This window comes from Eucalyptus grandis, chromosome 8 (assembly GCF_016545825.1).
Source record: "Eucalyptus grandis isolate ANBG69807.140 chromosome 8, ASM1654582v1, whole genome shotgun sequence".
In the NCBI taxonomy this organism is placed as follows: Eukaryota; Viridiplantae; Streptophyta; class Magnoliopsida; order Myrtales; family Myrtaceae; genus Eucalyptus; species Eucalyptus grandis.
The window spans coordinates 30,438,912-30,583,090 of NC_052619.1; the positions used below are offsets into that span (position 1 = coordinate 30,438,912).

A 144,179-nucleotide genomic window follows, 5' to 3' on the forward strand; every position below is an offset into this window, starting at 1 on the left:
ACTCCAAACTCACGGCAAAATCCCAATCGAATTATTAAAGGGGTGACGTTGATAGTACAATGCGATAATTCCATGAGTGACGTTGCTAGTACAAATGCGATTATTCCATGAGTTCTAATAATATGAATTATAATTTAGCCATGTCCTATCATTGGTAAATCTAAGAAAACATGATTCAGGATCAAATAAGTTTCATTTAAAAGTAAAATTCACAATCTTTTCATATTCCATACTCACGGCAGAACCCCGATCAAATTATTAAAGGGTAATATCGATAGCATGATGCGATAATTTCATGGGCTATCATGATATGAATTATAATATAGTCATGTCCTATAATTGGTAAATCTCAAAAAGAAAGGAGCCTCTTCTTATAGCTAGGTCATGGCTGTTGTCATAGCAAGTTTCACACCGGTGAAAGCATATGTAGGGTCCCTTTCTCATCATGACCAAAACATTTTTAAACCAAATGCTATTGACTATAAATATCGAGTCATTTATTACTTTGCAGATGATGGCAGCCCTGACGCTCCATGCAGACAAGGTTGGTTGGACCAACCTATCATCATCCACCCTCTTTAATTTGCCTTTGAGAAGTCCAAGATGCCCTTCGCATTCTCCCGATTTGGTCAACAACACGAGCCGAAGAAACGACAAAAAGCAAGTTAAAGCAGATATATAATAACGTTCACTGTCGATTTTTCTAAACCACTTCTCTAGTGAGCATCAGCCGCTGGATCAGGTGAAAGCAGGACATGTGAGGTTGGACTTTCCTGGACAATATCTTCCGAGTCCAAATCGCTTAATGGTGGTAGTAGCACCACCTCAGAGAAGCTGTAGCCACTTCTGGTGTGGCCCGTGATTGTCCACCTTTTTCCACTTTGTAATTCCTTATCATTATTGATCCACATATTCAATTTTTGGGCTGACCCAAAGTCATATTGGCTACTGGTCTTACTGGAAAAGCATCTAGGAGACTAGCACTCCAGCTTTTTGAAACGTTTTGGTAATTCCCCAAATAAAGAAGACTAATCTCTCCGTTTCTCAACTCGCACAAGATTATGATTGTTATTTGAGTTTGATGGATCTGGTTTCTGTTTTAACGTCTCGAAGACCCATCAGGTTTTGATAACGGACGGTAATCAGCGTGGGTTGTATGCCGTCAGAGATCCACAAAATTTAGCATTTTTCTCTAGAAGGCAAAAATCAGCAAATAAGCAAGTTTGGCATCAAAGATTGGGATCCCCATATAGTCAAATTTTGCAGTATTGAGAAGGAATAATTTTATTTCTGTCAGTAACCGGCCCGTAGACTTTCGATTAGGTCAAATTATATTAAGTGCTGAATTGTCAATTCGTTCTCAAGGTTGTCGATTTTTTTGTGCTCTGGACCAGATACATAGTGATATAGGGGACCGCGGGAGATGTCTCGATCCTTCAGTGTTTCATAGACTCTTCATTTGCAATCGATGACAATAGAATTTGACCAGTTAGGTGAGATGAGTTAAATTAAAACGACTCGAGTCATGGGAAAATTGACAATCATGTGGGGTGGATATTGATAGCTACATGATAGAGTTAGGATAACTAACGGTATTAACAAGCAGTCAAGAGATATTCAATAAATGTCATGACATCAAAGAAAAACACAGGTGATTAACTATCTTATGGCTATGTGTTGGAGACGAGGAGAGCACATAGATCAAGATGTTGTATAAAGACACAAATATCGAGTGATGGTTAAGTATACTAGCGGCATTGGAGGTCGTAATTGCTTGTGAATAATGATTGTCCACGTACACGCCAAGAACCTAGAAGGATGTGCTTTCGTAACTGCGTTTAGAGTGATAATTGCATATTGTAATCGTGGCTAGTAAGCTATACATATCCACGATTTTCATTGTAACTAGTCTTTTTATTTCTAGCATTTATCTTTCACTTTTATCGTTATTGCATTTTATTTTTACCATATAACACATCAAAGACTTGCTATCCAAAATTGCCATAGAACCCATCTTCATAATAAAAAAAAGAAATAAATAAAAAAACCTAGAATCAACTTTTGGTGAAAGACATTTTATTATTAGGGTGAACTTCCATTTTTTTGTGAAATAAGCGGGTGTCAACATATGCATGCTTCAACTGCAGCCAACTTACAGACGGTCGAGTGTATGCTATGCTATAAGGCACTCTACATCTTGGACTTTGAATCTTGTCACAAAGAAGTCTTCACCTATTTGCATCACTAATGCAGATTGGGCTAGATGCAAAGTTACTCGCGTGTCCACTTCAAGTCATTGTATGTTTCTTGGAGTGAATTGTATAACTTGGATAGCAAAGAAGTGCACGGGCTATTACAAGAATGCCTTGTAACCACAAATCCTATGATTCATATTAGAACAAAACACGTTGAAGTAGGGCACTTGTTAAATATCTAAGTAAAGAAGCTTTTGCCATTTTCCAAGAATTGTCTTTTTTTTTAATAATGTAAAATCAATAAATTGAAAGTTAAAATATTTCTTTATTGGGCATAGGTTACCAATTCTCTTTTTACTTTATAAAATCTCTAAAAAAGAAAAAAAGTAGGATTTTTTTTTTTATTTCTTCCCTAAATAGGAGGAACTCAATTCTCAGACAGGCTTGAGATAATTCGAAAATGCCTTTGGGGATGTGCTGGCTGCCATATTTTTAGCTAACCACCACAGCACCATGGTCAAGAGCTTAGGGCTGAAGCAGCTTCAAAGGAAAAAGATGAATAGAGAAAAGAAAAAGAGACCCTAGACCAAAATGCCCTGATCATGACTTGAAAAGTGATGTGAGGAGCCCACCTGAGTTCATGCTTTTATTTGATACTATTAGTCACTTCAAATCTTAATTTGAGACCGTGTTCACTTTGGATCCTCTTTTGAAAAAACGATATGAACGCAAGTTCCTATTTGAAATATTCCTTCAAAAGGTTGTCCTATCATCTTTAAAAAAAAAAATTCAATGGTTCTTAAAATTAACATTCAAATTTTACGTCAAAATTTATAGCAATTTTGCAATTATTAATTATGAGAAGCTAATTCCTTCCATCTCAATCTTATGCTTTCTCCAGTGTGATGTGATAAACGTCTATCATGAGGAATTAAGGGAACCAGAATATCAAATCCTTAAGAAAAAACCTCATCCTTTTTATCGTAGCCATTATTGGACTTAATTTTTTTTTAATGACATTCCACTTTTTAATAGACCACATTACTATGATAATGCGTTTCTCTTTCATCTAGGTTCTTGTTGCTCACCTGACATAGTAAAAAAAAAAAAAATTATGCTTATCGATATCCTAAAACTTATCAAGAAAATGCAATTGAGTCCTAAAACTTATTAAGAAAGTGCAATTGAGTCCTTCCATTACCTCCATCCAACTCGACTAATAGTAAATGATAACGTGGCTTTTTAAATATTTTATCTCTCCTATATGGCAATGATGTGGTTACGACATAGTTTTGATTCAAGTTTGATTGTTAATATGATTTTTTCTTTTAATTATATAAAAAAATAAACTAAAATTATTATTTTTTTTTCAAAAAGGACAGAGAACCAGGCAACGAGGGCTGCAAACCCTTACCACTGCCACCTCCACCACCCACCATCATTGGGAAGGGTTGGCGACAGTGGGGGAATGGTTGGTTGGGGATCGGAAAACCCCAGCCAATGTCATCCTTCACCTAGGGGTGAGAGTCACGGGAGGGCCATTACCCTTACCCAGATCTAGACAAGGGCCTATAGGCCCTTTACTAATGTTGGCGAGGGTTGTCGACCCCTAGTGGGCCTCGATGACCCCACCAGCTCACCCCCCACCCCTCACCAACCCCTCTTAGTGATTGGGAGGCCGTGGTGGCAAGGGCTTACGTTTTACCCGCCCGACTTCTTCTTCTTTTTTCTTTTTCCTTTTTTATAATAAATTTAGATTATTTTTAAACTTTTGAAATAAAATTAGGATTAAAAATCAGGTTTAGACCAAAATGACATCGTTTGAGTTTTATACTTTATGATTTGGCCACGTTATCACCATGTAGGAATGATAAAAAAATTTTAAAAAAGTTGCGTTAGCATTTTTTGTTGGCCAAATTGGGCAAAATTTACGGAATGACTCAATTGAACTAATTTCACTAATTTTAGGACTCAATTATACATTTTGCATATTTTAGGACCAAATTGTACTTTGGCCATATTAAAGAGGGGAAAGTATGTGATATTCTTGGGATATGATTCAAGATAAACTAAGTTTCATTTACAAGTAGAATTCGCAATCTTTCTGAACTCCAAATTTATGGTGGTATTTTGATTGAACTACTGAATGGGCAACGTTAATACAATGTGAAAACTTCATGGGCTATCATGATATAAATTACTATCCAGTCATGTCCTGTCATTGGTAAATCTCAAAAAGAAAGCATTCTCATCTTAGCTAGGTCATGGTTGTTGTCATGGCAAGTTTTGCACCAATGGAGACATATGGAGTGTCCCTATGCCATCACGACCAAGACATTAAAGAGACAAACCTCGGTGACCACCATAGTATTCGGTCATTTTCTATTTTGCAGATGATGGCAGCATCGATGCATGCAGATAATGTTGGTTGGACCTACCAATCACCAACCCTGTTTCATTTGCTCTTAGTAGTCAAAAGATGCCGTTCCCATTCGGTCAACAGCACGAGCCAATGTTGAACGACAAAAAGTTAGATCAAAGCAAATCACAGCAGAATTTAAAAATACCACTCGCTCATTTTTCCAAACACTTGTCTTGTAAAAGAGATGTATCGCCAGCTGAATCCGGTCCAAGCTGGTCACGTGAAGCTGGACTCTCTTAGTCTTTGTCTGCTGTGTCCAAATCGCTCTGTAGGTGTACTAGCACCACCTCACGGAGACTGGCGACTGTCGGCGTGCCTCCTTTGGAATTTTATCATTATCATCCCATTTCCACTTTTTAATTCCTTAATATTTCTGCCTACTATAGCAATATTAGACTCTCACATGAAAGATTTACCTCTTGACATGAATGAACAACTGAAAAATGAAGGGAGAAGGAATCGGAGACTTAAACTTATGTTGCTTGCTTTCCGGATCTATCTATTCTATGTACATGGAAAGGAATAACGCTACACAAACTAATAGCTGTTTGCTGAAATCCGGTACATTCTTATTTGTTGCTTAAATGGGCTCACTAACTTGATTAATTACTTAAAGAGTGGCGCATATGTTACTAAGTAAACCAATTTAGTTATGAGTCTTAGCATCTCGAACATTAAAATGTCATTGTATTATCCACGCATGTTTGTTTCTTTACCCAATCTCATTATGTTAGCGGGTCAAGAACTAGGAATTAAAATCACGTCATAGGCCTGGCCAATATCATCTATATTTTCAATGGTCTCTTAGATAAATTTGGAATTTGTCAAAATTTCCTAAACTTATTATATGTCCACCAATTTAGTCATAAATTCTTTCATTTAACCATTTTAGTTTTATACATTTTGAGGATTTTCCAATGTAATCCATCCAGCTAATTTATGCATAAAATAGTTGACTTGGAGGTCCAGTCAATGCAAACCATTCTAAATGGCATGGTAATAGTTGACGTAAACAATCTTAAAGGAAACGATGTCTTTTTGCAATTTTGTTAATATCTCTGATTTTTTATTTTTTTTCCTTTTTTTTCTATTATTTCCTTCTTTACTGTTCATCTTTTTCCCTTCACCTGTCGCCACGGCCCGCTGGCCTCTTTTTGGGAAGATCACATATCCATTACTAAAACTGTCTCTCTCCCTTTTGATGTAAACAATCTTCGGTACATTGTTTTTGTATCTAATCATCTGATGTGAATAACTACTTCTGTTGTGCATTTAATTGATAACAAGTTCTATAAGAAGTTTAGTCCTAGACATCCGGTTGGACTCGAAGGATAAGTGAATTAACTCTGCAAGTCAAATGTTTAAATATTTGGATACCCTACATGAAGTAAATTCTGTGGACGGATAGGTTCAATAAAATAAAAAAATTGTACTTTCGGGATGTTGAGAAAAAAGTTCAAAACCATGTCACAGTCAGTTTTTTATGTTCTAGCCTGCACGCCAACAATGATTTATCGGAAAGTTCAATTTTTAGGATAGATTCATATGACAGTGTACAATTTCCATTCAAGATTAGAAAGCTCGAAACCATAATAAATTGATCTCTCGGATCGCCAACAAAAAGAACATGGATCACTGCAGTAGCGATTGGCATAGTAGAAGAGATTCAGCTGTCTTCCACGAGATGACGAATGTCGTGAACGAATTTCCAAATTGCTGGTGTTAATTTGTCTATAGCATATCTTGTGTGAAGGGATTCCAATCAAATTTATTAGGCCCTGGCGGTCAAGTTGGACCGGACCTTAAAGCCCATTTTCAGCTCCCTCGTTTAACAAGGAAAGATGAAGACCATAATTGACAAATAAAAAAGACTACAACCTATTTTTAAAGGAATGCGCAATGCGATAATGAAAGCGCAGAATCTTTTATAATTGCTTTGTGGCATTTTCAATATAATTTCTGATAAACCATGGTCGCATCATAAAAATAATGATACTAATTATGTGTTGCGAAATGGCATGACATCACATTACATTTTACAATATTTTGCACTTTGCTTATGGTGAAATGCCATAAATGTATTTGTAAAATATCGTCAAAATACATAAGATATTGCATATGCCTTTGATTACAACGAAATGTTGCGACATTGTAAAATATAATAGATATGTTGAGACGGTTTGCTTTTTAGTTCAACGGCCAAAACGCCACAAATTGAAAAACCATGCTTTGAAATCTGTCGGACCCGAATACGATGAGAAATGGTAAACACTTGTACAGAAATCATAAGGCTAAGAATCCGTATTTTATGATGTTCTATGCTTGATTACGATGAAAAGCTTAATATGTATGAGATTTCTGATATATCGATGTTGACATCTGAATTTTAATCAACAATAAATGTTTACTCTTGTGAAAAACACAAAAAGAAAAAGGATCAATACTACAAAAAAATCTCAAACTGGTATACTTATAATAAATTTGTCTCAAATTAATTTTTTGATTACAAAAATTCAAATTAGTATACTTTTGATAAATTTATCATAAATTGACACTTTTGTTAAATTTATTCTATATTAGTTTCTGTTAAATTTTATAATTAAATTACTGAGTTGGATAATATATGACAATTGATTAGTATATCAGTTTGAGATTTTGCTTTCTATTTGTCACACTCATACTAGTTAGGTGATTTTTTGTGGAATTAATCCAATTTAACGGAAAATATATTTGTCATAAATGTATCAGCTTTAGGTTTTTGACAGTCAAAATTTTAGTTTGAAATAAATTTATGACAAGTATATTAGTTTGAGATTTTTTTTTCTATGGTTATTTGGGGTAACATTGCCACATGTGTATTAGTCTAGGGTTTTTGGTGGTCAAAAAATTAGTTTTGAATAAATTTGTCACGGGTCTAACAGTTTAGGATTTTTCAGGATATTAATAAAAAAAAATAATGAAATGATAATAAGAAGAATCGAGAATAAACAAGTATAACAAATAACTCAATCCATCTGGCCTTTGCATTCAAATTTTAATCCGAGAGCTCGATCCGTTCATCCCATGCTAACCCATGGACTTCGTCGCTCTATTTCATTTTTCACCCAATATCGCAATTGAAAGCTCTTTCTCGTTAAGCTTTTCCGCTATCGCGCGGGAGTACTGTATTCGATTCTGTTCTGTAGCTGAGAAGCACGAAGAGATTAAATCCTGTTCAAAGTTCCGGCGGCATTGGCTTCACTTGAAGGCAATTTAAAGGAGTCCTTATTGTCGATGCTTTCACTAATCATAGCTCCATTTCTTCTCAATAACCAAGTAAACACCTGTTCAAAAAAAAAAAAAAAAGTAAACACAATTCCTGCTCTAAAAGATGTTCCATTCAAAATATTCTTATTATTACTTCAACTCATATTCCCCAAAAAGTGAATCTTGCTCTAAAAATTCCAAATAAATTAAATACAAACATTAAGATACGAAAGCTTCTGTTTCACAACAACGAAAGCACTTTTTCACCCTTTCATATGTTAGGGGATTTAACTTGGAAAAACAATGTTTCATGCTAATGGATTCGGGTCCATAACCACGGGTTCCAATGTACAAGATCTTGTAGCACTTACCAATGAGGCCTTATCAATTGTATTACATAGAAGAAGTCAATTCCAGACACTAATACAATTAGATCTACTCATTATGGACAAACTTGGGAGCTCTAGTTTTTGATGTCTTGGATTGTTATCATCGATGCATTGATTTCTAAATAAGAAAAATACATCATTACAAGTTCGATGGACCTTAATACACATAACATGTTCGACAAAAAGCTTCAAAGCTATTTTGTCAAACAATTTCTGTCATCGTTCGTGGAGGTGCCTACTGATCTGTTTCAAGCAATAGGAATTGTATCGTTGGTATGAAATCATGGTTATCGAGATCAAAACCTGAATATACTTTTGTTTATCATTTCTTTGTCACCGTGTTGTTTGTGCATTGTGCATTCTAATGACGAATAATTGTGGTCATTGATGAGGGTATGATTTGGAAGTTATTGATGAAATGAACATAAAAAGGAAAACAACAAATAAAAAGTAAGTAATATAAGGGAAAGGAAACATCAAACATACTTAGGTTCTATTTACATCAAGGACAATGAATAATTTGAAAAGATTTGCCTTAAAACAATCGCTTGTATCGCTCACAAAAGTGAATAAACGGAAAATATATATCATTGTCCATGAAAATATTTAGACATAAATTATTACCAATATTTCACTTAAAAATTTGTTATTGGTAATGAATTTTTTTTTATTAATTAATAATTTCAAACCATCATTTTAGGAAAATTATATATAAATTGTTCTTTTTTCCGCAAAATAAATAGAGCCTTAGCCTAGTTTTCGTAAGCTTTTGGGTTTAATTTGGTTTGATGGATTGGGGGAATATCAGAAGGGTAAGTTTTGGGTTTATTTTGGTTTAATAGATTTGGGCTTAATCTTTGTTATAATAGGATTAGGCTCGAGCGAAAAAGCCCATTTCTTAAATGAAGTCCTCCATATTTTCTTAGGCCTAGACCCTATTTGGGCTTAATTTTGTTTATAAAAGGATTAGGTTCGAGCGAAGAAGCCCATTTCTTAAATGAAGTCCTCCATATTTTCTTAGGTCTAGACCCGAGATCCCCAAGAGCAAAGTATGGCCTATTTTTGGATTGAGCCCAGGGCTCAGTCCGTTACCCATGGGCCATTTATAATAAAATATATTAAAAACAAAAAACAATACACAAAATACAAAATAAAAATAAAAATAAAGGACAAAAATAATAATAATAATGGAAAAATGGTTAAGAAAAAGGCCTTAATTAGGCTGTTAGATTTTGATATTAGATTTAGCCTATTTTTATTTAGTTAGTATTCATATAGCTTAAGAAATCTCATAAATACCTTTGATTTAGTTTAGGTTCAAGTGGATTAATCTTTTAAAAGATAAAATTGACCATCTTCAGTAGGGAGATGGGCTATCGACACTCCTACGTGATTAATTTAGTAATTTGAAAATGTTAAGACATCCAACCCTGCAAAATATCGTAGTAAAAGCTGGCTCAATTAATTTTTTTAAACTTTAATTTAACTTTTTGAGAAACCCCACTTAGTAAAATACTCCTCAGTACTAAAGCCCTTGTCCAAAACGCACTCTAGTTATTCCACCTAAAATAAGAAGTGGTCCGAAAGTTGAAGAAAAGACCCTCACCCACTAATGACAATTTTCAATCATACACACTAATATTTCTAAAAATAAACTTTTGGATTTCGAATAAGACCGTGTACCATCTTTTGTTGTCAATTTTTACTGTTTATTTGATTTTCGAGCTCAAGTTTAGTAATTTATGTATTTATTATGGATTAGAGTCATGTTGAACTTAAACAAAAAGACACCATCAAGTCAAGGTTAAGTTTCAAAGATCTAATCTGATGAGGCTCTAACAAAATTTGAGTGTTAACTAATTAAAAGTAAGTACTTTTCCCATAAATTCAATAACATATATACAAATCTCCAGACAAACGGACATCTAACAGGCTATGACCATTTTTATATGTGTGTGTGTATGGACATCAAACCGACATCAAACTGACAAAAGATTGTGAAATTCTCTTGAACTTTGGAATTGTTTTCTATTAATATATCTTTCTTGAACATCTTAGTTTTCTTTTATACTCCTCCGTATCCAAAACTTCCCATTGAATAATCTCGCTGAGGGTCAATGTGCATACTTAGTCATTGGACAATTGATGATAAGATTAAGGCGGATGCTCAGATAAATGATCCCATTGATTTGTTTGCCCGAGCATTCAAATTTTGGTATCCATAAGTAGAGACTTCAATTAAGGAAAAGACTTTGTCTATGGGATGATGGTCAATCAAATAAGATTCCTTGTAGTGATCTAGTATGGATTTCCTTTTTAAAAGATATTGATTTCCTTTTTAAGATTGTCATTGCTAAATTTACGCAATAGGATAGCTAGTACTCGCTAATTAACCTTGCTAATATTCAAGTAAAACACTTGCTAATATCCTCCAAGTTTGTTGCTTCCCACTTCTTGAATATGAACACCCATTTTTTTGTCGAAGATAAGGGAAAATTTCAAATAAGGATTTGAAGTACTATCGTTTTCGCAAATAAGAACATGGAGTTCTCTCATTTTCTCAAATAATGCCCTCTCTTGCATTTGGTGAGGGTTGCCGACCCTCGCAAAGGCCTAGCGGCCCTCACCAAGCGCCTTGGTCCTTGCCTCTAGCAAGCGACCTTGTTGGCCTTTGTCGCCGCCCCATCGCTAGTGGGGCGGCGACCACAAGCAGAAGGTGCATTTTTCCCTTTTCTTTTTCAAGTTTTATCACTTTTAATTTTAATCTAATTTTAATTTATATGTAACTTGTGTTTTAACAAAGAAATATCCTTGATTGGCTAGAATATATTGTCGACCAGCCAACTGACAAGGTTATGCCCTTATTTAAAATGGTCATAATCACTTTAGGTTTTTCTTTGAAACTGATATAGTCATTTCAGGCCTTTCTTTGAGATAATGTTTACTTTGGGGTTTTATTTGAAAAAAATTAGAGCACTTCGGTTCTTATTTAAAATTTCCCTAAAGATAATGACTTGAGACTTGCTCATGTAGGACTTCCAATTATAAAGAGTCTTTTTTTTTAAGTGTGAGTATTACTTGAAACATAAACCTTTTATGCATTTATCAAGGTTGCTATAAATCATTGATAAGTTTGTCAATTTTAAAATATATTAAGAGGTTTTCTTAGCATAGATAAAACCCGTTGTTAGCAGATTCAAACAATTGACTAATAACATGTATTAATAGGATTTTTTTCAACAAAGAAGTTAAAACGGTATAATGGATGGATAATGGTCATTATGCGGGCTTGAGACCATTTAGGATTGATTTGGCCGTCATGATTGAGCTCAACTACAGAGCTCGCAAGGTTTGTTGCGAAGGCTCGCAATCTGGCATGACCCTCATGAGCTCATGAGACCTTGGTGAACGCTAGCTACGAGCTCACAGGTCGTGCTTGCATGGCCGTGCCGCAGCAAGACTTGAGCAAGCGTGCCAAGGTAGAGAAGGGGCGAGGCTAAGGGAGAAGGTGAGAGGGTCGTTGTTGGGTGATGGCTCCTCACCGTTGGGGTGGTCGGCTCAATACATGCCGTCGTCGAATTTAGACGAGGGTAGCAATTTTTTTTTTTTAATTATAACTTTTTTTATTTTGGAGAAATGCAAAATGTAAGATTTTGAAGTGTGCAAATGATATACTGTCACGAAATTCAAGATGCTTTTGCAGTTCTCCCTAGTTCTCCCTACTTCTTAATAGAATTATATCTCATAATAGGAAATTAAGAAAATAATATTGTCATGGGGAGCAGAATTTGAAGATGCTACTTCCCCAAAATAGGAAATTCCTGACATTTTTAAATCAAGAAACCAAAATCTAATTGAAATTAAGAAAATTATCCGAATCAAAAAGGATTAATGCCACAAAAACTACAAATTAAGTACACCAGCGGTTAGAATGAGAACGGTTCTTGGGTAGAATCCAGAATCAGAGAACTGGACTGATAGGAACCGATCTGGCTCGAGATTCCAAGGGGTAATGGCTTGTCTCCCGGTTCTATTTTTCTAAAGAGCCGCCGGTTCTCGGGAACCGGAACCGAGCACGGGGAACCGGGAAACCCCCCCCAAAAAAAAAACACATTGAGGCTTGGCAGACGTATGTCCTTGGAGAGTTCTCCTTCTCCTGCTTTCCTCTCCGAAATCGCCAGCCGCACGACCGGACCGTTCCTCTCCGGCAAAGCTCTCTCCTTTTCTAGTTTTCACCTTGACCTTTTTCTCGTTCCAGAGCCTCCAACTTCTGCCAGTGCCTTGTTACTCCCTTTTGACTCACGGGTCGCGGCTTGGTCATCGTCTGTAAATCAGGTAACGTCTGATTCTTTGCTGCTATGCGTTGGTTTGATTTTAGTTGGAACCGAAGTTCAACCTTCTGTGTTCAACCGTGTGTCGGGCTTGAATGAAGTGGGTCATTTGATTTCGAATCATTGGCATTTGAGTCAGTCCACGGGTCTAGAATTGAAGTGAGTAGAATCTACTCCTCAAATCGTCGGCCATAATCTGTTTGATAAAATGCCCCCGAAGGCATGATTGAGAAATGATACATGATATTATCATATCTGAAAACTTGTTAACATATTTTCTCAATTGATTGCCAAACTACGCATACTGTTAAGAAAAGTTAGAGACAGCGCATATGCACACAGAGGAAGAGTCCTCTGCCAAAGGCCCAAGTTTGGGCATTTTGTAATTTTAGGGTGATGAGGTGCTTTTTTTGTCCCCTTTTCTGATCTGATATGAGTATTAAAGATCTTCTGTATACTGACCTGTTGGTGAGGCTGAATGACACCGAATTTGTTTGTTTGATCTATGTACTTTACAAGTTTAATCATGCGAGATTCCTCTTAATAGTTAACCATCATTACATAAGACTTGGGGTAAACATGAACTGGGTAATGCATATTTGATGCTCTGTTTCAAGATAATAACAGCAGGAGAGCAAGCTCTAGAATTTCAATCTTGTTTTTATTTCTATGCTTCCTAGAATTTGTGTTGCATGGAGGTAATGTTGTCGAGTTGTAATAATCCAGCAAAGAACTCCTTGCATGGGAAATAATCTGCTTTAATTGCTTATTTTAGTGTGATAGTAGGTGACTGTGTCGTTGTAATTTTATATCTGGGAATTGTTGGAAGGTGCTGATCTTTACCTGTTTTGATTTGGCTTTTGTGATCGTAATGTGTGTTTCTATTGTGCTTGGGCTAGTGGTGGATGTTTTGCTTCAAATTTTAATTGCTAGACATATAAATTCTAAGCTGAGGGTACTTGGTAACTATTGCACCCGTTGTTCCAGAATTTGGGTACTTGTAAGCTGAATTCAACTAGAAGCTGGTGACCTTTGTGAGAAGCTGCTGATCTTGATCTGACATGATTTGGACAATATAACATGGTTATTTCTGGTGAAAAAGTTGAATAAGGTGCAGATTACATTTCATCTTCTATGGATTGTTACTTTTGACAAATGAGAAGCTGCATTCATCTTTGTTTTGCTTAACTAAAAAAGAAACCAAAGAAAAACCGAACCTGTTGCACCCTAGAGCCAACCCTGGAACTTGTAACTAGGTAGGTTTCAAGTTTTGAGTTTTGAGCTCTAATGGATAGGTTTTAGGTTCCAAAAAATAAGGAATTTGTACTAATGAGTAGATTTCAAGTTTCAGGTAGAACCTATAAGTAACTTGGAAATACTCACCCCTACTTGTGATAAATTTACCTTAAATTAAAATTTTGATCATAAAAAATCTCAAACTAGTACATATGACAAATTTTTTCTAGATAATTGTTTTTTAGTAATCAAAAACCCAAAACTGATATATTTTTGACAAATTTATTCTATGTCAATTTTCATTAGATTAGATTAATATCATGAAAAGCCATAATCTGAACAGAGGGTAAGACCTAAAAGTGGTTGTCATCTAATTCAGCGATTTGACGATAAAATTTAATGGAAACTAATGAATTATAAATTTGTCACAAATGTACTAATATGAGATTTTGATAGTCAAAAAATTAATTTGAAATAAATTTATTTTGGAATTTTTTGTGATAATCCATTACAAAACTATTTAAATTGGATTTCCTACTCATATCACCACATATATTTAAGGGAAATTTTCAAATAAAGGCTCGAAATGCCAACTTCTCAAATAAGGACATGAAGTGAATTTGTGTTAAATAAGGGTCTACAATGGCTATGGTTGTTTCAAATAGAAGCCTAGAGTGGCCATGATTATTTCAAATGAGGGTCTGACCTTGTTGGTTGCTAATCGGCTGACTGTTAAAGGGCGTTTTCGTCCAAATATGATTTTTATTTGACATTATTTTTTAAATTTTCTCTTCTTCCTCCCACCGCCCCCACCTCTTTTTCGGCGAGGGCTGGCCCGCTGGCGAGGGCCAACAACCCTCACCGGCCGCTGGTAAGGGCCGATAGAGCCTACAAGACCTCGCCAATTGGTGGTGAGGCCATCCTTGCTAGGGGTGGCCTTGCTTGGGGCTGACAAGGGCAGCCTCACCTAGGGTGAAGATTGCCTCGCCTAGGCAAGATCGTCGCTTGCTTGTGGCCAATCAGCCACTGGCGAAGAAAAACCAGAAAGAGGAAAAAAAAGAAAATTTCTTTCGAAAGGCAAATGATGAAAATGTCTTTAAATAGCCGGAAAGTTAGGCCCTTAATTGAAACAAATATAGTCACTTCAGGCCCTTATTTAATAAAATGATGGCACCTTATGTCTTTATTTGAAACAAGATTTAATTCAAATCTTTATTTGAGAAAATGTAAACTGACACTTATCAAGAGGCTCTTGATCCACTTTTCAGTGGAAATTTTAGCACACCTTTGATTGACGCGAAGACATTTTGAATCGATTTTCTATTTCTACCTTTTGTGCTTTAACTTGTCTACTCAATAAGGAATGGGAGTAGGAAATAAGTGAAAGAATATCTTACTTCAAATGAAAGCCTCCAGTTGGGGATTGAGCATTTTCTTATTATTCTGAAAATATGAATAAAAGCTGTTGTAAAACACATGTGAAAATTGAGTTAGGAAATTCTGGGATCATCTCGTTGAGTTCATAGGAGGATATGCATTGTACATTTTCAAATGCAAATTTCTGTGAAGGTGACACTATGTTTTTTTTTTTTTTTTTTTTTGGGGGAGGGGGGTGGAACTTTGACATAATAATGTTGAAATCAATCTGAAAGCTCCACCTAATAGGAGATCATGAATTTTTGGAAGCCAGTCCAACCTTAGAGATTTGAGGGGTAATAATTACTTTTAGTTTGAATTGTCAACTTCTAGAGTTGGAGAGCTTTGAATTCTGAGGAGCTGCTAACTGCAAAGGCGGTGATTCCCAAGGTGCCCGGCACCTGAGATAGTTGCTTCTCAAATCAAAGCAAAGTGCGGATTTGGTCGATGGTAAAGGGTAATTTAGCATGGTCATCCTTTTGCAAATCAATTTAATTGTTGTGTTCAATGTCTTGTTTTAAAGATAAAATTCTTCTTTTCATATAGAATTGCTTGGACAACTCGAATTTTTGCAAATTTTCGAGCAGAGAGTACTAGAAATTGGTGTGGGATTCAAATCAATTGAAGCTGAAGCTTGTGGCTTGAAGCTGTAATTATTTATTACAAAAAGGTATGACATGACATTGCTTGCCATCTTCTGTAACATTATGAGCATTGAGTTTCTTTAAGTTTTTGATGTGCGGCTGAGATGATGGTGATGGTGACAATGACTGCCATTCTGCCTACTTGATTAACCGCAAATGGTCAATCTAATCATTTTTTACTGGTGTGCTGCTCTTATAGCAATGCTAACCACATAAGACAATGGTTCTCTTTGCCATCAACTCCTATTATTTTGATGTAGGGTTTTGTTTGTTTTCCTGCCATGCTTCAGGTTTATTTTACCCAACTTATGGATGGCCATAAACAAACCTTTTTAGTTGAACTTCTCAACACACTGTAGTTAGCATTGATGAAAAGTTAGATCTGACGATCAATTCACCAAACACCATGCTGTATTGGAATCTTTAATTTAGTTTATCTTCTGACTTGAAAGAAGTGCTGGGCAATACACTATCACAATCTTGAGTAGACACACTTGTGTTTCAGGATATATAATGTCCCCTTTGAGAGTGATTATTTGCTCAGTTGAATATGCAAATTCATCTCACTCAATTTTCTATTGGGACAGACTTGATTGTCACTGACTTTTCGGTGTTGTATTTTTAATGGATCCCAGCATGAGAATTTTTTTTCATCTCTGTGGACCTATATGGGGACATGTTAGAAACAAAGAGCATTTTATGGTGTTGTGACTTGTGAGTTTTCATGGTTCTGTGCTCTGTAGGGAGCATACTTGTGACTCTATTATATGCTTGAGAAACTGATATTTTAATTGTGATGTGGCGATTAATGATAACTTATGTTTTGTACATGATTTATAAGTGAATTAACTTCATAAAATGTAAATAAATTCTGTAAAATATTATTAAATGCTAAAATATTTCAATTTAAAACATGCCTGTAAATGTATAAGGTGGAATAACAAAAACTGCAAAAGGATAGGTTATATCTTAAAGATTGTTCGTAAATGCTGTAGCTTTATTGACTTTTACTTCTGAAAGTTGGGCTGTACCTCATACTTGTCAACTGGGAAAGCTTGATCTTGATTCGTGTTATGCAATGGATGAATCAGTGTTTTCCACAGCTTGTGGCCAGCTTTGAGCATGTTTGTGCAACTGGGCTTGATCTTGGGGGAGAAGGCTTAGAGTCTAAGTTCTCAAAGAACTTCTAAAATCATTAGAAAGACGTCATCTTTTCTGTCATTAGGATTGAAAGGTGGACAGTGGGATCAGATTCATAGGGTTGTGATGCCAATCTCATGCTACCCATCAGATTAACATTGAAAATTGACCCCTTTCAGCCACATTAAACATACAGCTGTGCTATTTGCCCATATTCGGATCTCGATCCAGACAGTCTTCTAAAAAGTTTGCTGGAGTTGGTGTGCCTTTGTGAAAGCAGAAGCAGTTGCTGCAAAGTATTTTAATTGCTCTCTTACTTGGATTGTCACTTCCTCAGGATACGTTGTTGGCAATACATGACATGACGTCGGTATTTTTAAATTTCTTGATGCCTAAAAAATCACCTGTGGAGAGAGCCCAGCAAACTTTAAAGTTATGTGAACCAAAGCTCACAACTTGCTGTAGAAAAATTTCCCGAGGGCAGCCTTTATTTACAGGGTAAAAGTTCCCTTTTCTGGACCATGGACCTAAATTGTCTGAATATGCTGGAAGAATTTAATGACTTAGCTTTACTTACCAACTTTTTACTGGCCCAATAAAAAACTGCCAGGCACAGATTTGGGTAGGCAAAATAATCTCTCTCTCTAAGAGAGATGTGTTTTTATAGACATGCAGGTGCATAAACATGTGCATATATCTGCTTGTGCTTGTGCGTGGTCTAGATGGTAATTAAATTTCTTTTGTGTACATGGTTGGCCAGAAATATGTATGCTATATAGTCAGTTTTAGGCCTTCAATATGTTTTGCAGTAACAATAGTTTTTTGTTTGGCATAGCAGGGCTACTATGGCTGGAGTTTTAGAGAAATTCTTACTGGCATCAATGTTTATGTGGTTGATTCCCATTGCAGTTTTATATGGTTTCAACCATAATCTATTTCCAGGTAAGTATATCTTTTTGCAACATGGTCTGCAGTAAGCTGATTGATAGAACTATCATAGAGAAAAGCCCCCCAGTTTATATCATTGATTACTTTATGCGCATCTCTTGCAAGGTCAATAATTTAGAAGGAATTGGCTGTAAGTTTTGTGATCAATGTAGAGTCTAACCTCCATTTGTGATATCTGTGTTGGTCTTGCATTCGGTTTCTGTTTGCCTTGATAATGGTTGTAGTGGGTTTGTATAGCTAGACTCGTGTATGCCTTGATGAGTTTCAGATTGTGGCAAGTAGGTGTTCTTGCATCCTTTTGAAATGGACCCTCATAGGTTCCCATACATTCTTCGGGCCTTGCAAATTTATTTCTCAGCCTTCAGTCTGGGGATACCTTTTGTAGTTTTTTTTTTTTTTTTTTTTTTTTTTTGGTGGGGGGTGGTGTTGGTGAATTGGTTCTGCTAATCTCAGACCAAGACTTGAGTGATTCCAGGCATATTCTTTTGTTGTAGTTTCGCAGTCATTTCCTTTAATTGTTGGAGCAGACAGACAATATTAGATTTGCAGTTTTTACTTGTTATCATCATTGTCTTTCTTGTAAATCATTTATTATAAGGCTGTGAAAATGATTTTCCACCAAAATCTTCTGATTGGCATGAGAAGGAAAGATAAAAGCAAATAAGCTATTCCTTGTTTTAATTGTGCTAGTATGCCTGACTATTGTCTCATGCATGTGCTTACCTTTAGAAATAGAATACCTCAAAGAAGAATTCCCTAATGCCTCTTATAGTAGAACATATGCTTTCTTTTAGTTGTCTAACTTCAATATTAACTACTTACTCCAAATATGGTTATGTGGGTAGTAATGTAGTGTGCCAAATTCTTTGAGCTTGTGACTTTGACTTTGTAGTTGAAGTTTAGGATGATTTCTCAAATTGTGCGATCGAAGAGGGAATATTCTTCTGATACTACTAAACTTTCATCCTGGTCTTGTAATGTCATGGTGTGGACATGGGAAGATGAAGTAAAGCATATCAATTGGCCACTTATTTCCTTTTCTCCATAAAACTGCCAATACATAGTGTCAAATCAGCTGAACATGAACAAGTTTGCAGCATTATAACTGTGAAGGATATTTTAGAAATATCAACTCATTGTTGGGTTAAGGTGATTTCTATCAGACATAGCTTGTATGTTTTTTTGTTGAATTGTAATCAGATGTCCTTGTTTTAGTCTAGAGGTTGACTATCAGGTGCTAGTGTCAGAAAATGAACTGGCCCCAATTGCTTAGCATGTATCCTCTCTAGTCAAGCTTGTGACTTCCACCATGATTGTTATGTTATTCTGTGATTTAAATTAAAGCTAGGTTTTGTCCTTGCAAACTTGTCTCTGGAATTTTGAGGATCAATTTAGCATTTTCTGTGATTCTAATTTCTTTAGAGGCTAGGTTAAGAATTTTTTAGTCCTGGTAAGGAAGAAATTTCAGTTACATTTGATATCTGAAGGATGCAATCAAATTGGTCATAGATGGGTAAAGATGTTATATACATCTTTCTTTGGTTTTTTTCCCCTTATTCCTCATATGAAGAAACGTGGTTTGGGTGAACAATTACGTTTACACCTCAGCCAACAACAAAATTTGTCTTCATGGGGAAATTTACTGTATGTCATGGTTGTGCTCAAACCTGGTCACTTCCAGATGCAACCTTTGGGAAAGTTCTTCTGCAATTTTTGCTCTTGCTCTTCTGATCATGCTAATTTTTTGGGACTTGATGCTTGGGTCCATCATGAGCGCACATTTCCTATTAAATGTTTCTTGTTCTTGCATTGCACATGTTGCTTGTTTAATCAAACTCACTGCAGGCCAAATAGAAAGTTTGTGTTTTCGGTTGTCAACATTTCCTTTCCCTTTTCTGGAGCAGGTTCAAGCGATTTATCTCCTCATTCTCTGACACTGTGGAGTGGATTACTTGCTGTTATATCAGTCAATGTTGTGATTGGGTTCTATATATACTTGGCAATGAAGGAGCCCTCAGATAAGCATGAACCAGATCCTGCATTTCTTGCGCAGGCAAGAGCTAGCATCCAAAAGCCTATAGAATCGACTGAAGGTCCCTCTCAACCACGTGAAAAGGACGAGTAGAATCATCATCCTAAAAGCTCATACTTCGCTACCTGCCATTGAGATCTCTCCTGGTTAGCACGATAAACTCATACCTCAATGGAGGCCAAGAATGAAGTTCTTCTAGAATACTGATGGTCTAGCAGATACCCTTCCGAATGGTTTTTGGTTTTGTCCTTGTGAGAAATCTGCTTTTTTGAACAATCAATCATGTTTAATAGTGTAGAACTATTTAAATATGTCACTCCTTTTTTTTTTGTGTGTCTAAACCACTTTATCTTGTAACCTATGCTCGTGAGAATCGGCTTGATAATGTTGGGTCGGCATAGCTCCCAGGTTGGACCAGCCAGTTGCAACCGCGTACCTAGTAGTAAAAGGATTGGTGGTTTTCCACGAGACGAACTGCAGAAAAGCCCCTACCAAATTGTGTAGACAATATCTTGCGCGAAGAGATATCTGAGCTACTAATATTCTAATGAAGTTATGGCGACGAGCTTGCTCAACTTTTGACATTATAACAACGGTGATGGATTAGTTATCACCTAGTAGTAACATTCGATAATGGGCAATAACTGTCAAAGAAAGTCGTTAGCACTGGTTGTCCGGTCTTCGCTCTTTCACCAATGAAAGAAAAGACATCCATCATTTTGAAATGCTCATGAGAGAGAGAGCCTTGTTATCCATTTCACTCTTTTAGCAGCACAATAGATGGATAAACAAAACGACACAAAAATATTAGATTAGAAAAGTTTTGAGCTTAATCATTGATGCGACTGAGGGTGGATACCTGCATCATGTTCGAAAATTTATGATAACTGTCTCAAAAGAGAGCGGTATATTTTCCACTTCAAATATTTGACAAAAAAAGAAAAAAATTGTAAGCTCCTCAAATTTTTGTCTAACATAAAAAGATATGTATCTATCATGCTTAAATATAAATTTTCTTACACAATTCTTATTCTTTTTTTATCCGTGATATGTGAATAGACACGTGACTAAAAAATTCAAAGTCAAGCCCATGCATCTAGCTAAAAAAATCCTTGGGGTTATTCTATTTAGATGATTCTCTGGCTATTTCTCTGTACCTACCAACTAGATGTAGCGGTTCTTCATCATAAAAACGAGCATAAATGTTGTGGCTGATTGGTGATTGAATATAATTAAGTACTTGCCAAATATGGAATTGCGGTCCTTGTTGATATGCGTGAACCAGATCCCGCATCTCTTGCGTAGGCGAGAGCTAGCATCCAAAAGTCGATAAGAGTCAACTCAAGGTCTCTCTCAACCACGTGAGAGAGACGAATAGACTCATTCTAAAGCTCATAGTTCTCTGACTGCTATTGAGGTATCTCCTGGTTAGCACGATAAATTCATAGCTAAATGAAGGCCAAGGATGAAGTTCTCTAGCGTGACAAAGGTCCAGGAAATACCCTACGGAATGGTTGTTACTTTGTTTTCGTAAGGAATCTGCCTTTCTGAACAATCGATCTCATGTTCGACCAAAAAAAGTTCCAAAAAAAAAAAAAAAAAAAACAACAATCGATTTCATGTTTAATTGTGAGCGCTAGGTGTTCCTAGTGTCCATGTCAGGGATCATATTCTCTTAACAACATTTTTGTACTTGCTTGTACCTAGTTGAAACACGGCAGATTAGATCTAAATCCTTACAGTAGATATGTATCCACCTTCGGTTTTCGGTACTAGTGGAATTATTTGCATTTTCAAAGAATAGTATTATCATCGCTATATAATATTGATGCCAAGTAGAGGTCCTAGACGTGATTAATCTGCTGTAAATTGTGAAGAAGTGGCTTCTTTCAGTTTGTTTTTGACTTCACTTAAACGTCTGAGCGCCTCGACGTAACCTCTTCAAATGTATTGCCCCACCTAAACTAACCCATATCTGGCCAGAAACACGTTGGTTTAGTTTGGAATTAGATCCTATTCAATTCTTCAATGTCCGATGTATCACTGCTGAAACTCCATGAGCGATTCACTGTTTCCAGCTTAATCATGGATGCGACTCAAGGCGTACAAGTCTTCAGATATTCCTGATAAAAATCTTAGAGGAGAGTGGAAAATTTCCTACATAAAAATGTTTCACATAAAAAAATTGTAGGCTTGGTTCAAACTTTTTGCTGAACATTAGAGATGAAAGATTCGGATCTATTTAAGTGGGGGTCCCAGCGGTGGGTTACTGGGCCAGTCTCCCCCAACGTATAGTTAGTGTTGTACTCCCGGTGCTATGCTCCCGAAAGTGAGCTAGGCCAGTGAGCTAGGCCAGATTCTCGGCATAAAAAAAAAAAGATTCGAATCTATTTCATACTTAAAGATAAATAATCTTGCACATGCTTATACTTTTTCTCTATTCGTCTTTTGCATGATGAGATGGATATACACGTGACCACATAACAGGAATGGACTATTATGCATCAAAGTCGAAGCCATGCACTTTTCTAGAACAACCCTTTCGGATTACCCTATTTAGTTGATTCTATCACTATATATCTGTACGTACCAACTAGATGTTGCTGTTCTTCATAATAAAAATGAGCATAAGGATTTGAGTTAATGATAACTCCGCAACCATTATGGATTGATGACCGGACATAATTAAGTTCTTGTCATATGTGGAATCGTGGTCGTTATTGATATGTTTTAATAATATAATTGGTAAGATTTTGATAGTCGTTAATTACTTTTCTACTTTGCGAATTAAATAACCATTGCTTATATATCCTATTAAGTGGTTGTTTGAAAGTTATTGTTAGTGATGGTCATCAAACAAACTAAATATCATCAAGCGTTGAGATTTTGCTTATTAGAATTCAATGGATTAATCTCACGTATAGTTTCAATATGGGATTATGAAATCACTCCATGTTGAGTAAGTTCAAGACTTGGAATATGGAACTTATCCTGTCGAGACCAGTTCCCAAATTTTGGAACTTGTAATCACCGTGCAAACCCAAGGATTGACCTTGAAATCAACCCTATTGGTCTAGTTTTGTTCTTCAATTTGATCAGGTTTCTCACCAAGAATTGGGAACCGGATTAGAATTGGCTGGGTAGGGTCGGTTCAGTTTGGTTCTAGGGTCTACTCTAGATTGATGCTCACTAGATTCTATGATTTTCTCCGCTTGTTTGGAGAGATGATTATAAATAATTAAATTGTGTCATTCACAAAACATAAAATATTTTGTGAGAGCTACTCTTCTATAAAGAGCGAGGTATTGTAATATATTTGGGGAATCCAATGTTTCGGCTAACATGATAGCATATTCCATAACTCTCCTTTTTTGGAGAGTATTCACTACCTAAGTCATTGAAGATGTTTTTTTGACCAAAAGCTACATAAACACATATTACATTTTGACTTTGTTGAGTATATGGCCTTTTTCTTTTCTTATTGGATTTGAAGTCTCCCCAAGCTGATTAGGAGCGTTTGATCCGGAGTCACCAAAGTCCCCCAATACATGAAAGCAAGAGAAGGAAAGAAAAAAATCTAGCATAAGAGACTGAGGGGGAGACACAGAGGAGGGGCAGTTCCGAAATAACACGCCAACTCGGAGGGTAATCGAGAGAAAGGGAAACTTGTGGCGGGAGATCTGCATTCATTTCATTTCCATAACTAGAGAGGTGAAGAGGATTGTGCTTTGGACATTCTCCGTCATTTCATGAGTGCAGTACATCGGAGTTGCAGAGGCCCTTCCATTCTCTCCCCCTCCCTCCCTCCCTCCCTCCGTAGTTCTTCTTCTCCTTCTCTCTTCTTCATCATCTTTGCTGCTTCCCTGATCGTTAGAAATCATCGTCAGTTTAATAATTGCACATCGTCTCCCATCAGAAGGTGTCGCCTTATGTCACGGCGACAACGACTATAACGGAGTAAAAAGGAAAACGCTGACTAGAGATGGAAAAACAAGGTCTAGGGTGTGGACTGGAGATGGCGGCGTTGGATGATATCATTAACAGGTTGTTGGATTTCAGGAGCAGAAGCGCGCAGGAGCAGTTCCTGCTCACCGAGGCTGAGATCAGCCAGCTCTGCCTTGCCTCTCGCGACGTCTTCCTTGAACAGTCCAATCTCCTTGAGCTCGAAGGCCACCTCAAGATCTTAGGTTATCAATTATGATCTTATCTTATCTAATCTCTTTCTTTCTGTGCATCTTTGAGACGCACCACTACGAAGCTCTTGATTTTGCATCTTGCGGTGTTTGGTTCCTGTGTTGTTGCTGTGGTTCTTTTGAGCAGTTTTGGTTAAGGTTTCGGTTTTGTTTTTGGAGCTGCTATATTTGGTGACCTAAACTATGAAAGGTTGAGCTGTTTGATTAGTTTGAGGGATAATTAGGCCTTGAGATCCAATCTAGGAACTCAGCGAGGGAAGTAAAATGGCATTTGATTTGGATTTTGATTAGTGGTCAGGTTTTTGAGTTCTCTCCTTGATGGTGGGTTAGAATGTGATGCGATGTTTGTTGAGACAGACTTTTTTGTCATCGAAGAAAAATGTCTAATCCTCCTATAACTTTAAGCAGATCGCATTTTCTAATGTATGAGGTCTATTAAGGTTGGGGCATATATAAGCTTCACCAAAAGCAACTACCCTTTTTACCTTTGCAGGGTTAGATCCATCTTCCTTATATCATTGTGCTCCATTTGGTATGAAATCATGGGGAAATATTCACAATTTTCAAGCCTTCTGTCACTGAGGTTAAGAATGACTGTTGGATGAAGTTTTCATGTTGTGCACTGTACATTCCTTTTCTGCACTATGAGACTATTTGTCAACCGTATTTCATGTGTTTTTGCTTGATCGAGCCATTTACTGCATACTCTCTTTTTCCAGGTGACATTCATGGGCAGTATTCTGATCTTCTGAGGTTTTTTGAACTTGGAGGTTTCCCTCCTCATGCCAATTATGTATTTCTTGGAAATTACGTGGATCATGGCAAGCAAAGTCTGGAGACAATCTGCCTTCTGCTGGCCTACAAAATTAAGTTCCCTGAGAATTTCTTCCTTTTACGTGGAAATCATGAGTGTGCATCCATGAATCGGATATATGGATTTTATGATGAATGTAAACGCCGCATGACAGTTACTGTTTGGAAGAAGTTCATTGATTGTTTCAACTGTCTTCCAGTGGCCGCTGTCATAGAGAGCAACATACTATGCATGCATGGTGGCCTTTCCCCCAAGTTAAAAAATTTGAATCAAATTAGAGGCTTGCAGCGCCCAAGTGAAGTTCCATATCGTGGTCTCCTCCACGATTTGCTTTGGTCAGATCCTGATAAGGATGTCAAAGGCTGGGGAATGAAAGATCAAGGCACTTCATATACCTTTGGCCCAGATAGATTGTCTAAATTCTTGAAAAAGCATGATCTGGACCTTCTTTGTCGTGGCCACCAGGTTAATGATATATTAATGCTTTCTTCTTTTGGTGCTTTTAGCCACAGAAAGAGCAGCATCATTAACAATGCTTGTCACAGGTTGTTGAAGATGGGTATGAATTCTTTGCCGATGGAGAACTGGTGACTATATTTTCTGCTCCTAATTTTTGCAGTGAACGTGACAACGTTGGTGCAATGATGAATGTAGATGAAAACTTAGTGTGCTCATTTCAAGTTCTTAAACCTGCTGATAGAGCAGCTAATTCATCGGACAATGATGGAACGATTGCTGTCACATCACCTCCAAAATTGCAATGTAAGTGATGTTCTTTGCTTAATCTCATTTATCAGGTATAACGGTTTGCAGTTTGCATCCACTCCCCTTGGTGCCCTGCAATGATTTTCTCTTAACTCATAAAAAGAAAGAAAAACCGTGTATAGTAGTCACCGATGAAAAAGACCTTATGATAGCATCACAAATTCTGTCTTTATTTTTCTAGGAGCGTCACTAGCAACCGTGTCAACCTGTTAAGGTTTTGTCTAGGCCAAAAAGGAGGTTGTATTCATTATGAAGACTGATTGCTTCTTCTAGTAGTAAGGGGTTAGAATGTGTCAAGTTTTGTGAGTTCCTTGTGCTGATAGTCCTGCAAAATCCAAACATTTAATATTTTCCTTGTCAGTTTCATGTTTCTATTGCATCCAATATTGCCACCCTTACCTAGGAGTCTCCTTAGTTCCATGAACTTACATGAATTTGTGTGACTGTGCGTGTGGATAAATGTCTTGGGGTTACTAAGCACAAACTTTACTTGCAGAGCTCGCATCATCTGGTGACTACCGGTTTTGAAACTTCCGTGGCGCATCTTTTATCCATTTTATCTTGAATACGATGTGGGAACTTTAGCTTATCAGCAGGAACATGAAAAAGATTGGAATTTCATTTTCGTGGTTATAAATTACTGATTGGTGCCTGATTTTTTAATGTGGATTTTAAATGACATTACAATTTGGATTGTGGATGCCTGTAGAAGACTTTTTCGTCTCACTTCTTTGATGTAAACCTTTGTTTTGCTCATAAAGGGGCCAGACACAAAATACATTCACTTCTCTTCTCTGCTTTTTTGATGTTGGGTTGAAGGGACGAGCTATCTCTATAAGTCATGTGCCCAAGGATTTTGAATTGGCAACTTGTGTTTGTTTCGCACATAATGATTTGTGTTTAGGGTGATTGATGTACGGTGAGAATGCAGTAATTTGTGATTATGGGTATAAGGATGTCATGGTCGAGCTTCTCTTGATGGTGTTAGCAGATTTGTGTTCCCAATCTCAGAAAAACCAGCAAGGAACATGGTTTTACATAATTTTGAGAATTTGCTCCTGATGCAGTCTAAAAAATGCACAATGTAGTTACATTTTCTATCATCCAAATCTGTCTTCTTCACTGTTGTGTAATTGGGCATATTTCTACCTCTCTCATGTGTGCCCGTAGAAGCAAACTAGAATGATTTTTGGTTACAAATCAATATGAATTTACGTTTGTATACGTGCATTTAAATAGATTCAGAGGTTAGGTCATTTTTGACAGCAACGAGACAAGCAAAGCCGCACTTTCACACCGCATTTCCGAACCGAAGTTGAATGAGAAAAAGCAAATTAGAGCAAATATTGAAGAATGTTCACTCTTTCATTTTTCTAAACCACTTTCTCTTGTAGCCTATCCTCGTGAGAACTGGCTTGGTAAGATCAGGTCAGTTCGGCTCCTGGGGTTGGACTGGCCGGTTGCACACCCGTACATAATAGTAAAGGGATCGGCTGTTTTTCACAAGACAAACTTCAGAAAAGCCCATGCTGAATTGTCAGGAGCATCATTTGTGCGAAGAGATTTCAAAGCTACTAGTATCCTGGTGAGGTTATAGCGACAAGCTTGCTCAACTTGGAGCTTTAGAATGAAGGTGATGTGGATTAATTATCACCAAGTTGGAATATTCGGTAATAGGTATGTGACCCTTTAGTAACTTTTAAAGAGAGCCTATAACATCTCATCTCCGCTCTTTCACCAATGAAAGAAAGACATTCATCATTTTGAAACGAGAGAGAGAGAGAGAGAGAGAGAGAGAGAGAGTTTTTTTTATTGATTCCCCTCTTTTAGCAGCAAAACAGATACTCAAAAGGATAAACAAATTGATAGAAAAAGATCAAATTAGAAACGTTTTCAGCTTAATCATGGATGTGACTTCGGGCGTATCTCATAAAAGAGGGGGAAATTCCCCAGATCAATTTTCTAACCGAAAAAAATTGTAAGCTTGCTCTTTCTTCTGAACATAGAATTGAAAGATATGTATCTATTTCATGATTAAAGATAAATAATCTTACACATTCTTATTGTTTTACTCCATCCATATTATGCGTGATGAGATGGATTTTGGATACACGTGACGACATGATGCTAAACCTAATCATAATAGGAATGGACCATGCATCAAAGCCAAACCCATACACTTGACTCAGGTGACCTGAGTAAAAAATTCTTGGGATTACTCTATTTAGATTCTACGGCTATATCTCTGTACATACCAACTAAAGGTAGATGTTCATCAAAAAAATGAGCATAAGCATTTGAGTAAATGATAAGTCCGCAAACGTTATGGATTGATGATCGAATAGAATTAAGTTCTTGTCATATATGGATTTACAGTTGTTGTTGATATGTTTTAATAACATAGTTGGTAAGATTTTGATCGTCGTTAATGACTTTTCTATTTCACGAATTAACTAACCATCATTTAATTATCCTATTTAAGGGTTGTTTCAAAATTAATTTTGGTGTTGTTTATGACAAACTTAATAACATTTTTTTATTGTGAGCATTTAATTGGATTAGTCCCAAGCATAGTAGTTTGAATATCGGGTTGTGGGGTCAAAGTGAGTGACTTCAAGGTAAGCAGGTTCGAGATTTGGAACTTAGGAACCTCTCATGTTGGGATCAATTCTTAGTTTTTTAATAATTTCTTGTCATATATGGATTTACGGTCGTTGTTGATATGTTTTAATAACATAGTTGGTAAGATTTTGATCGTCGTTAATGACTTTTCTATTTCACGAATTAGCTAACCATCACTTAATTATCCTATTTAAGGGTTGTTTCAAAATTAATTTTGGTGATGTTCGTGACAAACTTAATAACATCAAGTGCTAATTTTTTTTTTATTGTGAGCATTTAATTGGATTAGTCCCAAGCATAGTTTGAATATAGGGTTGTGGGGTTGAAGTGAGTGGCTTCAAGGTAGGCAGGTTTGAGATTTGGAACTTAGGAACCTCCCATGTTGGGATCAATTCTTAGTTATTTAAAACGTATAATCTACCATCTAGGTCCGGGGACCGATCTTAGAACTAATCATGTCGGTCCAGTTTGATTCTTCAATTTGGTCCAGTTCTGCACTCAGAACCAAAACCAAATTAGAATTAGTCTAGAAAGATCAGTCCAATCTAGTTCTACAATCTCCCTAAATTAGTGCTCACCGGAGTTGGTGATCTTTTGTAGTAGGTCTCGTTTCTATTCTTATGGGATTAGAAGTCTCCCTAGGCTGATTAGGAGTGTTTGATCCGAAGAGTCACCAAAGTCCCCCCAATACATGAAACCAACAGAAGCAAAGAAAATAATCAGATATAAGAGAGAGGGAGAGAGAGGAGGCAGCTCGGAAATAACTCGCCAACTCGGAGGGCAACCTCCAGAGAGAACGAAGTGAATCGACAGAGGAGAGTTGGGGCGGGACATCTCCATTCATTTCACTTCCTTGACTGGTGAGGTGAAAAGGCTCAGCTTCGGACATTCTCCATCGTTTCATCAAACAACTTTGGCGCAATGATGAATGTGGATGGAAACTTAGTGTGCTAATGCCAAATTCTTTAACCTGCTGATAAAAAACAACTAATTCATCTGAGAATGATGCGATGATTGCGACCGCAGCACCTCCAAAGTTGCAATGTAATTGATGTTCTTTGTTTTTCTCAATCATGGTGTACATGACTTTGCGGTTTGCCTCCATCCTTCCTTGGTTCTCTGTAATGATTTTTTTTTTTTTTTTTGGTAAATGTAAGAATATATTGAGGAAAAGCCAAATCTACAAGAAATCCAGTGCCAAAAACTCACTCATAAAGCAAACAGACAAAATGAGTGGAAGGGAGCCGAAGTAAAAGGAACAGAAAACTTTCACTCTATAAAGATTTTTTCTTTACCCATAACTGGAAAAAGAAAATGAAAAAAAAAAAGACCGTGCATAGTAGTCGCCGACGAAAAAGACGTTATACTATCATTAAATTCTCTGTCTTCAATTTTTTAGTAGTCATAGTGGCAATTACGTCAATCTGTTGAGGTTGTGTATATGCCTGAAAGGAGGTTGTATTCGTTATGATGACTATTTGCTTTTTTTTTTTTTTTTAGAAGTAAGGGTTGGAACGTGTCGTCTTTTGTGAGTTCTGGGTAGTTTTCGTCATGTGAAATCGAAATGTCTAAAATTTTCCTTGTTCGGGTTTCATGTATCTATTGCATCCAACGTTGCCAGCCCTACGCAGGAATCTCCTTGGTTCCATGGACTCACGTGAGTATGCGTGACGGGGCATGTGGATAAATATCTTGTGGTTAATAAGCACGAAAGTAACATCATTTGGTGACTTGGGCACGCAACCTGGAATTGAAAGACAGAAAAGACTGTTGGTATTGAAGCTTCCATGGCACATCTCTTATCTAATTTATCTTGATTAATATATGGGTCTTTAGAACGGTGTTCCAAAGGAGGAATGTGATGTGGGCGCTTTTTGCTCATAAGAGGGCCAGGCAATTGTAATTTTTTTCTTGTTTTAATGGTCTGGACACCAAATACTGCGATTTCTCATCAGCTTTTCGATGTTAGGCTAAGGGAAGAAGCTGTCGTGATAAGGCTGTATGCATGTGGATTTTCAAATGGCAATTTGTGCTTGTTGATGATTAGTTTACTGTGAGAATGCGGTAATCTATGTTCATGGGTTAGAAGGGTGTCAAGGTCAAGTTTGTCCTGATGGTGCTTTAGAATCGCCGTCAGAAGGATGTCAAGAAACGGGTTTCGGGTGGACAATTAATTCGTTTGAACTTCAGTCAACGACGAGATTCATCTTCATCGGGAAAATTTACCAGATGTATAGTTGTGCTCGAACCTGGTCACTTCCAGTTGCATCCTTCTGGAAAGGTTTTCCGCAATTTTCACTCTCGGTGTTTCTCTCTCGGTAACCTTTGCTACTTTCAGTAATGTTAATCTTTGGGACCGGACGGTTGCCATCCATCACGAGCACACATTTCCTATCTAATATGTCTTGCTCTTGGGTTACTCATAATTGACCTTTGATCAAATTTTTTCAGTTGTCAACATTTCCTTACCCTTTTCTGGAGCAGGCTGAAGCAATTTATCTCATTCTCTGACATTGTTGTGTGGATTCCTTGCTGTTATATCAGTCCATGCTGAGACTGGATCTATAGATATTCAGCAATGAAGGAGCCCTCAGATAAGTATGAACCGGATCCTGCATTTCTTGCGCAGACGAGCCTCTCAACCATGTGAGAAAGACGAGTAGAATCATTCTAAAGCTCACAACTCTCTCCACTTGCTATTGAGATTTCTTTAGGTTAGCATGATAAATTCACGCCTAAATGCAGGTGAAGAATGAAGTTCTCTAGCATACTGATGATCTAGCAAATACACTTTGGAATGGTTTTTGGTTTTGTACTTTTTTACACCTGGTTGAAATATGGTAGACTGGATCTAAATCCTTGCTCTAGATACATGTCAACCTTCGTGTTTCGGTACTATTAGGATCCTTCCGTTTGCAAAAAATAGTGCACTATTTGCACAATACCGATGCCAAGGAGATGTCCAAGAGGTGATTACTCTTTGCTGTATTCTCCTTTTGGTTTGTTCTTAACTTCACAGTTAAATGTCCGAGTGCTTGGATGTAAGCTGCTCAAATGAATTGGCCTTGCTTTAACCAACCAATGGTCTGGTTTAGTTTGAAATTTATGTCCTCTTAAATTTTTTGATGTCCAATGTATCACCGCTAAATCTCCATGAGCGATTTGCTGTCACATATTTCTCTCTGAGTTGCCCATTTTGCTTGATTTGAACTCGCCATTATTGGTAATTTCAGGTTCTCTCCTAATATGTTCCACATTTTGGCCGAGCTATGAGCATGGGCACGATCCTCTCAAGTCTCTACTATACAGGAAGCAATGTACCGTAGCATGACCTTATCAGTAAAAGGTATGGAGGCTTTGCAACCTTGAACTCAAATTCAGTTGTCTGGAGGCAAACTACAGCACAAGTAATTATCAGATGCGTGTGGCATATGCTCTCGCCTTCAGAACCGAGCAGACATTAAATATCGATTTCTCGGGTACTCTACACATAAATGTCGTCGAAACAGGTGGGATTTATCCATCAGACAGTCCTGAAGTGCCCGGTGCTCCAGATCAATTTAATCAAGTTTTTGGTATGCTAATAAAGTACCTAGTTCGAGGCTATCTAATCATCAGGATCCACACGCATGCTCGAAAGCATTCCCGTTTTCAATCATTCAAAAACAAGACAACTTAAAAACAAATTCGCCGCATTCCTTGACCTCAGCCTGAGTGCGAACATACACACAATTATGAAATGAAAACCAAACAAAAGGAATTATAATCATTAAGTAATCCCTGTGCTCGTGCTTTTGATCTTGATTATCCAACCCATCGCCGAAATGTTGGGCTAGATTCCAAGACCAGATAGCTAGCGAAGAAAGAGGAACTCCCAAGACACTTCGACATCATTTTTTTAACAGCAACGAGACAAGCAAGGCCCACCTTTTGCACAGCATTTCCTGACTGACGAGTTCGGCCTTATGTGCTTTCTGTTTCCACGATCCACTGCACTCGCATACTCTGCCTAATTAAATTAATTGCTCTCGCTTGTTTGTTTTTGAAGGCAAAGCAAAGAGGACACGCAATTATGGAAAGTAAAACCTTTCTTTGTATAGTACCCCAGAAGTTCCAATTTTAAGGTCTGACTCAGAGCTTTCATGTATGTCACTCGGCATAAATGAAAATTATTTCTTTCAATAAGGATAAGATAAGAGTTAGACCCATTCATTTGCGTCCCCATCTCGGAGAGATGTGAGATTAACGGCACTATTGATCAGGTCGAGGTTAGTACTGCGGAACCTCGTGTTCCCTAAAGCGGTAAGAAGAAAGAGTACGAAAGATGCTAGATGTTATGAGGAAGTAAGCAGGAAAGAAATAAGCTAACATACAGAGAATTTCTTTGTCATAGATCAAAAGATCAATTAATGAAAAGACAGAAGATTTGGACTCTTAAGCTATACATGCATTAGCCACTTGTGCTTCATTGAACTCTGGTGATCCGAATACTTATGTTGCATGAGAAAAGATTTGCAGCATATAAGCCAGAAGAAGATTCATTTTAATTGAATGAAAATGCTAACATGATAATGTGGGCAGGAGAACAAAAAAGAGAAGGCATGTCAAGTTTGCCAGGGAATTAAGGATCTAAAGACAACCCACAATTTCTGCTTCGTCCGGTTTAATCGGAAGCAACTTTTTCTGTCGATTGAAAACAGATAAAAATGCAATGAGTTCAACAGGCAACGTTTTTTCGGGACGTGACATTAGAAGAGTGAATCAGAAGAATGAAGGATAAACTGATCGGCTATCAACAATGAGAGAACAACTAACTAGCAGATGGACGAAGCTCGACGAATCCACTATCTTATGGATTAAGCAAAGCATCCATCCCCTGATCTCATCTAATAGGATTATCATTTACATCTTACCAGATGGAACATCATTATTTCCTTAAATTCTGCAGCATGCTCAATGAGCAATTTGCCAACGCTGTGATCTGCAACCGACACGCATGAAAGACCATGTATTGACTCTAACATGCTATCTTTGCATTGAAAACCTTCCAGATCGCAAAGAAGACTACATACATGAAGCCATGATCGAGTTCTCGACCAGGTAACTCTCTCCTTGGTTGTTAGAAACACAAGTATTGAGTGTACATAACAAATGAGAAATTCAACAAGTACATAACAAATGAGAAATTCAACAAGCGTGACAAAGACTGAAAATTTTTGCCTGGCTCCTGACTGTCTGCCTTTACTTTCACTATTCTATTTAGGAAACTGGTTCCCACTGGAAAACAGGGTTCGCATTGTGACTGTGCACCTCACCTGATGGTCGGACGACAACGGCCTTCCAGCTGCAATTGGACTCCGAATCAGAAGGCTTCACGTGGGAGGGCGTTTCGGTCATTCCGTCCTCCTCAGAGGAAAAACATGAGGAATTGCTTTTTCTCTGCCTTCATCCGTTTCTGATAATCTGGACGAAGGCCATTAGCCCACCAATATTTATACTAAGCACAGCACCTCTCTCTCTCTCTCTAACATGAAGATGAAGAGAGAGAGAGAGAGAGAAGAACAGAGAGATCATTGGGAGAGGGAGAGAAAGAGAGATGGGATTATAAAGAGGGGTCCCGGGGGGCAAAGGGGCATTTGTTTATTATATGGATTTCTCGTTTCACACGCTGTTTGTCCAGTGTTTAATGTCCAGGTTTCATCCCGAGATTACAACATGTACTACCTCGAGGCTCATTTTGAAAGTAAAATGGCGCTTTTCTTGAATCCAGGTACTCACATGACAAGCTTGCGGTTGGGCTTTACCTTCAAAAGGTCTCTAGAGTAATCACGCATTAGATTTTAATGTGACAGTTTTCGTGTTCAAATCACAGCATTTCTCACTCAAAAGGGATCTCGAGAGCCATGCCGACCTCATTGTGAGTGCTATCTCATCCGATGCACGTGGATAGGGCGATTTATGTAAGTTCACAAGGATCAATCGAACTGAAAGATTGGATCCTTGTCTTAATAGAATATATTATATATAAATTGTGTATAAAGTTTAAAAGAAAAGAGGGAAGGAGAATTGTCATCGTCTTTGGCAAGGCACTGTAAATTGGCACTGAGCGGCCGGTGAAGAGCCCCTTTCAACTTTCTCTTCGGTCCGTTTTTCTAGTACAAGACACAAACTCTCCCTTTCACCCTGGTCCCCCTCCAATTGGCTTCAAGCCATCAATCATCACGCTAATCTCACCCCAGACAACACGTCGTTTCCGTGCAACTTCCCCCAATCAGTTTCTTCTGTACCCACCATCACCGCAACTTTGCACTCCGCCGGTTTTCTTGCTCCTCCTGCAACTTTGTTCCTTCCCCTGGATTGACCGCTCACCCAACCCAGCAAAACCCCAAATCTTGATTTACTTAAATCGGTCTTTTGTCTGATTAGATTAATGACCGCAAAGTTGTAAGTTTCCCCTGTCTTTTAGTTTATTTGATCTTCGTACGTTCGTGCCTCGAGCTCAGCATGAAGTGACAAGAACATGCAAAGATCCAAGCAGTGTTTGAATCTGCAAAAAAAAGACACGAAGACGCCCTGCAGCTGCACGACTTTAGAACACGCAAGTTGGTACAGCATTGGAATGTCCCCTGCTTTTAGGACCTATACTGCTGGAGTAGTGACAAGACAAAATTCCTGAGAAGAGTGTGTCATGTTCGTTGACTAATTCATGGTTCTATCTTTGGTTGGTAAATTATTTGGCAATCAATGGAATTTATTCGATTAATTCCGGGTTTATTTCTTGATTTGATGCACTGATTACAATTAGACAGGATAGTAGCAAGTGTTTTGAGGTTTTCGTACTCTGTTATACCTTTGAGAAACACCCTCTATGATCATCCATTTTCGAGTGAAATTGTTATCAGGCTCAAATGAATAGAGTTTTGATTCAATTCTCTCGTAATTCCTGGTGATGATATTGAAACACTCGTCGTCCTCTCTTGAATATAGGCAAAATTGCCAAAAAGGTAAATATTTGGGTAGCTATCCTTCGCTTCAATGTTCATTTAATTTCTCTATTATATCCAATTTGTTTGTGATCGTGCACACTGCTACACGTTTATCTCAACAAATCCTCTAGACATATCATCGGCAATCAACAAAAGACATCGAACATCTTTCTAATTGGAAAACTAAACTTTTCGTCTCTAGACTTATGGACTTTCCTAATCAAGCTCTTGAACTTTTAATTCCTTAAACCAAGTCTTTGAACTCGCATACATTGAGGAGCGAGTTGAAATCTTAACGTGTATAGTTTAGTAAATAACATCCGACCATCCAATGGGCTGTACTGAATTTAATTACCGAACTTAGAAAATGGATCTAGTATCTGTACATGGAGTAACAGCTTCGATCATCACATCATTATCATCTCCAAGATTATTTGTATCGAAACCCAGCATATCACTATCCAAATCTTTTTCAAGTGGATTAACATAATCAAGAAGCCTGTCAACTTCACCAAGATTGATCGATGCTTTGCCTTGAGCCAAGCTTGTTCATTATCATCGTATTTGTTTTAGAATATACGAGATTATCCAGTATCTCAGATGCAACCTTATTTCTTCTTCTTCTTTTTTTCCTATGCACAACTTCAAATGTACTCTAATTTCACTCGCATGAAGAACTGTAAGGTTCTGTAGATTTTCTAATGGCACAATCCCACTTAATACCTGCAAAAGATCTAGTTCATATAAGTCCATAGAAATTGATAACATGAGCAAATTTGATAATTTACGTGGACGACATGTTTTATCATTGTCATTGGTTTCTCTAAAAATAACTTTTGTAGCTTCATCCAATGGAGCTGCACTGCATTTTATTTATGAGAAAATGACACAAATAGTTTATAAATTTTGGCTCAATGTGCAATTTAGTCTTTGAATTTTTAATTTGTTCAATATAGTGCCTGAACTTTAATCTAATGTATAATGTGATCCCTAAAGTTTTATTTATGTAGTCCCTAAAAATTTAGTACATTTTTAATACAATTCCTGAAATTGTATAAAAATGTTCAATGTAGTCCCTGGTCTTGAATTAATGGAAGGACTTTCATATAATTCAGGACTATATTGAACATATACCAAAAGTTTAGGAATTACATTGAACATATTAAAAATTCAAAGACTATATTGTATATTGAGTTAAAGTTCAGGGACCACATTGAATACATTAAGTCAGAATCTAAGGACTGCTTATGTCATTATCCCTTTTATTTATTGAGGTAAAAAATTGAATCGTCGCTCAACTTTTCTTCAATATGAACTTTTTTCTTTATTCAACCTTATCCCGAACTTTTAAAAGTATGTTCAATGCAATTCTTCCATTAAACATATGCCATGCCACATGCATTTATTTTATGAGAATTGCCACGTTAGCATTAATTGAGCCAAAATAATGATTTGAATTCACACATCGTTTTCTCAAGTTAGCAACTTTTTTAAAATTACGCTTTGCTAAAAGGAAACAAGGCTTGAAATTCTTAGAGAATGCTTCGAATGACTTGGTTTCATGTATCGGAGGTGTTACCAACTTACCATGTGTGCTTTGATAACTATTTTTGTTAACAGGATCAAGCATATCATTCAACCAAAACAAATATAGCAAGATGTCGAGGATCGGGTAAGTACTCAGCCAAAATTATGTTTCTTTTTGCTAAATTTAGATGGGGGAGATGGGTTAATAAGTGCAAGGAGTATTTCTCTCATATTTTTGTTTTCTTCCTGTACGTCGTTCATTGATAAATCTCATTTCATGTATCTTTGTGTTTGTAAATTGTGAATTACCTTCTCATATGTTACCTTCTCTCTCCTTTTCGAGAGATTTTTACATACTATGGAGCAATTTTCTTGTCCATCCATGTCAATCACCTCAGAAGTATTACCATTTCGGAAGAAAAGCTCATAGTATTTGGTACTTGATTATCAATTTAAATCATAGTGACGTCAAATTCAAAAAGAGCCTTAAAGGTCTCTTCCTTTTGGTGCACTAGTCGATTAAGTGAGATGTATTAGCCATGTTGATTGCAATTAATTGTTGAGTGTCTCGAGGTTATTTTTGCATTATTTTTTTGCAATTTCAAGTGAGATGATTCGCTAATGTGGTAGGCACCGGAAATTCATTAAATCAATGATACGAGAGATTTTGATGAATCTGAAGATAAAAGGCAAATATGCCGTTAAGCATTTAGTCGGAATGGATCATCGAGTGGGAGCCGTCAGGAAGTTGGTGGACGTGGACCCCGGGGGGGGGCGGGGAGGATGCACTTTCTGCTAATTCATGGAACAAGAATTAGGAAACCACTGTCACTAAGGTTGTCATCAACAAATTAAATTCCCTCTTCAGTCATTGCTGCTTCCTGTGAAATGTATAGGAACCATCGATCAGCTTTGGCCTCATAACTTTATAGAAACAACTATTATCTGACACCATTTGATTAGGGCTTTCACAAGGAATCAATGATGTTGACTATGGGATCAAGGTGATTGCACGACAACTTTCTAATAGGAAAGTCTTCATTCTTCTTGATGATATGAATGATGAGGAACAACTTGATAAATAAGCCATCAAGCACGTTCCATTTGGTTGAGGAAATTGAGGAATTATGACAACTATGAATAGAAGCGTTCTAGAAGTCAACCAAACTTGGATTACAAATTCAATCTCTCGAGCTTTTTCGTAGAAATGTTTTTGGGTGAAATCCTTGCTTGATTCTAATTTTTTGTTCTCGGGATCAGTTTGGAAACGAATCGCATTTGGTAAAATTTTTGTTTCCGGGAACAAATTTCTATTTTTTTGTTCTCGAAGTAGATTTGGAACGAGAATCAAGAATACAAAAAGTTGATTTTTGTTCCGTGAACAAATCTAAGAATCAAAACCAATTCCCCTTCTTCCATTTTCTTATCTTTTCTTCTTCTTCATCGACCACCATCCCATGGTTGCCGTTCGCCGTCGCCCGCCGCCGGTTGCTGCTGTCCACCACCGTCGTCGCTGGTTGTTGGCAACCAGTTCAGCGAGCTCGTTGGAAGCAAGCCTAGCCACTGGCGAGCTCGCCGAAGGCCCGCCTAGACATCGGCAAGGTTGGGCAAGCCTCGCGACTAGCGAGGTCCAGCCTCGCCGGTGGCTAGGCGGGCCTCGCCCAGCCCTAGCGAGGCTCACCTAGCCTCTCCAGTGGCCAAGCGAGCCTCGCCCAGCCCCAGTGAGGCCGTCCTAGCCACCAATGAGGCTTGGCCTTGCCAGATCCAGTGAGGCTGAGCTTCAGCGGGGCTGAGCGAGCCTCGCCGGTGGCCAGGGGAGCCTCGCCCAGCCTCGCCAAGGCCGGCCTAGCCACCAGTGAGGCTTGGCCTTGCCGAGGGCCGGCAATGCTCTAGTGTGGTCGCCAGCCTTTGTTTGGCTGGTTGCCGAACCGGTGATTGGCCACCGGAAGAAGAAGAATATGAGAGAGAAAGGAAAAAAAGAAAAAGAAAAAGAAAAGATATTTAAAAATTAAAAAAAAATTGAATTTGAAACAAAATTAATGAATATGGTACCAAATGTAATTTTATTCCAAAATCAGAAATTTTGGACAATTACCAAATGACTTAAAATGCTTATAAATTGTTCCCGGGACTATAATAAAATATAATTATTTTTGGTTATTGTAATATTATGCAATAATGTAATATTATGTTAGTGGGCCCCAAAAGAAGAAACTGAAAAAGAAACTGAAAAGTCAGTAAAACAAAAAGGAGAGGGGAGAGGGCTCGGCTAAATAGAAGCTGAGAGTTCCCTCGACCAAAAAGAAAAGAAAGAAAAGACGAAGAAGAGGAAGGAGAAGAGAAAAAGGGAAAAATGAAAGGAATTTTGGCACGTGCACGTCTCGGATGCCTCACCAAGCCGACTCGACTCCATAACACAGCACCCGGTAAGAGATCAAGCCCCTTGTTTGTCCGATTGAAGTAATTTTTGGATTTAGGACTTAAATTCGAAATTTTTGGAAAACTGAGCGGCGAAGTCTAATTTTGGAGTCTTTGAGCCGCGTATTTTTGCAAGAATGGTAATTTAGGGTGTTGTGGAGCCGTGGGATTTTACGGATCGTGATTTGAGCTTATGGTTTGTCCAAAACAGAATTTCAAAGTTTCCCGCGCGCAGTGAACAGTACGCGTCCAGCAGCTTTGGGCCTGTATTTTGTCATTTTTCGGCTTGATTTTGGGATGGCCAAGTCAGGATTCTTGTGATATGTTTCAAGGGCTCTCTATTGAATATAAGTACGTTCGGATCGGGGTTCGGAAGAAAAAGTTAAGGCTTGATCAAGTTTTGCGCTTAAACTTCATGTTGCGAATGGCTTAAACAATCGCTTTGGTTATGCGACTTGTTAGCGCACAGAAGTCCTTTTGTTAGAGTTAAGGCGTAACTTAGTCATTTTGTAGTCGAGATAGAATTTTATTAGATTTTAACATTATTCTTCGGTTATTTGATAGGGCTTTGAGTTCGATGATACAAGTATCGTTTGTCGTTTGGTCGTAGACGATAAGGTGAGTGGTACTATATCTTCTTTGGTTTTATAAAATCATGTCTTGAAATATATATATGTATATATATTGAATTGAGAAGAGCATTTTTATTGCATAAAAGCCAGATCGAGCAATTGCTATCCTTTGGTTGATTGTGAATCTTTGAAAAGCACATTATACAAGGTTTGTGGAGAAACATATATGAAATTGCTTTGCGACTGATTTATAAAAAGGTTTATGATGATTTGAGAAACGGATATGAAATGGATTATGGGCTATGTTGCAAAATGTTATTTGTTTGGTTTAAGACATTGATTTATGGATTGGGTTTCTGGTATTGGAGAATGGTTATTTATGCTCAATGTGACTGTGAACCCAATGAGGGGTTTTTGGGGTATGCATACCAGGTTTAGGATATCCTTCTAGGCCTAGCCACCAGCTTTGTAGGTGGAGACCTTGCCAAGGGGGGGGATCTTGGTCGCCTTGTCACAGGGCGTTGTGTCGTGACCATGGTTAGTTATTGAGCAAAAGATTGATCAATGGATAGACCATTGATATGTGTTTTTTATGGAGATTATTTAATGGATTCGACCATTGATACTTGAATTTTGATGGCGATTCAAATGAGTTTTTCATATTACTATAAATCTTGATGATAAGAAATAACTCTTATAAGATTCAATACTTATTTTATATATTGAGTTGGCTTTGAAGTTTGGTATTGTTTTGTATACATGCATAGTGGTTGTTTGATCTGCTTAGAAGATATGTACTACTCACTGAGCTGTGGTTGCTCATCCCATTCCTCCTTTAATCTTTTCAGGTTCCTCAGCTAGTGGCGAATAGAGCGAGTGCGCTATCGTGGGAAACTTTTGGGGAGTTCTATTTTGTTTTTGGTATGGTTTAAGGAAGTGGTGCAAATGATCCTTACTAGTGGTTGAATCGTCTAAGTTTTGAAGTATATCTTTTCTCTTTTTGATGGATTATAGAAACTCTGATGTTGCAACCAATTTGAAGGTTTATCTGATATTTATATATATAAGTTAATATTAGTTTGTTGGTTGTGTTTGAAGCTACGTCTTTTGTAAAGAAGGACGGCCGTGTCATCCCCATTCTTTGTAGTTTTTGGGGTGTGACAGTTATAATCTATTCCTGGGAACATAATTGTTACCAAATGCACCATAAGCTTCCCACAAGTTTTATAAGCGTAAGCTTGGGATCATGTTCTTAGCATTAGGTCCCAAATCCGTGAAACCTAACTAAATTGGTGGATTTGAGCTGTGGTGGTCATGATGGGAATTGTCGTCTTCGTTCTTCTAAGATGGTCCATACCAACAATTCCTTGTGTTCCTTCCACCGTCTTTGTCAACATTGTCACTAGAATGTCATGAACCAAAAATCAGTTTGTAATATGCCGCAACCTGAGAAACTTGACACGTGTGCCAATTTATCAATGTTGTTGGAAGGAAGTTCAGCTTGATGAGCTTGAACAGTTCATTGTGGAAGGCTTAGAATTCCTTGAGGGATTTGCCGATCTTTTGAGGTTGAAGTTGTCAAAGTTGATTGATTGCCCAAATCTAAGTGCGATTGAAGGACTTGGTTCAGCGGACTTGTTGGAACAATTGGAAATAAAAGAATGTACTAAAATTGAAACTCTAGATGGTCCATCGGATTTGAAAAAGCTGGAGACATGGGTAATTCGAGGATGCAAAGTGCGTCTGGCCGTTAAGGGCCTAGTGTGAACTAGAGAAAATCAAAAGATTGGATTTTACCCGCTGTAGATCATTAGAAAGCTTCGCTAATATATTCAGTACGAAAATACAGATAAGTGCTGCTGCATAAGCATTTTTAACTCGTCTAAGTCGGAAGGAGAACCTCATTGACAGCGAGACCAAGGCATCTCATACTAGCTATGGAAAGTCCTGAGGAAATGTCCAACTGGGTTCATAATCAGTCAAGCCAGAGCAAATAAGATGTACGCAATGGCAAAAAGAGGGGAAAAAAAAAGGAAAAAAGAAAGAGGAACGCGTGTTACTGGGTCCTTGCGGAGGATTAGAAAGGAACAGGAGCAGAAGTGGAACTCAAAGCACTCTGAGCACGTCGAGCAGCGGATGAAGCTGAGAGAGAGAGAGGAGAGACGAGGAGAAGCAAAGAAGACAAGCCAAGCAAACTTTTTTGGTGAGTGAAAGCCTGATGCAGAGAGAGAGAGAGAGAGAGAGAGAGAGAGAAGAAAAACAACTTCAGATCTGTACAGCGATCGGGCTACTTCCTCACTATCGATCACCACTATTGACCATCTCTTATTCAATCTGTTTAGCGATTTCATGGAATTTCAACTTCCCCAGAATTCTTCTTGTGGCATTCAAGGGAAGAAAAGATGATTCGAAGATTGGTCGTACTGGGATGGATTTTCACTAGCTATTGCTGGAGAAGTCGCCTTCGAATTAGACACCGTTACTTGTAATCCGTGTCTAATTATGCATTAATTCGTCATAAATATTAGGTTGAGCAAGTACAGTTAGTCAAACGAGGGTGTTTGCTGACATTTTTGTCATATAATTTATCTTAGAGCGCTTTGCATGTTTTTGTCTTTATTATGACAATTTATGTAGTACTTTCGACAATGCTTTCACCCCATGAAAAAGCAGGTGCAATTTTTCTTTTTCGTATTTGTAGAATTGTTTTCTTTTTCCCCGAAATCATATAATTGTCCAAATTCTTTTTAAAGGCTAAACATTAGAAATCTGATTGATGAGATTTTTTTTGCAGTTGAGGAAAGAAGGAAATAATAACTGCTTTATTTTGTTCTCATTCTTTATTTTTTTTTGGATTAGAAATACGGATATTCATTACTCAACCGAAGATAAAGGATTACAAAAGGATTCAAGATCCAAACATAAAATCAACCAAACAGAATGCGGGGGATCAATAATCTAATTCGTTGGATGAGAGTTGGCTCGGTGAGCCTTAGCGACCTAGTCGGCCACTTTATTATAATCTCTTGGTTCAAAACGGATACTGACTCCTTCTAGCTGGCCCAACAACTTAATGCAATCTTGAATGATGGACCAAGAGGCCCATGGCATTTTAGACCGGCCCATTATGTAATTAACTGTTGATGAGCTAACAGTTGATAGTAGTGAATAGCTCTTTATCTGTACCTCTTATAATATATGGACATACTCATAGATTGATATTGATCTTAATGGCTAATGTAAGATGGGTGAATATTATTTTTAACACCGTTTTCACATTGAATTCATACATTCTATTCATACTACAAATATGAAATTTGGGAGTCGATTCTCAATTAAAATCAATTGACTTTTAATTTCTATGTTCACTTTGCTTTTTCTAAGAGATGCCTTCACTTGTGGTATATCAGCAAAGAGAGGTCAATATCACTTCTATCAGCCCTATCGAATTCATAACTTATTTAGTTATCGCATTTTTTATTTTTTATGACAACATGGTAAGACAAACGTTCAATTATTGTTATTTTTCTCATAATGTCATTAGGTATGTTGACCTGTCGATGGTCTTCATTCGTGACAAGATGTGCACGTGAAAGAATGATGAGATTAACTGTTCAATTAGATGATTACCAAAAACAAGCAACGCCTGAAATAGTAAGGTCATGACTATTCGACCTCCAAACCATTGAAGGGGAAATTTGTCGTTGGTTGGTGGACCAGTTTGATCCAAACTTGGGGGAGATAAGAACGTTCCATCAGCAATCTGTTTATTCTCGTGGACCGGGTTTGTGTTGCCCAGTGGGCATTAATCAAGAGAAACGAGCTCGGCAAATTCGGTATGAAATGCTCTGAATGAATCTACAGGCAACGCTAAATTCAAACTTCGCAAACATGTATCGTGCTTCTACAGATAGTATATTTGTCGCCGATTTATATGAAAATGTTTCTTTGATCATGCATTGTTCAAAATTCACTAAAATTTCCCCATTATGGAGTTGGGTCACATTGAGAAAGTGGATATCGGCAATATGGTGTTGGCCCCGTAGCCAAAAAGATACTTCGGGCAATTGATTGGACAAATAATGTAATAAAAAAAATCATTAACCATATGCATATAGGTGTCTGATGATGCTCCCACGTCAATTATTAATAGACACAAGAAGCCATATTATTTAATTTAGAAAAATAGTGAAGGTATTACATGTTATGCTTAAAGCACGTGGTAATGACATTACGCCAATACCGAAAATGAGTCCATCTCAACCCCAAAAAGGATGAGATATAATCACCTAGACGATATGATTGGTGCAATTGCTATACAGGAAATAGCTGTCGTTTGACAATGCTCTTTAGGTTGGTAGTACCTTGTGGCTGTAAGAAGTTTCCGATTGCACTTCCCTTGTGTGGATAATGCCTTCAGGACGATAACAATTCAGTTCATGGTACACAATCGCTATAAACAATAGGAGGGACTATAATGGTGATTTTAGAAGTTGACATAATCGAACTATCCTGTTGTTTAGCCTATCTTGAAATGGACGATCTTCCTTTGTTCTAGTGCAAAATTGATTCAAGATCAAGATTCAAATTACCACATGCATACATCATCTTATAATCACTCCAACACGATAGATCTAAGTGTTTCTAATGACTCTTTGTACGTGGGATAAATGGAATCCAACATTATAAAGATATTTGGCTTCTTTTTTGATATTCAAGAAAGAGGGGCTAATCCCAAACTAGCACACCTACCTTCAAAACAATTTTCATGTCCAAATCGATTTATCGGTTATACACTTACTTTAAACTAATTTTTGATTGCAAATTTTCAAATTAACGTACCCAAAATCATAAAATTGGGCAAATGTAGTATGAATGTAACAATTTCATGTTTTTTTTTTTTTTTTTTTTATGATATCCAGATTGAGATTTCTTTACTAAAAAATTAGTTTGGATAGGTAGGATATTAACTTGAGATTTTTTTGGTGATATTAATTCTGGAAAAAAAAAGGAAGAAAAAATAATTGCAATTTTGAGATGGGTCCCATGGACCTCGGCAACCACTGCACCGCGGAAAACCGACAGCCAAATTATCGAAGATTACCCAAGAAAAAAAAAGGAGGAGGAAAAGGAAAGCGAACGGAAGAAGCAAACAAAGGATGGGATGAAGTGGAGACGGTGGAGGATCGGATCGGATAGTCAAAGGAGAGGCAGAGGATCGAAGTGCATCGAAGGCCACAACCATTATGGGTTCTTTAGCAGGATAAGATTTGATCCATTCTTCGCCCCATCTCTCTTTTCTTCCACGCTTCCCAATCCCTCGCCCTCACGTCATCTTGCATCCCATCCTCTCTCCCCCAATCTCAGGTCCTCATCTCAGCCCTCTGCTTCTTTGCTTTCTGTATTTATCTGGGTACACACCATTCTAAGCTTGCTCTTTGCCATCAGCGCCAGCCTCTCCGAGTGGAATTCAGGATGCAGCCCGCTTCCGAGGCCAACCAACGCATCGCAAGAATCTCCGCTCACCTTCACCCACCTAATTTGCAGGTATGCCCATTGAAATTGGGCTCTTCCTCGATCGTGGGTCGTGCTCGTTTTCTTTTCATTCGCTCTCTTTCTTGTTTTTTCTATGGGCCAGTCGTCTTCGTTGCTAAAAAAATCGCTAAATTGAAATGGGTAGTTGTTAATTTCTGAAAGGTTACGCAATTGGTGAGCTTTAATTGAATCGTGAGCTGCGACTGTCGAAGCTGGCGATGCTTTTTTATTATGATGCTTAGTTTTATTGGTTGAAGAGCTAATGAGGAGTGATCGTGCATTGTGGGTGACTCTTAGATGGAGGAGAGCGCGGGGCTAAGGCGTGCGAATTGCCGGGCAAAGGGTGCAGCGCCGGGATTCAAAGTCGCCATCCTGGGAGCGGCTGGAGGGATCGGGCAGCCTCTGGCATTGTTGATGAAGATCAACCCGCTCGTCTCTGTTCTTCATCTGTATGATGTTGTGAATACTCCTGGCGTCACCGCTGATATCAGCCACATGGACACTGGTGCCGTGGTGAGTTTCCCCTCCCATCATCAATTAGATTGCCGTTTGCTGAATTTGGGATGAACACAATTGTTGGTCTCTATATGAAGGTGGAATTTAATATTGTTGATCGTTTTTCTGGGGATATTGTTGGGATTACCTTTTCAGATGAGTGAGCTCGATATCATCATTGTATATGGATGTTTTACTAAGTCAAACTAAGTTGTTTCTTCTATAATCAGGTCCGCGGATTTCTGGGACAGCCACAACTGGAGGAAGCCCTTGTAGGAATGGACCTTGTCATCATCCCTGCTGGAGTTCCTAGGAAACCCGGGATGACAAGAGATGACCTGTTCAAGATAAATGCTGGAATTGTCAGAACCCTTTGTGAAGGAATTGCCAAATCATGCCCAAAAGCTATCGTCAACCTGATTAGCAACCCTGTTAACTCCACAGTTCCCATTGCAGCCGAAGTTTTCAAGAAAGCTGGCACTTATGATCCTAAGAGACTGTTGGGTGTGACCACACTCGATGTAGTTAGAGCAAATACTTTTGTGGTAGGTGTCACTCCTGCCTCTACTGTCTTGCTGATACTATTGAGAAGCATGGAGTATCTTTATGTTCAGACTATCAGGTCGTCACTTTGTATAAGCCTACAAAGTTGGAAGCATATGTTACCTTGTTTAGCATGCTCTCTTGACTTAAACGTTATAATTGGTGTACCTACAATTAGTAACTTGCTCCAAGGGCATCAACCTTTTCCTGGCTTGTGAAAAGACAACTTAGTTGAATTTTATTAAATAGGTTAACACCCATCTATGGGATCATGTGCAGTGGTTTAAAAGCAAGTTAATAAAACCCGGCTATGTGCAAGCCTAGCAGTAGAGTCGAGACGCCCCATGTATTTGATTGTTTCAGGTGAAATAATCATGTAACTTCTGTTCCATATTAGTGAGAGTTATTGGTTCTCTTCTCATGATGATGAGGGTTTTTGGGGTCATAGATACTTGGTATTAATGCTCAGGCAGCAAAATTGTACCGATACCAGTTTCGAGACAATGCTATGAACGCCAACAACTTTATTCATTTCCATTGTGTCTTGCAGGCAGAAGTACTGGGTCTTGATCCTAGAGAAGTCGATGTTCCAGTTGTTGGGGGTCATGCAGGAGTGACAATTTTACCTCTTTTATCTCAGGTTTGTGATGTATTCTTCCTGATGAGAACTTATTATATGTTTGATAGGAACTTGCAACTTTCCTCTATAATGCTAAATGGCAATTGGCATTTTCAAAATCTGTAGGTTAAACCACCTTGTTCTTTCACTCCTCCAGAAATTGATTACCTGACATCACGCATCCAAAATGGCGGGACAGAAGTTGTCGAGGTATATAAATTTCAATTTGTTATGGATTTGGACGTCAAATTGGCGGTGTTACCGATATATCATATTCCGTCAGTCTCTTCATTTTTGCATTTTCAGGTTGTAAATAGTGCTTTAGCTGTTCTAGTGATGTTCATTTTCTTAAGGGCTTGTGACAAGCTTCAAAGTTTTGAAGCTGCCTAAGGAGTACACTGTTACAAGCAAGCTTTTTTTCCCCAGACACATGACTGCATCCTTAATCATGTTAGAGCTCTAGATCCTTTAAATTTACCAGCCATTTCGAAGATATTCTCTGCCAAGAACTTTCTATATGAGAAGGATGAGATTTTCTCAAGAATCACATCGTAGGTCCATGTGGGCATATATCTTTCTCAAGTCAACTTTATGGCATGAAGCCTTTGCCTATGCACTGTAATGAACAGAAAAGAGCTTGATATTATCTCTACTAGAATATGATTATCACAACCATGGATTTTTTTTTTTTTTTTTTGTTGGTAAGAACCTTGAAATTTTTTCCATTACCGCTACCCTAAGAAATGTTTTAATATAAAGATTTTTGTCCAAATTATTGGGACACCTTGCATGTGAAAGTATGTAGAAGGTGATCACTTTGTCTTGGGCTATTGGTAGAAGCAAGCAGTTATGGAGAGTATCTAAGTTTCTGATTATTTTGTCTGGTCCTCTGGTCCTCATTAAGGAAAACAAAGGAAGGTGACAAAAAGACTATAGAAACATAGCACCGTATACATCTCTTGCCATTATATTAAGAGAATGATTTGCATTTTGATGATAAGAGGAGAAGTTCATGTGGTGACAGGATTGTTAGATATATCAGATTTTCTAAAAGTGATTGCTGATTTCTAACCAAAACTGTATGATTTTTGCATCTGTTTCCACAATGAAATTCTGACATGACATCTTAGGCTTTGCTTCTCTGCTTCCATACATTTTTGTTCTGAAGCCAACTGAATTGTGTACGTTTGTGCCTTGACAACTATCAGGCTAAAGCTGGAGCTGGCTCGGCAACTCTCTCAATGGTCAGTCCTTTTTTTGGCCCTTGGGATGTAGTTTGATCTCTTTCATGACCAGGCAATTTGATGAATTTTTGATATGCAGACTCTTTTCATATGCTAAAATAATGTGAAAATGAAATATGCAGGCATATGCTTCTGTGAAGTTTGCTGATGCATGCCTGCGTGGGTTGAGGGGTGATGCGGGTATTGTCGAATGTGCATTTGTTGCTTCTCAGGTTTGGTGCCTTGAAAGAACTTATCGAGATTTGAAAATCTTTGTATTTCTCTCAAATCTAAAATGAAACCACCGATAATTTTCTTTGTTGTTGTCCCCATATTTCAGGTAACTGAGCTTCCGTTCTTTGCATCCAAAGTGCGCCTCGGTCGTACTGGGGCTGAGGAGGTTCTTCCTCTTGGCCCACTGAATGAGTATGAAAGGTCTGGAATTTTAATAATCCTGAGATTTTTAAGTCTGCTCTGATTACACATCAAAGAAAGATAAAGTTTTCTAATTTCGGCTGTTGTTTGTTAACCTGTAGGGCTGGCTTGGAAAAGGCAAAGCAAGAGTTAGCAGAGAGTATTCAGAAGGGCATTTCATTTATCAAGAAGTGAACGAGTTAAAGACGTTTCTTTTCGGAACGAAAGAGATAGCCTCTCCATAGTTTCCGGTTATTTTCTACTCAGAATTGGTTCTTGGGAATAAGTGGTTTAGACCAGGAAGATATCGAAGTTATTCAGCATAGCTGACGTAGGAAAAAACGGAGGATTTTCTTTTCTTGAATGTTATGTACTCGAATGGTGATGTGTAATAACGAGGTGGAAAAGATGTTTGTATATTATAGTTCTATGTCCATCTTTCTCGTCTTCGTCTTCGTGTTTGCATCTGTGTTTTCGACTTTCTTATGCACCTGCAGTGTCGCCTCCGAGTTGCACTTCAATTGTGCAATGCCGCAATAGGCAAATAAGCGGGAGCCCGTTTTTGGCTCTAGGCCTGAAGTTTAGGGGACTCAAGTGCAGCTTTTTGTGGCTCTGTCCAGAAGATTTTAAGAGTCACACGAGCAAAGATAGCCATTCTAGAGGCCCTTCTTGGGTGGAAGGCGGAGAGAGTTTAAATTATCATTTGAACACAAAAAGGCACAAGTTCGAGAATTTTCAATTGGAGATGCCTCTCGACTGATTCTCTCCCCAATTACCAGCACAATTTCTCACACCAAGTTTTACTTACTTGGAGCATTTAAATTTAACAAACGACTTTAAGCTCGAAATAATTATCTAATGAAAGATGATTTAGTTATCAATAATAATTTATGGCAAGTTTCTCAATGGATAATGAAAATAGTTTATATTCATTCAATTTATCCAACGCTTAAAAAGGCAAGAGATTTTGCTTGTATGAAGGTCAAACTTCAAAGGCTCCTGCTCTTGATAACACACATCTGGTGGAGACCCGTATTAAAGTGGCGGAGAAGTTAAATCAGTGGGCTTTGGTGGCTAGCCCTAATAAACCACCGGATTATCCATGAAGATTTTAAGTTGGAATTGTCAGGGGTTGGGCACACACCCTTGACAATTCAAGCTTTGCGAGTCCTTATGACTCAAGAAAGGCCCAGCATCATCTTTTTAATGGAAACTAAAAATCAAGAGCATAAGGTGCAACGATTAAGAAGCAAGTTAAAATTTCAGAATTGTTTCTTAGTGGATCCAGCAGGTATTGCTGGGCGTTTAGCTATTTTCTGGGATGACCAGGTATTAATATCCATTAAGTCTTTCTCGAATAGCTTTATTAATGTTCAATGTCATGTCAAAGAAACCAAATAGAGAATGTATATCACATTTCTATATGCTCCCACTAAATTCCATGAAAGAGTATTGTTATGGGAGGCTATACATAGAGCGAGTGTAAATTATCATCTACCTTGGCTTAACATGGGGGATTTTAATGAAATTCTGTATTACTGGGAAAAAGTGGGTTAAAAAAGAGCAGAAAACTGCTGGCTTACAGCTTTCAGAGACTTTTTGCACCAATGTCCCTTAATGGATTTGGAATACAAGGGCTGTGCGTATATCTAGACAAATAAAAGAGCAGGAGAACACTTGGTTAAGAAGCGCCTTGATAGAGCTCTATGTAACTTGGATTGGAGACTTGAATATCCAACTACCGAATGTATAGCATTACTAGCCATTGGCTCGGATCATAGCCCTCTTATAATATCACTTTACCAACGAAAGGAACGGAGGAAAAGGGTATTCTGATACGAAGCTTTGTGGTCAGGGGATAAGGAGTGTGTGCAGTTAGTTAAGAAAACTTGGGCTGAAACCTAATTACAAAGGCTAAATATGATGGAAAAACTGCAGATAGTGGTACAAAAGTTGATAATGTCAAGTAAGAATAGATTTTCCAATGCTAATAGGAAGATTGAGTGGCTGAAGAGTGAGCTTCAAAGGTTGATGAATGAAATGGAAGCTTCTTAGGAATGTGTGGAAGCAAAGAAGATATCTCAAGAGATTGAATACTTGTGCCAGTAAAAGGAGATGTATTGGGAATGCGGTCTAGAATTAGCTGGTTGAAATGGGGCGATAGAAACACTAAATTCTTCCATGCTATAGCTATTCAGAGATGATCCAAAAACAGAATAACCATGCTAAAGAATGCTGAAGATGATTGGGTGAGAGAGGAACAACTTTTGAAGCAAATGACGGAGACATATTTTAAAAATTTGTATGAGTCTATGGGGTCTCGAAACTTTCAACCTATTCTTCACCAAATTCCAACTTATGTTAATGAAACAATGAACTAACAGCTGGTTAAATTTGTTACTTTGGAGGAGATTATGACTGCAATGAACCAATTAGGAGCTACTAAAGCCCCAGGACCGGATGGGCTTAATGGACTCTTCTTTAGGAATCATTGGCCAGCTATAGGCCAGGATATTTGTAGGGAAGTACAGAATTTTTTTGATACGGGTTTACCTAAATTCAGCCATGAACAGAACCCAAATCACCCTAATTCCCAAAATCCCAAACCCCGAAAAGCTTGAACAATTCCACCTAATCAACCTCTGCAATTTTTTGTACAAAATCATTTCCAAAGTATTAACCAATAGACTTAAACCCCTACTATCAAGTTTTATTGCTGAAGAACAAAGTGCTTTTGTGGGGGGTAGACAAATTCAAGACAATATCCTAATTGTGCAGAAGTACTCCATAGAATGCAAACTCGGAAGAGAAAGAATAAATTCCAAGCTGTTCTAAAGCTGGATATGTAGAAGGCATATGATCGGATTGAATGGGATTTCCTTTGAGCATGCTTACTCAAGATGGGATTATGTGATAAGTGGGTACAATGGGTGATGCAATGTGTTTCAACGGTTTCGTTTAGTGTAAATTTCAATGGGGAACTCCTACCTTCATTTAAGCCAAACAGAGGGATTCGACAAGGTGACCCACTATCCCCTTATCTCTTCATTTTAATGGCAAACACCCTCTCAAACCTAATCAAACAAGCTGTAGCAGATGGTACACTCCGAGCAATCAAGTTGAATAGAAGGTCCTACTCTATCACACTTACTATTTGCAGATGACTCAATTTTCTTTCTCCATGCAACCATATTAGAATGTCAAAATTTGGCGGCCAATTTACACCAATATTGTTTTGCATCAGGCCAGGCTATTAATCTTAATAAGTCAGGCATTTATTTTAGTAAAAGCTGTCCAATGAACTTGAGAAGAAATATGGCTTCAAAATTGAGAGTTTTAGAGATAAAGAAAACAGGGAAGTATTTAGGAATTCTTTCGGATTAAGGAGCTTCCAAGAAATATATATTCGCTTGGATTCTATCTTGAGTTAATATGATGTTGGAAAACTGGAAGGATAATTTGCTGTCAAAAGTAGGGAAGGAAATATTGATCAAAGCGATATCTGAGGCCATTCCTCAATATGCAATGTCCATTTTCAAAATCCTATTTCAATTTGCAAATATATTGAGAAGAAAATTGCCAATTTATGGTTGAGAAATAGTAACAAATTTGCTGGGGTTCATTGGAAAAATTGGGAAACTCTAAAACTTAGGAAGAATGGGGGGGTCTCGACTTCAAAGATTTACTTGCCTTCAATACAGCTATGTTAGGGAAGTAAGCTTGGTGCTTTTTACAGCAACCATAGTCCTTGCTAAGCCAAGTGATGAAGGGTCTTTATTATCCGCATGGTGATTTTTGGAAAGCTAGAAAAGGTTCCTGACCTTCATGGGGATGACAAAGTATTTTCTCGGAAGAGATTCTATAGCACCATTTGTTATGTATTCAATGGGAAGTGGAAAGAAAATTTTGATTCGAGAAGACAAATGGTTGAAAAGTGGACTTATTGGTGGCCTAGCAACAAGAAATGAGCCAGTTCATGTGGCTGAATTAATAGAACCAGAAGTTGGGATATGGGATGAACCAATGGTAAGATCGTTGTTTGATGATCAAAGAATGAAGGAAATCCTAGAAACCCCTATTGGATTACCCACTATAGAAGACAAATTGGTTTGGATGAATAACAAGCCAAGGTCCTACACAGTTAAAGGCGGTTATTTCACCATTAGAGATAGATCAGCTAGTACACATACAACAACAACTTCATATCACCAAACGACACCTCAACTCTAGAAATATATTTGGCACTCTAGAACTCTACCCAAAATTAAACTATTTCTCTGGAGTGCATGTCAAAATACGATGCCTACTCTAGAAAATTTACACAGGAGAAGAATAGTATCTACCCCATTATGTCCCATATGCAAATAGGAAGCTGAAACCATTGAACATACCCTCCTGCTCTGCCCATGGACAGCTCAAATATGGCTCGCCACCTCCCTGCAAATTAAAATATCAAGAATTGGGTTAACAAGATTTGACGACTAGGCTGTGCAAGTTAAAAAAAGACCCACAAGGAGATTTGAAGTTCAACCTAACCGCAACAATCTTGTGGTGCATATGGAAAGACAGGAATCACTTCATTTTCGGGCAATGTCCCCTGCATCCGCAACAAACACTATTCAAAGCTTTAGCTTTACACGAGAACTTTCTCATGTGGAACTGCAAACCAAAGGAAAAGAAGACAAGTGAAGCTCAGACTTACCGATGGCAACCCCTGGCCCCAGATGTGCTAAAAGTTAACATCGATGCTTCTTTTATCCGAAATGAAGGAGCGGCTACAACTTCTAACGAGAACAGGGGATCGAACGAAGAAACCAACGAAAACAGGGGATCGCACGAAGAAGCTACTACAGCTTCAGAGGAGAACAAAGGATCCATCGCCATCGCCGGCCTTTGTCGACACTCCAAGGGGCGTCTTGTTGATTGCTTCTCCAAGCCAGTTGCGATTTCTTCTGCAGAACATGCGGGGCCAATAGGGGATTGCACGAAGAAGCCATTACAGCTTCAAAGAAGAACAGGGATCCATCGCCTACCTTTGTCGAGACTCCAAGGGGCATATTGTTGATGGCTTCTCCAAGCTGGTTGTGGTTTCTATTGCAGAATAGGCGGAGGCCATGGCACTTCTTGAAACCTTAGAGTTCCTTTCTTCCAGATCTGAGTTGAAAATGCAAGTACATTTGGATTGCCTTTCCCTAGTGCAAAGCATTTTGATGACAACTGCAACAAGTTGGGAAATTAAGGGCATCGTGGATTGAATCAAGGCCAAGCTAAATGAGTTTTCTGGGCTTTCTCTGGCCTATTGCAGCAGGGAGTTTAATAGGACAACAGATTGGCTTGCAAAAGCCTAAAGATTTAACTGTCTTCCTAGTAATTGAATAGCTAATCCCCTGCCCAGCCTGTTTGATTTGTTATATGCCGATACTTTTGATGTATTTCCTCCAAACTTGGCTAAGTAAATTAATAGCAATCGTATTTTTGACCAAAAAAAAGGTGATATTAGCAATTAATTTTTTAAAAATTTAAATGATTGTTTTTCTTGAAATAAGATTATCCTAGTGTTTTTCCACGGGTGTAAGCATCAGTCCTTTTTTCGTTTGACTTGTGAGAGTTCGACTAAAATATGTTCCAACTGCAGAGTAGACCCCAGGAGAGGACAACTCAGATCCATAAAAATAATCCTGGAAGAGTACGCCTCGCCGGTCTTGTCAGATCTTTTCCTGGGAAACGGAACCAATCTCACTCCACTCCCAAGGCGACACATGTCGTCCAGGAAACTTGAAGTCGCAAGTCGACGTCCTCGATTTCGCTGGAAGAAGCAGATAACCTCGAGACTTTCCTCTTGAGGTACGGTTCCTTCACCTCGATCTTGATGATGGAGGACTGAGACGGCGACGAGGGTTGGACTGAGACGACGGTGGGGCGGTGGGGCGGTGGGGCGGTTGGAAGGGTGTAGTAGACGTTGGAGTGGAAGAGAACAACAAGAAGAAGAAACAAGAAGAAGAAACAAAAGGAAAATGAAGAGAGGGGAGACAGGGGTGACGTGAGGTGAGGGAGGGTGAGCGCTGTGTGACCCGTGAATGGAGTGGGATTTTCGTGCGTTGAAATCCTGTTCCTACCCAATAATTTCGTTGTCTTAGAACTCTTCTTACTTTCCATTTCTGGCTCTCAGGTCTGGGCTCTCTCTCTCCCCCCTCTCTCCCCTCCGGCAGCGTCCTTCCGTCCTTCTCTCCATACCATCGACTCAGTCGCTGTCTCATCTCGATCGGCCGTTAACCAGCGCACTAGGTGCTCTCTCTTTATATCAGTTTCGTTTTCGATTTCTCCGTCGAATGCCATTGTTGATTGATGGCTGTGAGTCTGTGACTAACCAAGCGCACCATCTGTTTTCTTTTCCTTCCTTTTATGTTTCGTAACTGTTGATTGATTTCTTGCCTCAAGCAAGCCCATTGACTCGATTCTGTCTCAAGGCGATGGCACCGTCCGCTAATACATTGAGAATGGAGTTCGAGGTGTTCCTGAGTTTCAGGGGACCGGACACTCGGAACACCTTTACTAGTTGCCTCTATAGTGACATGGTGGAGAAAGGAATCCGTGTCTTCAAAGATGATGAGGAGTTCCGAGTCGGTCAGAAGATTAGTGGACAGCTCTTGCGGGCCCTTGCCGACACCCAGATCTATATCCCTATCTTCTCCAAGGGCTTCGCTTCCAGTCCGTGGTGTCTTCGTGAGGTCGCACATATGGTAGATTGCACTTCCAAATCAGACGGGAAGAAGGAGATCCTCCCCATTTTTTTCGATGTAGAGCCGGATGATGTCAAGCTTAAAACAAATTTGTACAGAGATGCCCTGTCTAAACATGAGAAGAAGTATGGCTCCATTGAAGTCAAGCGCTGGGGAGATGCTCTGGTTGAGGTTCCGACCAGAGCAGGTTGGAAGCTGGAACGAAAAGGGTAAGTCCTACACAACTTTTTCTTGAGTTCTTAATTTTAACATAATCTATCAAGAACTTAGCTAAAGTATTATTGGTCGTGTTATACGTCTAACGATATCAATCATCTCTAGGACTTTTACCTCGTGTATTCCATCCAGTCTTTTGAGTAATCAATTTCTCTGTAAGTTGAAAAAAGTTGACGTTAATATTACGTCATCGTCAAGTTGTTGCTGAATGCTAAGTTAGCAGTCTGTTCGGTTGTTGAAAACCGTAGAACAACTTTAAATAAAAAATTGATAATTTTCAATAAATTTAGACAAAGAGAAGTGGAAACAACAACTACCATATGTTGTTTTAAATATGATTTTAGGGGTACTTTAGAAATTTTGAGAATAGTCCTCCTTTATTACATATGGTTGTGTAAAAGTTTTATATTTTTTTAAAGAAAAATAGAGGAATAGTTTTTAAGTTTCAACGTAATAATCAATGCATAGATAGTTACTAGAGGCAATAATCTCGCATCACACCCTCACTTCATAACTCATTTGAAAATTGGAAAAGTTTAGTGAGAATGTTCATTCTGCCACTTGGGCACTTGTCACGTAGTAATTGGCTCTTTGTTTGCTCGCATGTGCACTTAACCTTATATATATATAGAGAGAGAGAGAGAGAGAGAGAGAGCTGACTTGGAGACGCCGTATGAGTAGATGGACGAAATAGTTATCAATATATGACTGGATTCTTTTCCACTCTGTGCTTTTCTTCAACCAAATATGAAATGACCTAATTTCCTTTCTTTTTAATTAACGCATCCAAAGTAAGTATTAGTGTTTACACCCAATCAGTGAGAATCTGGGCAGCGGTTAGTGTTTAAATCCAATCAGTGGGAACCTGCGCACGGACAACAGCTAATTGGAGACCATTATAATTATGAAAATTTTCATTGTAACTTGAGATTCTTATGTTTAAATGGATTGAAATTTGTTATTTGAAGAACGGCCACTCTTTGTAAATCAGTCTTGATATACTTGGCTTATGTTATTCAAATTGCACACGCTTGAAAGTTAGGAATAGCACATTGTCATTATTTTCTGTGTCTAAATTTGTCCACCATCGCTGTCCAGCAGGTATGGGGAACTTACAAAATTGATTATTCGAGAGCTTCTACTTAAGCTGAAGGGGAAGAACAGATCTCTTCCTGACCATTTAGTTGAAACGGATGATTTAAAACGTGTAGAAACATTGTTGGATGTTGACTCTAATGACCATGTACGATTCCTTATAATCCATGGAGTAGGTGGTATTGGCAAATCAACTCTTGCTAGCATTATCTTCAACCGATTCCGGTCTAAATTTGATTGTAGTAGTTTCCTCGATGATGTCCCATGTCAAGGTCTTTTAGACGTGCAAAAGAAATTGTTATCTGACACATTGGGCTCAACCTCTATTGATGGAATCCATGACCCCAACGATGGGATCGATCGTATAAGAAGAGGTCTTATCAACAAGAAAGTTCTAGTTGTTGTTGATAATGTGGACAAGAAGAGCCAACTTGATAAACTTGCAGGGAGATGCGATTGGTTTGGTTCCGGAAGTAGGATCATTATCACAATTAGGGACAAAAACACATTGCTAGATAAGGGCTACCAAATACTGCCTAACAATTACTTGGCCTACCCAATGTTGGAGATGCCTATAGATCAAGCAATTCAACTTTTCAGTAGGCATGCCTTTAGAAGTGATACTCCTCCAGAAGGTTGCTACAATTTCTCGAAAGAAGTCGTTTCAAGCATAGGAAGGCTTCCTTTGACTTTGGAAGTTGTGGGTTCTCGTTTTGCCAATACAATTAGATCAGAGTGGGACGAAACATTGGAGGACTTAAAGCAAGTGCCACATAGGCGCGTAAGAAAAACACTGATGATGAGTATCAAGAGATTGGATGACATAGAAAAAGCCATATTCCTAGACATAGCATGTTTTTGCATAGGGGAGGATAAGACTTATGCGGATTACATGTGGCGTAGTAGTGGATATTCTCCACGCAGCGCAATTGATGTTCTTCTGCTCATGTCATTGATAAAGATCGATGAGTTCAATAGGTTCGGATGCATGATGAAGTTCGAGATCTAGGAAGGTACATTGTCAAGGAAGAGAATTTTGAAGATGCCGGAGAGCGCCGTTGGGTGCGGATTGATGAGAATACTCTAGACATGCAAAGCTGCAACAAGGTGAAAGTTATTACAAAAAGAAGAAATAACCGATCCGGCAAAATCTTTGGTCATGTGCTATGATGTGAGGTTTCTAAATTATAGAGAAATAGAAAACAACTCTTTAACAACAAAATTAAATGTTTTTACTCATGCAAGACAAGAAGAAAGCTAACATTCTGTTTGGTTAGTTGAAATTCCTTATTTCTTGTTTCAGTGAGAATGAAAATGACTTCCTTGTTTCCTTGAAAAAGTGTTTAGTCTGTTAAAAGACAAAGGAATCAACACCAATTTGACATTCTAAACATTCTTGTTTTGTCTTATTTTCAAGTTGAGAAGAACTGTAACTATTTTATCACAACTTGTGTTTGATTTGATTAATTTGGGGTTGAAGAAGAACTATTGATATTGTTGAGTACGTGCATTTGTTTTTTCGCTTCCCCTATTGCATACTCTCATCTTTATTCTCTACTACTGCTGGCAGGAAAAACGAGCTGTACGAGCACTCAGTTTGGATATTAGTTATGAGTTAACAGCCGAAGAATTAGCCTATTTGCCAATGCTGAGGTTCCTTGGAGGGGAGAGACTGAATTTGGTAGGTGACTTCAAAAATCTTCTTCGTAATTTGAGGTGGTTGTCTTGGCGTCATTGCCCGTTGGATTTTTTAGCGACGAATCTTCAACTGGTGAATTTGGTTGTGCTCAACCTTTCGGGGAGCATGATCACTCACAATTGGGGTGGATGGAGGCAAATCAAGGTATCAACACACCTCACTTATATTCGCTTCAAATTCTATCTATTGACCTTCATAGTCTTATACTTTTTGTTGGCATGTATTCCACCCTATTTTTCCATTGCAGATGGCGAAAAACTTGAAAATTCTAGATTTGACGCAATGCTATGAGTTGACTAAGACACCTGATTTTTCAGAGTTTGACAAGTTGGAGAAATTAATTCTCGCAAGGTGTGTGAATTTGTCTACGGTTGATGGCTCGATTAGTAAGCTAAAATTGCTTAGTACTTTGAATATGAAGGGATGTGAATCCCTCGAAGCATTGCCCGAAGAAATCGGTTCTCTAGAATGCTTGTTGGAGATTATCATGCCCCACTTTAGCAAATTGTCAAAGCTTCCTGAGACAGTAGGCAATCTAAAATATTTGACAAAATTTGAAATCCCATTTCATCATCGTATCATCCAACTTCCTCCCTCTGTTGGAAAACTAGAATCATTGATTCAGTTGGATTTAAGAGCCTCAGGCATCTTCGTTCTCCCCGATTCAATTGGAAGGTTAAAGAATCTCAAGCATTTACTTTTATCTCAATGCAATGATCTACATGGACTTCCAGATTCTATCGGGGAATTAGAATCATTGGTTGAGTTAGATTTAAAATTCTCAAGGATCTGCGTTCTCCCTAATTCCATTGGAAGGTTAAACAATCTCAAACATTTGCTTTTATCTGAATGTAAGAATCTACATGAGCTTCCGGTCTCTATTGGGGAACTAGATTCATTGGTTGAGTTGGATTTAAAATTCTCAGGGATCTCCATTCTCCCTGATTCCATTGGAAATCTGAAGAGACTAAAAGTCTTAAAGATGTCATTCACAAAGATACACACAATACCTTGTGCTCTTGGAGGGGTAGAGACGCTCGAAGAGCTCGATGCCTCGTTTTGTCCACGTCTTAGGGATGAAATCCCATGGGAAATGTGGTGCCTAACCCGTTTGAGGATCTTGGACTTAGATGGGAGCCCAATCTCTATGTTGCCTAGAAAGATCAATGGTTTCTTTAGTCTCCATACACTTAGAATTGCAAGTGATCGGCTTTGCCAATTGCCAGAGCTTCCCTCGAGTTTGAAATGCCTAGTTGTTGAAGCTGCTCAATTCCCTACTCTTCCCTTGACCGTAGTTGATTCTTATAATCTCAAAATTTATAAAAAACTATGTATAACACCATCCTTGAAACCTTACCCTATCTCGCAATTGCCAGATTTTTCCAACTTCCAGAGCTTGTCAGTTATCTCTATCAGCGGTTGTTTAACACCACGTGTGCCCAATCTATTGCGCTTGAAGAGGTTACAAGAGTTACGGCTTCATGAATTCCCCAAACTAGAGGAGATTCCAGGTTTGGGGGAATTGGAATCACTGAAGTTTCTACAAATTAGTGAGTGTAGTGGGATTGAACAATTGTCTGACCTATCAAAGTTGAAAAAGCTAAGGCATCTTGAGCTATTATTTTGTAGAAAGTTGAGAGCTATCGAAGGTTTGAAAGAATTGAATTCTCTAAAGAATGTGAAGATTATAGATTGCATGTCCTTAGAAAGCTTGCCCAATGTGCCGACATTCACCAAGTTGGACACGGACTGGAGGTTGCGTCGAGAAGCTGCAAAACTCACCATTCAGTCTACCGTATTGGGGAAGCGAATGCGACGTCGGAACTTGCAAAACTTGAAGTAGAATACATCATCACAAAAGTGCAGGAACTTCTTATTAAAGCGCATCAAGTCCGGGTTAAAGCTGGTGCAATACTAAGGTGAGTAGCTTCTGACTCCTTCCAGATTTTCTTTGCATCATAGATATTGGTTTGAATGTTTGCATCAAAATTCTCAAGTGCGTCTGGATCACATAAAAGAAAATAGCAGTTTTCAATTCGGGTTTTGTTTGCTTAACTGTAGAGCTGGCTTTGGAAAAACGCTTAAAAAGAGTTGGCGGCGAGTATTTAGAGTTTTGAGGCCCCGAGCATGGAATTAACTAAATTGACAAACATAGGCTCACCACCAACCTGAACAAATCCAAGTATCCTCACACCACTTCTTGACCCTTGTCTTATATTTCTTAATGATGCTAAGGCAATATCAAATTGAATATTTGTGATGCATGAAGTCATTATGCTTTGTTCATTTCAATTGTGAAATTTTGTAGGATTACTGTCAACTGTTCTAAAAACTTAAACCATTAGATAAAAGCATGGTTTAGTATTAATTACACTAACACTCCCCCTCATGCTTAGGTCTTCTTATCTAGTATTAAGCGTAGATATATTTAATTAGGGAGACAAATGAAGTCTGGAAAGATTTAAAATCATGATTTCTTGCTTTGTTACTATGTGAGACTTTGTGTGATTACTGCCAACTATTCTAAAGGTTTAAACTATTAGGTGAATTCGTGATTTAATATTTAATCATGCTAACATCAATTACGCTATTCGTTTCGATTAGCTGGAAAGTATGAATATATTATGTATGATGAGGCTTAACAAATATTCATTACCAATATGGTATAATATCCGTTGCATTAGGCATGATGGCATCTTGACGTTTAGCTAAGGAAAGACTAGAAACATTTCCAATCTGTTATCCTTCACTCATTTGAGAAAACAGTAATGAGGACTACTACAATTACCAAATCCACTTATTGAAATGTTGCCTATGTGATTTTACATTGCCAATGAGTTGTGTGACATATTGATGATTTATATTGAACTAATAATTTACTCACCCTAAGTTTTGATTGCACCAATTTAAGAGGTTGAAAGACTTGATCGCATTATCTAAGAGTAAAATACTTGGTTACACTTTTGCCAAAAGACTTAGGACTTCAAATGCACTTCCAAAATTGGAATTAAGAGTTGAGTCTTATAGCTCCACAGCGTCAATCCCCCTACTAAAGATTAAAAGGATCTTGAGTGCCCTTTGTATGGAACGGGTGCATCAATTCTTGCATTTTTGTTCTTCAATTTATAAGGATGTTATCTTATCTTTTAAGTAAAAGATCTGAGCTATTGACTATCGAGTAGTTGTGGATGCTATTATAATAATCAACATCAGGTGTCTTTTGAAAATAGTAAACTTTAGATTATTGATTTACGAATCTAACAGTATTTTTTTTCGTCTCTTTATTTAGCTCAAAAATATTTTTGATCGAGTAAAACTGAAATATTTTGTTCTTCACTTTTATACTCATGTTGCGACCTCCCTTTTTTTTTGTCGGGAGAAAAGGAAGAGGTTTAGGTTGCCTCTAAAGAGGTGGGTCAACGGCCTTGGATTAGACATGGGCTCTCCCATGCCCATATTTTATGCGATGTTGGATTTCGTATTTTAGTTCTTAACAACTTAAATATTTCTAGAAGTTGCCATTAGTTTATTAGAGTTGGTCAGATATCAATCAAGACGCAGGAGTGTTGCCCCAATTCCTACGCAATAAGAGATTTCTAGGAACAAAGACTTGTTTATGCCAATATATCTATTAACACCATTATGGTACCACTAACTCAGAAGGCTATTTATCTAAATTGCCACACAATCTTAATTATCAATTATACTCCTTGTTAAAGCTAGTGAGTGTCCATGCAAATGTTTTTGTGGGATTGTTTTCCTTAATGTTGAGACTAATCCTAACCAAATTTAGGAAAGAAATTTACATTTAAATTATCAAAAAGTGGTGTGGTAAGTAAACATTCATGAATTTGAAATGGCTTGAAAGTAAATATGGAAATGGAAGACCCAATTCAAGTCGGGCAAATAATATTATATGGCCTTGTTATCATGCCTTGAGACAAGGCCTCGTGAATGAAATGGGAATTTTAAATATGCATGGACTTATTCTAGATGCATGAGACTACTCTTAATCTATGCAAAGTGGATTTTTATAAAAAAAAAAAAAGGTTATAAAATACCAAAATAGTATTAAATTAGGACAATAAATTTTTACAATTGGGAAGATCTTATAAAGGTTTATGCCCTAATTTGATACTAACATATATATTTTAGATTTTTCATTTTTAATATATTTTTTATTTTTTAGAAATAATTCCCTAAACAACCTATGCTTTATTTACACGAACATGAAACCACTTAGATTATGAATATCACAAGAATCGAGCTCAAATCGCGTGACATCTTGAAATTCGATCTCGTTTCGATAAAGTGAAATGTGCATATCGTCGGCGCACTTATGGTCCTTTTTCTACGAGCTGATCACTCACGAGTTAGCTAACATATTGGGTGAAGCCGTTAAGGGATATAACCTCGGTAAAATCCCTAAAAGCTACCTAATTGGTTAGATTGGACTAAAATCGCATCAGTCGATTTTAATAATGAAATTTAATTCAATTTTGGGAATCGAATATTCGGGCATGTCACAATTCATTTTTAGGACCGTCTCATCGTCTGTTAATTTATTGGTGAGTCCGAAATTTCAAAAGAAAGAAATTATTGGAGGAAAAATTAAAGACTAAAAAGAAAATAGAAAAGGAAAGAGAAAGAGAAAAGAAAAGAAAAAAAAAAAAATAAGACTATGATATTATTTTAGTTTATTTCTTTTCTCTCCCTCTCTCTTCCTTATCTCTCTTTTTCTCTCTCTTTTCTCTCTCCTTCCCCCTCCCCCTTCGTGCGGATAGCCCTCCACCGCCTGCCCTCTCTCTCTCTTTCTTTTTCCCTCTTTGACTAGTCAACCCTTATCTCTCTCTTCTCTCTCTTCTCCCTCACCCCTCATGACCGAACCCCTTTCTTCTTCTCTTCTTTCTTCTTCGTGGAAATGGCGAACCAGAAGCTGAAGAAGCCGAGACAGCAGCAGCCACGCCGGATCGTCGTCGCTGCCTGTGCTCCGCCGCCGTCCCGCCCGCCTTCGCCTCTCCTTCGCCCTCCTTAGCCACCGTTGACGCCCCTCTCTCTCTCGGTACTCTCTCTCTCCTCTGGTTCGAACGAACCAGCAAGACAGAAGAAGCAGCTTGCCGTCGTTGCTGCTTGCCGCCGTCCCGCGGCCCGCGCCCGCTCGTCTGCTGCTCGCCGCGCGCTCCGCCAGCCCTTGTTTCCTCGCACCCAGGCCTCCCCCGTGCGTCTCTCACCCCTGTTCCGCCTCGTCCAGCCACCATGAGTGGCCGAGCAAGCCGCCGGAGCCGCCGTGCAGCCTTGCCGGACCGCCGCCTACCTTCCCAACCCTTCTCTAATCCTAACCATCTCTATTTTCCCTTGTTTCGCAGCCGAACCAGCAAACCCGCAAGTGGGTTTCCAACCGGTTCATGGGCCGTTTTGGGCCGTTTCTAGGCCCTGAACCCAAGCTGTGCTTTGGGAAGAATCGTCCCTCGTGTCGTTCTCGTCGGATTGATACGTTTTGCACGTGATTCCGGTGAGTAATCTCACTAATCCTCGCTAGATTAATGATGTTTAAATGTTGATTAGTTTTAATTAATTAGGTTTAGGTGGTTAGATTAGTATGACTTAGTGTTTATTAGTCAATTGTTATGTGAATTAGACAAATTGATATGCAATTAGCAAGTAGACATGGTCTAGTATTTATTGGAAGTGTCTCGGAATTTTTTCCGACCCTTATTGGGCTTCAATTTGACAATTCGGGCTAAGTGGAGTTTTTGGTATTTAAATATTATTTTTCGGAATTAATTTAATTAATTAATTATTTTTGAAAATTCAACAGGGATGGCCAATGACCGGAATATTATGCTGATGACTATGGCGAAATCCGTTTATTTAATCGGGCTTTATTTTGAGCTAAATTGAATTTTTAATATTTAATAATTAATTTTCGAAATTAATTTAAATTTTTTTGGAAATTAAGAATTTGATGGCCGACGACCAAAATTTCGTGTTGATCGTCGTGGCATAGTCCGTTTATTTAATTGATCTTTATTTTGTGCTGAAATGAATTAATTGTGATTATAAGATTATTTTCTGGATTAATTAATTTGGAAAATTAATTGAGTAATCGGGTGTCGGTTGATAGCACCAAAAGTGTTTTGGTGGACGCAAATAATGGTGGGATTTGTATAATCGAAGTCATTATATTTTGGCTAAGGACAATCGTGTACCACGCACAATATTTTATCAATGATGATAAAAGATGAGAAGAAATTATGTGTGATGTGGCTCGGTGATTATTACATCGCTTTGGCATGTAGGATGCCTTAGAGAAGGCACATAAATTGTTGAGTATTGATCATAACCGTGTGGCGATAATTGATCATGCCTGTGTGGCGATGATTGATCATGCCCGTGTGATGATGATTGATCATGCCCGTGTGGCGATGATTGATCATGCCCTTGTGACGATAAGTGATCATGCCTGTGTGGTGATAATTGATCATGTTTGTGTGGTGTAGATCGTACCTGTGTGGTTGTAATTCTGTGTGTCGAGTATCATGCCCGTTTGGTTGAAAGTAATTGGAATGCCTAAGAGTATGCATATAAAGTGCTTATTGTACATCACCTTGGCGAATAGACGCCCGAGAGCATTACTGTAACTCGGTGACTGAGTGTACCATTGGAGATTATATGGTGTGGAGTGAGATGACCTAGAAATGGTCCAACTGACATGTAATCGACTAGATCGATTGATCATTGCTTTGATCTGATGTTGTGATATGATTGATTGAATGGAATTGACCGTGAGTGGTTTTGTTTGCGTGTGATTGAGTGGATCGATTGATTGAGATGTTGATCTGTGATGTGATTGTTTTGGTGCCTATTGAACTATACTAATATGCAGGTGGAATTTGAGGCTAAGGTAAGTCTTCTGCCCTGTGTGTGTATAGGTAGCCCGGTTAGCGTATTGGTTTCCTAATTGAGTCTTAGTGAGGTAGAACTCGCTGAGACGTAGTCTCATCCCGGTTTGGAAAAAATATTTCAGGACCCCGATGAGGAGTTGAGGAGGAGGAATCAAAGAAGGAGAACTCTAGAGTGAAACTGAGGAAGATAATGATCTGAGTGAAGAGGAGTCAGAGGAGGATCGGGATGATTTTGAGTATGATTCAGATGAGGATTGAAATCCCATCTCTTTGTGAACCCTTTTGTTTATGTGTAGATAGAGTGTGACTTTGAAACTGTGAATAGTTTGTGAAGTGCTCTATATAATGCCATGTATAAAGGTTTGGTTGTAGATTTCAATATGAAAGATATAGCCTGCTTTTCTATTCCATTATTTTATTGTCTGGGGATTTATAATTGTTTCCACATGTACTTAATAATTGAAAGGGTCGGCGATACATAGTTCTGGGATATCGCATTATAAAATTGACCGAGTTAGAAGGATGTGTGCGTGCCCGAGGATTGGGGCGTGACAAATCGACTATTTGGAGATTGAAATTTCGTTTGAACATTTCATCAAACACTTGGTACTCGTTAAACCACCCCAACCATTTCCATATTTGTGGTCTTCAATCTTAACTAATAAGCAAATCTTGCTTCCTGGTTCCTTTTGCAAGGAGACCAAGAAATTATCCTCTGGAAATGCATGGAAGTTCGCTCATTCGAACTGGAAAATGAGATTTGTAAAGAAAAAACAGACAATGAAGGTTTTTGTTGGTCTCCAAAATTAGACTCTAGGACCTCTTTTGTCAACCAATTTAAGACCAAACCCAACCATATGTATTCTAGTTTAGGGTACATATTATTTGTTTCCTCAATTTTCTCTTATTTTTACTCAAAAATGCTCAAGTTCTCTCATCCATGACCAACTAAGCTCAACACTTAACAAAATTTTTAGACTTCTTCCATTGATCACCAAGAAGGCATTTTTCGGGGAGCTTTAGGAGGCTTTCCCAATTTCCATTTGGGATGTGTGACCTATGGTTGAAAAGATCTTTTTCAAGTTTCACTCTCTAGTTGAAGATTTTGTCTATTTTTGGCTGTAAATTTGTAAAAACTTCACTTTTCTCTCCAAGGGCCGGTTTGAAGTTTCTGTGTTAAGTGTTTTGAGTTGCTTGTGGGGGTGTGTTTTTAGAATGATCGTGAGCTCCCCGTAGTGCTTCTTGTCTCCTACCTTTTACGACCAAAAAGAGGCCACTTCAAAGATCTTATTTATTAAATTAAGCAATTTTTTGGTCGGTCTTTGTCCACCTACCAAGCCTGCTGACTGAGCTACTTCAACAACTTGGCCAAATTTTCAACTTTTGCAACTATTGAGTGTGTGGAATTTGCTGCGATTTTCATGTGCCTCATCAACTTATCCCTAGCCAATTTTTGTCCACTTGCGCTCTTGATTATGATCTTCCATTACGGGCAGAGATCAAGCTGATTGGTAGTTGAGTAAGATATGGTAGGACCACAAAGTTGCCTACTCAGTAGCTTCGAATTGAGACTAAATCGTGGACTGGGTTTTGACAGCTGGTTTAAGTGTTTTAATCCATCAATTTGGTCGTAATTTCTTCTTAATTAGCAAGCTTGCGTGTAGTTCTTTAAGCCATTTGACCATACTTTATCATTCTCTTTTCCCAACTTTGCGAAAACATCCCTCAAAGTTAGGTATTGTCTTGCTCGAGAATGTCCAATTCAATGTAATTTGGTCCTTTCAGCTCGATTTGATAAATTTGACCTAGCCCAAGTTTAATTTCAACTTTATTGGGGGCCAATATGATGATTTAAGGGCTTGGGCGAAATTTTGTAAACTTTGCGAATTGGTCCCTCAACTTTTGGAAATTGCATTTTAGCTCCAACTTGCTGTTTTAATTCCAATTTGACCCTGGGCTTTGGTATTCACATTCAAATCCTCAGCTCTAACACTTTTTTTTTTAAATTTCAAGAAAAGAAAAAATAAATGCATTTAAAAACTATATTAAATGCTTAGGTAATCTATACGTAAAAATTTCAAGAAATTTTTTTGTGAAAGAACAAGTTCTCACTTTTTCGGAAATGATCTTTGGGCAAAAGTTTAGTTGTCAATAACCACTAATTGTTCAACAACTATCAATAAATTAAACGTATACTTATGTTTCCTAGACACATGACTGCATGCTTAAGCATGTTACTGTCCGTAGATTCTTTGAATTCACAAGCCATTTCGAAGATGTACTCTACTGAAAGTCCTTTATGAGAAGGATGAGAGTGACTCTTATGTCCATGTGGGCATATATCCCGTAACGAACATTAGAGAGCTTGTTATCATATCTACCCGTAGAGGTCAAGGAATCCGATTTACCAATGCCACCTCGGCATTAATAAAGATCTGCTGGATTTAATGGGATAACTCACGTGTGAAAGTATGTAGAAGGTGATTACTTTCTCTTTGGCTATAGGCAGAAGCAAGGAGTTGGGAGAATATCTTAATTTCTGATTATTTTGTCTAGTCCTTATTAAGGAAAACAAACGAAGGTAACGAGAAAGAATGCAGAGACAGAGCACCGTACAGCTTTTGTTGTTACCACCAAGAGAATGACTTGCATTTTACTAGGAAGTGGAGAAGTCCATCTTGAAGTGTTGTTGCTGTCGACCCAAAACTGGATTTTTCTGCATCTATTTCTGCGGTGAAATTATGACATGATGTCTTAGTCTTCACTTCTCTGCTTCCCCACATTATGTCTTGAAGCAAACTGAATTGGGTATGTTTGTGCTTTGACAATATTCAGGCTAAAGCTGGAGCTGGCTTGGACTGTCAATGGTGAGTACTTTTTCTCACCCTTGAGATGTAGTCTGATCTCTTTACTGAATGGGAAATTTGATGGCTCTTTGATCTGTTGACTCTTTTCACTTGCTCAAAAAATGCAAACAATGAAATATGGAGGCATATGCTGCCGTCAAGTTTGCTGATGCATGCCTGCATGGGTCGAGGGGCGATGCTGGCATTGCCGAGTTTGCGTTTATTGCTTCTCAGGTTTGTGCTTTTAAAGAACTCATCCAGATCCAATACTTTTACTTCTCTCAAATTCAAACCGAACTAACCAATGAGTTTCTTTATTGTTGTCCCCAGTTTCAGGTGTGTTGGTTTTTGATGTATCGATCTTGCTGTTTTTAGACTAAAGTTTCTCTGTTTTTTTATACTGTTCTAGTTTATTTTTCTCACTTAGTCAATTATGTTATGCAGTTGTTGTTGTGTTATTTAGGAAGTTAAGCACTTGTTCGGGGTGCGTTACAAGCTGAACGTGTGTGTGTGTGTGTGCAGTTATTTTTTTTTTTTTGGTTTAAGTCGTGTTACGTACTTGACTTTTTATTAGAACTGCAGAAAGACAGTTTCCATGCTCTGTTCTCTCTGTTTCCTCTGTTTTTTTTTCATCTTTCTTCCTCGATAACTATAGTTCTGGTTTTTCTGCTTCTTTGCTGCTTTAATCAGAATCAACGGTGGTATCGAGCATCGAATGATCTTGAGGGACTGTGAAGTGAAGCAAGTATTGTAGTGCAAAGAGGTTAGAGGGTGATGGAGATAGGTTCAAGTGGTTTTCTGCGATGGCTTCTCCGGTATTTCTTGGAGAGAATTATCAAGCATGGGCTGTTAAAATGAAAGCATTTACGGAGGGTCATGATCGTGGGAAGCCGTGGAGGATGACTATGAAGTTGCTCCACTTCCAAATAATCCGACCATGAATCAAATCAAGCTTCATAAAGAGAACCACAAGGAAAGCCAAGGCAAAATCTTGCACAGTATGCTCTGTCTCGCCTACTATCTTCACCAGAATTATGAAGTGTGACTCTGCGAAGGTCATATGGGATTTCTTGAAGGAAGAATATGAAGGAGATGAGAAATAAGAGGTATGAAGGTGCTGAATCTCTTGAGAGAATTTGAGAGACAGCAAATGAAGGAATGCGAGTCGATGAAGGAATACTCGAGATAGGCTAGTGGGAATAGGCGATAAAATCGAGTTTTGGGAACCGATTTGAGGGATGATAGGCTTGTTCGGGAAGATCCTAGTGTCTCTTCCGGAAAAATTTGAAGCTACTATAGCTTCTCCGGAAAACACAAGGGATTTGGCTGATATAAAACTTGCGAGTTGCTGAATGCTTTGCGAGGCACGGGAGCATAGAAGACTAATGAGGAGAGAATATCATGTTGAGGGGGCATTGCAAGCCAAAGTAAAGCAAAATGATGGAGGCAAAGGGAAGAAATGGATTCAGTTTAAGGGAAATGTTGCTGATTCGAAATTTTTGCCTAAAGAAGGAAATGCTGGTGGATCTAGCAAATGGAAAAATAATAAAAGGTCATGTCAGTACTGTGGTGGAACCAACCATCAATCCTTTAGATGCTGGAAAAGGCCAGACGCGAGGTGCAGAAGATGCCACAAGTTGGGTCATATGGAAGCTATTTGCAAAGGGAAAGCCTATCAGCAAACGGGGAGAAGCACAAGTGGCGGTGAGTGAAGTTGATGAAGAGCACTTATTTGTTGCTTCAGCTGGTGAATATTCAGTCGAAAATAGTACATGGCTGATAGATAGTGGTTGTACTAATCACATGAATGGCAACTTAGAGCTATTCAAGAGCATAAACAAAACAAAAAAGTCAAAGTCGGGTGGCAATGGACAGCATATTGAAGTTCAGGGTAAAGGTGTAGTTGCTGTTAAAGGAAACCAGGGGGTGAAGTTAATCAAGGATGTCCTCTTTGTGCCAAATATTGACCAGAATCTGTTAAGTGTTGGTCAGTTAGTGGAGAAGGGCTATATAGTGAAGTTCGAAGGAAGGGAATGTCTCATTAAAGATACTGACAGCAATGAAGTCTTGAGAGTTCAAATGAGGGATAAAAGTTTTGTGTTCAAGCCAAATGAGATGCAGCGGATGGCTTTGAAGTGTACGAAGAGAACATAGAGTGTGGCACAAAAGATTGGGGCATGTTCATAGGAGGAGTATGCTGGTTATGCAGAAAAATGGCACAGTAGATGATTTACCAAGCTTGAAGGAAGAGCTTCCACAATGCGGAACACTGCATTCTTGGCAAACAAGCCAGATTTCCCTTCAAAGGAGGAGTCTCGAAGACATATCAAAAGCTGGAATTAGTTCACACTGATGTGTGTGGACCTATGTCTGAACCTTCTTTAAGTGGAAGTAGGTATTTTATTACTTTTACTGATGATCTGACTAGAATGAGCTGGATCTATTTTCTGCAAGCTAAGACTGGAAGTAGCTGATGTATTTATGAAGTTTAAAGCATTAGTTGAAAATCAAAGTGGGAAGAGAATCAAAGCTCTCGGGTCGGACAATGGATTCCGAGTATACAGCTAACAAATTCAAGGCGATTTGTGAGCTAGCTGGAATTGTACAGCAATTTACAGCCCCTTACTCACCTCAACGAGAATGGAGTTAGTGAGAGGAAAAATAGAAGCATTATGGAGATGACCGGATGTTTGATGCGGAAAAGAATTTGCCAAAAAGTTTTGGGCTGAGGCAGCCAACACTTGCTGTATTTCTTTTAAATAGATTACCTACAAAAGCTTTAGAGAAACTAACACCTCTCGAGGGCTGGCAAGACACTAAACCTTCTGTGAAAAATTTGAAGGTTTTGGAAGTTTGTGTTATACTCATATTCTGATGTCAAAAGGGATAAGCTTGATAAAAAGGCTGAGATTGGAATTTTTGTTGGATATAGCTCTCAATCAAAAGCTTACAGAATTTTCTATCCAAAGACAAGGAAGATTACTGTGAGCAGAGATGTTATGTTCTTAGAGGAAGATGAATGGAATTGGTTAAATGGAAGGAACACTGAATTGAAGCACTTTGAAAGACAACCTGAAACGATGTGGAGACTAATGAAATTACGGGAAATGGAAGAAAGTATAGATGATGAACTGTAAGAGGCACAAGGACACTTGCTGAGATCTATGAAAGGAGTAATGTGGCTGTGCTCGAACCATCAAATTTTGCTGAAGCCAAGGAAGATCGAAGTGGTTTGCAGCAATGCGGGAGGAGATGAAAATGATTCAAAAAAAAAATCAGACTTGGGAATTGGTAGACAGGCCATTAAATAAGAATGTAATTGGAGTTAAGTGGGTCTTTAGGAAAAAACTCAATCTGATGGCTCGTTAACAAGTATAAAGCAAGGCTGGTTGTTAAAGGCTATGCTCGGGTATGGGGAGTAGACTATTCTGAAACTTTTGCTCCGGTTGCAAGGCTGGACACAGTAAGACTCTTGTTAGCTGTTGCAGCCGATAAGGGTTGGACTATTTTTCAGCTTGATGTCAAGTCTGCATTTTTAAATGGTGAGCTTGAAGAGGAAATTTTTGTTGAACAACCTGAAGGGTTCTGTGTTAAAGGGCAAGAAGAGAGTGTATACAAATTGCATAAAGCTTTATATGGACTGAAGCAAGCTCCAAGAGCCAGTATGGAAAAATTGATCGATATCTCTTTGGATTTAGGTTTTAAAGAGCTTGAGTGAGTTCACTCTTTATATTAAGAAAGTGAATCATAGTGTGGTAGTTCTATCTCTATATGTGGATGATCTTTTGGTAACAGGAAATGATGTTCAGCTGATAGAAAATGTTAAGCAAGGCCTATTTGCTGGTTTTGAGATGACAGACTTAGGAAAAATGGCTTACTTCTTAGGTCTGGAAATCAAGCAAAGTCCTTATGAAATCTTCATTTGTCAGAGGAAGTACTTAAAGGAAATTTTGAAGAAATTTCAGATGGAAGAATGTCGAAGTGTCAGTACACCTATGGCAGCAAAAGAGAAATTGCAGAAGAATGATGGAACTGAAGCTGTGGATGTTTCGATGTACAGAAGTCTAATAGGTTGTCTCATGTACCTCACAGCAACCAGACCAGACATTTTATTTGCTGTAAGTGTTCTGTCCAGATTTATGAGTGATCCAAGTCAGCTTCATTTGATTGCAGCTAAGAGGATTTTAAGGTATTTAAAAGGAACCATGTTTTTTGGAGTGAAGTTTCAAAGGAGTCTAGAATTCAATTTACAAGGTTATTCTGATAGTGATTGGGCTAGCTCGATGGATGATATGAAGAGTACATCAGGGTACTGTTTCAGTTTAGGATCAGCTTGTTTCACTTGGTGTTCTAAAAAACAAGAAATTGTAGCTCAATCTACTGCTGAAGCAGAGTTTATAGCTGCTACTGCAGCAGCAAATCAAGCCTTATGGCTGAAGAAGATAATGAAAGATCTTTGGCTGAACTTCAATGAATGTATCAAGATCAATGTGGATAACCAAGCTGTAATTGCAATATCTCAGAACCCAGTTTTCATGGCAAAACTAAGCATTTCAAGGTCAAGTTCTTCTTTCTACGTGAGGTGCAACAAAATGGTGAGGTCATGCTGATTTATTGCAGATCTGAAGATCAACTTGCTGATATGTTCACTAAACCACTTCAAGCTGGAAGATTTGAGGCATTGAGAAAGAAAATTGGAGTATGCAGCAGCTACTAATCCGAGGAGGAGTTTGTTGGTTTTTTGATGTATCAGTACTGCTGTTTTTAGACTAAAGTTTCTCTGTTCTGTTTTTTATACTGTTCTAGTTTATTTTTCTCACTTAGTCAATTATGTTATGCAGTTGTTGTTGTGTTATTTAGGAAGTTAAGCACTTGTTCAGGTGCAGTTACAAGCTGAACGTGTGTGTGTGTGTGTGCAGTTATTTTTTTGGTTTAAGTCGTGTTCTGTACTTGACTTTTTTATTAGAACTGCAGAAGACAGTTTCCATGCTATGTTCTCTCTGTTTCCTCTGTTTTTTTCATCTTTCTTCCTCGATATCTATAGTTCTGGTTTTTCTGCTTCTTTGCTGCTTTAATCAGAATCAACAAGGTGAGTGACCTTCCGTTCTTTGCATAAAAGTGCATCTTGGTCATGCTGGCGCAGAGGAGGTTCTTCCCCTTGGCCCACTGAATGCGTACAAAAGGTCTGGAGTTTTATCTCGAAATTTTTACGTCTGCTTTGATTACACCAAAGGAAAATGAAGTTTCTTAATTTCTGCTTTTGTTTGTTATCCTGTAGAGCTGGCTAGAAAAAGGCAAAGAAAGAGTTGGAGTTGGTTGAGAGTATTCAGTAGCGCATTTCAAATATCAAGAAGTGACCGATTTAAAGACGTGGCTTTTTGCAACAAAAAAAGATGTCCTCTTCATTGTTTCCGGTTATTTTCTACACAAAATTGGTTATCGGGAATAACCTGTTCAGATCTAGAAGGATATCGAAATTTATTTGGCATAGCTGACGTAGAAAAATCACCGGTTTTATTTGTCTAGATGTATCGTACTTAATTTGTTATTTGTGTAATAGCAAGACGGACGGCTGTTTGTATATCATTGTTCCATGTCCATCTTTCTTGTGTTCGCTTTCTCCCGACTTTCTTATGCACCTGCAAGGTCACCTCCTAGTGGCACTCTCGGTTGTGCAGCGTTCACAATATGCAAATGAGAAACAGAGGTTGCTGAATAAGCTGAAGCTCGTCTTTGGCACTGGGCTTGCCTCTAGAGATTCGCCCTAATAACCGGCGGCAATATCTCACATCAAGTTTTCTTTACACGGAGTACTCCGATTAAAAGATTACCTACTGAGTTCATTTATTTTTGCATGAAAAAACAATTGATTTGCATAAAAGACCAAAAAAAAAGAGACAAAAAGCCTTAGAACATTATCTTGAAGTTGGACGGGCATCATGGAATTTGCTGCAGTACATGTCTAGTGGCTACTTGCTCATCACCGACTGATGACGAATGAGTCTTGCTTCAAGTGGTAAAAATAATTTGAAATGCGGTTTGCAAGTCTTGCTCTATTAGTCCTGAAATTATTTTACATTGCAATGACAATTTGGAAGATATTGACAGAAGTGACAGAGCATTTGGATCTAGATTAAGAGCCTTGTGCCCTACGAGAGAAGTTGGACTGCGGCATAGCAAGAGCAGGGTCACTCCTGGCTTTTGGAACCCTTAATATGTTTTTTAGAGAGATGAGCTCTGCTACACCACTTTCCAGTGTTGTGGGTAGAGGAGTGGGATGGAGTAATGATGCCGCAATTGGCTCGGAGTCGTCAACCAACGCCATCAAAAATTGAATGGAGCACATGTGATCTCGATAACTAGCGTATGGATTCGCATTAACCTTACGCTCTCATGTAGGCTCGGAGAGTGCAAACAGATCCCAAGTCGACTAGATCCAACCGGAAAAACTGGAGATAGACTGCCTCTGTTCCTATGTCATGGTGAGCCAAAACACTATTGGCAGTTTAGCATAACGATAAACTGTAGAATAATAGATGGTGTTGTGGATCTACGTTGATGATTTGGTGGTTTTTGCTACCCCTAATTTTCGAGCCTTTCAACACATATTTTTTACAATTTCATCAGATATCGTGTAGGTTTTATGGATGTCTTCCTGTCACGTGTAACCATCATTTTCTCCCCTTCAAAAACTTAGGCATGGCTTAGCTCTCAAATAATAATTTGAACCATCTTCGCATGGTTTGATCAGGTTGTGAGACTTCGGACTCATCTTTGAAGCGTAACAAAAGGTCTAAAGAAAAGAAGATTCTCAAAACTAAATATTGGACAATGAATCAGTTAAACTGACCTAAAATTTGATTAGGACACGTTGAAAAAACCTTGGGGGCTAGTTTTAATCAGTAATGAATCGGTCTAGAAGACCTCGAATCAATCAGTCACAGCATTGGGCTAGTTCCTTTTATAGTGGTATTGAACTGCTCTCACTAACGAGGTATTATAAATTCCAGGATGATTTTATTAGCTCAAAGGAAAATTAATCTGATTCTAGTATGTTCTTTGCTAGTCACTCTTTTTCGAGACAATGCCATGAAAGCCAAAACGGGTTTTCCTTTCCTTAGGATAGCATAGACGTTTGCTAAAATATCTCATCATTTTCTTAAGGGCTTGTGACAAGCTTCAAAGTTTTGAAGCTGCCTAAGGAATACACCGTTACAAGAAAGCTTTTTTTCCTCAGACACATGACTGCATCCTTAATCATGTTAGAGCTCTAGATCCTTTAAATTTACCGGCCATTTTGAAGATATACTCTGCCAAGAACTTTCTATATGAGAAGGATGAGATTTTCTCAAGAATCACATCGTTGGTTACATGTGGGCATATATCTTTCTCAAGTCAACTTTATGGCGTGAAGCCTTTACCTATGCACTGTCATGAACAGAAGAGAGCTTGATATTATCTCTACTAGAATTTGATTACCGCAACCTTGAAAATTTTTCCATTACCGCTGCCCTAAGAAATGTGTTAATATAAAGATTTTTGTCCAAATTATTGGGAAACCTTGCACGTGAAAGTATGTAGAAGGTGATCACTTTGTCTTGGGCTATTGGTAGAAGCAAGCAGTTTTGGAGGGTACCTAAGTTTCTGATTATTTTGTCTGGTCCTCTGGTCCTCATTAAGGAAAACAAAGGAAGGTGACAAAAAAGACTATAGAAACATAGCACCGTATACATCTCTCGCTGTTATATTAAGAGAATGATTTGCATTTTGATGATAAGAGGAGAAGTTCATGTGGTGACAGGATTGTTAGATATATCAGATTTTCTAAAAGTGATTGCTGATTTCTAACCGAAACTGTATGATTTTTGCATCTGTTTCCACAATGAAATTCTGACATGACATCTTAGGCTTTGCTTCTCTGCTTCCTTACATTTTTGTTCTGAAGCCAACTGAATTGTGTACGTTTGTGCCTTGACAACTATCAGGCTAAAGCTGGAGTTGGCTCGGCAACTCTCTCGATGGTCAGTCCTTTTTTTGGCCCTTGGGATGTAGTTTGATCTCTTTCATGACCAGGCAATTTGATGGCTTTTTGATATGCGGACTCTTTTCATATGCTAAAATAATGTGAAAATGAAATATGCAGGCATATGCTTCTGTGAAGTTTGCTGATGCATGCCTGCGTGGGTTGAGGGGTGATGTGGGTATTGTCGAATGTGCATTTGTTGCTTCTCAGGTTTGGTGCCTTGAAAGAACTTATCGAGATTTGAAAATCTTTGTATTTCTCTCTGAAATAGCTAGTATAAGCACCTAAAGGGGGGGTGAATAGATGAAAAATAATTTTCGAGATAAGAGAGCAATACTAAGCAGACAATAGAAAGGAAATTCTCCTTTAGTTAACAAAACGAATTATGATCAAAGTAAAGTAGAGAGTAGGGAAGAAAAAATTGAACACAAGGTTTATAGTGGTTCGGCTTATTCTAAGCCTACGTCCACTCTTCCGCACTGACAGCCCACCGGCTGGATTTCACTATGAACAAAAGAGATGTTACAGCAATATTCTCCCTTGATTCCACAGTGTAGATACTCTACCACACTTCCTCAAGGTTTCTCACGAATATAGACTCTCTTTTGCGTACAAGATTTCGCTCAGTAAATGAATTGACTAAGAACAAAGAGTTTCAGACTTTGGAATTCTTCTATTGTGCACACACTCGAACAACTGTAACGTCTTCCTTATATACTCCTTTATGCCATCATACCCGTTAGCACTTACCAAAGGAATTCTTCTAACCTTCTCGTTGGACAGAATCAATTAGGAAGATCATTCGAGCTATTTAAGGAACATGTCGATAGCCCATAAATCCTGCTCGCCCATACAATCAGGATTTTGGTTTCCATAAGTAGAACCTTCCAAGTATACTTCGCTAATCATCGGATCCTTAATCAATCTTGATTCGAATAAATGATTCTGTTATGTCATATCCAGCCAAGAGATCTTCGTCAGTCGATAAGGTCAAATCCTTAACGAAACATCCAGTCTTGGATAGACCTTCTTCGACAAACTAGAAACTGTCAATGAGAATAGACTTTGAGTCTTGAGTCTGGCAGTCTGGAGGTCTTCAAACTTTAAATAGTAGAGTCTGCAAATCTTCAGACTAGACTGATGGAAACGTTTTGTCAGCTTCAAAACACTTCACGAAGATTTCTCCAACAATCTCCCCCTTTTTGATGGTGACAAAACTTTCCTGCAGATTTGGATAACTTTGACCTGCAAAACATTACTCAAGCAAATATGGATATCTCATAAAGATAAATGGCTTAATGATAACACTAGAATCCGCAACCACAGAAAATAAGTTAGTCTTGCATGTGAGTAAAGCCATTCATAGGATACCAATAGTACTTAATATAAGCAGTCAAACCCAAATCCTAAATTCAGTCCACATTCAGACACAAAAGTCAAGTCAAACATCAAAACAAACATCAAAAGTTCAAGTTCAAAGTTTCAAATCTTGCATCTCTCCCCCTTTTTGTCATCATAAAAAAGGTTGAGATGGAAAGAGAATGGAATCAAGATTGCTTGGGAACACGAACAAGTTGGAAATCTCCCATTGACTGGACAATGCCTTCCAGGTTTTTCAATTATTCCTTCAGTTGAGCTACATCTTCACCCTTAGCATTTGCTTGAATCTGAAGAGCAAGGGTTTGGATCTGATCATTCAAAGAAACTGAAGAAGCTTGACCTGCATTCTGCAAATTCTGAACTTCGCATCCCAGAGCATATATCTGACCCCGCATTTCCAAGAGAACATCAAGAATTCTGCGAAAATCTGCTGAATTATCAGTATGCGTATTGGCTTCTGCACGATCAGATGGAGTAAAGGCAGATGATGGCAAATCAGCATAGTCACGCAGATTGGGCGATGAAACATCATGTCCCTCCTCAGGAAATTGAGAGGCATAGATGTCCTCTGGATCTGTTGCTGGAGAGCGACCGACTTCCTTCATTGGTAGCGTGGATATGAGGACATTTCTCTTTTCTCACGGTCTCCCCCTATTTCCAGTCTTCAGGTGGAGAAGAGTGTTCCTCATGCTCTCATTCCTCTTGATTTCCTCTTTCCTCTTCTTCTTCTTCTTCTTCTTCTTCTTCTTCTTCTTCTTCAAATCTTCTTCAAATCTTTCCTCCTCTGCATCTCTTTTTTTAGCTTTTCGCTCCTCTGTTTCTTTCTCCTCTGCTTCTTTCTCTTCTGCTTCCAAATCTTCTCTTTCTCCAGTCCTCTGTTCTGTGTCTTTCTCTTGTCGTTCCATTGATTCTTGAACAGAACGACTCAGGTTCTTCAATGCCATAGCAGAAATGGTGACGTCATCCTCATCTTCTTCATCTTCAACGATGAGAGCTCTTCTTTTCTTGGATGGAGCAACCATGGGCTCCTTCGCTTTTCTTTTTGCTACCGAAGAGACTTAATGAGTTTTGATAGGAGTTTTCTCCTTGAATTTCTCCAATGCCTTGTTGAGTTCCTTCAGACGCATTTTAGACACCATTTTCAGTCCCACCACCATTTGATCACAAGATCGAACATAGAGAATTCGTGGAGGCTAAACATTCAAATATCTAAATAACTTTGTCACAAGAGCTGGATAAGGAAGTTGACCCTTGTCCTTCACCATTACTCTATACATGTGGAATATAATAGTGTGAGGAAGAGAAAACTTTTTCCTAGCATTGATGGCATACATCAAATTTGCCTCTGAGTTTGAAACATCAGTTTTTGAAGTAGACTTTGGTCTGAGGCAATTAATCACAATCTTGTGAAGCAGAATGTTAAACGCACGCATCCTTGAGTAGGAAATCCTTCCCTCTGTCCTTCTATCCTTAACAAGTTCCAATGTAGCACGAGCAATAGACACATTGATAGGTTGATATCTCCTTATTTCAACCCCAATCACATCAGCCAACATATCTACATCCACCACATAATCCTGATCTCGGACAATAAAAGAGAATCTATTCGCATCCAGGAAACTGAGATTCGAATAGAAGTATGCAGTGAGTTCAACATAAGCTTCTATAGATTCAGAACAGAACTGTTCAAGTTGAAGAAGACTGAATTTTTCCCTCAAATTGACATTCACTGAGTTAAGGAAATCAAAATCTACACTTCTAGGGTTTATCACCCCACGCTTCAACAACTTAGAGTAAAGATGCTTGTGATCTTCCGATCGAAACAAGTCGGTCCTTTTTCCCTGAATTTTTGCCGCAACACTCATTCTCGGTTGAAACTGACTATACAACTTGTCATCATCATTCCCATCTGGCTTATTCAGCCCTCTAACACGCCGATCACTTGGGATATTAGCAAGGGTTTCTTCTGCCGACCCCGCAGGGGCAATTCCCAAACGTTCCATATTTCGTAAGAAGATGTACTCATTACCATACCATTTGTCCTTAAGAAACTCATCGATGTAGTTCAATGGAGTACCGCTCCTCTTTAGAGCACGATAAAGCTTATAAGTAAAATAGGGCTTATGAATTCTTACAGGTTCTACGCCTTCGATGATTTCTTCATTTTCTTGATGAGCAACATCCTGTGGACTAGATGGAGGAGATGGACGCTGCTGAGAATGTTGTGGGCTCTGCTGCTGACTAGGAGACTCTTCTTCCTCGGTGAGATCAAAGTGCGTAGGCCCCTCACACATTTGCTGCGGTCCCCTGTTTGCGATCCTCAAAGACTTCTTTTGAGACGACATCTTTCACAGTCTTTGAAAGATTCCAAACTTGACTTTCCCAAGAAAGATGACAACTTTTCGAATATTAAACAAGAGAAGAAGACAGGAGTGGAAGATCGATGCTTTTTAGGGTTTTTGGAGTAAAACGAAGAGGAACAGACAATATATAAGTCAGTCGAAGAGAGGCATACAAAACGTCGTAATGGAAAGTAAAAAGATGCCCTTTTAAAAATAACTACCATTTTCAAAAGAAAAAGATAACTGCCATTTTAAAAAAATTAACTCCTTTTTGAAAAAGAAAGATTGCGATAATCACAGAATAATAGCAAAAAATCAATTATGGATAGATGATCGTACCTTTTCGAGATTTAATCTGAGAGAGAATAAAATAACTTACAGTAAAAAATCTTGTTTGTTTGAGTCTGAGAGTCTCTAGACTTTAACTTCTTCAAACCTCAAGATGTTGAGTTTGGAACGAATAACTTCAAATTGATTTTTCTCCAAAGGCTTTGTAAATATATCCGCCAGTTGGTTCTTTGAGTCAACAAACTAAATCGAAACTTCTCCATTTTGAACATGATCTCTAATGAAGTGATGTCGAATCTCTATATGCTTTGCTCTTGAGTGAAGAATTGGATTTTTGGTGAGATTGATTTGGTGTTGTCACGCTAATCTTCGTGCATGAATCTTCAATTCCCAAGTCTCTTAGCTGTTGTTTTATCCACATAATTTGTGAACAACAACTTCCAAGAGCTACATACTCTGCTTCTGCTGTAGAAAGAGCTATTGTATTTTGCTTCCTTGAAAACCAAGACACCGTCCTGCTTCCAAGTAGTTGACAGTACCCGAGGTGCTCTTTCTATCAACTCTGCAAACAGCTAGATCTACGTCTGAGTATCCAAGAAGAGTAAAGTCTCCATTTTTAGGATACCAAAGACCAAGACTTGAAGTTGATGCAATGTATTTGATAATACGCTTTGCAGCACTTAGATGAGATTCTTTAGGGTCTGCTTGAAATCTAGCACAAATGCAAACACTAAACAAAATGTCAGGTCTAGACATAGTAAGATAAAGAAGTGAAAGAACCAATGATACTCCTGTATAGCTTCTAGTCAACTTTCTTTCCTCCTTCATCTTTGTCTATCTTTAAAGAGCTTGACATTGGTATATCAGTCTTTTTGCAATTTTCCAGTCCAAACTTTTTGACAAGATCATTAACATATTTTTCTTGATGAATAAAAGTCCCTTCCTTCAATTATTTCACTTGAAGTCCAAGAAAGAAGGTTAGTTCACCCATCATGCTCATTTCAAATTCATCCGGCATAGACTTAGAGAATTTCTTGCACAAACTTTCATTAGAGGATCCAAAAATAATATCATCAACATATATTTGAACAAGCAGAAAACTTTTGTTTTCTCTTTTGATAAATAGAGTAGTGTCTACTTTACCTTTTACAAAGCCGTTTTGAATTAAAAACTTACTCAGCCTATCGTACCAAGCTCGAGGTGCTTGCTTTAAACCATATAAGGCCTTTTTCAGTCTACATACTAAGTTTGGTTTCTTGGGTCTTCAAACCCAGGTGGTTGTTCCACATAGACTTCCTTATGGATAAATCCATTCTTGAAAACACTTTTGACGTCCATTTGGAATAACCTGAAATTCTTATAATAAGCAAAAGCAAGTAATAATCGAATTGCTTCTAACCTTGCTACTGGTACGTAAATCTCGTCATAGTCTATCCCTTCTTCTTGCATATATCCCTTGGCCACGAGTCTTATTTTGTTTCTTACGACCTTTCCTTTCTCGTCCATCTTGTTTCTGAAAACCCATTTAGCTCCAATAATAGATTTATCTTTCGGTTTAGGAGTTAACTCCCAGACATCATTAATGCTGAATTGCCTGAGTTCTTCTTGCATAGCTTCAATCCAGCTTTCATCAGATAAAGCTTCTTATATGTTTTTGGGTTCTATTTCAGAAATAAGAGCCACAGCACTAGACTCTTCGCGCCTTTTAGATCTTGTGCGAATTCCTTCATTAATGTCGCCAATAATGAGATCTTTGGGATGACTGAACTTATGCTTCCAGTTACTGGTTGGTTTGTCGGATTGATGATCACCTCCTTCATTTGAATCTTCAATAATCACTTGTTGCTGGTATTTCAAAGTCTGAGCTGCTTCTTGAGATTTAGACTTTGTAGAGTCTGGAGCAGGTTCAAATTCTTCAAGATGAGTTTGTATAGATTCATTTTGCATAGAATCTTGGAATTTGACATTCATTGATTCCTCCATAGATTTAGTCTTCTTGTTGTAGACTCTGTAGACTTTGCTTGAGATTGAATATCCAAGGAAGATGCCTTCATCTGATTTTTATTCAAACTTGCCAACTCGATCATTTGAATTTTTCAATATAAAGCATTTGCATCCAAACACATGAAAATATGAAACAATATGCTTCTTTTCTTTGAATAACTCATAGGGTTTTTTTTTTTTCCAGAATAGGCCTTAGAAAAACTCTATTAATGATATAACATGCTGTAGAAACTGCTTCAGCCCAAAATCGTGAAGAGATGTTACTTTCAATTAAAAGAGTTTTAGCCATTTCTTGAAGCGACCTATTCTTTCTTTCCACAACTCTGTTTTGCTCTGGAGTATATGGAGAGGAGAACACATGCTGAAAACTAGATTCATCACAAAATTTTGTAAAATCTTGATTTTCAAATTCACCTCTATGGTCTGTTCTTATACTTGAAATAACATACCATTTTTCATTTTGAACATTTTTAGCAAACTTTTCAAAGTAAGAGAAGGTTTTAGACTTACTTGCTAGGAAATATACCCAAGTAAATCGTGAGTAGTCATCCACAATTACTAGGCAATATTTCTTACCTCCAATGCTCTGAGTTCTGGTTGGTCCAAAGAGATCCATTTGCAGAAGCTGTAGTACACGATTAGTGGAAACTTGATTTATTGATTTAAAGGAATTTCTTACCTGCTTTCCCAATATGCATGGTGTACATAGATTAGACTTTTGGTATGATAGATTGGGTAGACCACGAACAAGCTTCTTTGCTGAAATTTTGGCTATCTGCTTCATATTGATGTGCCCAAGCTTTCTGTGCCATAAGTTCGCTTCGTCTTGAATTGAGATTAGACATTGCGATTAATCTGGTTTCACATCCAAGAGGTAGATATTTCCATGTCTTCGACCCATGAATGACTGAGTAGAATCTTTACTAGTTCATGAACATATTCCCTCTTGAAAGTTGATTTTGAAACTGGTATCACACAGCTGACTGATACTGAGCAGATTGTAGTTGAGTCCTTCCACTAAAGAAACATTGCTTATTGTGAGGTTTCCAATCTTTACAGTTTCAAATCCCACAATTTTTCCTTTGTTGTTTCCTTCAGATGAGACTTTTCCACCATTTACTTGAACGAGCTTTATGAAGCAATTTGAATCTCCTGTCATATGTCTTGAGCATCCACTATCCAGATACCATTTTACCTTCTTCTTGATAGTAACCTGCATTTAAAAAAGAGACTCAAACTTTCTTTGGTACCCATATTTTCTTGGGTCCATTGGTGTTAGTATGATATGTGGTTTTTGCCCAAACTTTCTTAACAAGTTTCCAAACCATATGACATTCTTTTTCAAAATGATCTGCACTATTGCACTTTGAACATCTGAGAGCATTGCGACCTACTGGTTTTACAAAGATCTTTTTAAAATGATTTTTGTAAGCGTCTCTTGAGGGTCTTTGCTTAATTCTTTCCTTCACTTTAGGAAAATCAATTAAAGGAATAGTTTCCATAGTCATTCCCAAACCAGATTTATTGAAATAAGGTCTTTGTACTGAAAGAATTTTCTCAAGTTTCTCAGATCCTATAGAAAATCTTTTGGAAACATTTGATATGTCATTTTTTAAAAATGCATTTTCTTTCGAAAGATTGTCTTCACTTTCTTTAAGAGTAGAAACATTCATGTCTAAACATTTCACCTTTTCTTTCAAAACATTTTCCTGTTGTTTTAGTGTAGTGTTTTCCTTTTTAAGTTCGGAAATCCTTTTAAAAGAAGTCTTAAGACTAAAACACAACTCATCAATGTATTTAGAAACTTTAATGGAGATTTTAAAGTTACTCACCTCAAATTCATTGTCCGAATCTGAGACAGTCTCGGAGTTTGAATCCGAATCCGATTGTGCCATTAGACATATATTGGCATAATCATCATCACTTTCTTCACACTCGTATCACTCCAGTTTTCGCTTTAAGAGCCTTTCGATACTTTTCAGCTTTTCCTTTCTTCTTCCTCAGAAGAGGATAGTTGGGTCTGATGTGTCCATTTTTCTTACATTCAAAGCAAACTACATCTTTGTTTGATTCATCATCCTCAATAGACTTAGTCTATTGCTTTTAAAAACTCTGTTTCTTTGGATTGAATCTTCTTCCTTTTCTGTTCAGCTTTTTGAATCTTCTTATCATGAGAGCAAGCTCCTCATCATCCATATCGTCTTCAGAATCTGTAACATCAGAATCATCATTGGATTTTAATGCAATGGATTTCTTATCTTTAAGATCTTCGTCTTTATTGATTCGCTCCACTTCATAAGACTGAAGAGTCCCAACCAACTCATCGACAGATAGTGGCATGATTCTTTGTGTCTTTCTTATTGAGGTCTTTATGTGATTCCAATTCTTGGAGAGTCCACGCAGTAGCTTGTTTACTTTCATGGGATCAGAAATTGGTTGACCTTGATTTTCAAGACCATTCACGATTTCTAAAAACGACTAAACATGTCGTTATAGATTCTCCCGATTTCATTTTGAAGGCTTCATATTGATCGAGGAGAATGTTGATTCTGGTCTCTTTCACTCGATCGGTTCCTTCATAGGTAATATGTAATCTATCCCAGACTTCTTTCGCTGAAACACAAGAAGATATTCTGTTATATTCAGTAGGTGACAAAGCATAATATAAAGAATAAATTGCTTTTGCATCAAGAGCTTGTCTCTTGATTATCTCTTCCTGAGTCATTTCACTAGACTCAACAGCTTGTTTTCCTCTCTCTAAGGCAGGTGCAACTTTAGGAATGATTCCTTTTTCTATAACGTCTCATTCTAGAGGATCCTTTGATCTTAGGAACGCCTTCATCTTGTTTTTCCATATGTTGTAATCATTTCCATCAAAGTAAGGCGGTTTGGTATTGCTTTCCCCTTCTACCAGCCTTGGAGCTAACATACTAGCTATGGATCTTTAACTCTAAAGTAAAACACTTCAACAAAGTGAGTACACAGACTTTGATACCAAATGAGATAGCTAGTATAAGCACCTAGAAGGGGGGTGAATAGGTGAAAAATAATTTCTCGAGATAAGAGAACAATACTAAGCAAACAATAGAAAGGAAATTCTCCTTTAGTTAACAAAACGAATTATGATCAAAGTAAAGCAGAGAGTAGGGAAAAGAAAATTGAACACAAAGTTTATAGTGGTTTGGCTTATTCCAAGCCTACGTCCATTCTTCCGCACTGACAGCCCATCGGCTGGATTTCACTATGAACAAAAGAGATGTTACAGCAATGTTCTCCTTTGATTCCACAGTGTAGATACTCTACCACACTTCCTCAAGGTTTCTCACGAATATAGACTCTCTTTTGCGTATAAGATTTCGCTTAGTAAATGAATTGACTAAGAACAAAGAGCTTCAGACTTTGGAATTCTTCTATCGTGCACACACTCGAACAACTGGAACGTCTTCCTTATATACTCCTTTATGCCATCATACCCGTTGGCACTTACCAAAGGAATTCTTCTAACCTTCCCGTTGGACAGAATCAATTAGGAAGATCATTCGAGCTATTTAAGGAACATGTCGATAGCCCATCAATCCTGCTCGCCCATACAATCAGGATCTCGGTTTCCATAAGTAGAACCTTCCAAGTATACTTCGCCAATCATCGGATCCTTAATCAATCTTGATTCGAATAAATGATTCCGTTATGTCATATCCAACCAAGAGATCTTCGTCAGTCGATAAGGTCAAATCCTTAACGAAACATCCAGTCTTGGATAGACCTTCTTCGACAAACTAGAAACTGTCAATGAGAATATACTTTGAGTCTTGAGTCTGGTAGTCCGGAGGTCTTCAGACTTTAAATAGTAGAGTCTGCAAATCTTCAGACTAGACTGATGGAAACGTTTTGTCAGCTTCAAAACACTTCATGAAGATTTCTCCAACACTCTCAAATCCAAAATGAAACCACCGATAATTTTCTTTGTTGTCGTCCCCATATTTAAGGTAACTGAGCTTCCGTTCTTTGCATCCAAAGTGCGCCTCGGTCGTATTGGGGCTGAGGAGGTTCTTCCTCTTGGCCCACTGAATGAGTATGAAAGGTCTGGAATTTTAATAATCCTGAGATATTTAAGTCTGCTCTAATTACACATCAAAGAAAGACAAAGTTTTCTAATTTCGGCTGTTGTTTGTTAACCTGTAGGGCTGGCTTGGAAAAGGCAAAGCAAGAGTTAGCAGAGAGTATTCAGAAGGGCGTTTCATTTATTAAGAAGTGAATGAGTTAAAGACGTTTCTTTTCGGAAAGAAAGAGATGGCCTCTCCATGGTTTCCGGTTATTTTCTACTAAGAATTGGTTCTTGGGAATAAGTGGTTTAGACCTGGGAAGACATCGAAGTTATTCAGCATAGCTGACTTAGGAAAAAATGGAGGATTTTCTTTTCTTGAATGTAATGCACTAGAATGGTGATGTGTAATAACGAGGTGGGAAAGCGTTTGTATATTATAGTTCTATGTCCATCTTTCTTGTCTTTGTCTTCGTGTTTGCATCTTGCGTTTTCGACTTTCTTATGCACCTGCAGTGTTGCCTCCGAGTTGCACTTCATTTGTGCAATGTCGCAATAAGCAAATAAGCGGGAGCCTGTTCTTGGCACTAGGCCTGAAGTTTAGGAGATTCAATTGCAGCTTTTTGTGGCTTTGTACATAAGTTCGTTCGTTTCATGGAAAATAATTTCCAGAAAAACGTTTTCCCGATTTTCCGGCATTCGTTTCATGGAAGATGAATTCCTTGAGGAAAATGTTTTCTATCAAAGGAAAAAAAGTCTTCTAAAGTAGAGGAAAATGTTTTCTACTTTTCAAAAGTGGAAAACATTTTCCTCACTTGATCTCTCTTACCTTATCCGTCTATAAATCCTTACTTCCTCCTCTCATTTCTTCTGCTTCTTTTCTTTTTTAATTCGAATTATTTTTTAATTTTCTTTTTCTTTTTAATTCGAATTATTTTTAATTTCCTTTTTTTTTTTTCTTTTACTTTTTTTTTATCATCTTCTTCTTTCTTAGCTAGTCGTCGGACCAGGTGAACCTCAAGCTCGTTGATCTCAAATTCATGCTCGTTGATTTGGCGAGCCTCGAGTTTGACGCTTGTGCTTATCAATTTGGGGAGTGGAAAATATTTTCCTTACTGAATATCGGAAAATATTTTTCGAAACATTTTCATGTTTTAGCAAAACATTAGAAAATATTGTCATTTTCCTGAAAATTGACTTATGGGAAAATATTTTCCGAAAATGATTCATTTTCCGCGAAACGAACGGACCCGTTTTTGGCACTAGGCCTGAAGTTTAGGAGATTCAATTGCAGCTTTTTGTGCTTTTCATACGTAAGATTTTAAGAGTCACACGAGCAAAGATAGCCATTCTAGAGGCCCTTCTTGGGTGGAAGGCGGAGAGAGTTAAAATTATCATTTGAACACAAAAAAGCACAAGTTTGAGAATTTTCAATTGGGGATGCCTCTTTGACTGATTCTCTCCCCAATTACCAGCACAATTTCTCAGACCAAGTTTTACTTACTCGGAGCATTTAAATTTAAAGATCAACCACTTCAAGCTCGAAATAATTATCTAATGAAAGATAATTCAGTTATCAATAATAATTTATACCAAATTTTCGATGGATAATGAAAATAGTTTGTATTCATTCATTTTAATATGTGATGTTAGCAATTAATTTTTTTAAAATTTAAAAAATTTATTTTCTTGAAGTAAGATGATCCTAGTGTTTTTCCACGGGTGTATCAGTCCTTTTCTTTTCCTTTGACTTGTGAAAGTTCGACTAAAATATCTTCCAACTGCAGAGTACACCCAAGGGGATGACGACTTAGATCCATAAAAATAATGCTGGAAGAGTGCGCCTCCGGTCTTGTCAGATCTTTTCCTGGAAACCGTAACCAACCTCACTCCATTCCCAAGGCGACACATGTCGTCCAGGAAACTTGAAGCCGCAAGTCGACGTCCTCGATTTCGCAGAAAGAGGCAGATAACCTCGAGACCTTCCTCTTGAGGTACGGTTCCTTCAGCTCGATCTTGACGATGGAGGACTGAAACGGCGACGAGGGTTGGACTGAGACGGCGGTGGGGCGGTGGTGTTGGTTGGGTGTTGTAGACGTTGGTGTGGAAGAGAAGAAGAAGAAGAAGAAAACAAAGGGAAAATGAAGATAGGGGAAGAGAGGTGAGACAGACGGGTGACATGAGGTGAGGGAGGGTGAGCGCTGTGCGAGAGTGGGATTTTCATGCGTTGAAATCCTGTTCCTACCCTATATTTTCATTGTCTCAGAACTCTTCCCACTTTCCATTTCTGGCTCTCAGGTCTGGGCTCTCTCTCTCTCTCTCTCTCTCTCTCTCCCCTCCGGCGGCGACCTTCTGTCCTTCTCTCCATACCATCGACTCAGTTGCAGTCTCATCTCGATCGGCCGTTAATCAGCGCACTAGGTGCTCTCTTTACATCAAGAATGAAGTTTGAGGTGTTCCTGAGTTTCAGGGGACCGGATACTCGGAACACCTTTACTAGTTGCCTCTACAGTGACATGGTGGAGAAAGGAATCCGTGTCTTCAAAGATGATGAGGAGGTCCGAGTCGGTCAGAAAATTAGTGGACAACTTTTGCGGGCCCTTGACGACACCCAGATCTATATCCCCATCTTCTCTAAGGGCTTTGCTTCCAGTCCGTGGTGTCTTCATGAGGTCGCACATATGGTAGATTGCACTTCCAAATCAGATGGGAAGAAGGAGATCCTCCCCGTTTTTTTCGATGTAGAGCCGGATGATGTCAAGCTTAAAACAAATTTGTACAGAGATGGCCTCTCTAAACATGAGAAGAAGTATGGCTCCCTTGAAGTCAAGCGCTGGGGAGATGCTCTGGTTGAGGTTCCAATTAGAGCAGGTTGGAAGCTGGAACGAAAAGGGTAAGTTCTATACAACTTTTTCTTGAGTTCTTAATTTTAACATAATCTATCAAGAACTTAGCTAAAGTATTACTGGTTGTGTTATACATCTAACGATATCAATCATCTCTAGGACTTTTACCTCGCATTCCATCCAGTCTTCTGAGTAATCAATTTCTCTGTAAGTTGAAAAAAGTTGACGTAAATGTTACGTCATCGTCAAGTTGTTGCTGAATGCTAAGTTAGCATTCTGTTTGGTTGTCGAAAACCGTAGAACAGCTTTAAATAACAAATTGATAATTTTCAACCAATTTAGAAAAAAGAGAAGTGAAAACAACGACGGCCATATGTTGTTATAAATATGATTTTTGGGTATTTTAGAAATTTTGAGAATAGTCCTCTTTTATAACATATGGGTGTGTAAAAGATTTATATTTTTAAAGAAAAATAGAGGAATAGTTTATAAGTTTCAACGTAATAATCAATACATAGATACTTACAAGAAGCAATAATCTCGCATCACACCCTCACTTTCTTCATCACTAATATGAAAATTGGAAAAGTTTAGTGACAATGTCTGTTCTGCCACTCTGACACTTGTCACGTATTAGTTGGCTCTTTGTTTGCTCGCATGTGCACTTTACCAGAGAGAGAGAGAGAGAGAGAGAGACTCGGAGATGCGGTATGAGTAGATGGACAAAATAGTTATCAAGATGTAACTAGATTCTTTTCCGCTCTGTGCTCTTCTTCAACCAAATATGAAATGACCTAATTTCCTTTCTTCTTAATTAACGCATCCAAACTAAGTATTAGTGTTTAACCCAATCAGTGAGAATTTGGGCAGCGGTTAGTGTTTAAATCCAATCAATGGGAACCTGCGCAGGGACAACAGCCAATTGGAGCCCATTATAATTATGATAATTTTCATTGTAACTTGAGATTCTTATGTTTAAATGGATTGAAATTTGTTATTTGAAGAACGACCACTGTTTGTAAATCGGTCTTGATATACTTGGCTTATGTTATTCAAATTGCATACGCTTGAAAGTTAGGAATAGCACATTGTCATTATTTTCTCGGTCTAAATTTGTCTACCATCTCTGTCCGGCAGGTATGGGGAACTTACAAAATTGATTATTCGAGAGCTTCTACTTAAGCTGAAGGGGAAGAACATATCTCTTCCTGACCATCTAGTTGAAACGGATGATTTAAAACGTGTAGAAAAATTGTTGGACGTTGACTCTAGTGACCATGTACGATTCCTTATAATCCATGGAGTAGGTGGTATTGGTAAATCAATTCTTGCTAGTGTTATCTTCAACCGACTCCGGTCTAAATTCGATTGTAGTAGTTTCCTCGATGATGTCGCATGTCAAGGAATTTTAGACGTGCAAAAGAAATTTTTATCTGATACACTAGGCTCAACCTCTATTGATGGAATCCATGACCCCAACGATGGGATTGATCGTATAAGAAGAGGTCTTAGCAACAAGAAAGTTCTAGTTGTTGTTGATAATGTGGACAAGAAGAGACAACTCGATAAACTTGCAGGGAGATGCGATTGGTTTGGTTCCGGAAGTAGGATCATTATCACAGTCAGGGACAAAAACACAATGCTAGATAAGGACTACCATATACTACCCAACAATTACTTGGCCTACCCAATGTTGGAGATGCCTATAGATCGAGCAATTCAACTTTTCAGTAGGCATGCCTTTAGAAGTGATACTCCTCCAGAAGGTTGCTACAATTTCTCGAAAGAAGTCGTTTCAAGCATAGGAAGGCTTCCTTTGACTCTGGAAGTTGTGGGTTCTCGTTTTGCCAATACAGTTAGATCAGAGTGGGACGAAACATTGGAGGACTTAAAGCAAGTGCCACATAGGTGCGTAAGAAATACACTGATGATGAGTATCAAGAAATTGGATGACATAGAAAAAGCCATGTTCCTGGACATAGCATGCTTTTGCATAGGGGAGGATAAGACTTATGCGGATTACATGTGGCGTAGTAGTGGATATTCTCCACGCAGCACAATTGATGTTCTTCTCCTCATGTCATTGATAAAAATAGATGAGTTCAATAGGTTCTGGATGCATGATGAAGTTCGAGATCTAGGAAGGTACATTGTCAAGGAAGAGAATTTTGAAGATGCTGGAGAGCGTCGTTGGGTGCGGATTGATGAGAATACTCTAGACATACAAAGCAGCAACAAGGTGAAAGTTATTACAAGTAGAAGATATAACCGATCTAGCAAAATCTTTGGTCATGTGCTCTGATGTGAGGTTTCTAATTTACAGAGAAATAGAAAAAAACTCTTTAACAATGAAAGTAAATGTTTTTGTGCCTTACTCATGCAAGACAAGAAGAAAGCTAACATGCCATTTGGTTAGTTGAAATTCCTCATTTCTTGTTTTGGTGCGAATGAAAATGAATTCTTTTTTTCCTTGAAAAAGTGTTTAGTCTATAAAAAGACAAAGGAATCAACACCGAATGGACATTTTAAACATGCTTGTTTTGTCTTATTTTCAAGTTGAGAAGAACAGTAACTATTTTATCACAACTTGTGCTTAATTTGATTAGTTTGGGGCTGAAGAAGAACTATTGATATTGTTGATTACGTGCATTTGTTTTTTTGCTTCCCCTGTTGCATACTCATCTTTATTCTCTACTACTGTTGGCAGGAAAAACGAGCTGTACGAGCACTCAGCTTGGGTATTAGTTATGAGTTAACAGCTAAAGAATTAGCCTATTTGCCAATGCTAAGGTTCCTTGGAGGGGAGAGATTGAATTTGGTAGGCGACTTCAAAAATCTTCTTTGTAATTTGAGGTGGTTTTCTTGGCGTCATTGCCCGTTGGATTTTTCAGCGACGAATCTTCAACTGGTGAATTTGGTCGTGCTCAACCTTTCGGGGAGCATGATCACTTACGACTGGGGTGGATGGAGGCCAATCAAGGTACCAACACACCTCACTCATGTTTGCTGCAAATTCTATCTATTGACCTTCATAGTCTCATACTTTTTGTTGGCATGTAATCCATCCTATTTTTCCATTGCAGATGGCAAAAAAGTTGAAAATTCTAGATTTGACGCAATGCTCTGAGTTGACTAAGACACCTGATTTTTCAGAGTTTGACAAGTTGGAGAAATTAATTCTCGTAAGGTGTGTGAATTTATCTACAATTGACAGCTCGATTGGTAAGCTAAAACTGCTTAATACTTTGAATATCAAGGGATGTGAATCCCTCGAAGGGTTGCCCGAAGAAATCGGTTCTCTAGAGTGCTTGTTGGAGATTATCATGCCCCATTTTGGCAAATTGTCCAAGCTTCCTGAGACACTAGGCAATCTAAAATATTTGACGAAATTTGAAATACCATTTCATCATCATATCATCCAACTTCCTCACTCTATTGGAAAACTAGAATCATTGATCCAGTTGGATTTAAGAGCCTCGGGGATCTTCGTTCTCCCTGATTCAATTGGAAGGTTAAAGAATCTCAAGCATTTACTTTTATCTCAATGCAAGGATCTACATGGACTTCCGGATTCTATTGGGGAATTAGAATCATTAGTCGAGTTGGATTTAAAATTCTCGAGGATCTGTGTTCTCCCTGATTCCATTGGAAGGTTGACCAATCTCAAACATTTGCTTTTATCTGAATGTAAGAATCTACAAGAGCTTCCAGTCTCTATTGGGGAATTAGAATCATTGGTTGAGTTGGATTTAAAACTCTCGGGGATCTCCATTCTCCTTGATTCCATTGGAAATTTGAAGAGACTAAAAGTCTTAAAGATGTCATTCACAAAGATACGCACGATACCTTGTGCTCTTGGAGGGCTAGAGACGCTTGAAGAGCTCGATGCCTCGTTTTGTCCATGTCTCAAGGATGAAATCCCATGGGAAATGTGGTGCCTAACCCGTTTGAGGATGTTGGACTTAGATGGGAGCCCAATCTCTATGGTGCCTAGAAAGATAAGGGGTTTCTCTAGTCTCCATACACTTAGAATTGCAAGTCATCGGCTTTGCCCGTTGCCAGAGCTTCCCTCAAGTTTGAAATGCCTAGTTGTTGAAGCTGCTCAATTCCCTGCTCTTCCCTCGAGCATAGTTGATTCTCATGATCTCAAAGTTTATAAAGAACAATGTATAACGTTATCCTTGAAACCTTACCCTATCCTACAATTGCCAGATTTTTCCAACTTCCAAAGCTTGTCGGTTATCTCTATCAGCGGCTGTTTAACACCACGTGTGCCGAATCTCTCGCGCTTGAAGAGGCTACAAGAGTTACGGCTTCATGAATTCCCCAAACTGGAGGAGATTCCAGGTTTAGGGGAATTGGAATCACTGAAGTTTCTACAAATTATTGACTGTAGCGTGATTGAACAATTGTCTGACCTATCGAAGTTGAAAAAACTAATGCATCTTGAGTTATTATTTTGTAGAAAGTTGAGAGTTGTCGAAGGTTTGAAAGAATTGAATTCTCTGAAGAATGTGAAGATTATAGATTGCATGTCCCTGGAAAGGTTGCCCGATGTGCCGACATTCACCAAGTTGGACACAGATTGGAGGTTGCGTCGAAAAGCTACAAAACTCACCATCCAGTCTACCGTATTGGGGAAGCAAATGCGACATTGGAAATTACGGAACTTGAAGTAGAATGCATCATCACAAAAGTACAGGGACTTCTGATTAAAGCACATCAAGTCCGGGTTCGAGTTGGTGCAATACTAAGGCAAGTAGCTTCTAACTCCTTCCAAATTTTCTTTGCATCATAGATATTGGTTTGAATGTTTCCATCGAAATTGTCAGGTACATCTGGATCACATCAAAGGAAAAAAAAGTTTTTAGTTCGGCTTTTGTTTGCTTAACTGTAGAGCTGGGTTTGGAAAAACGCTTAGAAAGAGTTGGCGGTGAGTATTTAGAGTTTAGAGGCCTTGGCGTGTGGAATTAACCCAAATTGACAAACACACGCTCACCACCAACATGAACAAATCCAAGTATCCTCATGCCACTTCATGACCCTTGTCTTATATTTCTTAATGATGCTGAGGTGATGTTTTCTTTATCAAATTGAATACATGTGATGCATGAAGTTATTATGCTTTTTTTTTTTTTTTGGTAAAAGGTAAGAATAAAAGTTATTATGCTTTATTCATTTCAATTGTGAGATTTTGTAGGACTACTGTCAACTTTTCTAAAAACTTAAACCATTAGATGAAAGCGTAGTTTAATAGTTAATTACACCAAAACTCCCTCTCACGCTTAGGTCTTCTTGTCTAGTATTAAGCATAAATATATTTAATAAGGGAGGCAAATGAAGTTTGGAAAGATTTAAAATCATGATCTCCTATTTTGATATCATGTGGGATTTTGTGTGATCACTGCCAACTATTCTAAAAACTTAAACTATTAGGTGAAGGCGTGATTTAGTATTTAATCATGCTAACATCAATTACGCACTATTCGTTTCAATTAGCTGGAAAGTATGAATATATTATGTATGATGAGGCTTAACAAATATTCATTACCAATATGGTATAATATCCGTTGCATTAGGCACGATGGCATCTTGACATTTAGCTAAGGAAAGACTATAAACATTTCCAATTTGTTATTCTTCGCTCATTTGAGGAAACAATAATGAGGACTACTACAATTACCAAATTCGCTTATTGAAATGTTGCCTATGTGATTTTACATTGTCAATGAGTTGTATCACATATTGATGATTTATATTGAAGTAATAATTTAATCACATATTTAGAGTTTAGAGGCTTGGCGCGTGGAATTAACCCACACACGCTCACCACCAACATGAACAAATCCAAGTATCCTCATGCCACTTCTTGACCCTTGTCTTATATTTCTTAATGATGCTGAGGTGATGTTTTCTTTATCAAATTGAATACATGTGATGCATGAAGTTATTATGCTTTTTTTTTTTTGGTAAAAGGTAAGAATAAAAGTTATTATGCTTTATTCATTTCAATTGTGAGATTTTGTAGGACTACTGTCAACTTTTCTAAAAACTTAAACCATTAGATGAAAGCGTGGTTTAATAGTTAATTACACCAAAACTCCCTCTCACGCTTAGGTCTTCTTGTCTAGTATTAAGTGTAAATATATTTAATAAGGGAGGCAAATGAAGTCTGGAAAGATTTAAAATCATGATCTCCTGTTTTGATATCATGTGAGATTTTGTGTGATCACTGCCAACTATTCTAAAAACTTAAACTATTAGGTGAATGCGTGATTTAATATTTAATCATGCTAACATCAATTACGCACTATTCGTTTCAATTAGCTGGAAAGTATGAATATATTACGTATGATGAGGCTTAACAAATATTCATTACCAATATGGTATAATATCCGTTTAATTAGGCACGATGGCATCTTGACATTTAGCTAAGGAAAGACTATAAACATTTCCAATTTGTTATTCTTCGCTCATTTGAGGAAACAATAATGAGGACTACTACAATTACCAAATTCGCTTATTGAAATGTTGCCTATGTGATTTTACATTGCCAATGAGTTGTATCACATATTGATGATTTATATTGAAGTAATAATTTAATCACATATTTAGAGTTTAGAGGCTTGGCGCGTGGAATTAACCCAAATTGACACACACGCTCACCACCAACATGAACAAATCCAAGTATCCTCATGCCACTTCTTGACCCTTGTCTTATATTTCTTAATGATGCTGAGGTGATGTTTTCTTTATCAAATTAAATACATGTGATGCATGAAGTTATTATGCTTTTTTTTTTTTTTTTTGGTAAAAGGTAAGAATAAAAGTTATTATGCTTTATTCATTTCAATTGTGAGATTTTGTAGGACTACTGTAAACTTTTCTAAAAACTTAAACCATTAGATGAAAGCGTGGTTTAATAGTTAATTACACCAAAACTCCCTCTCACGCTTAGGTCTTCTTGTCTAGTATTAAGTGTAAATATATTTAATAAGGGAGGCAAATGAAGTCTGGAAAGATTTAAAATCATGATCTCCTGTTTTGATATCATGTGAGATTTTGTGTGATCACTGCCAACTATTCTAAAAACTTAAACTATTAGGTGAAGGCGTGGTTTAATATTTAATCATGCTAACATCAATTACGCACTATTCGTTTCCATTAGCTGGAAAGTATGAATATATTACGTATGATGAGGCTTAACAAATATTCATTACCAATATGGTATAATATCCGTTGCATTAGGCACGATGGCATCTTGACGTTTAGCTAAGGAAAGACTATAAACATTTCCAATTTGTTATCCTTCGCTCATTTGAGGAAACAATAATGAGGACTACTACAATTACCAAATTTGCTTATTGAAATGTTGCCTATGTGATTTTACATTGCCAATGAGTTGTATCACATATTAATGATTTATATTGAAGTAATAATTTAATAACCCTAAGTTTTGATTGTACCAATTTGACAGGTTGAAAGACTTGATCAAATTATCTAAGAGTAAAATACATGTTTACACTGTCACGCCCCGATCCTCTGAGCGCGTGCCCATCTCTCTATAGTCAATTAAATAGTGACGTCCCTGGACGCATCGCCGACCCATTCATTTTAATGCACATACAGAAGTAAATAATTAATCCCCAGACAACAACAAGATGGGATAAAAAAAGTAGGGGCATAAATTTTCAAACTGGAAATCACAACACACTTATATATATACAAGGTTTGCAAAATAGGGGGAGGGTTTCATAAAACTACGGATCCTCATCCTCATCCTCATCTTCATCCTCATTGGAGCCTTAAGCTAAATACATTGGGGACTCCGGTTCCGATAGGTTGGGGTCCACCACTGAACCACCTGGAGGATCTGTTGTGCCTTTTACAAAAGCAACCTCTAGCACATAAAAAGGAACCTCGGACTCCGGTATGGGCCCCTCTCATTGGCCATTCCGTGTCCTACCGATATCATGATTTGTATTGATGGGGCACCTTTGTGGCATCCCAAAATTCATAATGACCTCTAATTACATTAAGGTCTATGAATAGGTGATGGGAGTGTTATTGATTTATGTTATGGCCTTTAGACCAAAGAATTTTAATAGATTAATGCCGAGTATTTTAATGGAGAATTATTTGGGTAGAAATACATCTTATGTTAATGGATGATCAAGGTTTGTGCTATACGACAATTTGATAAGGAAGATTTTGTTCTTGACTATGCATCTTATAAGATTTAAGTCTTATTGATTTAAATTACAAAGTTTTGTGGCCTTATAAATTTTAATTAGGTGTATTCATTTAAATGGGGATTAAATGGAATAAGAATAGGAGAGGGTGGGCTAATTTCCTAAGGCCCAAAGCCTGTCCAAAACCAGCCCACGCTGCCCCGCATTCGGCGACCAAGGCTGGCCCAAGCCCAGCCGAATGAAAGCCCAAGATCGGCCCAAGAAGAAGGCCCATCAGCCTTGCATGTAATCGGACAAGTGGAGGCACGCCCATTGCATGGACGTGCAAAGTGTCTTCATCCTTGGGGCCACTTGTCACTTGCATGCAAAACCTAATAATTACAAGCAAATAAGAGAATAAAAGGAAAAAGGGGAGGGGGAATTCGACTAGAAGAGAGATAAGAGGGAGAGAGTACCGTCCAAAAGAGAGAAAGAGAGGAAGAGAGGAAGAGGGGAAGGAAGGAAGAGGATCGTCCGCCGTCCGTTCACTGCTTTGCCGCCGTTCTTGTTGCTGTTTTGTGCTTAATCTAAGGCAAGTTGGGACTGATTTCCACCCTTGCATGTGTGCCTTGCATGTATGATTTATTTGTGGTAGGTTTCGGATCATAGGGAAGGCAAAAATCGGAGCTAGAATGTGGCTGTTCTTGACTTTGCATGCTGATTTCGTGAGATCCGCCTGAACCAGAATCTTGTGAGAGCTTGCATGCATGTTTAGAGTCCGATTTTGACTTTGATCTCTTCATGAAAGTTGTAGCTAACATCTTAAAATACAATATAATGAAATTTGGTGGAAAATGATGGAGATTTGAGGGTTAAACGCTCATCCTATGGAGACCTCAGATCTGGAAAGATTTCATTGACCTTTTGATGGATTTGTGGTTGCATGTTGATTTTTGCAAAGAATATCTCTTCGATTTCTTCATGAAAGTTGTAGGAAACATCGTAAACTACAACATAATCAAATTTGAAGCAAAATGAACAAGTATAACCTAGTAAATCGACTAGATCTTGAAGACGGTAATTCTGGAGATGTAGTACAGGACACCCGAGACTTCATGGACCTAAATGACGACTATACTATGGAAATTTGAATTGGATCTCTTCATGAAACTTGTATAAAACATCTTGATGTAGAACATATCCAAATTTCAGAGGAAACGAAGAAAAATAAGTGGGTGAAAACTCGATATTTCGGAGATACCTACACTGGACGTTTCGGTACTAGAACCAGAAACTTCGTATGACTATAGAAAATTATCTAAAACGAATCTGGCCTAGAAGTCTTCATGAAAAATCTACATTATTGTCTTAACTATAATCTGGTAAAATTTCATAATTTTCGGAGGTCGTTCGGGTATTTTAATCAAATTATTTCGAGAACTGCACATTCTGTTTCTATCCGAAATTGTATGCCGTGTTGGTGTAAATCATATCTTTTGTGTGGAACTCTATTGGGCATGTATTTCTCATGAAATTATTATCTTATTGTCTTGCCTATCACATGCCTTGATTTCATGATTTTTGAGAAGCATATGGATATTTAATTTAAGTATTTTCAAAAATGGTACATGCTGTAATTTTGAAAAAGGCATGAAATATGGACCATTTTAAATTGCATGGACTCCATGAAGTGTATTGTTATGGATGATGGTGTCTTGCTGCATGTACGATAATGATTTGAGATGCATGTATGAATTCAATGATGAATATGATCTTGGTTTCCATCACATCGCATGCCATGTTGAAATTGAGCCATAATTGTGAATGTGAAATTGAAAATGAGATGTATAAGAACATGCATCGTGGTGATGATGATACTGTTGGAGGTGTGAGCCGACGATGCCCCGGGAGTCGGGATGCCCAAAGGTTCGAATGAGTCGATGCCCTTTGGATGCCTGGTTGTATTATGAATACATGCCCAGAGGTTTTCCCCGAGAGTGTCGGGATGCCCGGTTGTATTATGATACATGCCCGGAGGGTGAGGGGTTGTACCATGATGCATGCCCGGAGGGTAGGGGTAACCATTTTCATGGCGAGCCCTGGAGATTCCTCGTGATGTCAGGTGGGATGCGAGATGCCCAGAGGTTCGAATGAGTCGATGCCCTTTGGATGCCCGGTTGTATTTTGAATACATGCCCGGAGGTTCCTCGTGATGCCGGTTGGAATACGAGATGCCCGGAATGTGGGGGTGCCGGATGCCCGGTTGTATCTTGGATACATGCCCGGAGGTTTCTCACAATGCCAGGATTGGGCGTGAGTGATGAATATGGGATACAAACATTGGTCCCGGGAAAGAGAAATGTGGCGGTCCAAAATGAAATTGAAATTGAATTATGCATGATGATATATGCATGATATGATGAGATGTGCATGGATACATGGTAATGATGATGGTACATGTGATATGATGATATGATGATGATGTTACATGCATGGATGCATGGTAATGATGATGGTACATGTGATATGATGATATGATGATGATGTTACATGTATGGATGCATGGTAATGATGATGGTACATGTGATATGGTGATATGATGATGATATACGCATGGATGCATGGTAAGGATGATGCCATATGTGACATGTTGATGGTAAGTGTATGATATGATGATGAAGTCTATATGATGATGATGGTACATGAGGTATGACAACATGTGCATGATGCCATGGTATGTTGTGCATGGATGCTTGTATGACATGTGATGCTATGATTGTGATGATTGCATGGCATGATGTATTGAGCGGTTTATTAGTCTTTTACCTTCTGAGTGGTTGTACTCACCCCTTTGGGGACCAACATTTCAAACTAGATAAGATGCCTCTGCTGCCACTACTACTAGTAGACGGATCGAGTGATTGGATATGATCGTGAGGAGGAGGATAGCAAAGGAAGGAGCTTTTAGACGCCGACACTAATCGATGGACTTTAAGTGTATGACTGTTGGAGGGGATGTCGGTCATCTTTTGAAGTATAGCCATGTATAGGAAACTATGGCATTTCGATGTATCGACTAAAGATGTCCATCTGCTTTATGTAAATAAAAGTGTACGGTTTTAACTTATATAAGATGTTTAGTAGGTGTGCATCGTTTTCTAAATATAGGGAAGAGAGCTTGTTGGATGTGCTTCCGTATATGAATTGCGCAAGGGACCTATAAAAAAAAAAAGTGTAAACCCCCTATGTTGTATGGACCCGCTGCAATTGAAATGATGTCAGAGTGACATGTTAATAGGGAAAGTGAAAGGTAAGCGAACTGTGGCGACCCTAACGGATCGGGGGCCGTCGAGGGGTGCCACAACCTTTTTGGGTAGACCCGCATCAATCCAGACTATGGATTTCACCAACTCATATACCCATCCCCTTGGGTCTCCATGAAGTGGGATGGAATTCTTTACCTTCTTTGGCTGACCAAAATGCTTGGGAGAAGTTGCCATCTAGGGACCTGAAATGTTATCCCACAACGGGGTGAGATGACATCTTAGCGAGTTCACCCCCTAAGATCCAACTAGGAAGAAAATACGACCCAAGGGTTGTCTAAGCACAAACACGAGTCAAATGACTTACCTTTGCCTCCATTCCTTCCTACAAGTCAGTATAATTTATAAATTCAATGAATCATTTCAACATCTCAATTCATTTAATCAGATCGAATCATTGATCAATCGACTCAGTCGATTCCATGTCATTAAGATCATCTCTCGGTCTACTCATTCAATATTATCTATCTAGTTCGATCGTATTAAGAATTGCTCACCCTAAGCCAAAGATAAATAATATAGCTCACCTAAAACTGATAATAGAGTATATTGCTCACCCAAAACTGATATATCCAAGGCCCACAAGCGGATATAGTATAATCACAATGCTCACCCAAAGCTAATAAGGTATACTGGTCACCCAAAACTGACATATCAAAGCCCATAGACTGATATAGTATACCAATATACCATTCACCTAAAGCTGACATATCGAAGCTCGCATGTTGATATAGTATACCTATGATGCTCACCATAAGCTGATAAAGTATACTGTTTACCCAAATCTGATATATCGAAACTCATAGGCTGATATAGTATACTTGTTCTCACCAACTGAGAATGCCACCATTTTTATCATTCCCGATAAAAATACTCGTGTGTAGGTACACGGTCAATCTTAACCAAAATATAATTTTATCCCACTTGAAAATCCCACTATTTATTATAGTGCATAAAATATTTTTTGGCGCTATAAACCGACGTCCAATGATTTTATAATCAATTACTGAAATTAATAAATTTTGGGTTAAATACCCAAAATTGCAAACAACACCCAATTTGCATAAAATAGTAGTCAATTAAATAAACAAATCGCACTATTGTAATCAGCATAAAATTCCGGTCACCGGTTATCCCGGTCTAATTTCCAGAAAATAAATAATTAATTAAATAATTGCAAAAATTACTTAATAAATACCAAAAATAGCATCTTAGGCCGAAAAAGCCTAATTAAAAATCGAAACGGGCACCAAAAATTTCCGAACCTGTTTAAATAAATACTAGAGCTTATCTAGTTACTAATTGCACTAAACTAACCACCTAACATGCAATAACGATCAATTAATTGACTAATCTATTCTAACTATCCACCTAATCCATACTTAACTTAAACTAATCAACCCTTAAATGTCATTAACTTTCCTAAGCAGGGATTAGTGAGTAAACTCACTTGATTAACGATCCACGCAGACCACAATGACGGGGATGCGGAGAGGATCGACAATCTTCAAAGTGGGTGTGGCTTTCGAGGTTTGGAAGGCCACCAAAACGGGCTAAATAGTGGGTTGGAAACTTAGGCTATTATGTTTTGTTCTTGGGCCGAACAAGGCTACTTCGGGCTTGGCTCAAGCTGGAATCGACCAAGGAGGAGGCGGACGGCTTGGCGGGGGCGAGCGGCGATCAGACAGTGGCTCACGGCGGCGAGAGTAGCTTGCGACAGTGGCTGAATGGCCTGAGGGACAGGCTCGATGCGAGAGCAAGGGCAGACAACGGCCAGGGACGTGCGGCTCGCGGGCGGGGCTCGCGGTGGCAGCGATGACGACGCGGGGGCTTTAGGCAGTCGGACGGGTTCGGATGGACAGAGAGGGCTGAGCTGTTCGATTTTTTGGGATTTTTGAAGCTCTTTGGTTTGCAATGGAGGGGGCTTGATAGCAGCAAGGGGAAGAAGGGGGACAACTTGGCTTGAGGGGGCCACTTGGTCTTCTATCCAATCTTCTTGTTTGCTTGACCTTATCCCACCACTTGGCCGGCTTCCTCTGCAGATTTTCCAGACTATTGGCTTCCTTTAGAAGTCTTGAGATGGTCCAAAGGTTGTGTCCATGGGGGAGCTACGGATTTTGAAGGTTTTCCCCTCAAATTGGACTTCAATTCCTTTTGAGTCAACTCAAATCAGCTCCCATAAATTCTATTATCAAGTCATCGATCAAATTTGTATTTTTCCTCACCAATAGAACCTACTTGCATCCCAATTTCGTGATAAAAAACGGTCTCATGAATTTTCCGGACAAAAACGGCCCTATCTTGACTTTTCGCCAAAAATCTCGGTTTGCAAAAAAAATTTCAAAGACCGAGTCGACGTTCTTAAAATGACTCATGATATGATAGAACTTTAAATTCCTAAAATTGGATTCAAATTTGCGGTTAATTTCAATCTGGCGTGATTTTAGCGTGACCTAGGCTATCGAGTAGCTTTTAGAAATTTTCGATGCAAATGACCTGTGGTCAATTTTTTTTTAGCCACAATAAGCCTCTTTGAAACATTGGCGACTTTCGGTTGTCGTGAAAATCTCAAGATTTCGATTATGGACACAGGATACCAAAATGACAGAAAAATCAATATTGTGTCGATCGATGAGAATTTTGTAATTTAGTGGAATCACCCACATTTAATCACACATATCAGTCGAACCGACCTATCTCCTATTTCTAATCGATTTTTACTGTGTTGAAATGATCTCTGTAGATGAGCATGGTCAAATAGTCGATCCTGATCGAATTCTCAGGTCTAATGTGTTAAAATTCCTTAATGACTTCCCCAGATAGTCTAGTTATCTTAGGAGTGATCAGTTCTGAGAATAGTACTATAGGCGCGTAGATGAAAGGCTCGATTTATTAAATTGAAAATAAGATTGAAATTCTAGGATGTCACAACTCTTCCCCTCTTATAAAAATTTCGTACTCGAAATTTAAACCGTTACAATACTTTAAACAAAAAGGTGGAGGTACAATTGTCTCATCGACTCTTCACTCTCCAAGGTTGCCCCTTTAGTGCCGTGGTGTTGCCTGACCACTTTGACTAACGGGATGGTCTTGGTGCGTAGAACTTTCTCTTTTCGATTCACAATCTGAACTAGGCTTTCAACGTGTGACACTCTGTCATCTACGTCTAATTCCTCGAAATTAAGCACATGAGTCGAGTCATGCTCATACTTCCTCAACATCGACATGTGAAAGACGTCATGCACTTGTGCCAGCCTTGGCGGTAATGCAAGACGATACGTTAGCATCCCGATTCTCTCTAGAATCTTAAAGGGACCTACATACCTCGGACTCAACTTTCCTTTCTTTCCAAAGCGTGAAGTACCCCTCATTATTGACACCTTCAAAAAAATGTGATCACCAACTTGGAATTCCAATGGTTTCCAGTGCTTATCTACGTAGCTTTTCTAGTGACTTTGAGTGGTCTTTAGTCTGCCTCTGATAACTGCAACTACATCCACTAACAACTGAACCAACTCTAGACTTGTGATTTTTCTTTCCTCGACTTCATCCCAACACATGGGTGTTTTGCACGCTCTGCCATACAACGCTTTAAAATGAGCCATTTGAATGCTCTGCCAGTAGCTGTTGTTGTAGGCAAATTCGACAAGATGAAGCTGTTTTTCTTAGCTTCCTTTGAAATCCAACACATAAGCTCGTAGCATGTCTTCGAGGGTTTGAATTGTCCTCTCAGACTGGCCATCCGTCTGAGGATGATACGTCGTATTGTACTACAGCTTGGTTCCTAAAGTAGCCTGCAAACTTTTCCAAAATGCAACTATAAATCTCGGGTTTCAATCTGAGGTAATCATTATCGGCACTCCATGTAAACGAACAATTTTTCGCACGTACAACTCTGCATGCCTATCCAAATCATGTGTCGAGTGATTCAGCAAATGAGGTCTCAACTGGAGGGAGGTGTATGCAACAACTCTACCATGTTGCATCGATACGCAACCCAGTCCTCTGAACGACACATCACTATAGATCTCGTATCTTTCAGAGCTAGATGGAATGGTTAGCACATGTGCGATAGTCAGCATTTGCTTAAGCTCTCAGAAACTACGCTTGCACTTATTTGTCCAAATAAACTTCTCTTCTTTCTTCAAGAGTCGAGTCAACGGCGACACTAAAGCCGAAAATCCTTCCACAAACCTTCTATAGTACCCTGCCAAACCCAGAAAACTTCTGATCTCTGTCATTGTAGTTAGTCTTAGCCAGTTAATCATTGCTTCAATCTTAGCTGGGTCCACGTGATTCCTTCGCCTGAAATCACGTGACCTAGGAAAGCAACATGAGTTAACCAAAACTCGCACTTGCTGAAATTAGTGTATAGCTGGCGAATTCTCAGAGTCCGCAGTACCATTCTCAGATGACTCTCATGTTCTTCAGTACTTCTCGAATACACCAAAATATTATCAATGAACACGATCACAAACTAATCAGGGTATTCCTTGAACACTCGGTTCATTAGATCCATGAAAGTAGCTGGAGTGCTCGTCAAACCGAACGGCATTACAGTGAACTCATAATGGCCGTATCGAGTACGAAATGCTGACTTTGGAATGTCTTCCTTCCTGATCCTCAGTTGATGATATCCCATCCTCAAGTCGATTTTTGAAAATATCGACACTCTTTGTAACTGATCAAACAAGTCGTCGATCCTCGGGAGTGGATACTTGTTCTTGATCGTCACCTAATTGAGTTGACGATAGTCAATGCATAGACACAACGAACCATCTTTCTTTTTCACGAACAGAATAGGTGCTCCCCAAGGTGATACACTGGGACGTATGAATCCCTTATCCAATAACTCCTGCATTCGCATCTTCAGTTCTTTCAACTCAGACAACGTCATTCGGTAAGGAGCCTTAGAGATTGGCTCTGTCCCGAGTGCTAACTCAATCACAAACTCGATTTCTCTCTCTGGTGGTAAACTTGACAATTCCTTTGCGAATACATTTGGAAATTCTTGCACCATTAAGCTATATTCGATCTTTAACTCTTCAACTGTCGTATCCATGATAGTTGTTAGGTAACTTTGACAACCCTTGTCTATCAAACGGGTTGCTTCAAGCGACGAGATCAATGGAATCGAGGGTCTTCCTCAACTTTCAACAAATTTGAAAATCTCACCCTCTAATGGGTCAAACTAGATCGCTTTACGATAACAGTCCATCTTAACTCATTACTTGGTGAGCCAGTCCATATCAATTATCAAATCAAAGTCATACATGGCTAGGACTAATAAATCTATCCTCCCCTCTCACTCACCAATCCTTAACTTGCAACTCGAACAACTCAATGCAAATAACACCTTATCTTTTAATGGTGTAGATGTGCTAACCACTGATTCCAGCAACTCAGGACTTAATCCTATCAACCTAACATATTGCTCGGCAATAAAAGAATGAGTTGCTCCAAGGTCGAATAAGGCATAAGTAGCATGGTTGTTCAATGAAACCGTACCTGTGATCACATCAGGTGCGTTCTCAACCTGACCTCTGGTGATGGTATAAACTGTCCCTTAAGCTGGGGGTTTGATTTGTCCACCCTATGGTGTGTTCTGCGGTGCGTATCCTCTGATCTGACCCATCAGTTGCGGTGGTGGTAACTATGGTTCTCTTATCAGTCTTCTAGGATAATCTCTAGCCATGTGACCCTATTGGCCACATTCGAAGCAAACACCCGGCCTTCGAGTGCACGGGGCCGAGTAATGTCGCCTTCCACAAAAGCAACACATCCCATTCTGGCTTGGCCTTGCCTTGCCAACTCCACCCTTCTTATTGGGCGGGACTTGAAATCTTTCTTCGGTCATGGGCTTCTTCCCATACTGATTCCCATCTCGATTTGATCCAAACTGTGACCCAAATGCGGCGGCTCTTTCATTCTAATCTCTCTTGATCATCTGGACCCGCTCATACAGGTCGTTATAATTCCTTAGGTTGAGCAATATCAGTGGACTCCTCAATTCTGACTTGAGTTCGTCTCTGAATCTCCTAACTCGGTTTGCTGGATTCTCAACCAATTCAGGAGCGTATTATGATAGTTCAACGAACTTCACCTCGTCCGATCTACCGTTATTAAGCCTTGGCGAAGGCACTGAATTCTGCCATCTTCAATTCTCTGGCAGTCTTAGAAAAATATTTGTTGTTAAAGACCTCAGTAAAGGCATTCCACTCCGGGACAACACCTTCAGGGTATACTATGCCTTTAGTGGCTTTCCACCAGGTGTTAGCATTGCCATGCAATTGGTAGGTTGCAAGGACAACCTTCTTCATTTCTGTGCACATCATAAATGCAAAGGCTTTCTCCAAACCTTGAATCCATAAGGCTACGGCTTCGGGGTCTCCTACCCCAGAAAACTTCGATGGGTTTAATCTTAGAAATTGTTCCACTAACTTGTGTATTGGTCTCCCAAAAACCATGTTCCCTAGTGGAACCTCAGCAGGTGCAGCAGTAGGTGCGGCAGCAACAGCAGCAATAACAGCATCTACGGCGGCATTAGCAGCAGTTGTGGTAGTGGCGGCTGAAGTAATGGTACTGGTGGCTTGAATCTGTGCTTGCTGATCCATTATGTTTCCCAAAATCTCGAGTACTTGCATGATGTTGGTAAACCTTGGGTCCTTAGGGGCGACTACCCCAGCACCAACAAGAGGCGGAGCTACTCCACTCGCGTTAGCCTGAGTTGGCGCTCTACCACGACCTCCTCAGGTACCGACCCTCGTTGGTGTCCTACCCCGAGTAATAGGCCCTATAGTCCTCTTCCTAAGAGTCCTTCGCTCCTGATCACTCATACTGCAAGTTTTCTACTGAAACCTACCTTCCAATTCCACATAGAATTAGAAGTTGAGCGATCCAAACAAACAATTTTCTACCAATCAGCTATCGCAGACATACATAGGCATGAAATAAAAGCCATTCCTACTATCACATAAACTTATCTCACCTTATCACTCCAATTACTAAACTTCGCTCCGGTACCACTTAAACAGGGATGTCATGCCCCAATCCTCCGAGCACGTGCCCATTCCTCTATGGTTGATTAAATAGTGACGTCCTAGGATGCATCGCCAACCTATTCAATTTAATGCACACGCGGAAGCAAATAATTAATCCTTAGACAACAACAAGATGTGATAGAAAAGTAAGGTCATAATTTTTCAAACTAGAAATCACAACACACTTATATATAGATATATATATATATATATATATATACATGTATATAAATGTATATGTATATATACAAGGTCTGCAAAACAGGGGGAGGTTTCATAAAACTACGGATCCTTATCCTTATCCTCATTGGAGCCTTCAACCGAATACTCCTGGGACTCCGGTTCCGACAAGTTGGGGTCCACCACTGAACCACCTGGAGGATCTGCTCTGCTCTTTCCAAAAACAACCTCTAGCACATAAAAAGGAACCTCGGACTCCGGTATGGGCCCCTCTCTCTAGCCATTCTGCTCCTGGCAATACCATGATCTGTATTGATGGGGCACCTTTTTAGGTAAACCCGCATCGATCCAAACTATGGATTTCACCAACTCATAGAACCATCCCGTGGGGTCTCCATGAAGCGGGATGAAACACTTCACCTTTTTTGGCTGACCAAAATGCTCGGGAGAAGCTGCCATCTAGGGACCTGAAATGTTATCCTACAACGGGGTGAGACGACGTCTTAGCGAGTTCACCCCCTAAGACCCGACTAGGAAGAAAATACACCCCAAGGGCTGCCTAAGCACAAACACGGGTAAGATGACTTACCTTTGCCTCCTTTCCTTCTTGCAAGTTCAATATTATCAATCAATCGACTTAGTCGATTCCATATCATCAAGATCATCTCTCGGTCTACTCATTCAATATTATCTATCCAGTTTGATCATATTAAGAACTGCTCACTTTAAGCTGAAGATAGATAATATAGCTCACCCAAAGCTAATAATAGAGTATACTACTCACCCAAAAATGATATATCCAAGGCCCGTAGGCGGATATAGTATACTCACAATGCTCACCCAAAGCCGATAAGGTATATTGCTCACCCAAAACTGACATATGAAAGCCCGTAGACTAGTATAGTATACTGATATACAGTTCACCCAAAGCTAACATATCGAAGCCCACAGGCTGATATAGTATACCTATGATGCTCACCTTAAGCTAATAAAGTATACTGCTCACCCAAAGTTGATATATTGGAACTCGTAGGCTAGTATAGTATACTTGTTTTCACCAACTGAGAATGCCACCATTTTTATCATTCCCGATAAAATAACTCGTGTGTAGGTACACGGTCGGTCTTAACGAAAACACAATTTTCTCCCACTTGAAAATCCCACTATTTATTATAGTGCGTAAAAACATTTTTGGCATTGTAAACTGACACTCGGTGATTTTCTAATTAATTACTAAAATTAATAATTTTAGGTTAAAACCCAAAATTGGAAACAACACCCAATTTGCACAAAATAACAGTCAATTAAATAAAAAAAAATCACACTACTACAATCATCATAAAATTCAGGTCACCGACTATCCTAGTCTAAGTTACAGAAAATAAATAAATAATTAAATAATTACGAAAATCAATTAATAAATACCAAAAATAGCAACTTAGGCCGGAAAAGCCTAATTAAATACCGAAATGAGCCCAGAAAATTTCCGAACCTGTTTAAATAAATATTAGACCTTATCTAGTTGCTAATTGCACTAAACTAACCACCTAACATGCAATAACTATCAATTAATTCACTAATCTATTCTAACTATCCACATAATCTAGACTTAACTTAAACTAATCAACTCTTAAATGTCATTAAACTTTCTTAAGTAGTCATTAGTGAGTAAAATCACTTGATTAACGATCCGCTCGGACCACAATGGCGTGGATGCGGAGAAGATTGACTATCTCAAAAGTGGGTGCGCCTTTTGAGGTCCGAAACGCCACCAAAACAGGCCAAACAATGGGCTCGAAACACAGGCTATTCAGTTTTGGTCTTAGGCCGAACAAGGCTACTTCGGGCTTGGCTCTAGTTGGAATCAACCAAGGAGGAGGCGAACGACTTGGCGGGGCTGAGCGGTGGTCAAACGGCGACTCAAGCGGTGGGAGCAGCATGCGACGGTGGCTGAAATGGCTTGAGGGATGAGCTAGACACGGGAGGAAGGGTGGACGACGGCTAGGGACACATGGCTTGTGCACGGGGCTTGGGTGGCAGCGACGACGACGTGGCGGCTTCCGGCAGTCGGACGGGTTTGGATGGGCAGAGAGGGCTGAGCTGCTCGGTTTTCTGGGATTTTTGAAGCTCATTGGTTTGCAATGGAGGGGGCTCGATGACGATAAGGGGAAGAAAGGGGACAACTTGGCTTAAGGGGGCCACTTGGTCTTCTACCTTATCTTCTTGTCCACTTGACCTTATCCCACCACTTGGCTGGCTTCCTTTGCAAATTTGCCAGACTATTGGCTTCCTCTCGAAGTCTTGAGATGGTCCAAAGGTTGTGTCGATGTGGGAGCTACGAATTTTGAAGGTTTTCCTCTCAAATTGGACTTCAATTCCTCCTTGAATCAACTCAAATCGGCTCCCATAAGTCCATTATCGAGTCATCAATCAAATTGGTATTTTTCCTTGCCAATAGAATCTACTTGCGTCCCAATTTCGTGATGAAAAACAGTCCTTTGAATTTTTCGGACAAAAACGGCCCTATCTCGACTTTTTGCCAAAAATCTCGGTTTGTAAAAAAATCTTCAGAGAATGAGTCGACGTTCCTAAAATGACTCGTGACGTGACAGAACTTTTAATTTCTAAAATTGGATTCAAATTCGTGGTTAATTTCAATCTGGTGCGATTTTAGTGTGACCTAAGCTATCGGGTAGCTTTTAGAAATTTTTAGTGCAAATGATTTGTGGTCGATTTTCTTTGAGTCACAATGAACCTCTTTGACACATTGGTGACTCTCGGTTGTCGTGAAAATCTCGAGGTTTCGATTACGAACACAAAGTACCAAAATGACAAAAAAATTAGTCTAGTGTCGATCGACGAGAATTTTGTAATTTAGTAGAATTACCCACGTTTAATCACACATCTCAGTCAAACTGACTTATTTTTTATTTCTAATCAATCTTTACTGTGCCGAAATTATCTCTACAAATGAGCACAGTCGAGTAGTCGATTCCTGGTCGAATTCTCAGGTATAATACGTTAAAATTCCTTAATGATTTCCCCAGATAGTCTAGTTATCTTAGGAGTGATCAGTTCTGAGAATAGCACTATAGGCACGTTGATGAAAGACCAGATTTATTTAATTGAAAACATGATTGAAATTTTAGGATGTCACATACACTTTCGCCAGAAGACTTAGGACTTCAAATGCACATCCAAAATAGGAATGAAGAGTTGAGTCTTATAGCTCCACAACGTCAATCCGTCTCGCCCCCTACGAAAGATTAAAAGGATCTTGAGTGCCCTTTGTATGGAACGAGTGCATCAATTCTTGCCTTTTGTTCTTCAATTTATAAGGATGTTATCTTATCTTTTAAGTAAAAGATCTGAGGTATCAACTATCGAGTAGTTGTGGATGCTATTATAATAATCAACATTAGGTGTCTTTTGAAAATAGTAAACTTTAGAATATTGATTTATGAATCTAACAACATTTTTTTTTGTCTCTTTATTTAGCTCAAAATATTTTTGATCGAGTAAAACCGAAGAATTTTGTTCTTCACTTTTATACCCTTGTTGCGACCTCCCTTTTTTTGTCAGGAGAAAAAGAAGATGTTTATGAGTATTGCGTCTAAAGAGGTGGGTCAACGGCCTTGGATTAGACATGGGCTCTCACATGCCCATATTTTGTGCGATGTTGTATTTTGTATTTTAGTTCTTAACAACCTAAACATTTCTAGGAGTCATCATTAGTTTATTATGTGGCATCCCAAAATTCTTAACGACCTCTAGCTATATTTATGGCCATTTAATCCATAATTTGTAATAAGATTTATGGCCAAGCTTTTAATGGATAATTATTTGATAGGAAAGAAAATCCTATCATTGGCCATGTGTTTTATAAATTGGGATTTATGGATTTGTGACTATAAGTTTAATGGCCTTATTATTTATGCAATTAGGTATTTATTTAAATGATGATTAAGATATATTATAAAAATAAAATAAAATAAACTTGGGCCATTTAAGTTTGGGCCTTAGGCCCAAGTGAGATGGGCCTAAAGTGGGCCATAAGCCGGCCCATTATCGCATGGAGGGGTAGCCGCATGGCTTCCAAGTGTCTTCAACCAAGGAGACACTTGTCTCCTTCTTAGGGACAAGTGTCCCCCATGCAAAGAGGGGTGCATGCAAATATATAAGCATCCAAAGAGAGAGAGAGAGAGAGAGGGAGAGAGAGAGAGTGGCTGGTGGAGGATTCGGCCAAAGGGAGAGAGGAGGTTGCGAGAGAGGAGGAGCTCGCCCGTCGCCGCCTGCACGCCGTTCGTCCATCACCGGTGTGCCGCCGTTCGTGTGGTCTAGAGGCAAGTTGGGAATCCACTTTCTACTCTTGCACCAATGTTTTGCATGTATGGTCGAATTTTAAGACGTTTGGAGGCATGGGAGTGAAGCTATTGTGTTTGTTTTTGAAGTGCATGCTGTTTTCGCATGAGTCCGTTTGAGTCAGAACTTTGTGAAAGCTTGCATGTCTGTTTAGAGTTCTAATTTGGCTTCTATTTATTCATGAAAGTTGTAGCTAACATCTTAAAATACAACATACTAAAATTTGGTGGAAAATGATGGATATTTGAGGGTTCAAACTCTCGTCTTACGGAGATGTCAGATCTGGAATGTTTTCGCATGAATCCGCTCGAGTCAGAATGTTGTGAAAGCTTTCATGCATGTTTAGAGTTCGATTTTGGCTTTGGTTTCTTCATGAAAGTTGTATCTAACATCTTAAAATATAACATACTAAAATTTGGTGGAAAATTATGGAGATTCACGGGGTTAAAGTCTCATCCTACGGAGACCCCAGATCTGGAAAGATTTTACTGACCTTTGGTTGGATTTGTGGTTGCATGTTGGTTTGTGTTGAGCATATCACTTCGATTTCTTCAGGAAAGTTGTAGGAGACATCTTAAAGTACAACATAATCAAATTTGAAGTGAAATGAACAAGTATAGCCTAGTAAATCAACTAGATCTTGAAGACGATGATTCTGGTGATGTATTCCGAGATACCCGAGACTTCATGGACATAGATGATGACTATACTATGGTTATATGACTTAGATCTCTGCATGAAACTTTTATAGGACACCTTGATGTATAACATATCCAAATTTCAGAGGAAACGAAAGAGAATAGGTAGGTGAAATCTCAATATTTTGGAGATGTGTACACTGGACGATGCGGTAGTGGATCCAGAAGCTTCGTGAGACTCTATAAAATAATCTAGGAAGAATCTCGCTTGAAAGTATGCATGAAAGATGTGCAAAAATGTCTTGGCTATAACTCAGTGAAATTTAGTAATTTTTGGAGGTCGTGTGGATATTTTAATCGAATTTCTTCAGAAACTGTGCATTCTGATTTCACCCGAAAATGACATGCCATTTTGTGAGAATTGTGAAATTGTATGAAATTCTATTTGGCCATGTATTTTGCATGAAATTATTATTTTATTGTCTTTTTTATCACTTGCCTTAATTTCTATAATTTTTGGGAAGTTATAGATATTAAATTTAATATTTTTGAAAATAACAAAAAACTGGAATTTAAATAAATGAAAAAGGGCATGAAAAATGGATTATTTTATTGGCCATAAATTCCATTAATTTTATAAATAATACCATGTTGCATTGTATGATGAGATCTTGATGTATGCATGACATTGAATTGAGATGCATGTGTGAATTCCATGCCAAGTATGACTTGTTTGATGTCACGTCATATGCCATGCTAAATTAAGACCGAAATTGGTAAACATAGATAATGATAAGTGAGGAGGTGGTTGTGGTGGATGATGATGCCCGGAATGTATAGAGATTCCCCGGGAGTGTCGGGATGCCCGGTGGTATACGGTACATAATTCCGGAAGCCCCGGGAGGCCGGTGGTATGCCTCGGTACATAATTCCGGAATGCCCGGCCAGGGAGTGTAAATGCGGAGCCCCGTCGAGGTTTCTGCCCGAAGGGAATGCCTCGTGATGCCAGTTGGGATGCGAGATGCCCAGAATGTGGGGGGCCGGATGCCCGGTGGTCTGAGAGGCTGAATGCCGGAAGCCTCGGAGGTCTTTGCCCGAGGGGATGATGAAATTGATGATTTGAGGAATGGGTGATGTGGTGATCAAATTGAAAGCTAAAAATGGAAATTAAACCATGATATGATATGCATGATGATATGCATGATGATGATGATGATGATGATATGTGATGTGAAATAGTGATGATCACCCATGATATGATATGCATGATGATATGCATGATGATGATGATGATGATGATGATGATGATGATGATAGTGATGAGAAATAATAATGATCACCCATGGTATGATATGCATGATGATGATCATGATGATGATGATATGTGATGTGAAATAGTGACGATCACCCATGGCATGATATGCATGATGACATGCATGACGATGATGATGATGATGATATATGATATGGCACGATGACATGTGTAATGTGATGATGACATATATGATATAATGATGCCATGATGATGATGACATGTGTAATGTGATGATGTCATGATGATGATGACATGTATGATACGATGATGATACACATGTATGTGTTATAAATTGATATGATGATGCATGATAGTATGCGCATGGCTTCAAGGTAAGTAACGCCTGCAATGCTTGTATGAATTGCATGATGCATTGAGTTATTATTGGATTCCTTTACCAGCTGAGTGGTTGTACTCACCCCTTTTGGGGACCAACATTTCAGACTAGATAAGATGCCTCTGCTGCCACTACTACAGTAGATGGATCGAGTGATTGGATATGATCGTGAGGAGGAGGATAGCAAAGGAATGAGCTTTTAGACGCCGACACTGATCGATGGACTTTAAGTGTACGACTGTTGGAGGAGATGTCGGTCATCTTTTGAAGTATAGCCATGTATAGGAAACTATGGCATTTCGATGTATCGACTAAAGATGTCCATCTGCTTTATGTAAATAAAAGTGTACGGTTTTAACTTATATAAGATGTTTAGTAGGTGTGCATCGTTTTCTGAATATAGGGAAAGGAGCTTGTTGGATGTGCTTCCGTATTCAAATTGCGCAAGGGACCGATCTAAAAGATGTAAACCCCTAAGTTGTATGGACCCGCTGCTTATGAAATGGTATAAGAGTGACATGTTAATAAGGAAGTGAAAGGTAAGCGAACTGTGGCGACCCTAATCGGATCGTGGGCCGTCGAGGGGTGCCACATATTAGAGTTGGTTAGAAATCAATCAAGATGCAGGATTGTTGCCTCGATTCCTATGCAATTAGAGATTTCTAAGAACATGGACTTGTTTACACCAATATTTCTATTAACACTCTTACGGTACCACTAACTCAGAAGGCTATTTATCTAAATTGCCACACAATCTTAATTATCAATTATACTCCTTATTAAAGCTAGTGAGTGTTCATGCAAATGTTTCTGTGGGATTGTTTTCCTTAATGTCTAGACTAATCCTAACCAAATTTAGGAAAGAAATTTATATTCAAATGATCAAAAAGTGGTGTGGTAAGTAAACATCTATGAAATTGAAATGGCTTTAAAGTAAATATGAAAAGGGAAGACTCTATACAAGTTGGGCAAATAATATTACATGGCATTGTTATCATACCTTAAGACAAGACCCTTGTGAGCAAAATGAGAATTTAAATATGCATGGAATTATTCTAGATGCATGAGACTACTCTAGATAAATTTAATCTATGCAAAGTGGATTTTTATAAAAATGGTTATAAAATACCAAAATAGTATTAAATTAGGACAATGAATTTTTACAACTAGGAAAACCTTATAAAGGTTTTATGCCCTAATTTGATACTAACATTATATATATATATATATATATATATATATATATATTGAAATTTTTAGATTTTTCATTTTTAATATATTTTTTATTTTTTAAAAATAATTCCCTAAACAATCTATGCTTTATTTACATGAACATGAAACCACTCAGAATATGAATATCACAAGAATCGAGCTCTGATCGGCTGTTTCAAGATTGAAACTTCATTTGAACATTTTATCAAATATTTGGTGCTCGATAAACCACTCCAACCAGCTTCTGTATTTGTGGTCTTCAATCTTAACGAATTAGCAATCTTGCTTCCTGGTTCCTTTTGCAAGTGGGTCTTAACCAAGGAGACCAAGAAATTATCCTCTGGAAATGCATGGAAGTTCGCTCATTTGAACTGGAAAATGAGATTTGTAAAGAACAATGAAGGCTTTTGTTGGTCTCCAAAATTAGACTCTAGGATATCTTTTGTCAACTAATTTCAGACCAAACCCAACTATATGTATTCTAGTTTAGGGTACAGGTCATTTGTATTGACAAATAATTTTTATTTTCAAGCACATAAAAAAAAAACTGATTAAAAAAAATAAAGAAAAATAATAAAAATTAAAAATAGAAAAACGAAAAAAGAAAAAGAAAAACGTGGAAGGGGCCGGACCGGATCTCGCCTTGGCCCGACCCATGCTGCCTTCTCCCTCCTCTATCTTCTCGCATGAAAACCTAGAAATGGGGGTTCAGCAAAAAGAAGAAAATGACTAGAGGGAGAGACGAGAGAACAAGAGCATAGGAAAGGGGAGGGAGAGTAGAGAGGCGAGAGAGAAGGAACGGAGGGGAGGAGGGCAGAAGCGGCGCAGCCCGACGCCGTCCGAGCCGCTGCCCTCCTCACCGCCTCAACCTAAAGACCTTTTGCCGGCGACCCCTTCTGCCCTGAAGTCGCGAAGTCGATGTCGCCTTTGTCGGACTACCGCAACAGCACCTTTGCATGAGCACTCTCCCACGATGCCAAAAACAGTCGCCGAGCCATCACGTGCCTCCGCCTTTGCTCCGACGCCTAGTAGCCCTCACCCGTGCTACCCTCCATCCGAAGCTTCGCCTTGTCTCCGCCTAGCTCTGCCGATGCCATCAATTGAGCTGCTCGTTGCGACACCTGACATCGCTGGAACTCGATGCTAGACTTGACATTGTTGGAACTCGATGCTAGAAATCACTGCCGATGCCTGCTGTTTATAGTACCTTCGAGCGGCCCCTTGCAGCAGCTCGTCTCCACCATGCTGCAACAGCTCGCCACTATGTCCGAGCGCTACACACCTCTGCCCGACGACCCACCGTGCCCTGCCTGTAGCCCGACGCTGTTGCCCTCAATGCCATCAGATCCCAGGTCAGCCGTCGCATCTTTACCTCTGCTTCGCCGTTGTAGCACTAGTCTGGCTTTGCCTGCGTTGCCCTTCGTTCGAAGCTCTGTCTTTGCTCCACTGCAACGCTGCTGCCGTGAAGCCCGTCGTTGCTGTTGTCAGCACCGCCATCAAGTCCTAGGGTTTCGGCCAAAAGCCGGGTCGGGCGCGAGTCATAAACTAGGTAGGGTTTTGGGCGAATGTGGGTCGGTTTTGGGTTTTTGGGGCTTTTGGATTTGTGGGCTTAGGCTAGTTTGGTGTGGGCCTTTTAAAAAAAAAATTAGATTAGATTGGGCTAGCACATCAGGCCTAGCCCGGCTAGTTTCTACTATTTTGGGTCGCATGGCCTGGCTTTGTCCGGACTCGGGCCCTCTGGCCCGATCTCGAGCCTTTTGCACTGAACCGAGTCGGACCCAACCCGAGGATCCGACCAAGTTCGTTTTAAATATATTATATTATTATAATATTAAAATAATATTTTGAAAAATTAAAATATTAAAAAAATTCAAAAATCCAAAAAATGTAGGTTTTGATTATAAATGGCCATGTATTGCCTTTATAGTGTAATTAGGCATTTAATTGCTTGTATATTGATTATATTGCATATTTAATTTACTTGTTTAACTATGTTTGCAATTGCTTAGTGGCATGTGTTAATTTTACGGCAATTAGGATCTTGATAGCTATGATTGTTATTTTAATGATTGCGCACTCGTATGGTCACCTCATATGTTAGTGGATAAGTATAAAATCAACCCAAACTGCCTGCCAAAAATCATTTTGTTAAAATGAACAAGATTAAATACCAAAATGGTACTAATTGGTCAATTAATGTAATCAAGTCCCTAACCCCAGATTCTCTAGTTGTGTAGAAAGTGAGGTACACTCCCATATCTCACTTGGTTTCTAGCCAACCCCAATAGGCTAGTGGCAACTCCTTTTTACGAAATTCTTTAGAATACCTCAATGTCACCCGGGATATGGGCTTGGGAGAGCTCGCGCCTAATCATGGGCCATATACTCGTCTTTTAGGCAATACCCCTAAACCTATTCCCTTCTCCTGAGGGTAGGTTGTAACAGCTTAGTGACTCCGCTAGGGACTTGGTTTTAGACCTTAGAGGACTTAGGCCAAAATTAATCTTGTTCAAAAATACTTTTGTTTGGCAACGAGGATTCCAAGTATGCCCCTAATATTAAAGGTGTTAAATGTTTTTATAGAATGGGAGGTATAAGGATGAGTGTTTGCTCACCTTTGCTTTGTAAGGAGGTGTAGGAATATATGGTTTATTTTTATGTATGAAGTGTTGCTTGCCTATAAATTGACATGCTTGTGTTCCCTGCATTGCACTACACCATGGCACAGACTACTTGCCGCCAGACCTGGGTCGCATGGGATCACTTAAGGTGGTGTTGAGGTGGATACCACTCCAACTACAACCGTGTAGTATGAGTTGCCCACCTCTACCCCGAAATTTCTTTCTTCATGTTGAAGGTACCCACCCCGGTCTGCAACCGCGCGACACGGGTCAGTTCTTTGACAAAGCTGGAGTCATGGGTAACACGACCTAGCCACGATCTTACTGGTTCGGTTCGGTGATCCTATGGCTCCATTTTGAGCCTGATAGAGTAGAAATTGAACCACATCCCATGTGCATGTCTATGTGATTGAAAAAAAAAAACAGAGACAAAGGTCGACACCCATTGTAAGTATCATTTTCCTTTTTATTTGCTCATTTTGTATTAAACTTGCATATTGAAATTCGTGAACATCAATTGATTGCCCTCGATGCTGTAGGCGTATAATTGAAAAATTGATAATCACTTTTGACAAGTGAACATTGAATGCAAGTTCTAAATACTTTGATTCGGCCCTATTGAATACATGGTTTTGTTTAAATTTCTAGTTATGGGCTCGAAATCATTTACAAAAAAAAAAAAAAAATAAGTTGTGATTATATATTGGGGCACAAAAATTGAAATTGCATTTTCAATCAAATTCTCTCCATTTTGTGTATAGATTTCTCAAAAACAAAAGTCACTTCATTTTTGCATAAGTGAAATCACAAATCAATCTTTCAAAAATCAATACCCCTTTTGCATGAAACTTTTGGAATAGAGTGAATATTCGATTGATAGCCGTCAATCGATCTTTTAATGATGCCTCTTCTCTTGTGATAAAATTTTGGCGAAATACAAAAATTGCGTAGTAAGGACTATGGGGCATGTACCGTCGCCTCGATTTTATTGTAAGAAATGACCACATTGAGAAATCTTTTTCTCATTCACATACTCCACATACTAACATTGTCGTCTTTTTTGCAGGTCATGCGTGATGCTCATTGACATTCTCCTGTTGGACCACATAAAGCAATGAATTCTAGAGCTCGGATAAGTTGATATTTACTTTCATCTGTGTAAGAGTTTCTTGTATTTTATAATTGTCTTTATTTTTGTTAAGAATCTTGTTTTCCATTCTGAGTTTTGATTGCCAATCCAATTGATGCTTTTGTAAATCATGCGACTCTTTTTTATTATTTTTTATGATGGAATTCAATTTCATGAAAATCATCCCTTAAAAAAAAAAAAAAAAAATGAATTCAAAAGTGTTTCAAGCGAATCTTTACGTCTACCTTCCAAAATGAATTTCAAGAAAGCTTTGCTTATGGCCCTCTCTTCACAAAATCACTTTCTTCGGTAGGATAAGGAGTTTATTTGAGATCAACATCAGCCCCTTTTAAAAGATAAAAGTGTAAGCTCATGAAACTTGAGGAGTAACCATGCGTCAAAGCATCGTCGGTGCCAATTTTCCATAGAGGTGGAGTGAAGTTGAATTACATTCTGGGAAGTTTCATTATTTGCAAATGCCTTAGGTGCCAAAATAGTCCATCGATCTCGTTCACTTTGCATGATGAGACAAATGAAGGGAGTTGTCAAGTATCGAAAAGGGCGAATTCGAAGGAAGAGTAAACTGTATCGATTCTAATTATCCATTTTTTATACCGTTTTTGACATGATTTTCTTTTCATTGTCAAGGAGACATCAAGAGTACCAAGTTTTGTAATGTTCCAACAAACACGATGGAGCATTATTGAGTCATGTTTATCTTAAATAAAGAACGATTCAAATGAAACAGAGGGGCAATATTACCCTTTCCTTGATAAGGGACACCTTGGGATGTTGATTGCTCGACTTTGGAAATGGATGTATTTTGTTCCTAAGCTTGATTCTCTTTAGTATAAAAAATGACATATCCTTTTCTTTGGTACATGACAGACTTGAACATAATAAAGGTTTGTCATATAGAGTGGGAGAACAATGTTTGATTTAAAGAAAAATTTCTCATTCCCCCACCAATGAAGTGTGCTGGAACAATATTGTCAAATTCATCAAGAAATAATATATCATTCCTCAATTGAACCTAATTAAGTATGGAGATAACTTGTTTCGTCTCCTCTTCTTGCAGGGTGATAAATGAAAAAAAAAAAGTTGCACCTTGACCTTAGAATGAGTGCCTTCCACCAAGGAATCAAGAAAACATCAAATGCTTAAAGGCAAATGCAAGTGAAGGGTAATTCCAAGTTACCAATTATGCATGAGGGTGAATCCAAGAGATTTTAGCCTTCAAAGGATAAAAAATAAAAACGAGTGAATGGTAATGATGTATCATTTCCAACACTTCATCCTCTAAGGATTTTTGCACTAACATATTCTGTCACATTCTTTACAGGATTACCAGGTCACCATGCCACAGGTAAGTACCATTCTTCTCAATTTTTTAAAGTAAAAAAAAAATGAAAAAAGAAAAAAATGAATGAAATAAAAAAGAGAATTTCCATTACAAAAAGATCCTTTGGCGCTTTCCTAGAAATATTGAGAAAAGAATTTTCTTCAAACTTTTTAGCATCAATTTTATCTCAAAATTGTTTTCTCATTTTGTGGGTTATTCATTTAAAATCAAATTTCCCTATGGAGATTGATCTACTCAGATGATCTCAATAGAGTGAGATTGAGACATTAACCATGCTAAACAAGAAGTGCTTAGGATGAAGAAAGGCAACCATTTTCAAACACATCCTTCAAACACTTTTGAGAGTTGAGTGAAAAGCGACATTCTCTTAGGACGAGTGATTCATTTGCATTGAGCCCACATATCGAAATGATAAAGGCATTTCCTTCATCAATCCTAAGCACCGTACTAATCTCTTGCTAGCCCTTTCGGCTGAATAAAGATGATCCTTGAAAATACCCTTGTCGAGAATGACCTTACGTTGGGGCCGTATAGGAGGTTACGCGAAGGATTGAAAAGATTCTATTACTTTCACTTGTATCAATCTTCTAGTGATAGCTTCAGATGAATTCACATTAGAGCTTGACTCATCCCAAGGTGAAGAAGAGCATTTCCTTCTCTACCCAAACACTGATACCCATTGCTTTAACCAATTTGGGCCTGATTATTTATTTCCGAACCCCGAGTGGTGATCATCTCCCTTCACTGGGGCAAGGCATAAGAATTGACCAAATACAATTGACAGTCACGAGATAATGTGAAAAATATCTCAAAGTCATAAGCGCTACAAAAGTTCAAAGAGCAAAAAGTTCGACAAACTAGGGGGCGTGAAAAAGCAATGTGCCTAATAAAATCAAGGCCAATGCCCATAAAGAAAAATAGCCAAAATGTTGCATCTTATGTAATTTTTTTTTTTGTCAAAGTCCAAGTGTCTGCGTAAAAAAAATCATCGCAAGGGCAAAGGAAATTAGAGAAGAGAGCAAAGCTCTCATGCAGAAATGATTAGTCAAGGGACTTTCAAGATGTGCAGTGTTTCAAAAGCCAAATGCTTTCAAAAGGTCAAGTGACCTGGCCACGATGCCATGATGATCATCGATTCTAAAAAAAAAAGAACTCTCTTGAAAATTTTAAACCTTTCGAGCCTCTCCCAAGCCAACATTATAACCATCTTCCGAAGTCTCTTCTAATTGGGATGGTTTGAGTGAAAATGAGAATGCCACAAAGAAGCTACTGCTTGAAGGAGTGGAGGTAATTCTATCTTGTCTTATCTTTCAAGTTTCCCACTTGTAAACTCAATGAAGATGGTGACAAATGTTCCTTTATTGGCCTTAAAGCAATAATTCCTTTGTGTAAGCCCTAACCGAGCCTATATCACGGTTCTTTCAAAAGACCTTTTTGATCTATCAGATTGTGCTCATTGCGAATGTTTCTGAAATCCTTTAACATGGGTTATGTGAGATACCCTCAGCCATCAGTTACTTCCCACACGAATGGATGGGATCAAACAACCATTTCATCGAAAGTGCGTGAGAAACCTTTTTTGACTAAAGCTCTAGTTTGGCATGCTTAATGAGCCTTTTTCACGAGTCGTAGCCGTTTTGATACGAACTTGACTCCCAGAGAATTTGATGATTGATGATACATCCTCAAGCAAGATGACAATTTTGCACTACATGATGCTAATTGACATCGAATTTAAATTAAAAAAACAGTCAAACTTAACTTGATTAGCTTATTCAATTAATGCTGTAATATTGCCAATACGTCTCTTGATGACGTCTCTAATAACATTTGCTCAAGCTGAGTTTGACAGGATTCCTCAATGAAGCCGTGTAGTTTTCAAGGGGTTAGCGGTGCTTCCCTAAAAACTAAAGGTTCACGGTCAGCCTTAAATCATGCCATCTCCAAAGGTTCATGATCAGCCTTAAACCATGCCATTTTAAAAGTTTCATAGTTAGCATTAAACCATGCCATTTCCAAGGTTGGTGGGTTTATCCTTAAACCACGGGATTTGTGGCTTTTCCTAAACCACATGGCTTGCAGTTTCATTCATAAACCATGTTTGTCCACTCCTAGTTGAAATCCGTTCATACACTGTGAGACTATCATACTCGATCGAAACCTATTTGTACACGGCGAGACCTTCCTCCCAGTCGAAACCCGTTCGTACACAGTGAGACTATCATATCCGATCGAAACTCATTCGTACAGGTGAAACTATCATACCCGGGCGAAACCCGTTTTTATACAGTGAGACCTCATCTCTCTCTTCTTATGACTCGGAGAGCTTTGTATCTTGGAGTCTCCTATATGACTTGGAGAACTTTGTATCCTAGAGTCTTCTCTCTTCTTATGACTCGGAGAGCTTTGTGTCTTGGAGTCTTCTCTCTTCTTATGACCCGATGGGCTTTTGTAGCCCGGAGTCTTCTCTCTCTTCTTATGACCCGGAGAGGTTTGTATCCTGGAGTCTTCTCTCTTCTTATGACCCGGAGAGCTTTATATCCTAAAGTCTTCTCTCTTCTTATGACTTGGGAGCTTTGTATCCTAAAGTCTTCTCTCTCTTCTTATGACCCGGGGAGCTTTGTATCCCGGAGTCTTCTCTCTTCTTATGATTCGGAGAGCTTTGTATCTTAAAGTCTTCTCTCTCTTCTTATGACCCGGAGAGTTTTGTATCTTGGAGTCTTCTCTCTTCTTATGACGCGGAGAGCTTTGTATCCTGGAGTCTTCTCTCTTCTTATGACCCGAAGAGCTTTGTATCTTGGAGTCTTCTCTCTTCTTATGACCCGGAGAGCTTTGTATCCTGGAGCCTTTTCTCTCTTCTTATGACCCGGAGAGCTTTGTATCCTGGAGTCTTCTCTCTTCTTATGACCTGGACGAGTTTTGTATCCTAGACTCTTCTATCTTCCTATGACTTGGAGAGCTTTGTATCCTGGAGTCTTCTCTCTTCTTATGACCCAGTGGGCTTCTATTGCCCGAAGTCTCCCCTTCTTCTTATGACCCGATGGGCTTCTGTAGCCCGGAGTCTTACTCTCTTCTTTTGACTCGGTGGGCTTCTATAGCCCGAAGTCTTTCTTTCTCTTATTGACAAGACGGGCTTCTATAGTTATGAGTCCTTTCTGTCAACCTGATACATGCCTATGCGCCTAGGGTCTATCTACCATCGAAATAAGTTAGGTGTCTTCTATCTTTGAATGCAACCTCTTCGAGGGTACATTCAAAGAGGGGCAGCTGTTGACACCTAATTTTTATTTTCAAGCACATAAAAAAATAAAAAATAATGATTAAAAATGCAAAAAAAAAAAAAAAAATTAATAAAAATTAAAAATAGAAAAAAAAAAAAGAAAAAAAGTGGAAGGGGCCGGGCTGGATCTCACCTTGGCTCGGCCCTTGTCGCCTTCTCCCTCCTCCATCTTCTCGCGTGAAACCCTAGAAGGGGGGTTCAGCTAAAAGAAGAAAAGGACCAGAGGGAGAAATGAGAGAACAGGAGCTTGGGAAAGGGGAGGGAGAGTAGAGAGGCAAGAGAGAAGGAACGTATGGGAGGAGGGCAGCGGCGGCACTGCTTGACACTGTTTGAGCCGCTACCCTCCTCATTACCTCAACCCGAAGACCTTTTGCCGGTGACCCCTCCTGCCCAGAAGTCGCGAAGCTGACGCTGCCTCTGCCGGACTACCGTAGTAGCATCTTTGCATGAGCACTCTCCCGCGATGCCAAAAACAGTCGCCGAGCCATCACGCGCCTCCACCTCTGCTCCGATGCCCAGTAGCCCTCACCCGTGCTACCCCCCGTCCGAAGCTTCGCCTTGTCTCCACCTAGCTCTGCCGACGACATCAGCTGAGCTCCTCGCCGCGACACATGACGTCGCTGGAAGCCGATGCCAGAAATCACCACCGTTGCCTGCCATTTGCAGTACCTTCAAGTGGCCCCCTGCAGTAGCTTGTCTCCACCACGTCACAGCAGCTCGCCACCGCATCCGAGCGTTGCACACCTTTGGCCGCAACAACCCACCGCGCCCTGCCTACAACCCGATGCCACTGCCCCCGACGCCATCAAATCCCGGGTCGGCCGTCGCATCTCTACCTCTCTCTGCCATTGCAACACTAGTCCGATCCCGCCTGCACTGCCCTCCATCCGAAGCTTCATCTCTGCTCCGCCACGTCACCATCGCTGTCAAGCCTGTCACCGTTGTTGTTAGCACCGCTAGCTAGCCCTAGGGTTTCGGCCAAAAGCCGGGTTGGGTGCGAGTCATAAACCGGGTAGGGTTTTGGGCGAATATAGGCCGATTTTGGGTTTTTGTGGGCTTGGACTGGTTTAGTGTGGACTTTGTTTTAAAATTAGACCAGATTGGGCCAGCACATCAGGCCTAGCCTGGTTGGTTTATGCTATTTTGGGTTGCGCGGCCTAGCTCTGTCCAAACTCGAGCCGCCTAGCCTGATTCGGTCCGGGTTCGAGCCCTCTGGCCCGATCCCGGGCCTTTTGCACCGAACCGGGACGGACCCAACCCGGGGATCTGACCCAGTTCATTTTAAATATATTATATTATTATAAAATTAAAATAATATTTTAAAAATTTTAAAAATTAATTTTTTTTTCAAAATCCAAAAAAATGTAGGTTTTGATTAGGAATGGCCATGTATTGCCTTTATAGTGTAATTAGGCCTTTAATTTATTGTATGTTGATTATATTGCATGTTTTATTTATTTGTTTAACTATGTTTGCAATTGCTTAGTGGCATGTGTTAATTTTACGACAATTAGGATCTTGATAGCTATGATTGTTACTTTAATGATTGCGCACTCGCATGATCACCTCACATGTTAGTGGATAAGTATAAAATCAATCCAAAATGTCTGCCAAAAATCATTTTGTTAAAATGAACAAGATTAGGTACCAAAATGACACTAATTTGTCAATTAGTGTAATCAAGTCCCCGACCCTAGATTCTCTGGTTGCATCGGAAGTGAGGTACACTCCCATATCTCACTTGGTTTCTAGCCGACCCCAATAGGCTAGTGGCGACTCATTTTTACGAAATTCTTTAAAATACCCCAACGTCACACAGGGTATGGGTTTTGGAGAGCCCGCGCCTAATCATAGGCCATAGGCTCGTCTTTTAGGCAATACCCCTAAACTTGTTCCCTCCTCCCGAGGGTAGGTCGCAACAATTTGTTTCCTCAATTTTCTCTTATTTTTCCTAAAAAAATTCTCACATTCCCTTATCCGTGACCAATTAAGCTAACACTTAAAAAAAATTTAGACTTCTTCCATTGAGCTCCAAGAAGGCATTTTTTGGGGACCTTTAAGAGGCATTCCCGATTCCTATTTGGGATGTACGACCTATGGTTGGAAATATTTTTTAGTCAAGTTTCACTCTCTAGTTGAAGATTTTGTCTATTTTTGGCTGTAAATTTGTAAAAACTTCACTTTTCTCTGTAAGGGCTGATTTGAAATTTATGTGTTAAAGTGTTTTGAGTTGCTTGTGGGGGTGTGTTTTTAGAATAATTGTGAGCTCCCCGTAGTGCTTCTAGTCTCCTACCTTTTATGCCCAAAAAGAGGCCACTTCAAAGATCTTATCTACTAAATTAAGTAATCTTTTGGTCGGTCTTTGTCCACCTACCAAGCCTGCTGATTGAGCTACTTCAACAACTCGGCCAAGTTTTCAACTTTTGCAACTATTGAGTGTGCGGAATTTGTTGTGATTTTCATGTGCTTCAATAGCTATCCCTAGCCAAGTTTTGTCCACTTGCACTTCTAATTATGATCTTCCATTAGGGCAGAGATCAAGCTGATTGGTAGCTAAGATATGGCAGGGCCACAAGTTGCCTACTCAGTAGCTTTGAATTGAGACCAAATTGTGGACTAGATTTTGACAGTTGATTTGAGTGTTTTAATCCATCAATTTGGTCGTAATTTCTTGTTAATTAGCAAGCTTGTGTGTAGTTCTTTAAGCCATTTGACCGTACTTTATCATTCTCTTTTCCCAACTTTGCGAAAACATCCCTCAAAGTTAGGTATTGTCTTGCTCGAGAATGTCCATTTCAGTGTAATTTGGTCCTTTTGGCTCAATTTGATAAATTTGACCTAGTCCAAGTTTAATTTCAACTTTATTGGGGGCCAATATGATGATTTAAGGGCTTGGGCGAAATTTTGTAAAATTTGTGAATTGGTCTCTCAACTTTTTGAAATTGCATTTTGTTGGAGAAAACTCCTTTGCTATTTTGAAGTTGACAAAACATTTCCAAAGTCTAGTCCGAAGACTCGAGACTCAAGTATCATAGTCTGAAGATTTCTAGATACTATAGTCACATTCTGAAGACCGCCAGACTTTAGTTTTAAAGTCTGCCATCACTGACATATTCCAGACTGAAAAATGAAGACTTATCCAGATGTGGAATTATCTTCAAAGATTCGATTTGTATGGTTTATGGATAACGTTATGGCTGGATATAACACCTACTTGTTTGATCATCTTTATTGGAAACAATTCTGATTTGAAGATCTTGTGAGAGGTAAGCAAACTTGGAAGGTTCTACTTATGGAAACCAAGATTCTGATTGTATGAGCGAGCAGGATTGACGGGCTATCACAACTCTTCTAACAATCTGAGATCACCTTGATTGATTCTTTTCAACGGGTAGATTTGAAGAATTCATTTGAAAAGTGCCACCGGTCATGAAGGAATGAAGGAGTATATAAGGAAAACTCGATAGTTGTTTGAAGAAGTGTGTAGAAGAAAAATTTTAAAGTCTGAAACTTTCTAGTTCCTTGCTATTTCATTCAGTGAGCTCAAAGCTGTAAATAAAAGAGAGAAATTCTTGTGAGACTTTGTGAGAGATTAGTACAGACTCCTCATTGTAAAGTCAAGATCATACTACTGTAAAATCTCTTTTGATTCATAATGGAATCCAACCAATAGGTTGTCAACGCGGGAGGGTGGATGTAGGCTTGGCTTAAGCTGAACCACTATAACCCTTGTGTTCCTATTCTCTTCCTTGAACTTTTTACTTTTATTCTTTAGCTTTACTTAATTGCTTAAAACTGAATGCATTTATAGTCTGTTATCTTCTAAAGGAAATTTATCACTTTTGAATTCTACAAAAAATCTTTTTACACCTATTCACCCCCCTCTAGGTGTTCGTACTAGCCCTTACAATTGGTATCAAAGCTCGTGTGCTTATTTATTTAATAATTTTTTACTTCTTAAGCTAAAGATCTATGGCTTGTATTTTGGCTCTAGGTTTGGTTGAAGGCCAAAGCAACACTAGACCTCCTTAAATTGATGGAAATTAGTACAATGTGTGGAAAAACAAGATGAAGGCATTCCTAAGATCGAAAGATCTCTTGGAATGGGATGTGGTAGAAAAAGGGATCATACCCAAAACTACATCAATCTTAAAAAGAGGAAAGGAAGTTGCAGATAATGGCGAAATGACACAAGTAGAAATAACTAAGAGACAAGCTTCTGATGTAAAGTCATCTACTCCTTATACTATGCTTTATCTCCTACTGAGTATAATAGAAATTCTTATTGTGAAACAACAAAAGAAGTCCGGGACATGTTGCATGTTACCTATGAAAGAACTGATTGAGTCAAAGAAACAAAATTCAATATCCTACTCGAACAGTATGAAGCCTTCAAGATGAAGCCACGAGAATCCATTATTGACATGTTTAGTTGTTTCACAGAATTTGTAAACGGTCTAGCATATTAAGGACGGCCAATCTCAGGACCAATGAAGGTCAATAAATTGCTACATGGACTCTCCAAAGATTGGAATCATGTGAAGACTTCAATAAGAGAAACCCAGAGGATTGTGCCTCTTTCAGTAGACAAACTAGTTGGCACACTTCAATCATATGAAGTGGAACAAATCAACGAGGAAGAAGATCCTAAAGGTAAGAAGTCAATTGCATTAAAATCTAACGATAATTCTGATGATACAGACTTAGAAGATGATATGGATGATGAAGAGCTGTCACTCATGATAAGGAAGTTCATAAAGTTGAACAAGAAGGGAAGAAGATTCAATTGGAAGAAGTAGAGCACTAGAAAATTCTAGAAGAAATCAACTAGGACAATGAAATCAACAAAGATGTGGTATGCTTCGAATGCAAGAAAAATGGGCACATAAGACCCAACTGTCCTTTGTTGAAGAAAAAGAAAGGAAAAACAAAGATATACAAAAAGGCTCTCAAAGCAAAGATGGAGCGATATTGAATGCGAAGAAAATGATGAAGAATATGCCAACATATGTCTAATGGCAAATTCAGAATCAGACTCAGACTTTGAAACAGATTCAGACTCAGACTCAGATAAGGAAGTCGAGGTTAGTAACTTAAAAATTCCAGTTAAAGTCTCGAAGTATATAGATGAACTCCATCTTAGCCTCAAAACATCTCTTAAAAGGATTTCCAAGCTAAAGTGGGAGAATTCTAAACTGAGGCAATAAGAGACTTCTTGGAAAGAAACTTTTGAAAATCTAGATAAAAGTTTTGTTGATTTGAAAGAAAACACAGACTTTCTTTCGAAGGAAAATGCCTTTGTGAAAGAAGACATTTCAAATATCACAAAAAGGTTTTCAAAAGGTTTTGAGAAGTTGGAAGAGATTCTTTCTATACAAATACCTTATTTTAACAAATCTTGTTTGGGTATGACACCAGAAATTATTCCTTTAATTGATTTTCCCAAAGTAAATGAAAGAATTAAACAAAGATCTACAAAAACATTTTACAAAAATCATTTTCAAAATGTTTTTGTAAAACCTATTGGCTGAAGCACTCTTAAATGTTCGAAGTGTAACGGCCCAAAACATTTTGAGAAAGAATATCCTAAAGTTCGGAGACCTGTTAAGAGGGATTGGGTAAAAAATGTTTTTAATATTAACTCCCTTGGACTCAAGAAATTGTGGGTACTAAAGAAAGCTTGAGTTCTTTTTATGATTGCAGGTCACTATTAAGAAGAAGATAAAATGGTGGGAGAAGTACACTACCAGTGCCATAAGTTGTGTACAGCACTCACTTTGGTGCCAAAAGTTTCCGTTGGATCACTTAAGTGCCAAATCGGAGGAAAAACGATCACTTTGGTGCCACCGGCGAAAGATTCCAGCCAAAATGATTACGTGATTTTTTTTTCTTTTAAAATAATCGACAAGGCCTTAAATGACGTTGTTTTTGGTCCTCATTAAGAAAACAACGTCGTTTTGCCGTCCTACATGCATGGCCTCACAAAAACGAAACCGTTTAGCTCATTTGGGGATATTTTTTTTTTGAATTGAAATTAGGGTTTTTTTGTCCGCCGTTGTTTGACCACTGTCACTCGGCTGCTATCCCTCGGCCACGTCACTTGGCCACTATCCCTCAACTTCCATTGTAGTTGCTAGCCACAGCAAGACAAAAGAAAAAAAAATGAATAGAAAATCCCAAGGGAGAGGGAGGTGTCAATGGCGAGGGCGGAGGAGGGGATGGCGGGGCCACGGCTGCCGCCATCATCACAGCTAGCTTCGTTGATGACCTCCATGGTGTTCCAAATATTCGCAGCTACCATTGGCCAGATCGGTCGTGCTTCTAAAGATTCTTCGAGCTCGTGCTTCCTCTGCACTCGACGATATTTTTTTGGAAAAGGTGGTGATGGGGCTGAGATTCGGGGATTTGAAAGGTCGACAAGGTGATTGAAAATGGGGGAAACTATTGGGGGAGGGCGGAGGCGAATGCGTGATTTCTTTTCTGGAAAACTACTGGTGTTGTGTTGGTGCACTGCTGGTGTTGCTGGTGTTGTTCTTCGGCGCTGCTAGTGCTGTTCTTCGAGGGAAGAACCAGTCTTTAGGAAAGAACTAGTCTTCGGGGAAGAAGACAACACAAAACGTCATCATTTGGGGATTTAGGGTTTTGAATTTGGGGGAAAGACACAAAACGGCATCGTTTTATTGTTTAAATGCTAACTATACTCTCCAACGTGCCACATCAGCTTAAAAAATTAATAAAAAACCGCTACATCGGATTTTTGACCAACCGGATTGGAGTTGGCACCAAAGTGAGCGTTTTTCAAATTTTTTGGCACTTAAGTGATCCAACATAAACTTTCGGCACTAAAGTGAGCATCGTACACAAGTTATGGTACTAATAGTGTACTTCTCCCTCAAATGGTATTTGGAAATGGCTGCTCTAGACACATGACAGAAGAGTCAAATTGTTTTATAAAACTTGTTTAAATAAATGGTGGAAAAGTTTCTTTTGGTGGAAATAGCAAAGGAAAATTTGTTGGCTGTGGAACTATGAAGAGTCTAGTGCTTTGGCACTTATTTCTGAGATTGAACCCAAAAGTATAGAAGAAGCCTTGGCTAATGAAAGCTGGATTGAAGCTATGCAAGAAGAGCTCAGACAGTTCAAGATTAATGATATTTGGGAACTAATTTCTAAACCTAAAGGTAAATCCATTATTGGAACAAAATGGGTTTTCATAAACAAAGTGGACGAGAAAGGAAAAGTGGTCAGGAATAAAGCAAGACTCATGGCCAAAGAATATACGCAAGAAAAGGGATAGACTACAATGAGACCTATGCACCAATAGCGAGGTTAGAAGCAATTAGATTATTATTTACTTTTGCTTGCTATAAAAATTTCAAGTTATTCCAAATGGATGTAAAAAGTGCATTCCTAAATGGATTCATCCAAGAAGAAGTCGATGCGGAACAACCACTTGGATTTGAAGATCCAAGAAAACTAGACTCAATCTACAGACTGAAAAATACTCTATATGGACTGAAGCAAGCACCTCGAGCCTAGTATGAAAGGTTAAGTAATTTCCTAACCTAAAATGGTTTTGTTAAAGGTAAGGTAGACACTACTTTATTTATAAAAAGAGAGGGTAAAGATCTTTTATTAGTTCAAATTTATGTTGATGATATTATTTTCGGATCCACTAATGAAAATCTATGCAAGAAATTTTCTAGATGTATGGAGGATGAATTCGAAATGAGTATGATGGATGAGTTAACATTTTTTCTGGGATTACAAGTTAAACAATCAAAGAAATGTATTTTATTCACCAAGAAAAGTATGTGAAGGATCTTATCAAGAAGTTTGGATTGGAGAACTGCAAAAAGACAAAGACACCAATATCAAGTTCTTTGAAACTTGATAAAGATGAATGAGGAAAGTGTGTAGACCAAAAGCTTTATGGAAGCATTATTGGTTCGCTTCTTCACCTTATTGCATCTAGACCTGACATTTTATTTAGTGTTTGCATCTGTGTAAGATTCCAATCAAATCCCAAATAATCTCATTTAAGTACTGCGAAACGCATCATCAAATACGTTGCAACTACTCCAAAGCTAGGTCTGTGGTATCCCAAAAAATGAGACTTTACTCTCCTTAGATATTCAGATGCAAATTTAGCAAGGTGTAGAGTTGATAGAAAGAGTACTTTTGGTACTTGTCAATTGCTGGGCAACAAGCTGGTGTCTTGGTTCTTAAGGAAGCAGAGTACTGTAGCTTTATCAACAGTAGAAGCAGAGTATGTGGCTCTTGGAAGCTGTTGTTCTCAAATCTTGTGGATAAGGCAACAATTAAGAGATTTTGAAATTGAAGAATCATGCACCGAGATCAAATGTGACAATACCAGTGCCATCAATCTCACAAAGAATCCAATTCTTCATTCAAGAGCAAAGCATATAGAAATTCAACATCATTTCATTAAAGATCATGTTCAAAATGGAGAAGTTATAATTTAGTTCATTGACTCCAAGAATCAATTGGCAGACATATTTACGAAGCCACTGGGGAAAAGCTTATTTAAGTCTATTCGCACTAGACTGAACATCATATCTCCTATCGAGTAAAGTCTGAAGGTGTTCAGATTCAGAATGTTCAAAAGCTATATCTATAAGTTAATGCTTTCTAAATGGATGTGAATTTATTTTAGAATGAAAGTTTTGAAAAGGTACGTTGATTTTTGAATTGTAACTTGCCCATTTTATTTTTAGAAATTATTTTGAATTTTTTGAAATTTTGGCAGTTTTTCTTTTTCAAAAAGGCAATTTTATTTTTTCCTTTGTGACGTTTCGTATATCTCATTTCATTTGCTTTATATACTGTTGAAGTTCTTCTCCATTTACGCTCACACAAACCTTAGAATACAAAACTCTACTCTCTCACTTTTTCTCTCGAGTTTAATCCATAAAGTTCTCACCTTTTTCAACAAGCGAGTTCGAGAAATCCCCATCGACAGTGACAATGTCTTTCTAGAGGAAATCTTCTAGAATTGTGAACAGGGGATCATAACACATGTGAAAGGGTCTTACACACTTTGCCTTAACCGAGGAAGAAGATTCTTCTCAGCAACAACAACAATAACAACATTCTCAACAATGTCACTCTTCATTGCAAGCGGCTCAAGATCCTTCATAGCAACAAGCAGAAGAAGAGATCATTGAAGATATTGAACCAGTAAGAACACAGAAACCCCAATTTCTGTTTAGACTCTACTCTAACTTAAAGTAGGGTGGTTCTGCGATGACCTTGATCGATAAATTTTTGTGAGCAAACGGTTATAAGAACGAAACTTTGTTCTTAAATACTATGGAAAGGTTGGGCATTGGACCTAAAGGTTTGACAGCAAGCACTTTTGCCAACTTTCCAAGTGATCTGCGGTTTGGTGGTTTTAATCAGCCAGAGGGAAAGGATGATGATGAGAGGATGTATAGGCATTTTCAGCCTAGGATGGGTATTGCTGCAAATATTCATGGAGAGGGAATGAGTTTATTTCATTCTAAGAACCACGGGAAGACATTTTCGAAACTCTTGAAGAGAGGGGTGATGCATCCTCAAACTGTAGACTTTGATTTTCTGGATTCTTTGAAAGTAAACCTAAGGGAGAAGTTTGCTCTCCTCTAACTCGAAAAATTTTGCTCGTAGATTGTAGTCGCTCACCCTGAATTGACTACCTATTTCTATTCGAATCTATCTTTCTTAGATGTGAATAGATTTTCTTTCACAGTAAGAGACAAAGAATTTGTGGTCAATGTGGATACTTTGGCGGATGTGATTGGTGTGGAAAGAGGGAGTTTCCAACCAATCAGTGTGTCTATTAGTCATGCAACATTGGCTCTTGTTCGGGACAGATTTGCTGAAGGCAGGATTTCTTATTCCAGAATGATTGCTTCCAATATTTTGTTATACAAGATTGTGATCAACTGCATCAGACCTAAATCCACTTCAAAGACTGATGTTTCTCATTATGAAGCAAAGTTGATGTGTGCAATCAATATTGGGTTTAAGTTCTCATTGCCTCACATTATCCTAATGTACATGTATAGGACAGTTGTGAATGACAATGGGCAATTACCTTATTCTACGCTAGTCTCTCAACTGTTTCGACACTTTCAAATTCAGTTTCCTGCATCTCTCTATGTTTGAACCATTGCTCCAATGGTGATTGGACTGAAGATGGTTTCAAAAATGAGACTGAAGGAGCTGAATAAGGCATTGGAACGCCTGAAGGAGAAGTTCCCTGCCAAAACCAAACAAGACTCTATAGTGAAGAAGAGAAAAGGCAAGGAGCCCATGAGCGCACCAATTAAGAAGAGGAGAAACCTTATCTTGTAGGATGAAGAAGATGAGGATGACATTACTCTCTCTGCCTCAAGAAATCTACGGAGCTATGTTAGTTTTGAGAAGTCAGAGGACAAAGAAAACAGAGAAGAGATAAGAGAAAGAAGAAGAGAAGCATAAAGAGGAAGAAGAGAAGAAGAAAGAGAAGCAGAAGGCAGGGAAGCTGAATCAAAGGGTCAAGATGACTCTTTTGAGCCAACTGCATCCTTGCTAAAGGATTTTGAAAAGACTCGAGTGAAACTATAGGAGAAGACCAAGAAAAACATCACTTGGATGCTGAAACAGAGCAAGAACAAGAGGAGGGATTCTTTTCTCCACCCGAATGAACAAAGACAGGGGGAGCTGCTGACAAAATATGTATCTCTTCATCTATTTTTACTAGTGATGTTAGTAGATCTCCAGCAAATCCAAAGGATGTCTATGCCTCTCAATATCCTAAAGAAGATGTTGAAGAATCTACTCCTAGTCTTGGTAATCAAACTGTTGATGTTCCCTCACATCTCAATACTCCTGGATTTGATTCGGCTGGACCTAGTGCTACAACAGAACAAACAGCAGAATTTCAAAGGGTGCTGGAAATCCTTTTGGGTTTGAAGGCTTAGCAATATGGAATGGAGTGTAAGATAAAGTATCTCAAAACAGCTTTTCAGTCCACTTCAGAATCTTTACATGAACAGATACAAGCCCTGAAGCTTCAAGTGCAAGAAACTGCAAAGGGTAAGGATATTAAGCAGTTGAAAGAGACTTTGCAAAAGTTAGAGGAGACTGTCAAGTCTATGGGGGATTTCCAGATCGTTCGCATTCCCAAACAACCCTAATTTTATCCAACTTTTTCACATTTTTCTCCATTTTTTTGCTATTGACAAAAAGGGGAGAATGTGTGTAGATTTTATATCTTTGTTTTGGTACTTTAACTTAGCATTGGTTTGGACTTTTGTTTAACTCTGTTGATTGGACTTACTTTTGTTTGGATTGTTGTTTTGGAACTTTTTGATGCTTGGAGCAACTTAGTTTGTGATATTGACTTTGGCTGGATAGTTATTTGTCTTATTATGTTCAGGACTAATATGTTTTCTATAGTTGCAGAATCAATGCTATCCAGGTCCTAATCAACTTACTTTTATAAGATATCATGTATTGCTTAAGTGTTGTTTTACAGGTCAAAAGTTTTCAAATCTATAGGAAAGTTTTGTCACCATAAAAAAATAGGAGATTGTTGGAGAAAACTCATTTGTTGTTTTAAAGTTGACATAACCTTTCCAAAGTCTAGTCTGAAGACTCGAGACTCAAGTATCATAATCTGAAGACTAATGATTCGATTCATATGGTTTATGGATAATGTTATGGCTGGATATAACACCTACTTGTTTGATCATCTTTATTAGAAACAATTCCGATTTGAAGATCTTGTGAGAGGCAACCAACTTGGAAAGTTCTACCTATGGAAACCAAGATCCTGATTGTGTGGGCAAGCAAGATTGACGGGCTTTTATCACAACTATTCTAACATTCGAGATCACATTGATTGATTCTGTCCAATGGGTAGATTGGAAGAATTCCTTTGGAAAGTGCCAACGGTCGTGAAGGCATGAAGAAGTATATAAGGAGAACTCGATAGTTGTTCAAAGAAGTGCATAGAAGAAAAATTTCAAAGTCTAAAACTTTCAAGTTCCTTGCTATTTCATTCACTAAGCTCAAAGCTATAAACAAAAGAGAGAGAAATTTTTGTGAGACTTTGTGAGAGATTAGTAGAGACTCCTCAATGTGAAGTCAAGATCATACTGCTGTAAAATCTCTTTTGATTCATAGTGGAATCCAGCCAATAGGCTATCAGCGCAGGAGAGTGGACGTAGGCTTGGTCTAAGCCAAACCACTATAAACCTTGTGTTCATATTCTCTTCCTTGAACTTTTTACTTTTATTCTTTAGCTTTTCTTAATTGCTTAAAGTTAAATGCATTTATAGTATGTTATCTTATAAAGGAAATTTATCACTTATGAATTCTGCAAAAAATCTTTTTACACCTATTCACCCCCCTCTAGGTGTTCGTACTAGCCCTTACACATTTTAGCTCCAACTTGCTGTTTTAATTCCAATTAGACCCCTAGGGCTTTGCTATTCACATTCAAATCCTTAGCTTTAACACCTTTTTTTTATTATTATTTCAAGAAAAGAAAAAATAAATGCATTTAAAAATTATATTAAATGCTTAGGTAATCTATACGTAAAAATTTAAAGAAAATTTTTTGTGAAAGAACAAGTTCTCACTTTTTCAGAAATGATCTTTGGGCAAAAATTTAGTTGCCAATAACCACTAATTGTTCAACAACTATCAATGAATTAAACGTAAACTTATGTTTCCTAGACACATGACTGCATGCTTAATCATGTTACCGTCTGTAGATTCTTTGAATTCACAAGCCATTTCGAAGATGTACTCTACTGAAAAGTCCTTTATGAGAAAGATGAGAGTGATTCTTATGTCCATGTGGGCATATATCCTGTAACAAACATTAGAGAGCTTGTTATCATCTCTACTCGTAGAGGTCAAGGAATTATTTACCAATGCCACCTCGGCATTAATAAAGATCTGCTGGATTTAATGAGATAACTCACGTGTGAAAGTATGTAAAAGGTGATTACTTTCTCTTTGGCTATAGGCAGAAGCAAGGAGTTGGGGAGAATATCTTAATTTCTGATTATTTTGTCTAGTCCTTATTAAGGAAAACAAACGAAGGTAACGAGAAAGAATGCAGAGACAGAGCACCGTACAGCTTTTGTTGTTACCACCAAGAGAATGACTTGCATTTTACTAGGAAGTGGAGAAGTCCATCTTGAAGTGTTGTTGCTGTCGACCCAAAACTGGATTTTTCTGCATCTATTTCTGCGGTGAAATTATGACATGATGTCTTAGTCTTCACTTCTCTGCTTCCCCACATTATGTCTTGAAGCAAACTGAATTGGGTATGTTTGTGCTTTGACAATATTCAGGCTAAAGCTGGAGCTGGCTTGGACTGTCAATGGTGAGTACTTTTTCTCACCCTTGAGATGTAGTCTGATCTCTTTACTGAATGGGAAATTTGATGGCTCTTTGATCTGTTGACTCTTTTCACTTGCTCAAAAAATGCAAACAATGAAATATGGAGGCATATGCTGCCGTCAAGTTTGCTGATGTATGCCTGCATGGGTCGAGGGGCGATGCTGGCATTGCCGAGTGTGCGTTTGTTGCTTCTCAGGTTTGGTGCTTTTAAAGAACTCATCCAGATCCAATACTTTTACTTCTCTCAAATTCAAACCGAACTAACCAATGATTTGCTTTATTGTTGTCCCCAATTTCAGGTGAATGACCTTCCGTTCTTTGCATACAAAGTGCACCTTGGTCATGGTGGGGCAGAGGAGGTTCTTCCCCTTGGCCCACTGAATACGTACGAAAGGTCTGGAGTTTTATCTCGAAATTTTTACGTCTGCTTTGATTACAACAAAGGAAAATGAAGTTTCTTAATTTCTGCTTTTGTTTGTTATCCTGTAGAGCTGGCTAGAAAAAGGCAAAGAAAGAGTTGGAGTTGGTTGAGAGTATGCAGTAGCGCATTTCAAATATCAAGAAGTGACCGATTTAAAGACGTGGCTTTTTGCAATAAAAAAAGATGTCCTCTTCATTGTTTCCGGTTATTTTCTACACAAAATTGGTTCTCGGGAATAAACTGTTCAGATCTAGAAGGATATCGAAATTTATTTGGCATAGCTGACGTAGAAAAATCACCGGTTTTATTTTTCTAGATGTATCGTACTTAATTTGTTATTTGTGTAATAGCAAGACGGACGGCTGTTTGTATATCATTGTTCTATGTCCATCTTTCTTGTGTTCGCTTTCTCCCGACTTTCTTATGCACCTGCAAGGTCACCTCCTAGTGGCACTCTCGGTTGTGCAGCGTCCACAATATGCAAATGAGAAACAGAGGTTGCTGAATAAGCTGAAGCTCGTCTTTGGCACTGGGCTTGCCTCTGGAGATTCGCCCTAATAACCGGCGGCAATGTCTCACATCAAGTTCTCTTTACACGGAGCATTCAGATTAAAAGATTACCTACTGAGTTCATTTATTTTTGCATGAAAAGCAATTGATTTGCATAAAAGACCAAAAAAAAAAAAAAAAAAAAAAGAGAGACAAAAGCCTTAGAACATTATCTTGAAGTTGGACGGGCATCATGGAATTTGCTACATTTCTAGCGGTACATGTCTAGTGGCTACTTGCTAATCACCGACTGATGACGAATGAGTCTTGCTTCAAGTGGTAAAAATAATTTGAAATGTGTTTTGCAAGTCTTGCTCTATTAGTCCTGAAATTATCTTACATTGCAATGACAATTTGGAAGATATTGACAGAAGTGACAGAGCATTTGGATCTAGATTAAGAGCCTTGTGCACTACGAGAGAAGTTGGACTGCGGCATAGCAAGAGCAGTGTCACTCCTGGCTTTTGGAACCCTTAATATGTTTTTTTAGAGAGATGAGCTCTGCTACACCACTTTCCAGTGTTGTGGGTAAGGGAGTGGGATGGAGTAATGATGCCCCGATGGGCTCGGAGTCGTCAACCAACGCCATCAAAAATTGAATGGAGCACATGTGATCTCGATAACTAGCGTATGGATTCGCATTAACCTTACACTCTCATGTAGGCTCGGAGAGTGCAAACTGATCCCAAGTCGACTAGATCCAACCGGAAAAACTGGAGATAGACTGCCTCTGTTCCTATGTCATGGTGAGCCAAAACACTATTGGCAGTTTAGCATGATGATAAACTGTAGATTAATAGATGGTGTTGTGGATCCACGTTGATGATTTGGTGGTTTTTGCTGCCCCTAATTTTCGAGCCTTTCAACACATATTTTATACAATTTCATCAGATCTCGTGTAGGTTTTATGGGTGTCTTCCTGTCACGTGTAACCATCATTTTCTCCTCTTCAAAAACTTAGGCATGGCTTAGCTCTCAAATAATAATTTGAACCATCTTCGCATGGTTTGATCAGGTTGTGAGACTTCTGACTCATCTTTGAAGCGTAACAGAAGGTCTAAAGAAAAGAAGATTCTCAAAACTAAATATCGGACAATGAATCAGTTAAACTGACCTAAAATTTGAATAGGACACGTTGAAAAAACCTTGGGGGCTAGTTTTAATCGGTAATGAATCGGTCTAGAAGACCTCGAATCAATCAGTTACAGCATTGAGCTAGTTCCGTTTATAGTGGTATTCAACGGCTCCCACTAACGTTGTATTATGAATTCCAGGATGATTTTATTAGGTCAAAGGAAAATTGATCTGATTCTAGTGTGTTATTCGTTTGTCACTCTGTTTCAAGACAATGCCATGAAAGCCAAAAAGTGTTTTCCTTTCCTTAGGATAGCATGGATGTTTGCTAAAATATCTCATCAGAATTCTGATCTATTATATTCTTTGTAGGCAGTCGATGTTCTAGTTACTGGGGGACATGTAGGAGCAACAACTTTACCCCTCTTTTGTCTCAGGTTTGTGATGTGTTCTTCCAAATAAGTTCTTACATGGTTGACATGGATTTTGTTGGACATTGCAGTGTTCTCTAGAATGCTAAATGTCAGTTGGCATTTTCACAATCTGTATGTTAAACCACCTTGTTCTTTCACTCCTAAAGAAATTGATTTACCTGACGTCATGAATCCAAAATGGAGGAGCAGAAGATGTTGAAATGAATAAATTTTATTTGTTATGGAATTAGCCGTTATATCACATTCCTTTAGCTTCTTCAATTATGGGTTTTCGGGTCATAAATAGTGCTTTAGCTGTTCTAGTGATGTTAATTTTGTGAACGGGATTTGACAAGCTTCAGAGTACTGAGGCCACCCAAGGGCGTACATTGTTACAAGCAAGCTTCTTTTTCACGCATGAGTGCATGCTTAATCATGTTAGAGTCTCTGAGTTCTTCAGATTTACAAGCCAATTTGAAGATGCACTCTCTTGAGAACTTTCTTTGTGGGGAGGATGAGATTTTCACAAGAATCGCATATTTGGTCCATTTGGGCATATATCTTTTGCCAGTCAACTTTATGGCATTGTCTATACACTGTAATAATAGAGCTTGTTATTATCTCTACTTGTAGAGATCAAGGAATTTAATTTATCAATGCCAGCTTAGAAAGCCTTTCCACTACCACTACCAAAGATAAAGTCTATCTTCGTAGGAATTAAAGGGACACCTCGCATGTGAAAGAATGTAGAAGGTGATTACTTCGTCTTGGGCTATAGGCAGAAGCAAGCTCTGTGGAGAATATACTAGTTTCTGATTATCTTCTGCGGACTTCCTTAAGAAAAACAAAGGAAGATAACGGAAAGAATGTGGAAACACAGCACCATACAACTTTTGTTCTTCATTTGTATGTTGCGAATACTCCTGAAGTCACTGCTGATATCAGAGACATAGACAACGGTGCCATGGTGAGTTTCCCCCTCCCATCGTTAATTTGCTTGCTATTTGTGGAATTCGGGATGACAGAATTGCTAGGCTCTATATGAAAATGGAATTTGATAATGTTGGTTGTTTTCTGGGGATATTCTTTGGATTACCTTTTCAGATGAGTGAACTTCAAATCATTGGTGAATATACGGATCATTTTATGTCGGACTAATTTGATGTCGTTGATTGTTTTCTATGGATTTCTGGGACAGCAAAAACTGGAGAAGTAGGGATGGACCTCGTCATCATTCCTGCGGAGTTCCTAGGAAAACGGGAATGAAAAGAGATGACCTGTTCAAAATGAGTGCTGGAACAACAGAACCCCTTGTGAAGGAGTTGCCAAATGTTGCCCAAAAGCTATCGTCAACCGGATTAGTAGCTCTGTTAACTCCACAGTACCCATTGCGTCTGACGTTTGCAAGAGAGCATGCACTTATGACCCAAAGAGACTGTTGGTGTGACCATGCTCGACATAGTCAGAGTAAAATACTTCTGTGGTGCGTATAATTCCTGCTTGTACTCTCTTACTGATACTATCAAGAAGCATCAAGTATATTTATAGAGTTCAGAGTATCAGGTCGTCACTTTGTATGAGCCTACAAAGTTGGAAGCGTATTTACCTTGTTTAGCACGCTTTTGCCTTGCGTACAATGAGTTGCTCCGAGACAGCTCCGTGGACCTGGTGTTTTATTAAGTAGGCTAATGCCTCGGGTGGGGGATAATGTAGGTAATAAATCAGGCTATTTGCTAGTCTAGCGGTGGAGTCCAGAGGCCCCATCTATTTGATTGTTTTGAGTGAAATAATTATGTAAGTGCTGTTATGTATTAGTGAGTGTTATCTATTATCTTCTCATGATCATGAGGTTGTTTATGGTCATAGATATTTGGTACTAATGCTCAGGCAACAAAATTGTACAAGATACTAGTTTTGAGACTGTCATGCAAGCCAACAACATTTTTCCTATCCCAGGTAGATTCCTTATCTATTATGTTCCTTGCAGGCGGAAGTACTTGGTCTTGATCCTAGAGAAGTTGATATTCCAGTTGTTGGGGGTCGTGCAGGAGTGACAATTTCACCCATTTATCTCAGGTTTGTGTATCCTAATGAGAATTTTTATATGTTTGACAGATATGCTGTTAGAAATTGCAGTTTTCATTGATATGCTAAATGTCAGTTGGCATTTTCAAATTATGCAGGTCCTTATTCTTTCCCTCCTCAAGAAATTGATTTCCTAAAACACGCATCCAAAATGGCGGGACAGAAATTGTCAAGGTAAATAAATTTCAATTTGTTATGGGTTTAGACTTCAATTTAGGCGGTTTTGCTGTCATATCAAAGAAACATTGAATGAGTGTCTTCAGTGGCTTCTCAGGTTTGGTGCCCTGAAGAAACTTATCAAGACCTTGTCCCATTTCCATCAAAGATCTTTATCCTTTTTGCTTTACTTTTTCAAACTAAAATGACTAATGATAATCTTTATTGTTGTCCCCATTATTCTTTGCATCCAAAGTGCGCTTCTCTTTCAAAACTAAAATGACCAATGATAATCTTTATTGGTCCCCATACTGGGGCTGACTACTCAGGAGCTTCTTCCTCTTGGCCTGCTGAATGAGTATGAAAGGCCTGGAGTTTTAATAATCTTGAAATTTTTTGTTCTTCCGTGATATTATCAAAGGAAGATGCAGTTTTTTTTCAATTTTGGCCTTTCTTTGTTAACCTGTAGAGCTGGCTTGGAAAAAGCAGAGCAAAAGTTCGCAACAAGTATTCAGAAGGGCGTTTCATTCATCAAGAAGCGAGCCGATTGAAAACGTGGCCTAAGGAAAAAGATGTCCTCTTCATAGTTTCCTCTTACTTTTCTACTCAAAATTGCTACCTGGGAATAAATGGTTCAAACCTATGAAGTTGTCAAAGTTCATTTTGCATAGGTGACATAGAAAACACAGAGGTTTTTCTTTTTTTGCATGTAACGTACTCAAATGAGAATCTATGTAATAATCTGGTGGACGGATGTTTGTATATCATTGTCCTATGTTCCATCTTTCTCATATTCGTGCTCGGATTTCCTCTTTCTTATGCACCCATAGTATTGCATCTACGTAATATGAGATATATGGTGGCGCAATAAGCAAATGATAGATAGAGAGTGCTGAATAAGCTTAAGCTCGTCTTTTGCACTAGATTTGAAGTATAAGATGTTGGGTATTTCAATAGTTTTGAAATAGTGAAAGCTACTCGGGCCAAAAAATAAAATAAAATAGTGAAAGCTATTAATTTTTGTAATAGTTTTTAACCTTTATCAATTTGTAATGGATTTTTGCCAGCCATTAATCTATAAGGTTTTGAAACGAATCATTAACCATTTCATAACATTCTTGACTACTATTAAATTACGATAGCTTTGCAACATTTTATAATGGCCATCTTTCTTTTACTTGGGATTTTGCTACTATAATAGTTTTTGAGTTAGGGTGTGAGTAACATCATATTGTGAGCTACAAATTCTTAAAAGAGTGGACCCACAATAATTTTTAATTATTTGTTGTTTATTTTTTTTTTGTGATACAAAATTAACTGTTATTCTTACAATAGATTAAAGATGATCACATAAGTATTTCATTACAAATAGTTACTTTGAACATAATTGAAAAATGATATCGAAGTTGTTAAAATAAGAATATTCTTTTTTCTCATTGCATGCCTTTCATTTTGTTGTGAGGTTATACATATTACATTGTTTATGTTCCTTCTATTATTCAAAATGTGAAATAGAAGAAGGTCTGTCATATCTTGGGAAGATAGCCATTAGAGTTTATCACAATAAGTTTTGTAATCTAATGAGCAAAATTATCCTTAAGGGTAGTACTTGGACCCTTAAGAAAATTAATATTATTTTCTCATTTATTTTTCAATTGATTTCCAAAAACTCTTGTTTTTCATATTATCTAATGTTTTTCCAACATAAGAGACTCAGGTGCTGTTCTCTACCGCTTTGTCCAGAAGATTTCAGAGACAAATGAACAAGAGAACCATTATAGAGGCTCTTCTTGTGTGCAGTGGGCAGAGAGGAGTTGAAATTATCATTTCAACGCAATAGCACAAGATCGAGAGTTTTCAGTCGGAGAAGCCTCTCCGAAGATTTGGCCTAATCACCAGCAGCAATTTCTCACACCAAGTTCTCCTTACTAGCATAAAGACTAAGAGATTGGCAA

General features: G+C 38.5%; 6 protein-coding genes and 1 long non-coding RNA gene across 12 annotated transcripts; all 7 read left to right on the plus strand.

Annotated features, from left to right (window-relative positions):
- Window positions 1-12,328: 12,328 nt before the first annotated feature.
- LOC104414058 lies at window positions 12,329-20,541 on the plus strand. 5 transcript variants are annotated; one of them, XM_039298700.1, is made up of 6 exons: window positions 12,336-12,587; window positions 13,571-13,694; window positions 15,569-15,692; window positions 15,782-15,905; window positions 17,858-17,961; window positions 19,872-20,381. In XM_039298700.1, exons 5-6 carry the CDS (start codon window positions 17,865-17,867, stop codon window positions 20,090-20,092), a joined length of 318 nt encoding a protein of 105 aa, XP_039154634.1. In that variant the 5' UTR covers window positions 12,336-12,587; window positions 13,571-13,694; window positions 15,569-15,692; window positions 15,782-15,905; window positions 17,858-17,864; the 3' UTR covers window positions 20,093-20,381. The 5 variants fall into 5 exon arrangements, with proteins under 5 accessions (XP_010023358.1, XP_039154634.1, XP_039154636.1 ...); XM_039298702.1 differs by having other exon boundaries at window positions 15,569-15,685; XM_039298699.1 differs by lacking the exon at window positions 13,571-13,694.
- Window positions 20,542-23,981: 3,440 nt separating this feature from the next.
- On the plus strand, window positions 23,982-27,368 carry LOC104416909 (serine/threonine-protein phosphatase PP1 isozyme 3). Its single transcript, XM_010028243.2, has 4 exons — window positions 23,982-24,186; window positions 24,912-25,471; window positions 25,552-25,768; window positions 27,166-27,368. The coding sequence occupies exons 1-4, from the start codon at window positions 23,982-23,984 to the stop codon at window positions 27,366-27,368; spliced, it is 1,185 nt and encodes a 394-aa protein (XP_010026545.2).
- Window positions 27,369-33,391: 6,023 nt separating this feature from the next.
- Window positions 33,392-35,402, plus strand: LOC120286892. Its single transcript, XR_005545606.1, has 2 exons — window positions 33,392-34,163; window positions 34,266-35,402. It is a non-coding gene; the product is annotated as an uncharacterized LOC120286892 (long non-coding RNA).
- Window positions 35,403-45,009: 9,607 nt separating this feature from the next.
- Window positions 45,010-49,161, plus strand: LOC104414059 (malate dehydrogenase, glyoxysomal). 2 transcript variants are annotated; one of them, XM_039300688.1, is made up of 10 exons: window positions 45,010-45,263; window positions 45,345-45,443; window positions 45,729-45,944; window positions 46,157-46,471; window positions 47,020-47,109; window positions 47,215-47,298; window positions 48,297-48,332; window positions 48,455-48,544; window positions 48,652-48,746; window positions 48,848-49,161. In XM_039300688.1, the coding sequence occupies exons 2-10, from the start codon at window positions 45,372-45,374 to the stop codon at window positions 48,918-48,920; spliced, it is 1,071 nt and encodes a 356-aa protein (XP_039156622.1). In that variant the 5' UTR covers window positions 45,010-45,263; window positions 45,345-45,371; the 3' UTR covers window positions 48,921-49,161. The 2 variants fall into 2 exon arrangements, with proteins under 2 accessions (XP_039156622.1, XP_039156623.1); XM_039300689.1 differs by having other exon boundaries at window positions 45,038-45,263; window positions 45,351-45,443.
- Window positions 49,162-54,733: 5,572 nt separating this feature from the next.
- On the plus strand, window positions 54,734-57,785 carry LOC120287137 (TMV resistance protein N-like). The gene is made up of 2 exons (XM_039299836.1): window positions 54,734-55,674; window positions 56,783-57,785. Exons 1-2 carry the CDS (start codon window positions 55,196-55,198, stop codon window positions 57,783-57,785), a joined length of 1,482 nt encoding a protein of 493 aa, XP_039155770.1. The 5' UTR covers window positions 54,734-55,195.
- An 18,143-nt stretch (window positions 57,786-75,928) lies between these two features.
- Window positions 75,929-86,561, plus strand: LOC120287783 (malate dehydrogenase, glyoxysomal-like). The gene is made up of 4 exons (XM_039301153.1): window positions 75,929-76,247; window positions 76,370-76,459; window positions 86,250-86,344; window positions 86,446-86,561. Exons 1-4 carry the CDS (start codon window positions 76,245-76,247, stop codon window positions 86,516-86,518), a joined length of 261 nt encoding a protein of 86 aa, XP_039157087.1. The 5' UTR covers window positions 75,929-76,244; the 3' UTR covers window positions 86,519-86,561.
- A 2,185-nt stretch (window positions 86,562-88,746) lies between these two features.
- LOC104414060 (disease resistance protein RPV1) lies at window positions 88,747-93,830 on the plus strand. The gene is made up of 4 exons (XM_039299837.1): window positions 88,747-89,198; window positions 90,289-91,390; window positions 91,859-92,131; window positions 92,235-93,830. The coding sequence occupies exons 1-4, from the start codon at window positions 88,747-88,749 to the stop codon at window positions 93,828-93,830; spliced, it is 3,423 nt and encodes a 1,140-aa protein (XP_039155771.1).
- The last annotated feature ends 50,349 nt before the right edge of the window (window positions 93,831-144,179 follow it).

Coding starts and splice junctions, on each gene's coding strand:
- LOC104414060 (XM_039299837.1), top strand. CDS start 88,747: ATGAAGTTTGAGGTGTTCCTGAGTTTCAGGGGACCGGATACTCGGAAC. Junction 89,199..90,288: donor TGGAAGCTGGAACGAAAAGG/GTAAGTTCTATA, acceptor TCTGTCCGGCAG/GTATGGGGAACTTACAAAAT. Junction 91,391..91,858: donor ACATACAAAGCAGCAACAAG/GTGAAAGTTATT, acceptor TACTGTTGGCAG/GAAAAACGAGCTGTACGAGC.
- LOC104414059 (XM_039300688.1), top strand. CDS start 45,372: ATGCAGCCCGCTTCCGAGGCCAACCAACGCATCGCAAGAATCTCCGCT. Junction 45,945..46,156: donor ACATGGACACTGGTGCCGTG/GTGAGTTTCCCC, acceptor TTCTATAATCAG/GTCCGCGGATTTCTGGGACA. Junction 48,545..48,651: donor GTGCATTTGTTGCTTCTCAG/GTTTGGTGCCTT, acceptor CCCATATTTCAG/GTAACTGAGCTTCCGTTCTT.
- LOC104414058 (XM_010025056.3), top strand. CDS start 17,865: ATGGCTGGAGTTTTAGAGAAATTCTTACTGGCATCAATGTTTATGTGG. Junction 17,962..19,871: donor CAACCATAATCTATTTCCAG/GTAAGTATATCT, acceptor TTTCTGGAGCAG/GTTCAAGCGATTTATCTCCT.
- LOC104416909 (XM_010028243.2), top strand. CDS start 23,982: ATGGAAAAACAAGGTCTAGGGTGTGGACTGGAGATGGCGGCGTTGGAT. Junction 25,472..25,551: donor TTCTTTGTCGTGGCCACCAG/GTTAATGATATA, acceptor TGCTTGTCACAG/GTTGTTGAAGATGGGTATGA. Junction 25,769..27,165: donor ATCACCTCCAAAATTGCAAT/GTAAGTGATGTT, acceptor TTTCTCTTGTAG/CCTATCCTCGTGAGAACTGG.
- LOC120287783 (XM_039301153.1), top strand. Junction 76,460..86,249: donor GTGCATTTGTTGCTTCTCAG/GTTTGGTGCCTT, acceptor CCCATATTTAAG/GTAACTGAGCTTCCGTTCTT. Junction 86,345..86,445: donor CCACTGAATGAGTATGAAAG/GTCTGGAATTTT, acceptor GTTAACCTGTAG/GGCTGGCTTGGAAAAGGCAA.
- LOC120287137 (XM_039299836.1), top strand. CDS start 55,196: ATGGCACCGTCCGCTAATACATTGAGAATGGAGTTCGAGGTGTTCCTG. Junction 55,675..56,782: donor TGGAAGCTGGAACGAAAAGG/GTAAGTCCTACA, acceptor GCTGTCCAGCAG/GTATGGGGAACTTACAAAAT.